The sequence below is a fragment of the Centruroides vittatus genome, unplaced genomic scaffold, assembly GCF_030686945.1.
Source record: "Centruroides vittatus isolate TY-2023 unplaced genomic scaffold, ASM3068694v2 contig_318, whole genome shotgun sequence".
In the NCBI taxonomy this organism is placed as follows: Eukaryota; Metazoa; Arthropoda; class Arachnida; order Scorpiones; family Buthidae; genus Centruroides; species Centruroides vittatus.
The window spans coordinates 504,338-640,984 of NW_027122045.1; the positions used below are offsets into that span (position 1 = coordinate 504,338).

Consider the following 136,647-nt stretch of genomic DNA (forward strand, 5'->3'; position numbering starts at 1 on the left):
TCCTAAAATCTTCCTTTCGATTCCTAAAAAAGAAGTCCCTATAAGCTTCTTAAAACTTTTTCCTCTTCATTAAAAAATCATTTGAAAAAAGTCAGTTCTTTTAGAATATTATTTACAATTTTATTTCAATAAAAAAAATTACTATCGGGCTGCAATTTGAAAAAATTTTACACCCATGCCGTCTGTCTGCCCTTCCTTAATCTCGAGAATGTTGTCAGATATATAAAAGACGTGACCAGATATCGAAAGCCAGGGGCTGGAGGCTTCGATTAACTGTATACAAGCTTCCGGTATAGGCCGGCAGTCACGTGATTTCAATTCAAATATTTCATCATAAACGGAGTTATATAGATGACCAGCATGACTCTGTTGTTATTAGGTAAAGTACGATGTACAGGGGCAAGTTACTACTAATTTTAGATCGAGACCGTATATTATATTTTGAATGAAATAAATTAAGAATATGATTAAAAATTGCAGTCCATTAAAATAAATTTTACTCGTTGTTATTTACAATACGATCTTTAGCCCAGGAGGAGATTAGTTCATTTTTACTTCACTGTTATAAAGTGTAAAGGATAAAATTAAATTTTTTTAAAAGAGAAGTTTGATTAAAATTACAATTTAAAAAATACAAAAATTTAATTAAATCATGCTTAATTGATGGCACAAAAAATTAATTTAATTGTTAAATAAACAATTAGTTAAACATGACTGTAATTAACGAATGTATATATTATTAATTTATAAAGTTGTAATTGATGTAACTAGATTACTTTTCATGTAAACATTTACTTCAATATAATATTAATACCTTAATATAATATTGACGTTATAAATTTGTATGTATATTTAAAATATTGGTTCTGGAGATGAATTTCACGCGAATTTACTTAACTGGTTTATCAATTAACTTTACTGAGTAATGTAGTTCAGTATATTTATTTTTGTTTACATGCCTTAGTCTATGTTATGTAAGTTAATATACGTATTAAAATATAAGAATAAATTATAAAATTCAATAAAATTTAAATTTTTCATCATTATTTGTAGTGTTTTCTCTCTTACTTTTTCTTTGTATGTTTACTGTAAATACAAAGGAAACATCATTACATCAAGGGCCTCTCTCAGGTCACTTACCTTTTTGCGGATCCCTGTGTATTAATTACAACATTAATAAATTGCATTATAACTTTTAAATAATAAAATTTGACAATATAATAATTATTTTTGAAGCCTTTGTAAATGAGGTCCTAGTAAATTCGAATTAGTGGAAGCTTAGGAGTAAGAGGTCCAATTAACTATATAAGAAATTCCGGTTTGGTCCGGAATTTACGTGATTTTAATTCAAAAATTTTATCCACAATGGAGTTACTTAGATGACCGGCATGACTGTTTGTTTGTCAGGAAAAGTATGATGTACAGGGTCAAACCACTACTAATTTGAGGTGGAGAGCATATATTTTAAATTAAATAAATTAAGAATATGATTAAAAATGTTCGCTCGTTCTTATATAACTTCTATTTAATCACGTGTTCTACTTTATGCTGTATGCTTATTCACTTTTTGTTGAATTTTATCTATTTGCTGCTATATTTTGCCACTTGTTATCAATTTATTTCTTTATTATTGAATTTAATTACTTATTATAAATTCATTTAACAATGTATTACGTGACTTCGGCAAAGACTTAAATTTAAAATAAATCAAATTTCTGGCTATTAGCATAATTGTGTTATATTTATTATGTTAAATTATGCGAATAATTAAAACTCTAATTTATGGGGTTTATTTGGCTAAGGTTAGTCAAATTAGGGCTGTAAATTTTTTCTATTAAAAAGTATTTTTTATCTCTCGCAGTTTTATTTTTATTAGTTTATATTTGGTTTAGAAAATTCATTTTAATATAGTCACTAAGCTTAAAAAAGATTTCTGGGAATTCATCAGACTACTTTCCACATGGGAATTACAGATTACACAACTCGTAATTACCCATAGAAAAACACTATCTGTTTCATTGTTAATACTATTTTTTCATATATGATTCTCATATACACATATTCTAAACATGAATGTATATATATATTCTTAAATATTGCTTTTAACATGAAAACAAATGATCATAAGTGTTTTCAACCACGTGGTCCTGTTACACCTTTATCATCTCTTTCATCCTACCATATTCCTTTGCTGTTATCCCATGTCACATCTCACAGCATCCTTCATCTCTCTCATCTTTTTTTAGTCTGTTTTTCATTTTTGTTTATTTTCAGAGAATTGAACAACAGACTGGCAAAAGCTTTCTATTAGGAGGGCAATGTTGAGCCACCCTTTTAACTTTGGCACTTTATATTGCCAGATTTCTCTGTTTTTATAAGAAACATTATGATATAAACGTGCAAGCATCACGCACATCAAGCATCTTTTTAATAATTTAAAAAAAAATCTGTAATATTTTTTTTAAATTAATTACACAAAATTTTCTATAATGCACTTGTCTAATCTAACAAATGAAACTCACCCCATGAAAATTTAATTTTTATTAAATATTTATTTTCAGATTGGAAGTTGATCATCTTTCATGGTTGAAGACAATTTTATCAATTTTTCAAAAATCTCCTTTCTTATTTATGAAATTCTGTATAAAAGAAAAAATAGGGGGGGGGGAAATCTATTAAAGATTATCCAAGTAGAATTTAATAATAGATGAATTTTAAATCACAAATCTTCTTGGCATTAATTATTTAATGCTGCAAATTGTATCGAATAGTTTCAATGATTAAGTAACGAGAATTTAATCTTATTTTAATGTCTTAAACTCATGAAGTATGATGTTGATTACAGTTTAACTGTTATTGGTAGGTTAAGTCCCTGTTAAATGATGGTTGTGCTAAACAAGTGAAATTCTTAAGTATATCCCTTTTATGAGATTAGTAATGCAATAGGGAAATAACTGTTCGAATTTATTCTTATATTAGTTATAGTTGAATTCCTTGTTAACGTAGGAAGTAATAATAAAAATAATCACAAAGAACTGTGGACAGTAAGAAAAGTATTTAGATATGGTTCAGATAAATTCTAAATTTTTGTTCTCACTCAATGATTTTTGAGTGAGAACAAAAATTTAGAACCTTTTTTATTTATAGAAGAAGCATCTCTACTAAAATTCTCTTATTAAAATAATCACAAACTTATTATTAAAGCAGGGTTTATACTCTCACACTTCAAGGTAAAAACTCTTAAATAAGTGACGTTGTTTTTTGTATTTCTTTTGTTTTATGCTACACATTTGTTCACTCTATCGTTCTTATGCTCCCTCTTATCTTTCGGGTTTTTCTGTCTTTTATTTATATATCCACCAGTACGTTGAATGCTACCTGCTTACGTAGTCTTCATTATGCTAATCCTTCTCCACGTGATGCTATCTTATCCTATTTAAATATTTCTTGCTATATTTTGAATTTTTTCCTGCTTGTGCTTCTTATTACTATAAGCATTTGATGTAAAATTTAATAAAAATTCATTACGAAAACAATAGTAGCAAGTGATATGACGTTAATATAATAGAATATATGGCAAGGTTATCGCATAAGACACGTTACCATGTAATACAATAGTAAAGACTAGAATTTAATAAGAACAATACACAAAATGAGACGTAATAAACAATTCAGTAGGTATGATTGTTAATTCTGTATGTATATTATTGTTGCTATACAGTGCATTAAAGTAAGAATAATGTGAAGAGCACTTCCACAGGAAGCAAACACAATCAAAAATTAATTGGTATACATATTATCCGAGGTTTAGATTTGCATCTATTCAGTGTAGAGCACACAGAGAAGTATTAATAAATAAATAAATCTGAGAAATACACGTGGCTCCATCTATAATCTGAGAAAAAATTTAAAAAAAAATAAAGAGGAGGGAAAAATGGATAATAACTATCACCAAACCATTGGCCAATACCTCTCGGTTTACTGCGCATGCCGAGAGTTTATAAGTATTACAAATCAGTTGATAGTTGGGAACGAACAGAAAGAAATGGAGAGAGTATCAGTGATGGTCCTGCTGGTTACAGGAGTGGCAAACGGATGCGGTCCTTGCATCAAATCAGAATGCGTGCCACCGAACGGATGCTTGGCTGGTATGGTTACAGACGGGTGTAACTGTTGCTACAAATGCGGACAGAGGGAAGGAGAAAAATGCGACCATCCCAACATAACTGCCAACGTTTACGAATTCGGTAGATGCGGTGAGGGGTTGATCTGTCAAGTTCGAGTGGACTTGCCGGCGGGAGATCCAGAGGAAGCTTTGTGTGTCTGTCAACACACTTCTAAGCTGTGCGGAAGCGATGGAGTGACTTACGAGAACCAGTGTCAGTTGACTGAGGAGAGATACAGGAAAAGAAACGGGCTGAAAGCTGTCAGTAGGGGTCCTTGCAGGTTTGGTGAGTTGCAACTAATCGATATTTAAAACTTATCACTTGTTCTTCTGTATTTTTATTATTCTTTCCACGTTTCTAAGATGAATTTTGAAGCGTTAAAAGCTGTGCATTTTTCAATTTACGGTTTTTCCGTGTTTTTTGGGTCCGTGTCCGAATTTATGAGTTTTGAAAAAAAACTCATACATTTTAACGACCCAAAAAAGCAAAAAGATATAGAAATTGAAGGATATTTTAGACGGAATCTACAAGGAAAAAGAAAATAGCTGTCAAAGAGAGCGCTAAAAAACTTTATTTTCAGAATTTTTTAATGATATTTCTCTGTAATAAAGTGTAAAAAATTTAAATATTATATTCGATTTTTAAAGTATTTTATTAAATATTAGTAATTAAAACAGTAAATGAATTCTCCAATACACAAAGCCTACAATAGGAGTTCATTACTATCATTTTAAAAAAACTGTTAAAATTTATGTTTACATTCTCTTTTTGAAGTAGTCTTAAGCATTTATTCCGCACGTTTTCAGCACTTAAAACACAAAACTAATGCATTAGAATATTTATAAATTTAAATTACTTGTACATTTTATTCATTATTTTTGTACACCTTTAACACAGACATGAAAAACTAGCATAGGCTACATTCAAATATTAAAATATAAATAAAAGCTCTGTTGATTGGTTAATAGTCATGAATCTAAACGATTCAAATAACCCCATCCCACCATTTTCATTTTCTAAAGTCTTTACACTGCTTAACGTTAAGCTATCCAACGTTCACTTACCTAAATTAGAGAAAAGTAATCGACTGATGTCATCATAAAAGCTCACTTAGAGTTCCTTCCTTTATTCTTTCATTGCTTTTTGTGTGTGTGTGTGTGTGTGTGTGTGTGTGTGTGTGTGTGTGTGTGTGTGCGTGTATTTAAAGATATCGGTTTTTAAGTGGACCGAATTGCAATAGTGTATATATATATATATATATCCTTCGATTTTTTGGATGCACTCTAGCTTAAAGATTCCCTTTGAAGATATATATATTTTTTAATGTATAAACATAGGAGTAGTTTCTTTATGTAATGTATTTTTAGTTCTTTTAGTTCTATAGTGACTCTAACTCTAACATTTAGATTTTTCAATCCTTTTCCCTTAATGCTTTCTCTTATATATGTATGTGTATGTGTTTGGATATAGAGATAAGATAGCTACTTAGCTGAATCAGAATCTGAGAAAAATAGCAAGGGAAAAAAGGAGAAAAAAAATAAATAAGTTTCTATCGATTCTCATTTATTAAGATATTTGACCTAGCTTTGATGTAAACAGAATAAAAGTTAAGAGTTGAACAAGATCCCAGATGTAAACAGAAACTATTCGGATGAGATTTTTTACTTTATATATTACTTTATGATGTATATTTTCCATTTATATATAAATAATATATATTTCTCTCATTTTTATATTTAGTGTCATCATTTCCTTTGGTTTCTTTTCCCTCTAAAATAATCTACACAACTGCATATACTTGTACGAAACGATATTTATGCTGCTATTTAATCTCCTAAAAATGAATTTTATTTATAAATTCGCAAACAAAACAGAAAAGCAAAATATTTTCCTTTTTTCTCCTCTTACTTTTCCTCCTGATCCTACATTTTTCTTTCCATTTTTAATATAATTTTCGTAATTAGTTTTCGTCACATCTTTCAGTTTCTTCTGAGAGAAGAAAAAGCACTCGTACACATTAACACATACACACACGCGCGTAAACTCACTCACGTAAGATCGCTCACTCACTCACATTCACAAAATAATATCCATATGTACAGTACAGTATAGTATTTATGCTTCTCTTTTAAATGAATTCCATTTCTAAATTCGTAAACAAAAACAAAACTAAAAAAAATCGCCATCTTTTCCTTCTCATTCGAATATTATTTTTAGAAGATTGAAATTTTAGAGTAGAAGCGAACGAATAAAATAAAAAAAACACACACAGGAAAAGAAAATAAGAAGCATTCTCTTCCTATCTTATCTAATAAAATTCAAATTGATTTCGTACTTTTATTATTACTGTTATTATTTCTAATGATATTTTTCGAATTTTTAGAAAATTAAATTTGCCAACTGTCGGGCAATATTGCCGAAAGTAGTGTTATAGTTCATTTATTCCACTTCAATCTAACAGATGAATGTTTTAAAGTCAACACGCAACTTCTGCATAAAGATTTATTTAATTATTATTATTAAATAATAATTAATTAATTAAATAAAATAATTAATTAATAAAACACTCATAAAATGCAAACTGAAGTATTTTAATAATATTTAAACGTAAATAATATATTTAAAAACGTATTAAAAAATTTTATATTTGATCAATTTCTTAATGAAAATAATATATTTTTTTACTTGTTTTTAGTATTATATTTGTGAATATTTTAATAAATGATGAAGCTTCGGATAGACAGACAAATGTTTGTTTATTTATTTATTTATTTATTTATTTATTAAAGCGGATTTCGTGGATTTTATTTTAAAATCGATACGTTGGATGTAGTTTTCAATGAAGATTAAACTTATCAAATGGCACATGTGTCAAATTAGTGTAGTGAAAATTTATAAAATTGATCGAAATCGTGTGGAGTTTATTTTTTAAATAGAAAAAAAGTCATTCGAAACATTATATTTTCATCAAATTTACTCCAGCTTTGTTAAATCTTTTTCAAAAAAAAATTGTTTACCAAATAGCATCATTTAGTATAATTAATAATTCAATTAATTAAAATTTTAATTAAAATTAAGAGAAGTTGGAGGAATAAATCCATACAAAATTGCTCTATCGATAAATATAAGCATCTCAGCTAATACTTTCTTCAGTTTTTGATATTATAAATTGTTTTGCAGCCTTGTTATTATCATCTTGTTACTTTATGACACTAATTCCCTACTCCTGATGTTCTATAATATTCTATAACTTCAATGCATTATAACGATTGTTCTACAAGTTTACAGATTTCTTAATACTGGTGCAATAAAGTAGCAGTAGCTGCAGCTCCTGTTTGCTTTTTAAAGCATAAAAATAATTTATTGTAGATTTTATTGTTAAGCAGCATAAGAATAAAACATATAGCACATCTGTTGCTTTCTAACAGCTCTAGTAATTGCTATTTTATAACCATTTTAATGTTTTATAGCTATTGCCCTTAGTCATACATTACTCTCCTGTATGTGTTATTTTACAGCTTATTTATGAGCAAAGATTATTTTATTATAGGAACAAAATGGCCGAATTCCTGAAGAGATTCAGCTAATTGTATATGATGAAGATGAGAGATAAATATAATTATTTCATTAATGATGTAGATGATTTTCAAAGTTTAAAGAGAAAGTGTAAAGGGTGTCTGCTTTTTTTTAATTAATAAATCACAATTCTTTATTATTTAGCAGTAAATGTGTATTTTTCTAGCAAACTATTATCATAAATAACTTAACATTATGTGTTGTACTAAAGCAAAGAATGGTAACTTTGATTTGACAATTGATAAAAATGGCTTTACTCAAACTTCACTTTTCTTCATTGCTTACATCCTTAAGTGACATCTGATTACCTTCATGGATTACAAAGATGTCTTCCTTGTTTCTTTTCCTACGTTAGTAAATTGACTCGACACAAAAACCTTCTTTCCTAAATTGAAATCTTTCTTTAAACTTTTACTTCTACCCACCGAAATAATGGCAATTACATGATGAGATATTGAGAAAATTTAATCCATTATCTGGTAATCTTGTACAGCTTTATTAATCCCATAATTTTTAAATTTTGAAAACACATTTAAATCTTTTACATCTCACCAAATGATAACATGCTTCAGTCTGTTTGAAGAGAGGAGTTAAATCCAAAAGTTTTACAAATATTTTTATTATTATGTGAGTATTAATGCCATTTTTTAATTTAACACTTTAATATTAAATTAATAAATACATCTAAAAATGCAAATTTATAATATACTTTTACATATATAACATTATAAAAATGCATTTTTATATAATAAGTATTAGGCCATATTATACAGGATTCCATAAGAATTATGTTGATTTTTGTTTATTCTTTTACAGGTAAAACACGACACTGAGTTAGGAGGAATAAATTTAAGTTATTCTGATGGTGAGACCCACAGCCAGCAAGAAGTGGCTAAAGGAGCACGTGCAACTAGACTTCCCACACAATAACCAGACCATTGTGTGGGAAGTCTGGAGATCCCCCCACCAATATAACTGAATTTTTTCTTCCTTATTCAGTGCCACGCTTTACTTGTGAAAGAATAAACAAGGGCATCCTATTTATAACTCTGATCCCGTATAATATGATACAAAAAGTACATCTTTATGGTGTTATAAATCTAAAAATGTATTATAACTTGGTACTTTTATATGTAAGCTGTTAAAAAAGATACATTTTTTAATATTATGTTTGACAATGTTACAATTGTCACCCTGCATAAAGTTATATAAGAAATTCCTCTTTATAATATCAAAAAAATTTTTTAAATATGGAAAAATATTTCTATTTACTACTATTTATCTCCCTACAACACTATTTACTACCACTTTACTATGTATGTAACTACAATACTCTCTAATACTGTTAGTTTATTTGACTTTAAATTTTTCTAATTATTAGAGGTGTATTTTCATATACCTTCACTTGTTGTTCAGCTAATTTTTTACTCAGTAATGAGGCATAAACTGTAAAATTGGCACACAAATTTTCTCATGTATATAACTTTTAATGCTACAACACTGATTAAAAGTACGCCAAGATTAATTTAAGGTTACCATTTTTTAAATATAAGTCAATTAAATCACATCCAACTGGTACTAAACATGTGCTTTTTTTTAAAAAAAAATACTTTTTATGCATGCAAACTATAAAAAAAAAATTTAAATAAATAAATAAATAAATTTTCTATTAAATTTATAAGGCAACCCTTCAAAGTTCATTACAGTAATTTGTTAAAATAAAATATGTATATTAAAAAAAATATATTTTTTTCTTTATTATAATGAAGTATGAAAGGTTATTCAAGAAATTAAAAAATGAATTATTGAAGAAAATATAAATAAAATTTGACAAATTTAATAAAATTTTAAATTTTAATATAATTTAAATAATAATAAACTAATAAGAAGAAATCTCATCATGCAAATAATGTGTCAAACAAAAAATTTAAATGATTAAATTTGTATTTTTTTCCCCCTTGAAAGAGGGGAAAATGTAAAATAAAACACAAAGAAAAATGAAGAGGAAAGTTTTTAAAATTTAAATTTTCTTTTAAAAAAAATAGTAAAATTATTTGTCATTTCTTTATCTTCTGTTGTAGAGTGGGAGGAGGGAAGAAGAGAGGTTTAACTCTCCTTCTACCTCCCTTCCTCTACAACAAAATAATTTACATATGTAAAAAGAAAGTACAGTAAAAGGAGAGAAAAGTAATAATAAATTTTATGATAAATGCAAATTTTGTTAAATTTGGTTGTCAAATTCTATAAAATCTAAAAATACCAAGTACTGTGTTATTTCTTTTTATATGTGTGCATGTATAAAAATGTTGATTACAGATGTCAAGTTTTATTTATTTCGTAAAATTCAAGAGTAAAATTGTCAAAGTAAGAATATACATAAATTTTATAAATTATAAAATATGTTTCAGTCAATTCACTATACATTATGCAAAGCGATGATAAAAATCTACTTCCGTTTCCGGTTTAGCACCCCACTAGAGTTATATGATTATAAGTATTTATAGCTTAAAGTAGTTTATAGTAATATACATTCATACAAACACAATATAGCGACTACCCTGATATAGCGAACAGTTTGTTTGGCTTACAATTCTTTCTATGTAAATGAATGCATAAAGTGAACGACTTAACCTAGTCCTTGGGAGCTCCTTGTATTGAGAGCTCCTTGTATTAGGAGTTCTCTGTATTAGGGACTTGTATTAGGAACCACCTAAATTATCTTACTAGGAAATTTAGGTAGTTCCTAATACAACGAGCTGACTTTAAGGTACTTGTAAATGTATATATGAGTCAAAAATTGTTCTATGTTGTATTATGAAGTGTATAAATATAGTTAAAACTAACTTTATTGTGATGCTATGCTACACATTGCTGATAAGATAAATATTTATATATATTATTTAATTAGTTTATAATATGTATTTTTATGTCGTGTCTACAGTAAAATAACCTTTTACGCTGAGAGGAAGTTTCGGTAAATGAATAGTAAACAAATATTATACGAGTTTCACAAACTTTAATAGCTAATAAAACAAATTTAGATGTTAAAAGTGATGTAAAATTGCTATAAATTTACTGTTAAAGACGTTTAGATACGTTTACGAACTTCATTAACTTTACAGCTTTCAAATTCTTTTTTTCTTTTCTTGAGTCTTCTATGTATGTTCACTATATCGAGAGCCCATTGTATAGGCTTGTATATCTTATACAATATACAGGCCTATACAATGAGCACTCGATATAGTGAACTCTCCAAGGACTAAGCTAAATTATTCACTATATCACGAGTCTAGTGTAATTTGTTAACATATATTATACATTCAGGCTTCGGCTATTAATTTATCCCTTACTATGAGTTTCTAATCTTTATGACCCTCCTGAGATCGTGTGCTCCTGACACGTGTTTCCTTTGTGAGCACTCAGTTAATTAATGATACTAATTGTAATATATGCAGTAATATTACGGCCTGTGAAATATATGAAAAGTCGAGAGTATTTTCTACCCTTGTCTTTTATAGTAAAAACCTGCCCAAAACGGACACCGTGCGAGTCCGGTTTACACAGGTTGAAGTAATGATACATGTAATTTTTATATTTATATCTTGTACTGTACTTTAAATATATATTTAAAAAATATTTTTAATTTTAGTAAATTATTGTACAAGTCATGTACTAAAAAGAAAGTTTTTCAGGAAGCTAATTTGAAGTATTTTTCTCTTTTTTTTATTAAGTATTTTCTGTTATTTTTTAAAGAAAATAGTAATTTGTTGCTCTGTAACTTACTCTTTACCTTTATATGTTTTATGTTTACCTTTTACTGACTAAAGTAAAGAAAATATATTGACTTTATAAGTAAAAAAATCAGAGGAAAGTACCTTAAATTACCTTTTCTTGTGCTTCCAGATAGTTTATTAACGTTCTTTACTGTAGAAACTTAAAATAAATGACAAGAAAACTCATTTCATATTCATTTTACCCTACATATTTTTTTCCCTCTTGTTCACTATCATAGATTTCAATGGGAAATCAGCATCTGTAAAATTTATGGAATTGCGAAGTTTTTTTTAATGTTCTATAAAGAAATCAATTTTTCTTTCCTGAAAAGTGAAAATATAAATTTTTCCCCTTCTTCTAACACTTTTTGACACATAAAAATGCATAATTTATTGATGTAAAATAAAACAAATCGTATATAACTTCATTTTGAATGCCTCTCCACCATTTTTACTTTAGTTTTTTTCACATTTAATAATGTTCTTGTCGAAAATTTATTCACCTTTCTCGCTATTGAAAAAGTTTCTAACAATTTAACTGTAGCAATTTTTTTTTCTATCCATCCTCCCCTGTCTACAAATGGGGATATAAACTTTCTTTTGTATGATAAATTTCTGGTATATCAGGTTATAAATAACAGAAAGTGTGGTACATGTAACTAAATATTTCTGTTTTTATGAAATTTTCATGTTGATTTCGTGGATAATTTATTATAATTTTTTACAATATATACTGTATAACCTGTCTAAATGGGTAAAAAAACGTTCGAGTCCGGTTTCCGGTGTTATTACTTAAATGAAGTATATTATTGCTATGCACTTTTTTTACTGTTTATATTAATAAATGCACTATTTAATTATTCAATTATTTAATGGCCGAGTGGATAAAAACGCTGACCGCTGGTCGTAGCTTGCCTCTCCGGTATTCTTCACGTTATTAACACCTAAATAGGGGTCTAAAGTCATCCAGGGAGGCATCCCCCTTCGACAAATTACCCCAAAACTAATTGTATATTTAATTAGACAGAAAAGATAATGAGCCCAATTGAATCATTTCGCCTGGACCCCATACACAGAGGAGCCCCAAACGTTTTTTATATAAATTAACGATTGTTTGGTGATTTATTTGTTTATTTTATGGTGCATCACACCTCTAGAGAAGAGTGATGTCCCATACTCCTCTCAATGATTAATTCACAGTTAATTATAAACATATTTATATTAAAAATTATAATTGAATATTGACAGGTATGAAAATATCAGCAATTAAATTTGGCATTTTAAATTAAATTTAAAAATATAATTTAATACATGATATTTATCCAAACATAATATAAAATAAGTATAAAATATAAGTTAAATTCTATTTTAATTGCATATCCTTTAATAAAAATGAGGTAAATATAATTAATAAATGATATAAGTATTATTGATAATTATAGTATCATTTGCACTTATACAGTGTGGTGAAAAGGTAAGTGTACAGTTGTTATTATGGAAGTAAAACGTTTATTTTTACATATAAATCAGAAGTAAGGAATACGACATAATTTCCCATATTCACAGGCTACCTACTTTAACTCTCTGTATATTAAGAATTGTACTGTAAATATCCAAATGTATTATGGATCTGTTATACTGAAGACATATTGAAACAATACATCATAGATCACGTGTAATGTTACGTACAAATAGCAACAATGCCATACTAATTTCCGATTAATTATCTTTCATACGAAGATAAACTAGAGGTCAGTTTTAAAGCACTCCATACAACATTCAGTATCCTAAATACAATAAAGGTTAAAGGGGCTGTACAAATTAATGGAATGTGTAATTTAATTTGTCATTCACTAAGCCAATGTACATTAGAAATGTTGATGATATAATGGCCACGATAATCGATGAATCAATTTACTAACTCCCCAAAGAGGCTAAGAATCGATAAAGTGTTTCCATTATCTCAGAATATGTTTCTGTCAATAATGTCTGGCTTTATTACTTCGGGATATTTTGATTGAAGTTACTTGGCCAATACACGTTCCTAATGATAGATACAATAAACAGAATGGGAATGAAATGGTATTCAAACACAAGGATGATGAGGAGCAATACATATAAGTTATGAAATAAATATATAAGTATATCTGTATACAGCATTGATGTGGTAATAGGATTTATATTTAACGAACCACAGATGTACAGAAGAATTACATAAAGGTGTCGAGTTTGAATGGAGAAATTCGATAAATATAATTTATTTTATGAAAGGTTTCGTAAGAAAAACAATGGGCATGAAAGTAACGAGTTTGGTAAATTGTCTAATTGTTATTTTCAGCTTAAGTGTCGAGATCAAATTCGAAAGCCACTTTTTGTCTTGTGTTCGTACAAATGAAATTCGTAGAATGTGCCTTTATTAATAAATAGCAATCCTACAGTTTGTTTTATGTGTTATACGACAACCTGACACGTGGGCGATCTGCTACCTGGGAGGACTTTCTAGGGGAAACTAGCCCCTATTTAGGTGTTACTAAGATGAAGAAAATCTGAAAAATTGCACACGGCAAGCTCGTTGTCCAGGTGCAAACCCTCGACTAGTGTTTTATCCGCTCGGCCATTGGTAGGTCAGCAGATTATGGAAAAGCGGAAACAAGCAATAAAAAAGGGGCATCGTACATTACAATAGGAGCTTCAAACGCTATGATTCAACGTCGGACCAGCGTTCTCACAAGGTGGCGCCGGTTGCACTCGGGTCTAAAAACAAGGAATGGAGTTTTGGTCAACATACGATGAAGTTGCATCGGTAAATAGACAAATATCGTTCATTACTTCGTTTTATACTTGCAGAATTGGCTAGAATTCACGGATTTCCTGTAGTTTGGGGTCCCCTGGAGATTAGGAAAAGGGCAACGGGAGGGTACGGGCCCCATAGCCCCAATGTATGGCGCTCTCAGCCAGTCTTACACATTTAATTTTTTAGTAAAATAACATTAATTATATTGGTCCTTGAGAAAACTTCCCATGGACGTGTCGAAGACTACAGTAATGCTGATTAGAGTAATGAATATACATTGCTAATAATACCCATGTATATTCATTATTCTAATTAACATTGTGCATTAAGTATGCTGAGTAAATTCTGTTTCATTCCTAACATAAATATTGTGATAATTGCAAGCATTACTACAAATATTGTTGCTAAATACGTGAGAAGTAGCAAAATATTTTGGCCAAGAATTGCATTAATGCCCAACTGCTCGTTCTAACTTTTCTCTTCTGTAATGCCTGTAAAGAAATTCGAGCCTGGCGCCTCAAAGGCGCTTAAAGTGGTCCTAATTTTGGTTAATATCCACGTATAGTCATTGCTATAATTGACATAGTGAGCAAATTCTTTCACTCCTAATCCAAACTCTGGTAATATTGAATTTTTACCGTGTTATTATTTAATAACGAATGGAAAAGGGGAGAGAAATTAACTATATTTATGCATTAAATAACTTTTATAATTCTCTTCTCCTCCAAATTTAAAAAGAAAGATGATCGGGGGGTTTCCCCCTTCATCTTTCTCCTTAAATTTACGTGTAGTTTAAGCTTTATAATGTATTTTTTTATGCAATATACTTTAAGAATTTTTAAGTAAATTTCACATTTTGAAATTCCTGTCTCAGTTGTCAGCTGTGATATCTCGTTGAATGGCCAAGGAAAGAAAAAATTGACAAGTGTAATTACACATCTGTATTACTTTTATCACACGAATGTCCTTCTTCTTCGTTACAAAGTGCAAAAAATATATAAAATTAAATAGAAAAAACAAATGGTTGCCAGTTAAAATACCAGATTAACTAATAACTCAATTATTTAAAATTAATCTAAAAATATTTAATTAATTGATTATAATTGCTTACAAAACACCATTAAAGTTAATGGAAGGCCTATTTAAAATGGCTTTATACATATTAATATACCAAATTTAAATGGATTTTAATTACTAAATTTAATATATAATGTTACATTGAAAAAATTATTGTATAAATATATATATTTTTTATATTAAATTTATATCAAAATAATAAGATAAAATTGTGAAAGTTTGGATAACACCGTTACCTCTCCTTGACCTTTGTGAAATGTCTGTGTAGTGTGTTGTATATATGAAATCATAATACAAAAATAAGACATTAAACAGATGTTTGGTGAAGCTAAAAGTTGAAAGTTGAATTTCTTTTTAATATTTTGACATTAAAAAATTAATTTATAATTATATTTATAAATATATGTATTTTTTTTCCAGTAGAAAACTGCAGCTGGAGTTAAGGCAGAAAATCTTAAATTCTGATTCTCTCATTTCTTTTCTTATCATTTAATTTATTATAAAATGCTGTTAAAATAATAATTTTAATAGTATTTATTAATGTGTAATTTCAGAATATTCATATATTCACAATACTTAATTATCAAATAAATAAAACAGGGGAGAACATCAGTATTAAACATTCCTGTCTAATTACAGATGCAAATTTTTCTTTCCTGCTATCATTTATAACAGAAGGAAAGTACTGCGATGGGTCAAAAAATGACCCCTCGAGATTTCTATAATTTTGCACATTTGACTTTGAAAAATGTAGGAATGATTGGGGCTTTTTTCTGTATGTATGGGTGTATGGGGCACAATTTTATTCACCCAATTGAAGCTTAATAACTCCTGTTCCTTTTGTCGAAAATTTTTGAAATTTTGTAAGTGCGTTTGTATGTTGCTATTAAAGTTGCTATTAAATTTTCTTGGTTAAAGATCGAGAGAGTGGGGAGATAGAGGGAGGTCACGTATCGTATCTCGAGTGGAACCGGTCTTAATGACGATTTTACTGTTTAAATCTGTATAAAATAATGTCGTCATAAAAAATATCTGAGTTATAGTAATAATTGTAACAGGGGCAATTACAAGGTAACAACGTAATTATATTTATAGCACTTAAACTATTATAGTATCACTTATACTATTATTATAGAATCACTATTGTTACCTTGTTACCTATCAAAAAGCTTAATTGTTATAGGACACTTGATGCTTCTGATCCTAATAAAAGTTTTATAGAGAAATTTTATTATTAATTATATTGCTACTCAGACACCTTATATCTCTGAGAGATTATTAATTTAATTATGCAAACGTTTTCCACCTGTTCCACAGGTCATCTTCAAGCAATTTCTTACTTCTGGAATGTTATCTCGTGCAGGTTCGAATATATATGCGCACGATATTTCAAATTTTAAAAAACCGTTGGAACATTCCATGTAAGAATATAAAATATAAACAATAATAAAAACATTAATAAAATTGATTAAATAAACATATTAATCCGCTAAATAATAATTTAAGGGACGTAAACTAACATAATATATATCTATATTTTTATAGGGGATGAGGATACGCTGTATGCTTGATTAAATGGGGTGTTTGTCAATCATGAATTTCCACGCAGTTGGCAAATTCGTTGCGTCTTTATAGTTCAAACATCTACCTGTTGTCCCTGATTTGTATATTTCAAATTTTTCCATGGTTAATGCTAACGATGGTGAGCGTACTTGTTGGATAACTTTGGCTTCATTCCAATTAATTACTGATCCCTCTGTTTGTGCCATTCTTGATAAGGTGGTAGTGCAGTGCCCTTTACTGATGTCATACATATGTTCTTTTAGTCTTTTGTTTAAGCCTCTGTTAGTGACTCCTATGTATTCTTTATTCAGGTCCAATTGATCATTTTCGTATGGTATTTTATAGACCCCAGAGCATTCATCCGCTTTTGTGCTATCTTTGTCGTTCCTGAGGGCACTGTAGATGGTGGGTGCGCGCTTATAAATCAGCTTTGCATTCTTACATTTGGCTATTTCCTTCATTATCGTGGACAATCCTTCTCTGTACGTGAATTTAGTTATTTCCCCGTTTGAATTCCCTTTCGGTTTCTTTTTATTAGGTGTTATGTAAGATTTTATTAGGTTTTCGACTATTGACTTTTTAAATCCTAGGGTTGTTGCAATGGTTCTAATTCTATTCAACTCTTGTATTCTGTCATACACGTTGGAGCAATAGGCAAATGCTCTTCTAATAATGGCCCTAAACGCCGATAGTTTGTAAGTGGGCGGATCGTTTGATGTGGAGGGAATGTATAGTGGGTCATGCGTGGGTTTGATATATACTTTCGTAGATAAGGAACCTTCTTTAAATGTAACACTGATATCCAAAAAATGTACCTCTGTTGTGCTGAGCTGTTCCAGTTTTAGCATCAGGCCATGGTTATTCGAATTCATCGCATTCAAAAAATGTTGTATTTTTTCGTCTTTCTTTCCATACAATTAGTATGTCGTCGACGTATCGTTTGTATAAAACGATATCATCTTTAAATGTTCTAATAGTAGTTTGCTCCAACTTACGTATCACCAATTCACAAAGTAGCCCAGACATTGGGCTGCCCATGGGCACACCTTTCTTTTGCTTATAAATCTTGCCATCGAAAACGAAAACTGAATGGTAACATATTAGGTCAGCAAGTAGTCTCATGTCTTCGGGGTACGCTGTTACCCTTGGGTCTAACGTGCTGAGGGTGTCCACCAAAGCTTGAAAACATGCATCCAGTTTAATTGATGGATACAGATTTTCGAAATCCATAACTGAAGCAATTTCTTCTTCTACTAAAGATATGTTTTGGAGCTCGTTAACCACGTTCAACGGGTTCTTTGTGACATATTGGTTATTCTCAATGTGCTCGGACAAATATCTATGCAGGTTCTTTTCTAGTTTGTAAGTTGGTCCTTTGTGCTTTTCAACCACTGGTCTAATCTGCTTTTTATCTTTATGCGTTTTAGCGAATCCGAAGAGTCTCGGTACACTTGGGCCTGTTACACTTGTTCCTTTGAGAAATGGAAGTATTTTGGTGATTGGTGATTTCTGTAATTTTTAATTTTAATTTCAAACTACAACATAAATTAAGAATGAAGTATAAGAAAAAATTTAGTTGGTTATGTGCCAAGCAATAAAGAAGATTACAAAGGAAAAGCCAGTTCCGTATATATTATGGCACCAGATATCGATTCCATCGGATATTAAAAGCGTACTAGAAAAAGGCCCCAACTATGCCCTGGACAATACCAAGAACTGGAAAAACACCATGGCAGAAATTGAAAGAGGAATCAGAGGCATGGAAGAAGTGAACAAAGACTATTTTCGTTGGAAAACAACCCTTAAGAGCATGAACCAAAGACCAAGGCGAACAGAGGTGAAACAAATTAAGCGCACGAAACGGTGGTTGGCCGACAACAACTTAATATTGACACGAGCAGACAAAAGCAAACATTTAGTAATAATGGATAAGCGACATTATGTCAACACACTGGAAGAATATATAAGAAATACAGAATGCGAAAGGGTGGATCAAAATATAATTGATAACCTAGACAGGAAGGTCAAAAAATTACAGAAATCACCAATCACCAAAATACTTCCATTTCTCAAAGGAACAAGTGTAACAGGCCCAAGTGTACCGAGACTCTTCGGATTCGCTAAAACGCACAAAGATATAAAGCAGATTAGACCAGTGGTTGAAAAGCACAAGGGACCAACTTACAAACTAGAAAAGAACCTGCATAGATATTTGTCCGAGCACATTGAGAATAACCAATATGTCACAAAGAACCCGTTGAACGTGGTTAACGAGCTCCAAAACATATCTTTAGTAGAAGAAGAAATTGCTTCAGTTATGGATTTCGAAAATCTGTATCCATCAATTAAACTAGATGCATGTTTTCAAGCTTTGGTGGACACCCTCAGCACGTTAGACCCAAGGGTAACAGCGTACCCCGAAGACATGAGACTACTTGCTGACCTAATATGTTACCATTCAGTTTTCGTTTTCGATGGCAAGATTTATAAGCAAAAGAAAGGTGTGCCCATGGGCAGCCCAATGTCTGGGCTACTTTGTGAATTGGTGATACGTAAGTTGGAGCAAACTACTATTAGAACATTTAAAGATGATATCGTTTTATACAAACGATACGTCGACGACATACTAATTGTATGGAAAAAAGACGAAAAGATACAACATTTTTTGAATGCGATGAATTCGAATAACCATGGCCTGATGCTAAAACTGGAACAGCTCAGCACAACAGAAGTACATTTTTTGGATATCAGTGTTACATTTAAAGAAGGTTCCTTATCTACGAAAGTATATATCAAACCCACGCATGACCCACTATACATTCCCTCCACATCAAACGATCCGCCCACTTACAAACTATCGGCGTTTAGGGCCATTATTAGAAGAGCATTTGCCTATTGCTCCAACGTGTATGACAGAATACAAGAGTTGAATAGAATTAGAACCATTGCAACAACCCTAGGATTTAAAAAGTCAATAGTCGAAAACCTAATAAAATCTTACATAACACCTAATAAAAAGAAACCGAAAGGGAATTCAAACGGGGAAATAACTAAATTCACGTACAGAGAAGGATTGTCCACGATAATGAAGGAAATAGCCAAATGTAAGAATGCAAAGCTGATTTATAAGCGCGCACCCACCATCTACAGTGCCCTCAGGAACGACAAAGATAGCACAAAAGCGGATGAATGCTCTGGGGTCTATAAAATCCCATACGAAAATGATCAATTGGACCTGAATAAAGAATACATAGGAGTCACTAACAGAGGCTTAAACAAAAGACTAAAAGAACATATGTATGACATCAGTAAAGGGCACTGCACTACCACCTTATCAAGAATGGCACAAACAGAGGGATCAGTAATTAATTGGAATGAAGCCAAAGTTATCCAACAAGTACGCTCACCATCGTTAGCATTAACCATGGAAAAATTTGAAATATACAAATCAGGGACAACAGGTAGATGTTTGAACTATAAAGACGCAACGAATTTGCCAACTGCGTGGAAATTCATGATTGACAAACACTCCATTTAATCAAGCATACAGCGTATCCTCATCCCCTATAAAAATATAGATATATATTATGTTAGTTTACGTCCCTTAAATTATTATTTAGCGGATTAATATGTTTATTTAATCAATTTTATTAATGTTTTTATTATTGTTTATATTTTATATTTTACATGGAATGTTCCAACGGTTTTTTTAAAATTTGAAATATCGTGCGCATATATATTCGAACCTGCACGAGATAACATTCCAGAACTAAGAAATTGCTTGAAGATGACCTGTGGAACAGGTGGAAAACGTTTGCATAATTAAATTAATAATTTCTCAGAGTATAAGGTGTCTGAGTAGTAATGTTTTAAAACTCTGAGCATTTATCCAACTATATTAATTATAATTATATACATATATATAAATTTAATTTAAAAAAAAATGTAATTAATTAAAATAATTAAATTGAATTATGTAATAATTAGAATTTAATTATTTAATTTAAAGAAAATCCAGTATTACAATTAGGGGCTAACACTGGAAAGGTCCACCTCTACTCCTTCATTACACGTAATGATTTACTATTTGTGACCCTCCTCGCCCTTTTAAACTGTAAACGACCCCTTAAATAATCTTGTAACTATACTTGCAATATTACAATTTTCTTTTTGTTATAATTTTAAAGTAGTTATAAGGTTTCTACAGCATTTTACTTAGCTTTATCGCTGTGTAAACAAAGTACTTTTTCTTCCATTCATAGCACAAAGATGCTCTTAAATATCCATTAAGTCTCTTTTATTTCTGAATTTTAAAGATTTTTACCTTAAGATAAAGAAGGTTTGTGTATAGATTTTTGTAACTTTATTCATTTATAAATTACCTTTTTACATCCCTGTATTGAAGGAACTCGATACAAGGCATGTATTTATAAAAGAGTTTCTAAAAATGTATACACTATTTTATTGGTTTTTCCTTCGTAAAAGAAGCAGTAAATGATTAAAAATTAAAGTATAGAAAAGAAGTAACAGTTCTTGGTTTTTATTGTAAATATTTTTTAAATTCGTTTATCATTTACTCTACTAATTCAATAATAAATATATTAATGAATATATTTTATTTATTTAAAAGTAAATTTTATGTATGCATCTTTGTGTTGTGAATAGAAGAAAATGTACAATGATAAAGCTAAGTAAAATGCTGTAAAAACTTTATAAAAACTTTAAAATTATAACAAAAAATTTGTAATATTACAAGTGTAGTTAGAAGATTATTTAAGGGGTCTAACTTAATCACGTGTACAGTTTAAATCATTGTGTATAATGGGGTATTGGCTATGTGGACTTTTTTTTAGTGTTGTCAGTTTATAGGAAAATATATCAAGATTATTCTTATTGGGCTGTATAAATTCCCAGCAGAGACTATGGAATTCCATTGTGGCCCCCTTCACTCCAATTTGGGACTCGTTGGAGATTAGGAAAAGGGCAACACGTGTCCCAAGTGCCTCAATGCACTGTACGTGTGCCCGTGTACCTTCCTACAGTCGTCAGTCTGTTCGTCCGTTATTCGTTAATCTCTAGAACAGTGTTACAGACTATATATGAAAAGTAGCTCCTAATAACTTCATACTAACTTCCGGAATTAACGTGATTTCTTAAATTCAAATATGATTAGAAATTACAGCTTGGTATTCTCACGATATCACAATAATTAATCGCTGGTTTATCTGTAAAATCGTCCAAATTTCGATGAATGTCTTACAAGGAATTTTTTGTGCATGTATTAAGGAATCGTAGGGAAATTTACTTTAAATGACTATAGAAAATTGAAGCAGGATTCTGTATAGTGCTATAGTTTCATTAAATTTATATGGTGGGGCCAATCGTTTCCATATTTTCACTAAAATATTCTCAGAAAGTTGGAATTTATAAGTCTACAATTTTTTCAAATTTCAGCTCAATGAAGGGACGTTACTACCACTTTACAACGACTTGCTTAACAAAATTTTATTCAAGAATCAATTAGATTTAAAAGTCGGGTTTACTCTGTCGAATGAAGTTAACTTCCAAAAGACTAGAATATGGTTTTAGTTGATATTAACTTCCGAATTTCGAAGGAATAATTTAATAATAAAAGAAAAATATTTGCACATTTTAGTTTATTTGTATATTTAATAATCAACAATTGCAATTTCATTTTGATGTTTCTATAATTTGAAGTGTTAGCGTTCATTTTATATCATTTTTTGTTTCTATTCTGATTACGAAAAGTTTTTTTGTCTAATTATAGGTGTTTTTATTAATTATTTTACTGGCTTCGGTTGTGGTCGTTTTTATTACTTGACCACAGACATTTTCCGCTATTCAATGTAGTTTCTACTTTCCTATCGCAGAACTCTGCTCGTTTTCATCTTTGTTTTTACCTTCTGATCACAAATTCTGCTCGTTTTCATCTTTGTTTTTACCTTCTGATCACAAATTCTGCTCGTTTTCATCTTTGTTTTTACCTTCTGATCACAAATTCTGCTCGTTTTCATCTTTGTTTTTACCTTCTGATCACAAATTCTGCTCGTTTTCATCTTTGTTTTTACCTTCTGATCACAAATTCTGCTCGTTTTCATCTTTGTTTTTACCTTCTGATCACAAATTCTGCTCGTTTTCATCTTTGTTTTTACCTTCTGATCACAAATTCTGCTCGTTTTCATCTTTGTTTTTACCTTCTGATCACAAATTCTGCTCGTTTTCATCTTTGTTTTTACCTTCTGATCACAAATTCTGCTCGTTTTCATCTTTGTTTTTACCTTCTGATCACAAATTCTGCTCGTTTTCATCTTTGTTTTTACCTTCTGATCACAAATTCTGCTCGTTTTCATCTTTGTTTTTACCTTCTGATCACAAATTCTGCTCGTTTTCATCTTTGTTTTTACCTTCTGATCACAAATTCTGCTCGTTTTCATCTTTGTTTTTACCTTCTGATCACAAATTCTGCTCGTTTTCATCTTTGTTTTTACCTTCTGATCACAAATTCTGCTCGTTTTCATCTTTGTTTTTACCTTCTGATCACAAATTCTGCTCGTTTTCATCTTTGTTTTTACCTTCTGATCACAAATTCTGCTCGTTTTCATCTTTGTTTTTACCTTCTGATCACAAATTCTGCTCGTTTTCATCTTTGTTTTTACCTTCTGATCACAAATTCTGCTCGTTTTCATCTTTGTTTTTACCTTCTGATCACAAATTCTGCTCGTTTTCATCTTTGTTTTTACCTTCTGATCACAAATTCTGCTCGTTTTCATCTTTGTTTTTACCTTCTGATCACAAATTCTGCTCGTTTTCATCTTTGTTTTTACCTTCTGATCACAAATTCTGCTCGTTTTCATCTTTGTTTTTACCTTCTGATCACAAATTCTGCTCGTTTTCATCTTTGTTTTTACCTTCTGATCACAAATTCTGCTCGTTTTCATCTTTGTTTTTACCTTCTGATCACAAATTCTGCTCGTTTTCATCTTTGTTTTTACCTTCTGATCACAAATTCTGCTCGTTTTCATCTTTGTTTTTACCTTCTGATCACAAATTCTGCTCGTTTTCATCTTTGTTTTTACCTTCTGATCACAAATTCTGCTCGTTTTCATCTTTGTTTTTACCTTCTGATCACAAATTCTGCTCGTTTTCATCTTTGTTTTTACCTTCTGATCACAAATTCTGCTCGTTTTCATCTTTGTTTTTACCTTCTGATCACAAATTCTGCTCGTTTTCATCTTTGTTTTTACCTTCTGATCACAAATTCTGCTCGTTTTCATCTTTGTTTTTACCTTCTGATCACAAATTCTGCTCGTTTTCATCTTTGTTTTTACCTTCTGATCACAAATTCTGCTCGTTTTCATCTTTGTTTTTACCTTCTGATCACAAATTCTGCTCGTTTTCATCTTTGTTTTTACCTTCTGATCACAAATTCTGCTCGTTTTCATCTTTGTTTTTACCTTCTGATCACAAATTCTGCTCGTTTTCATCTTTGTTTTTACCTTCTGATCACAAATTCTGCTCGTTTTCATCTTTGTTTTTACCTTCTGATCACAAATTCTGCTCGTTTTCATCTTTGTTTTTACCTTCTGATCACAAATTCTGCTCGTTTTCATCTTTGTTTTTACCTTCTGATCACAAATTCTGCTCGTTTTCATCTTTGTTTTTACCTTCTGATCACAAATTCTGCTCGTTTTCATCTTTGTTTTTACCTTCTGATCACAAATTCTGCTCGTTTTCATCTTTGTTTTTACCTTCTGATCACAAATTCTGCTCGTTTTCATCTTTGTTTTTACCTTCTGATCACAAATTCTGCTCGTTTTCATCTTTGTTTTTACCTTCTGATCACAAATTCTGCTCGTTTTCATCTTTGTTTTTACCTTCTGATCACAAATTCTGCTCGTTTTCATCTTTGTTTTTACCTTCTGATCACAAATTCTGCTCGTTTTCATCTTTGTTTTTACCTTCTGATCACAAATTCTGCTCGTTTTCATCTTTGTTTTTACCTTCTGATCACAAATTCTGCTCGTTTTCATCTTTGTTTTTACCTTCTGATCACAAATTCTGCTCGTTTTCATCTTTGTTTTTACCTTCTGATCACAAATTCTGCTCGTTTTCATCTTTGTTTTTACCTTCTGATCACAAATTCTGCTCGTTTTCATCTTTGTTTTTACCTTCTGATCACAAATTCTGCTCGTTTTCATCTTTGTTTTTACCTTCTGATCACAAATTCTGCTCGTTTTCATCTTTGTTTTTACCTTCTGATCACAAATTCTGCTCGTTTTCATCTTTGTTTTTACCTTCTGATCACAAATTCTGCTCGTTTTCATCTTTGTTTTTACCTTCTGATCACAAATTCTGCTCGTTTTCATCTTTGTTTTTACTTTCTGATCACAGAATTGGTCTTCTGGTCACCTTCAATTCTCAATCCTGGTCACGGAAAATTGTTTTCAATCACAATCACGTATACTCTTACTGATGTCAATCATTTTTTCTCTCATTCCCTCAGATCATAGTAATTTTTCTCCATTTGCTTACTGTAAAACTAAACTTTATTTTATTTTTTACCTTATCTTTCATGAATATATCTCCATCTTCTATTCTTAATCTAATTAATGTTGATACCAAACAATTATTCGAATTTCTTTACAATATTAAGTTAATAACTCAAATGACGTAAGTTTAATTAAGCGTAGGAAAATAATCAGGGAAAGAAAGATTTTATGATGTTTCATGTTACCAATTTATATATATATATACTTTTTTATTTTATTAATAGTAATTACTACATTAAAAAAAAAGGCAATGTGTACCTAACTTGTATTGTATCAGATTGAGAGTAACTTAGAAATACAGGTAATTCGATGAATTTCGAAGATATCACATTACTTGATATTAAAGGAAGAAAAAGTATTTTATAATGAACTGTAATTTACGTAGTTATAAGTTGTAATTTTATCTTTTTTTCCTTGTTAACGTAACTTATCATTTTTTTTCCTTCCTTTTCTTTTTATAATATGTGTATATACGGTAAAACCTGTTTAAAACAGAACATTAATACCTGCTTAAGCGGAAAATATTCTTCAAAATGGAGTTATTGTTTTCCTTAAAAAAGAAAAACCTGTTTAAAACGGAAACCGGTAAAAGTACTATAAAATCTGTATAAATCGGTAACCCGAATATTTCAAATTTTAATTAATTGCAACGAATTTGAATGGTAGTTAGGCCTTAATATTCTCTAGTGGGACCTAATAAAAGTTAATTGGTAATTAATTATTATTTCTGACGTTTTCACTGTAGAGAGCTGCTCCGTGTGGTGTTAACCTACCTATTAGGGATCAGATTTCTAACTCCCATAATTGATTACGCGTATCCCTCGTTTATAGTATCTAACCCAATTGTCAATTATACTCACGTATCAAACATTAATTTATACATTTTAAGTGTTAAACCATAAAAACTCGATAGGGTATTTACTTGCAGTTTGTAATATTTGCATTTTGATGCTTTCATTAAGGAGTATTTAATTGGATGAAACATTGTAAACTGCGTACTTAGTAACTAAATCTTCGTGTTATAACTGTTATAATTTATTAAATAATGACAAATTGCTCGATATAAAAGCATATGTTTTTTAACTCTGTTATTTTATTTTAGGGGGAAAGTAGGGGGGAAAGGCTTAATTTTGAAAGTAGGAAGGAGTTGTATTTAAAAAATCTTCTATTAAATTTGACCCACACGAGATATGAAAAACGACTTCGTATATCTCTCCAACACCTTAACCGTTAACCACCAAAATTTAACAGAATTAACCCTCCTAACACATAAATCCCCCTGCAAAATTTCGAAAATTTTTGACGAAACGTACAGGAGTTATTACGCTTTAAAAAAAACCCGCAAAATTTTCTCATTTCTCGAACTTTCAAGGTCAGGAGTCCAAAAGTATAAAAGTCTTGGGGGGTGATATTTTTTGACCGTTTGCCATACTTTACTCTATGTTACATACGAATGGCACGTGATTGCATGAAATAATGCTAAATTGTTGCGAAAATTAACATGACTTCGTACAATTTTCAATGCATAAAATTAAGATGTATGTCACACAATTATTTACTTGTGTTTCACGTAATTAATACACTGTAAATATTTAAACAAGTGTGAATTTCACATGCCTAGCAACAAGATGTTGACAACTTCACATCAACTCTCTAAAATAAACTTTGTAAGTTATCACTGTTTCTTTCTCCAGGCTATTTGACGTGTTTTCAAAGTTACATAAGGACTTTTAATAAGTTTTATATACAAAAATTCTTTTCTGGAAATAAAAAAATCTAATTTATTAATTACATATTTACAATGTTTAACTATTTAATTTAAGTGTTTTAATTTAAAATAATTGTAATTAAATGTGTACATAAGTATAGAAGCGTAACAGTTACTGTATTTTAAATTAAAAGAAACTGAAAGCTTAGTACAGTATTTATTAATTTATTTATGTTTTAAGTAACATTAAGAGTTAGAATGCCCTGTAAATTCTTATTGTAGTAGCTATTATAATTATTTTAATCATAATTAATACTAATTTGTGAGTTAATTACGGTATGTTTCTTAAGGTGATTAAAGTGTAGCATTTAGGTAATTTCACAGCACAATTTAAAAGGATTTTGTGCAGTGAAATTACAGAAAATTTGCGATTTTATTTAAAAATTTTGTCGAAATTTTTTCATATTTTTCCGCTTTTTATGACGATTTTTCTACTTTTAATATTCAATAGAATAGAAAGTTTTTTTTTATTTGTTAGGAAATTCTTTGAATAAACTATTTTTTTGAAGAAAGTTGCAGCTTTTTTTAAATACATCGCTTCATTATTAAATTTTTTAAAATGTAATTTGTATTCTTTTTAATCTTAATTAGATGTAATTATAATTTAAATTGTATTTTTATAAACAGTAATTTTATTTTGTGCAAACATTTCCAATGTACAGTTAAGTAATTACGTGTTGTTAAAGTAATTTAATAGAGATTTTACTTTAGGAATTTCAATTTCTTGCGTGAAATTATAACATGATGATAAATATTTTCTATATAATAACTTATGTACCGTTAAGATATGTTCTTATATATATGCAAATGTTAATTATTTTGATAAACATCGTCCGTCTGTCCGTCTGTTTCTTCGTTAATTCCGATACACAGTTAGATAGACGAATATCAGAACTAGATATGGGAAGTTTAAGGGCAAGACACCTAATTAAGAATGTCCAGTTTGGACCGGAAGTCACGTGATTTTTTTAATTAAAAAAATGATTTAGGGCCTTTACACTTGTTATTATTTGGTAAAGAGGATGGGCCTTATACCGTAGGGCCAATTTCTTTCATATTTTAATCTGATATTCATTTTCTAACACAAAGAAAACATAAACACAAACACTTATTACTTTTATATAACAATCATTACAATGTAATGCTATTGCATGGCATTAATTATAATGAAAGAAAACCCCATTGAAAAGGGTAATATAATTAAGGCTCTCTCTACAATTATTGAATGTACAAGATGAGTTGAATTGGATTAAAGTTAAGAAAAGAAGTATTAATTTTCATTACTTTCGGCAAAAATAAAGAAGGGAGAAAAAAAAGCAGACCTTGGCTTTCTATCAATAAACAACTTTGGGATAATTGTAATTTACATTGAAGCAATTTAATATAATAGCTAATTTACCTATTTACAAAAGTTTTATACGTTAAAGAACGTTTTATTGAGGTAAAACTAGTAGAATTTAATTGCATTCAATTTAACAAAGTGTTTACGTAAGAAACAAAAATAAAAAAAAAGTAAAGTAAAATAAAATAAATAATGGAGAACCGTCATGAATAATTTACGTAGCTCATTAAGGTAAGAAATTATAGAAAATTAACTTGTATACTTTAAATAAAAAGTATACAATTGAATTTTGATGCTGGAGACCATGCATATTTATCATACACGAAAACAGCATTAAGAACTTTTATTATAATTTATAAATCTAATTATTTTGATTAAGTTATAATTATGTTTGCCAATTTTTTATAGCTTAAAAGTACGTATTTTTTGAGCACTTAAAGGAAAATATTTTCAATGTTTTAAATGTAAAATTAACTGAAATTTTCGATATCATCTTCTAAATTTAATAATTTTAAAAGTTTTGGCAGCTGCAAGAAGTTAAATTTAAGTATTATATATATATAATAAATTCTCTAAATACAAAAATCACAGTTTTGAAAATACAAAATCACACCTTTTGAATCACAATTAATACAAAATCACACCTTTTGAATCACAATTAATACAAAATCACACCTTTTGTATCACAATTAATACAAAATCACACCTTTTGGATCACAATTAATACAAAATCACACCTTTTGAATCACAGTTAATACAAAATCACACCTTTTGAATCACAGTTAATACAAAATCACACCTTTTGAATCACAATTAATACAAAATCACACCTTTTGTATCACAATTAATACAAAATCACACCTTTTGGATCACAATTAATACAAAATCACACCTTTTGAATCACAGTTAATACAAAATCACACCTTTTGAATCACAGTTAATACAAAATCACACCTTTTGAATCACAATTAATACAAAATCACACCTTTTGTATCACAATTAATACAAAATCACACCTTTTGGATCACAATTAATACAAAATCACACCTTTGAATCACAATTAATACAAAATCACACCTTTTGAATCACAATTAATACAAAATCACATCTTCTGAATCACATTTTAATCATACAATAAATCATATTTATGAAGGAATACAAAACTCACACTTAAATCACGTTAAATTACACTCTTAATCATTAATCACACAAAAGTCACACTTTTAAAGAACACGAAAATCTATATTTTCGAAATAATTCAGAATCACACTTTAAGAATGTGAGACTAAACACTATTTTTGAAAGTACAAAAGACAAATGTGTGAGTGTATATAAAAATACAAGAATCTTATACACGCTCACACACGAATTCTCTCTCGCTCACTCGTTCTCTCAAACTCATTTACACTTTTACTGTCTTTCTCATTTTCTCTGTCTGTATTAAAACACAATACTTAATACTTTCTCTCCCATAAAGAGTTTTGTTCTTTTAACCAAATAAAAATCTGTGTATTGTTTACGGTACATAAATTCATATTGTTGAAAAAAATTTTTATTAAAAGTACATACGAAAATTTGTATTTTACTTATACATAAAATCTTACGAGAATACCTCAGTTTTGCAAGATAACTCTGCTTTCAACACACTTTTATGTACTGTAGTTGCTAAATTTCAAAAATAGAATAATTCAACTTGAAGAATGTAGTCATTCAATAGGATATCGTAAAAATTCCAATTGATCTTGAAATATATTCGAAAATACACGTAAAATCCTTATCAAAAAGCGTATAAATATTTGAAAATGTATTATAAATAGTCTATTATTGAAGAAAATATCACTCAAAAGTTTATAAATTTCGTATTGACGAAGAGCATTGGAATTTCCTTCTATGATAGAAACACGTAAGAAAAATATTCCAAGGACTTTACTTTTTGCTGTAAAATTTATATTATCTTTTAAAAATGTATAATTCAACGAATAAAACTGTAAAGTAGATCATAATATAAGAAATTCAATCTATGAAAAGTACCTTTAACGAATAATTTGAAGGAACACACTCATTGAATTTTATAGAAGTGTTATATATAAAAAAGAGAGTATGGCCATCGGTCAAAAGATGCCCCCCCCCCACAGTTCTGGACTCAGAAATCCTTGAAATGTACAGAAATGCAAACAAATTAAGCTGTTTTTGTATGTATGGGTGTTACTCTGTGTGTATAGTAAAAGACGATTTTGCTCACCCACTTTGAAGCTCAACAACTCTTGTGCCCTTTGGGGAAATTTTGTAGGGAAGTTTGTGTGTTAGAGGCATTAATGCTTATTAAATTTCGGTGGTTAAAGATGAGATGGAGAGGTAATATGTCGGACTTAATGAAGAATTTACTCATTATTACTATTTGCAATTTATTTATAAAACTCATCTCTACCCTGAAAAATTAAGCTTTTTGTCACTTTATAATAATTACTAACACAAGAAAGATTTAAATAAAATCTCATAACAGATGGCCCCACACACAAATATAAATGTTTTGACAGGAAAGTTACGTAACTGTGTTTGATTTTTTCTTATGTTACTCTAGCTTTACTCGGGAAAATTTACAAAAGGAGGTGCAGAAGCATTCTACGTACTCTTAAATCTGCTTATTGCTTTGATATTCCGTTAAACATAGTGAGGATAAAACGTCTTTTATATAAATTAATGATATACCTAAATTAACAGAGTATTTAACTATTTTAATTACTAGAAATCTTATTACCTGAGTGATCATTTTAATTGCATTTTATGTGGGCAGAAATCCGATTTAGCAATTTCTGTTTCGAATTTCAGTCTAGTTACTTTCCAAATTATATTGAATTTCATTTAGTAAATATTATGTTTGTGTCTAAATTGAAATTCTAAAGTTTATATTTTAAAAAATTTTTCTTATTGTCTGTATTCTTCGTGTAATTGAAGAATTATACGTGTAACTTTTGTAATCTGATATTCAAAATTATTAACTATGTTCGGTATGAAATTAATGGAGGTATTTTTTAAGTAAACGTATAATTTACTAGTATAACAAATAACAAAGACAAACTCCCGTTTAAAATTAAAAATATTTGGGAGGTTATACACTCGTCTCACTCCGTGTTGACATTCGGGCGAGCTTGCCAATGTTTACAGAGTTAGACTTGCCTGTTGAAAGATCGTGAGTGTTTCCAAAATCACACGCTGTTAGGGATCCAAATCATGCGGGTCTACAAAAAAAAATCAGACAAGTGATGGTATTACTCTTTAGAATACTTAGCTCCGAGTTATGAGAATAGATATATGGACATGTTTACAGTATTGCATATATTGTACATATGTACACACTCATTCAGTAAATGGTCTAGTTGAATGGGTTTGTATCACACGACACTTTTTTTTTCAAGGTTATTAATTCATTAATTTCTTTTATAGAATAGAAGTCATAACTTTTCTGTTGTCGTTGATAATGGAATTTTGGAGCTCGCTTGGGGATTAGAGAAAAGAATACGTGCCCTAGTAGTACTAGGGCACGTGTTACTTTCTCTAATTCCCAAGGCTGTTCCAAGGGTGCCAGTACATTGGGGTACTAGCCTAGTACCCCAATGTACTGGCAATATACGCCCATTTTTATAATAATCAAATTAATTAGCGTTTTGAAATTTTTCTCTTATTTAATGCTATTTTACATAGCATTTATTCTTTATAAACCGAATTACATTTGCGTAGAATTTAAAAATAAGAAAGACTTCATTAACATCTTAATATTTATAATTATCTATACGCAGAAATATTTTGTGGAATGTAAAAAATAATTAATTTTTAACAAAATTCTATAACATTAAATAAAAAAGTACACACACACAAATATATAATGCAATTTTTTATTTTTTATTTTCCAATTTAATATACTATATAATGCAATTTTTTATTTTTTATTTTCCAATTTAATATTTTTACTTGAGTAACTTCTGACAGAATTTAAATATGTCTTTGACGATTTTATTTACAATAGTTGAAGAATTTCTTCATATATATGATACTAAGGAAACATTCAAAACTTGCATTTCTACTTTATCAAAAGCAGAAAATGAATGTATTTCATATCACGTGTTGAAACTATTTCTTGATTCTAAAAAGATGAAAACAATTCTTGTAAAATGTAATTTTTTTCTTTTAGTAATTATATATTAATTTAAGTTGATTATAATATAAATAAAGAGGAATGACGTTTTCGGTATAGCGAATTACATTTAGTGTTATAAATAATTCTAGTGATTACTGTGCTAAAAATCTGAAAATGATAGTATACATGCAGCTTTATTATGGAAATTTTTAGCTGAAAAGCATAATTTATACATATTTAAAACGAAACTGAATCGTTAAATATGTATTTTTCAGGATACCAGCCTTACTTTATTTTAGAAAATTTATAGAAAGAGACCTATTGAGAATTGGGAATAATAAAATATCATTATCTTGCAAATTTGAAGCTTAATAAATCCTGTCCTTTTTGTCGAACATTTCTGAAATTTTGTGAGGAGGTCAATGTATTAGGGGCATTGACGCTGTTAAATTTTGGTAGTTAAAGGTCAAGAGGGTGGGGTGATAGAAGGACTTAACAAAGATTTCACTCATAATTACCATTAACAATTTTTCTATAAAACTTATCTCTACCCTCAAAATTAAGCTTTTTACCAATTTTATAATAATTAACAATATAAAAAGTTTTTAAATAAAATCTCGTAACAGATGCGTCACACACAATTTTGATTTTTTAGCCGGGAAAGTTACGCAACTCGTTACTTGATTTTTAACGTTAAAATTATTTAATAATGTATAATTTTAGCAAATTAAAACTGAATTGTTGTAAAATACATTAGGAATTCAGCTTTACTTTAAATTCAGTATAATAAATTACACGGGGTCACGCTTTTTGGGGGAGTGAGATATTAACATTCTTGAATAATTCTATTCATGACTACGTTGAAAGTTTGAAAGTGATAGTCTACAATAACATTACCTTGCAAATTTTTAGCTGAAATAGTATAATTAAGCCGTGTTTTTCTTACTAATTCAACTGTTTATCCTTACAAAGCACCATTTTATAAAATAATTGCTGTTGTCACTTGAAAAGTACTCTAGTTAGAAAGCAATTAGTTTGATATTATAATAAAATTTCATATATATCATATGTTTACTGTACACATCACAAGAGTTATGCATTATAAATCTATATAGATCCAATTGAAAATGTAATTATTTCCTATAACTAGTTACATTAACTAAATTTACGAATGTTTTGGCTGTAACACTTTTGTTATTTTAGCTGCATTAGTTGTGATTTAACAAGATAAATTGACTATAAATAATCTTGTTTATCTCTATAACTAATCTAATTATATTCTATACACAATAGTCGTTCTGGTGTTAGGTATAGTGTGTCTCGTTATATTGGCTGCGATTGCATCAAGTATGATTATTCTTGTTGTATCTGATGATATTAGTTACAATATCAGTCTAGAAAGTAGACTGATACAAATCAAATATAATTAGAAATAAATAAAGAAGGATAGCGAATGATATTGTATTTATTTTGCTGCATTTTATGAAAAATATACATTAATTGATGTACTGTCGTTAATTTGAAAGTACTCGCTTATATCTAGCAGTAATTATTTATCTGTTATTCTGCTAAAGGTATCAGTTACCACTGATACAAGTTGACAGCAGCCATAAATCTGTATATACGTTGTATAAATATATATATATATAACCGATAAAAAGTAGTTTAATAGTTCACTGTAATATTTTCTTGCATAATACTATTATGTAAGACTCGAAAATCTTCGTGTCTGTCTCTCACGCAGTATTGATTGAACATCGCTACACGTTTTACATTATAACTGTGGGGCATACACGAAATATGTGTAAAAATGTTCTATATCGTAGAAATTTTAATATGTATTATTGTATTATATATTATATCATTTTACTTCAATACATTATCCTACATTTTCAGTTTATTGTATCACATTTGTGTGTATCACGTTTATTGTATTGTTAATTACACGGTTTTTATATGGGATTTCTATTGTTAATCGGGATGGAAATCTTTAGTATCCGGACTTTACAGTTTAAAATAAATAATTAATATTAATATTTAATAAATTTTAACCTCTGTAATTTAAATTATTAACATTTTTCTATTCGTCTGCATTAATATTTTACAATACCAATAATCCAATAATCATAACGATGATGATTTCTTAAAATTCATTTTTGTTTAAACAGTAAAAAACCTGTCTAAACGGAAAAATCCTTCGGAACGGAGCGATTTTCTATGTTAAAAAAAACCTGTAACCTGCTAAAGCGGAAAGAATATTGAAACAGCGTGACTCCGTCTTACACAGGTTTTACTCTAATTGATTAACATAAATTTTTCTAATTCGGAAATACAATTTTTAATTTAATATTGTAACAAAGGATTACCGATGATGACGTTGATAAATCACTTTTATTTAACTAAATAATGTAGAACAGTAAAACCTGCATAAGCCGGAATCGCACGGTAACGAATATTTCTTCCAGTTTGGCAGATTTCCGTCTTGGACAGGTTTTACTGTATATTTATTATTAATTTTAAAATTAGTAATTATAAATAATTATCAGTATATTTAATCATGTTTGCTCATCGATAGTTTTCACTTACGATTTATCCTTCTGCATCCTCATCCGCATCCATCAAAAAGATGTGGATGAGGACGTGATATTTTTCATTTGTTTTATTTTTTATTAAGGAAATAAATAAACAAAATTTTAGTAAATTTTAAAAATTCAAACCTCGATCAATCACGTTTGAAAGCGGATATTCGAATTTAAAAACGAAGATAAGGTGGATTCCATCATCTCTCATAGAATTCTAATCTTAATCCATTAAAAATACATTAGAAATACATCTTACTGTTACATAATATTTTCTTAAATTAAATTACATCTTAAATAAAATATTTCAACATGAATGAAATCTTTAATTTCATTCCAATCAATTTTACTTTATTTATTTTGCAAATGACATTTGTTTAAAAAAATAAAATTACTTTTGCGGATTTACGACTCCATATTTATCAAGTAGAAAAATAAGAATTTCAATTAAAATTAAGTAGTGCATTAGTAAAATTAAAATTAAATTAGATATATCTTACTTCATTTTTCAGACTTTTTTTTAAAAAAAAAAAAAATTAAATATAAAGTTAAATAAAACGGAAAAGTATAATTTATATTTTACGTTCCTTAACGTTTTATGCGCGAATACTTTTGTGCCAATATAATTTTGATTCGTTAATTCTTAAAATTATGTAAATAATTTTAATTTTAATTAATTTTCTTTAAGAATTACTACTGTTACAGAGGATTACTTGGTAATATTACTGAAATATCATTATTGTCGCTGTAATAGTATCATTAAGATTCTATTGAAAAAAATCATCTTATCTAATAGAATTTGTAACAGAAATCCATTTTAAATGTATATAAACCAATATATATATTAAATTCTTAGATACAGTTTATTATTATTTTTTTAATTTAGCTCCAAAAATCACAACACTACCTATTGACATTCCTATCGTAATTGGAAGTCAAGCAGCACTTTACTGTGAAGCTATCGGGTGGCCACTTCCAAATATCGAATGGAAAAAGGAATCAGGAAATGTATTTAATGATTTACCTGGTAAGAATTTGAAATATTTCAATTTAAACTCGAGGTTTTGCTACATTGTATAAGATAAATAATATATCTTTCATCTTGATGTTACCATAAGAACAATTAAGTAGTTCTTAGGATATTTTTGTACTTGTAAGTAATAGTATAATGTATTGTTTACATAGTATATTTATACTGGTATATATAAAAAAGGTTATTGTTAGCAAACTTTTATATATATATGTTTGTGTACTGTTTAGGCGTGTTTGGGTATGTGTTTTCTGTGTTTAGGTGTGTTTGGATGTGTGTTTGTGTTACTACGTAAAAATTTTTAATTAATTATTAATAAATAATATCCAAAATCATTTCTGTTTCATCACAGTACATCAATCAATACTACAAATGAAGATGAAGTTATCAATTTTCTATCTTGCTCGCTGGATATCTCTGCTTATAAATATAATTAATTTTGTCTGGATTAATTTTTGTTATTTATATATATATATTCATTTATATAAGGTAAATATGTGTTTTTGTCGAAGGGAACATTGGCATAATATAATTAAATCGCATTATAATTAATTAAAAACAAATAAGTTTTTTTTTAAATATTACTTTATGTAACTTAACTGTTTTATCTAATCTACAAATACGTTTTAATACGCGAAGAACACAAGACCGTGTAGAAGAAAGTGTGAATTTACATGGAACACGGTTGTAAAATATAGATGTACATTAAAACCTGTCTAAGATACATATAAAATTTTAAGTATTATTAATTAAATTTAAAATATTTCATGCTGTAATTTTAGCTAATTTAATACGCCCTAAGTTTACGTTTATGATAATACTTCGTTAGTACTTCCTTAAATGAGTTACATCGGGTTAGTAACAGCATTAATATTTGCTTGTATACCATACGAAACTAAGACTTAATCACTATTATCATCTATTATTTAGAGATAATTGTTTGCTTCAACGTGAGATTCTTGCTGGGATTGATGTTCTGTACAATTTATCTCAATTCGGATTGATATCTAATGACTTTCACTTTACAGATCGATCTTAACAGAGAAAACACAATCCAGATAATGATGCACAATAGAGATAATACATTTCAAAGTGAAAAAAGCAAGATATGAATTGTTAAAAATAAAAAGTATAAATTAAGTTAGTTAGACTACACCATCACTTCACATCCATAATTTAAAGGAAGCGACATCCGAAGCGACGATACGCGTTATCTTTGTGAAAATAATTAAATTTTTTATACAATTATTTTATTTATTAGTTTTTTTTAGAATTATTATAGTGTTGGTATAATTATAGATTGATTGTTGTTAATTATATAGGTGATAACATTCATATAGCAATGCATACGAGGAATGGAAAGTATGAAGTATCCAGCTGGTTACAGTTTATACAGACGAAATCGACAGATGTTGGTACATATTGGTGTAGAGCAACTAATGATGAAGGAGAAGCTGAAGCATCTGCTCAACTTTACATTCTGCCCGAGTTTTGTAAGTGTTAATTTAGTTAAAATTCAATCAAAAGTTCAATTAAAGCCTTTTATAAAGATAAAAAAATTCTATTCTTTAGACCAATGCACACTAGCGACAAAATTAAAAGAACAATTAGCCTTAAACGACCGTTTTTTAAATCACAGTTCTTTTTAATTTACATATTTTTTTACGATTGTGGAGTATATTAAATTGACTAAACTCATATTTTATCATCTTCCTAAATAAATCTGTCACTCCGTTTACGCTTCAAAAACAAAACTATTAAGTTCTAGAGGGTTAATTTGATGCATCGCTCTCTTCCAAAAGAAAAAACAAATACCACATAATAAACCTTAATATTTTTCAGGAAAAAGTATAAATAAAATAAAATATTATACACTTATCTGGGCAAAGAGTTGACAATAATTCTAACTCTGATATTAAATATGGCATCGAGAAATTCATGTGTTTATCAGTACGCGTATGTATTCACGCAAACAAATTCAAATTTTCACTAAATATTCGTCAAAGTTGCTTGCATGTGGAGGAAGAAGATAAAGTAATATATATATATATTTTCTTGTTTAAAATTTTATTTACTATTTATTACTGAGATGAAGTAGATAGAATTGAAATTGTATAGTTCGTATCATGCTGCTGCAGAGGGTATTTTTCTTTTTGTGTGTCTAGTATTTCTATTTCTTCGCCTTTTATAATCCTGTCCATTTTATATTATTCTGCTTTTATGAAAGAAGCAGATAAGGTTTAACTAGGTCCTAAAAATCATCGAGTGGCCAAATCAATGATATCTCGGTACTGGTATGTTGAAATAAAAATTACTTCTATACAATATATATATATAGGATTTAGTGCCACAATGAAATAAATTCTACATTTCATTTAAAATTTTATAAAATAATGTTTGATTTAATAAAAACTCCACAATCAAGATATTTTTCCTTTATTTTAATTTACAAGATTTAGAAATTTTGGTTAATGTTACCTATGGTTCCAAAATGGTGGCTCGTCTCTGATTCCAGCAAATAGAAGAAGGGAAACAGTGTTGATGCACGTTCTAACCTATCTAATAATTTTGTTGGTAATAATTATGGTAATTTATTAGAATAGGTTAGGTTAAGTTAGAAAGTGCATCCCCACTGTTTCCTTTCTTCTATTTGCTGTAATTAGAGACGAGCCGCCATTTTGGAACCATAGGTAACATTAACCAAAATTTTGCTTAGCGACTGAATATTTATAATAATTCCAATATAAATTAAATGGAAAAAATAAATTCTAAGTTTAATTTTTTTTTAAATTTATGTACAGTACATCTAAAAGGTGGCCCATATTTCAGTTAACTGTGTTTTTGCACGTGTTTGTAAAAGAACAAAAGAAGAATTAGTTTTGCATGATTTAGGTCTATATATAAAGTAGCAATTTAATCTTCGTAATGGACCTAACAGTGTCCGCAGTGGATGAAACCACCTAACACTAGTAGCTGGCCGCGGGTTCAAGCCTGATACACAGACTAGACACGTAAACATTTGGTCGCTGGTTCGCACCTCACCAACAGACTGGCCAATTAGAGGTTTGGTCGCGGGTTTGAGCATCACAACAGGTTGGCCACGTGGAGTTTTTCAAGCCTTCATCCCGTGCCTAACACCTAAATACGCGTCAAACAAAACCAAGCCAATCTTTACAACGGTTAACTGACGTTTGAGCCACCCTCTATAATGTGATATTTTAACATTTAAATTACTTATTATTTACGTATTTTTCTCTTCCGTTTAGATGGATGAAGATGACGAAACAGTACACAAAGGATAATGAAATATCAAAACTAAATTCCTCTTAAGCTACAACACTTTTAATTTTCTTAATATCCGTTCTTCAATAATAGGCCTATATTAAAAAAAAACAGCATTTATAATTGTTTTATTGTATGAATGTAATTACATAACAGTTTAAAATTACAAAATTACAGCATTAATTCATTACACAACTTTATAGTTTAAGGCATCATTGTCAAATTTATACGTGATAATTAAAAATCAAAATAATAATAATAATAATAATAGCAACTAAAATATGAAATGTTTGTATAATGTAAAAATGTTTAAAAATTACGTGGTTTTAACTCAAATTATTTTCAGTGTTTTAGTGATGTGTAATTGTGATATTAATATTATACCTTTGCGTGTGATTATACTTAAAATCCTCCTTTAGCATGGCGTCATTCAAATATTATGTCCGTCCTGAAAGATTTGATGAATTTATATTCAGCAAATTTACTTTATATTAATCAGAATAGTTCTATATTTTTTATTATTATATCTTCCTACGTGATTTTTTATTCGTATAGTTTTTAGTAGTCAGTAGTTTAGCGGTAAAAAATGTTTTTCAATATGAATTTATTGACAAAGTAAAACATTTCTGACGAAACGATTCTAATTTAGATTTCCTTTATTTCATTTTTGGGAATCTAAATTGTATATTTCCATCCAAAAAACTTTGAAAAACTGGTTTCTTTTCCTAATTATTATGGTAACTACTTACCATAAGAATTACTCCTTATTATTGTATTCATTAAACTTTCTTATATAACCTTCCTTCTTGCATTGATTGCGATTATTTTTTTTTAATTTTTGGAATAATTTAATTTTTTTTCTGCTTTTTAAACTTATTTATTAATAAAATTTATAGAAATTTCAACACTTAAAATCTATAAATTTGTGTCTTTAATTTCTGAAATTTTTTACTTGTGACTTTCTCATTTTTTTGTTTACTTTCCAAATTATTTTTCCACCCTTTTTTTCGTTAATTTTTTTATTGTTTATCATAAAAAATAAATTTCTCTTGCATAATTTTTCTTTTCTTTTCGAAAAAAAAACTGCAAGGAATGAATTTTATTTCACGAAAAAATCAAGATTAAAATAATTTGTTTTCTCAAAGGAAGCGAAATTTTTACTTTATTTTCTTTTCTTTTTATTATTATTTCCGCATTTTTAATTTATAAAATTTCCTCTTGGTATTTTTCCTAATATTTTACGTAGTTACCAAGAATTGTTTCTATTATTATCTTGAATTTTATTACATTAATTCCAAGCTATTTATAGTCTCTTCTATATTATTTCTTCCAAAAGACTTATATGACTTGTTGTAATTGCTTAAATTTAAACTATTAAGAAGGTTTTTCTTGAATTTTCTACAATAAACTTTGCCTTCTGAATGTACTCCTCCCTTTTTCTGAATTGATTAGTTTTCATTTCTATACGAATTTAATTTATAAGGCCTTATGAATGAGGTCCATCGAGTGTATATATACATACATATACATATAGATATAGATATATATATTAATCGTGTTACTATTACACTATTAAAGTAGTATAGTACTAGTGTAATAATCTATATTGCCTTGAAATTTTGATTGCTCAAACAGGACAATGAAGGAATTTTTTTTGGAAATTTTTTTTTGTATTCAGTAAAGAATCGCGTGATGATGATGATGATGATGATGATAAAGTATAACGTTATCCGATAAAATAAAATTAATTATATTTAAAAAATCAATTAAATTAAAGTGCCTAGAAGTCAAATTTAAAATTTTAGAATAGAAAAATAATGGAAAAAATAAATGTAAATTAGTTTAATGCTGTAAAATTCTATATTTTAAGAAATTTGTATGTATATCAGAATGGTAAGAAGATTTTTGATGGAAGAATTGCAGTTTTTTGAATACAAAAGTCTCGATTGCTGATTGTAACAAGAATTTAATATAATATCTAAACGCTAAAAGTGCCAATCAATTAGATGTTGTGCCAATTTTTGTGTTTAAAAAAAAAAAAAAAAACAATTGCCCTTCTCCAGTGCCGATCACAATGCCTGGCACACTGATTTCAAAATGGTGCTATATATGTACATAGACCTTATACGTTTATCAAATGTCGTATTATGGGAAAAAATAAGTGACGTTATAGGAAACCAGTTGGTAATTTTACTTGTTTCTGGTCCCCTTATCTACCTTAAGTTTGAATTTTATGGTAAATTAGTAATGAGTGCAGTAAAATTTGAATATTGAATGAGATAAGATTATCCTTGAATATAGGTGGTACTCTGCGAAATATAAAAATAACATTTAAACAACTGAGCGATGATTGGTTGAACTTAAATTCTCGCTAGCCAATTATCGTTCTGCTGTCTATACGTACAGAATTTTATTTTAATCTTGATTTCTTTTTCTATTAATAGGGTATAGAATGTTCGTCTAGTGTTTTAATTTTAAAATATTATTATATATATTATCTCCGATGCGAATTGCATTAGAGAGGTTGAGATATTTTAAAATTTTAACATTAGATTGTGATCTGTAAGCTACTAGGAAGACTGTCGATGAAGTTGATGCCAGGAATGAACAGCATTTATAGTATTTTCAGATAGCAGAAACATAAATAAATTTTTTTCGAAACGTGTTCGATACATTCGAACATAAAACAGCAAGTAGATAAAATGAAAATGGACGAAGGATAGCTTACAGTAAACAAATAAAAATCCTTGATAAGTTCCAGAATGTAAGCACAGACCATAAAATCCGGTATATGTATGGACTGAGTTTATATCGAGCGATCTAGATTGCAATCTGTGCTTTTAGTACGTTTTCAGCTTAAATCGAAAGATTTATAATATCACTTCACGCGAACAGACAGACAGATCTTCTCCGATTTATTCCACTTAAGTACATTATGGGATCAGTGGGACTAGAAGAGACGAAAATTCATCACATACATAACTGTGTTATCGTGATACACGAATGGATAAGCGCAAAACTAGAAGCAAGTAATAGCACAATTTAGTTAATGAAATTTACAAATGGTAGCCATAAATTTGTAAATGGATCTTTTCCAAAGTATTAAAGTGCATCCAACTAGTCTCCTATACAAGATTATAGACCAAAATCCCATAATTTTCCCAGCTGTCTTACCAAAACTAAACTAAAATAATCCTACTTATAGCCGTCCTGTGTTTAGATAAAAGGTATTTACTGATATTGTAATTAACTGCTGCTAGTGGAAATGTTATCCTGATCAAATTTTATCTTTTACTTTAGTACTTATATAAATATATACATTTAAAAGAAACGTGTGTTGTCTAGTGTAAAATATCCTTTAGTAAACATGTATAATTGGCCTTAATAAAGTGATTTCTAACGCAAATGCTGTCGTTTTTACTTCAATCACTGAATGAAATTCTATACATTATAAAGCCGAGGGATATCTCTAGACGACGGATATCCAATTTGTGAAATGTTTAAAGCGTATAGTGAATATTGTAACATTCATTTCACGATTTAATTTTCTTTGTATGCTTTTCACTAAAGCTCTTCAATAGAAACTAAACAGTTCAAACAGTAACGCTTTGATTAAACTGTACAAAAATCGTTACAATATGCATTCAGTACGAAGCCAAAACAATTATTTTCCATTACACTGGATCTAACACTAGATAAACATTTGAATTAGCTTCAATTTAAAGTACTATCTTTCGATAAGTCTATAGATAAAGTTGTGAAGAAAAGTTTAGTTTATGCTAATTTGATTTTTGTAAATTCTCGCTTCCAGTTTAGAAACGATTTGCTTAACTTTCTCGGCGATAAAGTTAAAATTGCATGTGGCGCCATCTGTTTGCGATCTTATTTTGAAAACTTTTTATATTATTAATCATTATAAAATGGCAAAAAGCTTCATTTTAAGTTTTGTAGAAAAATTGTGAATGTTAATAACGAGTGAAATCTTCATTAAATCCGACATATAATCCCCTCTATCTCCTCACCCTCTTGACCTTTAACCGCCAAAATTTAACAGAATCAATGACACTAACATACGAACAGTCTTGCCAAATTTCAGAAATGTTCGACAACAGACAAAAGAGTTATTAAGCTTCAAAGTGGTGAACAAAATCGTGTTTACCCCATTCCCGTATTAATACCCATGCATACAAAAGAAAATTCCAAATTTTTCGCATTTCTGGACATTTCTGTGTCCAAAAATGTAAAAATCTGAAAGTAAAAAAATTACATTTAAATCTTCAAAAATTCAAAAAAATTAATTAAGTGTAATTAACTTAAATAAAGATAAATTTTAATAAACGTAACGTCATTAAAATTTAGAAATAAATGGAATTTAACTTACATAATTAATATAAAACATAACTTAAATCATTTAAAGATAAAAGAAATAATATAATTTTAAAAGAGATAAAGATTGTTTTATATAGAAATTTGTTATATATATACATATATAGATGTTTAGTAAAATATTAATAAAAATAATTATTTCAATACTTTATAACTTCGCAGAATATTAAAAAATTATTAGATTTCTAAAAAGCAATAAGATATTAAATTGCACATTTTGACTATCTTTTAAAGAAATAATTGAGAAATTTTTAAAATAAAAAATTTATTAGAATAGAATAAATAATTTAAAATCAAACAAAAGAAATTTTTAATGGTATTTATTTATTTCTCAAAATGAAAATCATCAAAAGTAATGTTTGTTGTTTTTATTTTATAATATTGTTTTATTATTAATAATAAAGTTTATGAAGTATTTTTAATTCAATTTAAGAAATGAAATTTTTTAAATCGAGTTAAAAATACTTTATATGCTTTCATTTAAATTGTTTTTTTTTTCGATTTATCTTTTTACACTTTGATATAAATAATTGATATTAAAATCAGGAACATAGTCTCTTAGCAAAGTCGACCTTTATCGCGAGGCTTTATATTTCTTCTATTTTTATCAACGTCAGAAATATAAATATAATTAATGTAAATGTAATGTCATTTAATCTAAATTAATTTTTTAGCACTAATTAATTTCAAAGTTAATATCACTATACATAAATATAATTTAAATTTAAAAAAATAGAAACTAAAATTAAATTTACAAAAATTATATAAAAACAAAATCATTAGATGTAATTGGGCTGCAATTTGAAAAAAAAAATTGTAAACCAATAAATTCCCAGCATAGGTTGTCTGTCCTTCCTTAATCTTGAGAAAGGAGTTAGATGTCCAGCATGACTCTATTGCTAACAGGAAAAGTATGATGTACAGGGGCAAACTATTACTAATTTGAGGTGGAGAGCATATATTTTAAATTAAATAAGTTAAATATACGATTAATATATATATATATATATATGTATATATATTTTTTTTTAAAAATCGGTAATAAATAAATTAATTTTAATTATTTATATATAAATAATTAACATAAAAATAAGAACAATATTTAAAATGTAAACAAAAATAACTTTATTTTTATTAACTCCATTTTTTAAAAATTTTTACATTAGAAAATGAGTTAACTCGTGAATAATCGAGGCAATAAAATTCAAGTGTTTGTTCACCTTCCAGTAATATTTCTTTTTTAATTTAAACATTGTTTCCAAAATTAAACTTCAACTCGAACACAAACATTGTTCAAATATTTGCTTTAAAATCATACAATGCTTTTAATAAGTAAAAAAATATTAATATTTAAAGCTACAGTAGGATATTAAGGAAGTATTAAACGTTGGAAAGATGAAGCTGAATTAAAAACAAAGCAATATTTCTTTATCTCATACACTTTATATGATTTACAATTATAAAAAAAAACGAGCAAATACTCATTGTGACGGCAATTTTTAACCATATTTTTAAACATTTATTTATACAGTATAATTTATAATATATGCTCTTCACCTCAAATTAATTTGCTTGCCCCTATACATCATACTTTTCCTGCTAACAACAGAGTCGTGCCGGTCACCTATCAAACTCCTTTTTAGGTGATATTTTTTAAACTGAAATCACGTGACTTCCGATCTAGAACGGAAGTTCCTATATAGTAAATCAGGCCTCCTGACCCCATCTTTCCATATCTTGTTTCAGCTTTCATTCGTTCTCGAGATTAAGGATTGAGAGACTGACGAACGACAGTGGGAATTTATAAGTATACAATTTTTCAAATTGCAAAATGTTCAATACTCATAAAATTTTTATTATGGCGACTTAAAGGAAGAGATTCTAATGAGAATAAGGTTGTCGAACTCTCTCATACATAATAAATAGACTAATAATGAGTATAATTCTTTATTTTCTTAATCCTGCTGCATGTATATAGTTTAATGTTTTATAAGTAAATCTTCTTACATAAGCTGTAATTTTGTAAGGAAAAAAAAACCAAGAAAATCGGCAGAGTAAATTGTTTCATCTAATGATTACAGGTATACTCTTAAATCCACTTTAAAATCAATAAAGTCACTCATGTCTTCTTGGAGAATTTTTTAAATAAAAATAAATCTGAATATTTTACTTCATTTATTATTTTAAAAATTTCTAATTTTATCTTAATAATTGTTAGGTTTGACATAAATTGGTCCATTAAAAATTTATTCATTTAATTTAAAAAATAATATTTATTTATTGAGTTGAAAAATCGTAAAACTAGATGGCGACACTGAATAATTGAACCTCTGATAACAGCCACCTCCCAACAAAAGCAATCTCTACACGGCGGTCATTTTTAAAAAGTTGTTTTTTATTTCTAAATGCGTAAAAAAAATAACCTCGAAACAACGGCTAATTTTTATGTTTCCTTTAAAGGTTTGACTGTATTATTTGTACATATTTTTAAAATAAATGTTTAATTTGTTTAAAATTTCTTATATATATATTTTATTTAAGTACAGCATTATAATTTTATGAGCTAAAAATATTTATAAATAATACATAAATAGTTTATTTATATTTGACTTTCTTGAAATGTACAGTACTTAAGTTTATATACTTGAGTTACTTGTTGAAAACAGTAAATATACTTTATATTAAATTATTTATATAATTAAAGGGACAATTATTATATAAATAAATAAATAAAAATTAAAATAAATTATTTTGAAAAATTGATCTGGTCTCAGGAATTAAATATTTAAATATACAAAAATACAATTATGTATTTAATTATACTCGCAAATAATAAAGATTGGGATAGATGTTAACAAATTTAAACTTTATTTAAAATTAATACTAAAAATAACGTCGACAATTAATTAATTTTAATTAATTTATACATATATAAGTGTGTCCTGCGCCTGTAAAGCTATCTTCTCTGTAAATAGAATTGCTATGAGGAGAAGCCAACACTTACTACAAATTTGAATAAAATACTTTTTAAGGTTTAATTTTTGTTTATCTTTAAATTTAATAAATAAAAATATAAATATCTTAATTAAGATCTAACCTCTATACTTTTATTTATATAAAAAATATTTATATGCTAAATATTATAAGAATTTAAATATATTATACAACAAACTAAAAATAATGCCATAAAATTTGTGTTATATCTCAAATTTAATCCTCGAAAAACAATATTTATTTATTTAAATTTTTAAATTTATTTAATTTTATTTAAGTGAATAAATTGCATCAATACTAACAAGGATAATTATAATGTAATGTATTTAAATTGATTAGTAATTATCTTTCATGCCAAACTATTGATCTATATTCTCTAATATTATAATATATAATATGTGAACTGTAATGTAATAATAAAAACACTTATCTTATGCAAATCAATATATTTATACAGCATGTTTATCAGTAAATATACTAAAGTTAATAACATAATAATTATACGTATACGAAAATATTGAGAATTATAAGGGCTTTAAAGGAGAGAAAATTAATTTTTATTTGTATTATTATGTATTAAATTATCTTAAAGTTATTAAACACAAATTCACTTCTATATCTTTCATTGTTGTAAATAATTACATCATATGTTTGTTCTAAGATATATATTTATATTGAAGAAAAACACTTGATAATATCCAAAAGTGTAAGACTTGTTATTATAAATTAGTGAGTTAATGTCAATAATACGCTTTTATGACGTCAAAAAGGTCTCTGTCCTTATAGGTGACCTGATATTGAGTGCTGTTTAAGGTTTCTGGTATATTAAAAACAAAATAATGGTAATAAAATCTATCAATGTAATAATTTTTATTTCCTTAGTACGCAAGAAATACAACAGAATGAATTATTTGTAGTTTATGAGGCCCACTTAAATGTTAGGCCTGGGCCAAAGCACTATGCAGAACCCTCACATAGAGAGCTATACTTGCTTCGGTCCTTTTTATAGGGCCAAAGTTAAACAGTATCATAGCATAGGACTTTCTTTAGGATTGAAGTCATTTGAAAGAACATCTCTTCAGCTAATCTTATAAAACAAATTCATTCATTTAAATATTTTTAAATGTTTAATTATTCTAAAAATACATTTTATCTCTTGAAAGATCTCGTGGCACATATCTATTCGTTTTTATATTTTAATGATTCATTTTAATGATGTTTACTATTATGAAACATTGAAAACAGAGAATTTAAGATGGCTTTTTAAGAATAATTGCTCTAATGCAACTTATTGAAAGAAAATAATTCATTAAAATTTTTAAATAATAATACATTTTAAATTAACGAGAAATTAATTTAAAAAATTACTTCATAAACGAGAACATTTTACTTTAATAATTAGAATAAAACAAATTTAAAATAATTTACTATGGAATGTATTTTTTTCTATTGATGGATAGATTCACGGATTCTTATTGCTAGCGTCATCTGTTGAGTAATTTTAAAATTAAGATATTAAGAATTTCTTAAAAGAAAATCTACTTTAATTACTAAAAAAGTAATACATTTTATTAAAATTCTTGCTATTATTAACCTTAAAATTGTAAATAATTTTTTACATAGAAACGTAAAAATTCAAGAAAAATAAAATTTAAATACAATAGAAACTCCACTAACCGGTGTGAAAAGGGAGATAAAGGTTGCCGGATAATGGAAAATATAATTCTCAATTTACTATATTTTAATCTATTTGACTGCTTTCATTTTTATCCAATTAAAGATCTTTATCCTACTCTAAAGTCTGTTTACAGCAGAAAATACTTTTCCAATTACAAGTCACCCTTTCAAAGGGAAATAAATTGAAACTAAAGAGTTGAAGAAACTAACCCACAATTATTAATTCTCTTTCTCTGTGTTACTGAATTAAAATTCTTTTCTATTTGTCCACTTTTTTTTTTTTTTTTGACGACTTTTAATGGCAGGATTTCAGTTGATTGGATCTCTGGTTGATCGAACACCGGTTAATTGAGTTCCTACTGTCCTTGAATATAGTACTTAACTTATAGTATTCAAGTACAGTACATCACTTGGATGTACTATACTATATATTCTATACTACATATACTGTATTTATACTGTATATTGTATACTTATTACTTGAATATCATAAGTCAAGTTTTACGATAAAATAAATATTTACTGTAAATTTTAAACTGATTTTCATAATTAACCAGACAATTTTATTCGTCAATTTCCACGTGGATTCGTACCGGAAAATGTCGGAATCACATGCAACCTCCAAATGTCACCATGGCAACTGTATCTTCAATGAATTAAAGATAGGCGAGACGATAAAGCGTGGGCTTTCTCTATTATCAAATCTGAATCAGTGATCTTGAATTATGAGCCACTGTGACAATAGTTTCTAATGGAAAATTTATTTAATGAAAATATATATTAAATGTTAAAAGATCAACAATCAAACATTAAATATAGCTTTATATTTTCTAAATTAAAATATTTATTATTTTATTTTATTTTATTTATTGTTCTAATCGCCAATGGATGCCCAAGAGGTGCGAGAAAACTTCGTCTCTACCATAAGTTTTTTTATTCCATAATATTTTATTTATAAAATATTATATATATTATATTTATGATCATATAATAATAATTTTTATGAGGATAATTTCTGTAATTAAGTTTTATTATTATTTTATTTCTTGTGTATTGTCTTCTTCTCTGCTTTCAAGTGATGAGACACACCTGTTCTTATTTTAATTATTATTTTTTATTTTTGCATAAAATGTATTTATAAAAAGTAATTTTAATTAATTTTTTTCGATGTAATAGGCTTTGTCGAATTTTAAATTGCCGAAAATTGCAAGACAAACTCAATAAATTGATAATTATAGGGTAAAATCCGGTTACGTTTTTTACTTTTCTGTAAATTTCCCCCTGAACAGATGTGGATTTTAATTATCTTTATATTTATTAATTGGTAAAAAAACGTTATTTCTTATACATTATTTATTTCATTAATTAAAAATTTAATTAAAAAATGTTTTAAAAAAAACCACACACACACAAAAGACTTGTCGCAAATAAAATCGCTCGCGATATCGCGAGTCGCTAACGATTTTTTTAAAGTTTGTAATAATTGTATAAAATTGTCTAAAATTCATTTTATTTGTTTCCTTTTGTACTTGAATAGTATGATTAAAGTTAAATGAAGTTTCAACATAGAAAATATTTAAACTAGTGTGACTATTGTTCGTTAAACAGCAAATTCTTTGTTACCAAAAATCACGTGATACATATTATCAACTTTTGTATCGATTGTCATTGCTCATTGCTTGTTGATTAATTTAAAAAATCGTTTAACAATATTAAATTTATTATTCATTCTGCATTAAATAGACACTGAATGGTCCTCAAATTTTTAAATAAATATTGCCATAATTAATTGTAAATCATCTAAAAAGCGTTATAGAAATCAGTGTGTAATATTTAAATTTTTAAAAGATATATATATATATATATATATTATCTCGAAAAGTTATGGCCAAGTTATAAAAAGGAAGTGAAGTATCCGAATGGTTGCAAGCTGATATTAAAAGAAAAATGGCGTTGATTTTCGTGACAGCACGCGATACTCAAGAGAAGATATGTGTCATAATTATTAGAAAGATATTCATCGATAGTGGATCACGAAACTTCCGTAGTCACGTACTTATTGACGTTACAGAAATGTATTCAGTACCAACTGGGAATTAATCCCTAATTGCATTTCCTCATCCAGTTACGTCATCAATCGTCTGTGATGTCAAGGTAACGTTAAGAACCCTTTTTTCCTGAAAAAAAATATAATGCTATTTACTAAAAATATTCCAGAAGCCTTATTAATTTACCACATTATGAATAGTGTTTTCCTCTTGTAAATTAGTCTAATTTTAAATATTTTCGAGTCTTTCAGAAGGAAATTTGTGAATTACCATTCCCATATTTTGATGGAAATTTCTTACATCTCTTTAGCTCAAATTATCAAAGTAGCTTATATTTTTCTAATTTATTAAATAATTTCTTAAAAGTAATGCTGTTTTTCTATTTTAGCAATTTATTTGAAGTTTTCTAAAATTAAATGAATTGCAATTTTATATATATAATTCGAAAATTATGACGAGAAAATCTCGAAAATCGCTATCGATATCGTTTTAAAAAATTTGTAAATTTAATTAGATTGAAATATTCTAAATAGAAAATTTGTTTGCGAATCTAAATTATTATTATGATATTTTAAAATTAAATACTTGCTACAAAAATATTTGATATATTCAAGATTACAAAAATAGCAAATTCGAATAAATTTGCGATTTTTTCTCGCGAGAAAAAAAAAATATCGCAAATGTCGCTTGATTTTGTCGCGTTAATTGATATCTTCGTGTAATTGTGTAAAAACAAATTTTAATTTTGGTTATTAAAAATTGCGCACTTACGCAAACGATTTTTAAACTTTACTTTTTGTTTTTAAATTAAATTATAAAAAACTAACTTTTAACACTATTTTATTAGATACTTTTGAAAAATCGCAAATCGCCAATTCGGAATTTTACAGTAAAGCGATAAAAATGTAATTCTTTCACGTTGTAATGTATATGTATTTATTTTGTTATAATTATTATTCAATGTTTAAAAAATCATTTAAACTGAAGGTTAAGAGATATTATAATGTTATAGTAAATTAATAAATTTTCTAAAATGCTCTTGTTTTGATGAGAGTCATGAAGTGTAGCGATATCGCTTCGCTATGACGCAAACAACAAATGAGAGAAAGAGAGAGAAAAAATAAGATAAATTTAATCGCATTCTTCAGTTAATTTTTTATACTGTATAAATATACAAATGCGTCACATTCACGAGTATCACTTTGCAATGTAATAATGGCGTGACTCATTTACATATGGATATAACGTCATAAAGTTTGAGTCGTCGATGACGTCGGTAAGTCGCGCATCTGTCATGCATAATAAGTCAAATAGTTTCGTATGCCATACCCAGGAAAAGCATAATTCCGATGATGCAAGAAACTTTATTAACATTTAATTTGCATTTTCTTTTTATGAGGTTTTGTGTTAAAAATAACTTCTAATTTTAATTTATATATATTATTTTTAATCGCGCATGTAAATTAAGTCGTATGTTAATGTTTTGTACTTGAAATCGATTTTTTTTAAATAATAGTAAAATTGTTTCAAAGAGAAAAATGATTTTGAATAAAAGAACCATAAAAACGTATATTTTTTCTGAATATAAGATTTTATAATTTGGCATAAAAGTAAATATACAGAGATTTTTTTTCGTTCCTTCTTTCGTCATATCCAAATAAAAACATTCAACACTTTATATCATTTGTAAAGTTAACTTTTAACGTCACAAAATTACCCTCCTGGGTTATCATTGGATCCAAATTGGCAGTTAAAATAGGACAAATAACAATTGCACATTTAAGTTTATCGTCAGATGACCGTAAATTTTTTTTTACAACAAAAGCTTAACAATCATAATCAAAAAGCGAACTGAATTCGATTTCTCCTCGTAATTTTATATTTTGATTTAATTCATTAAATATAATCTTTATTCTTGTAAGTAACATATTTCAAGGCTACAAATTCCTAAAGAGTAACATATTTCTTTTTTAAATTAAAATCTGAATTGAGTTTGAAACCTGAAGTTAAAAGGGCTACGAATTTAAATTTTATAAATCACCTCCACTAAAAAATTTTTAAGAAGAGCGCCTCTAGTAGCAAATTTTGCAGTATTTCCAATGACTGATTTTTTTTTCAAAATAAGCCGCTAGGTAGAGGACTCTTCAGAACAGCGCTTCTAGTGGCATATCATTGCAGCGCCCCTAGTGACAAAAATTGCAAAACAGCGCCACCGCGTGAGAGAAGAGAAATTCTGTTTTCTTCTTCTTCTTCTTCTTCTTCTTCTTCTTCTTCTTCTTCTTTTAAATTTGAATCACGATTTGAATTTCAGGTTTAACTTTTTCGGCCGATCACATGATTTGATAAAAACAATCGAATTCAGTTCGTACATTTTTCCCTAGGGACATAATACATAAAGAGCCAAAAAAACAATAAAACATATTAGCAACATTGTGCGAATAGCATTCATACACAAATATAAAACTCAACAACATTTAATGCACAATACTACATGTTAAAAAAATAAAGTTAATGGCGACAGGTCATAACAATGGAAGTATCTCGACTACCTTAACCCGTGGAAGGACCTTCTACTTCCTTTTAAGGTAACATGGGGATGAGAAATGGAACTACATACCCTGGTGGCCGAGGGCACCATTACAACCCGATGGCAAACATACAATACATAAACATGATATAGAATTTTTAATTAATTAATTAATATTTATAGTATATATATAGAATATATATATATATATTACATTTTATTTATATTTAATATTTATATTTATATATATATATATATAATATATATATATATATATATATATATATATATATATATAGAGAAAGTTAAAATAGAAAAATATCCTTTTCGACCAGCGTTACATATACATATTTCTTCTTGTTTTTTTTTTTTTTTTTCTTTTTTACTCGAAGGTATGTTTCACCTTAACGCTGATATAGAGGAATTATCTGTACAAGATTTTGTGTGATATCTTGTGAGTTTTTGGGTTAATAACACCTATGCGATGAGTATTTTAAGGATAGAACAACTTTAAACTTCATATTTCACAAGAACTATCGTGCAAAGCTGCCAGATAATCGGGAATTTCATATTGTCTTCAAGGGTATTTCTTTTAATAAACAGGGGGAATTAAATGTAAACAGTAAACATGTTTCTAGTCTTAAAAGATGTTTATAAGTAACAGTAAATCTCAAAACATTAAAGAAAAATCGAATAACGCTTCAAGAATCTGTGGCACAACCGTCATCCAGAACAGTCCTGTGACAAAAGACAAAATTGGCATTTGGGGGACACTGGATAGATTTTATTAAACCGTTTGGGCGCGAACGAAACAAAAAAAAAAAAAAAGAGTTTCCTGATTAATCTCCTTAAATATCTTAAACAACAGGAGCCAAAAATGTAGTGTAAACATGTTACAACACGTCGAATTTGCTCATTCACATCACCACTAAACTACCTTTCGAAAATAAAGTTTGAGCGGAATTTATGAAACTACACTTTCCTAGTTACCTGATGTGTTATGAAAATATTTTTAAGAAAAACTATAAATTTTCTCTATAAACTATACAGTATTATAAAACATCTAGTCTAAGAGCAGCCATACTAAAATCACTAGGCTTATTTACCTTAAAATTGCTTTAATAAAAGGCAGAGGAGATTAGTTTGATATTTAAAATTTAAATATTAAAAACAAAATTGTTTTAAGAATTTTTACGTTCGATTGATTAGATTGTTTTATATTTTTTCTAATTATATTATTTTCTATTTTACAAAATAAATTAATAATTATGAATTCAGACCATTAACATCTTAGTGAAATTATGAAATGTATTTTTTTTTTTTTTTATTAATTATTTCATTTACCAGAATTAAAAGTAAAATTCGAGTTATGTATGTGTAAGAAAAATATGAAATGTATGAAATATACTAAAAGAGATTAGGATTTTTTTCTGTGCATTATAATAAAAAGATATTTTAAAAATTATCAGGCACTACTCCAAGATATTTCAAAAAGTTATATAGGAATTTTCCTTTAAAAAAATACGATTGTCAGATATTTTAATTAGCTTTTTTTTCTTTTGATTTTGGTAGTTTTTTTAACCCCCATTCAAAATATTTCTATCACAAAGATCGGTGGGATTGAATAATTTTACATGTGTACACCAATCTTAAATATTAATTATATTTTATACATATATATATATCTGTATATAGGAAGGCATATGTAGTAGGAATATTTAGAAAGAATGGATGGTAGCATCTCTAAAATTCAAAATATAATTAGTCAATGTTGAGCTATTAACGGATGAAATTGTTTTAACTAATTTTTTTTATCTGTACCTTGCATGGTGTCAACTAAAGTTGAGGTATTTTACTTTTGAGTGATGTTGGAGTTAGTATAAATAAAGTTGACACTGAATCTTCAAGGCAGTGAATGGGAGAATGTGAGAGCGACTTGATTCCCGCGAATATTCACACAATTTTTTTTTTCTAAATCATTCTTACATCTTCAATCTACTCAGCACCAGTAACAGTTTGAAATGTGGAAAACTCTGCATTGAAAGACTTAAAAAATGATATGACATTGCACTCATCGTAAATGATTGCAACGTCCCAGGATTTGAGTAAATTTGATGGAAGAACACACTCGGTGGCTTATTGTAGGCATTCTTAAATGGGAATCAGGATGATCTTGGGTACACAGTGAGGAATGTGATTCGTTCACTGTAAAGATGTTGTTGTGACGGTCATCGGGAGTGTTTGAGGGGTTGCCAGTGTACTGGGTGCTAGACTAGTACTGGGTCCCTCTAATCCCATACCACTGGGTCCTGGACCCATACTACCTGATAATGCCTGCTGCGTTGACGATCCAGCCGCCGCCGATGCCATGCGACCTTCCTTCTTCATCTTTTGTTTGAGGTGAACTTTGGCATGTCGCTTCTTTTCGTCGCTTCTTGCAAACTTCCTCCCGCCAAAGATCGCACGAAAACGGTTTCTCCCCCGTGTGAGTCCTTATATGAGTTGTTAAATGGTCACTTCTGCTAAACGATCTCATACAAATCCTGCACTGAAACGGTTTTTGTCCAGTGTGGATTCTTATATGACGTGTTAGTTCGTCGCTCCTCGAAAACCTTCTATCACAAGGAGATATAGGGCACGCATAAGGACGTTCATGTACCGGTGTTTTACTAGGCCTATTTGGATATTTTCTTGGTTTCACAGGCATTAATTTCAGAGGAACTGGACTGTTCTGATATGCCTGATTTAAAATTTCGTGTCCTTTGCTAGTTGATTGATTGTATTCCGCTAATGAAGCAGCACCTTGAAGTAAAAATACTCCTCCTTCTGCCGCCGGCTCCTGTTTAGGAACACTAGACGCTATAGGAGAGCCACTTGTCGGTGCAGGAGGACTAGGTCCCAGTTGCATGGTGCTTAGAGTTCCATATTCCTGAAGACCGGTACTCGGAGAAAAACTTGGCCATTGGTACTTGGTGAGAGATGGTTGAGTTGGTCTAGAGAAGCCTAATTCCTCCGTGGAAGGACACATAAGAGTCTGAGTCGTAAGTCCTCCAGCCGCTGCAACTAAAGCTGCTGCTGTATCAGGAGACGGAATCTGTGTTGTTGAGCTGCTGTAAATAGGTGGCTGTTTGAGTGTGTAGCTCGTATCAAAAGGTGATGGTCCACTGTACTGTAGGAGAAGTTCCGCTTGCCCGCTATGCTGCGGACTACCAGTAAGATGCGTATAAGTTTCTTGAGATGGATCTCTGCCACCCACAGCGGCCTCAAAAGATCCAGGACTAGGTGACGCTTCCGGATATTGTGACGTGGATGGTACCGGAGAAGGCCTGTGCTGGGGTGGAGTGCCGATAACGGGCGCCGTGGTTGTTGATGGTGAGCTAGTAGCTTGTCCTAAAAAATTCAAGATTGGCGCAAAGGATAACGGTTTGTCAGTTGTCGGCCAACCTGTTGTACTAGTTGGTGCACCTGGTGTTGCTGTCGAAACAGGAGTTGAAGTAGTGGTGAAGGAACCTCTATAGCTGATTCTCTGGCTTGACGGTGTCTGTTGAGGGTTTGTGGTAGGGAACATGCTCCCTTCCAACTTGTCGTGGAGAGAAACAACCGCCTCCGCTATTAAAATAAATAAATAAAAGTCAGAATTGTCTAATACATATATGTAAAATATTTAATATAATTTTACATTTTAATTAACTAAATAATGTGAGTAGAATTTAAATTACAGCACCCTAGACAATTTGAATTCTAATGTATTTATTTAAATACTTATTTAAAATATTTATGTTAATCATTTAATAAAGCAAAACGTTAATTTTTACACATAAAGCAGTTTCTTTATATATATATATATACAAGATTTCACATATTTATCTGTAAAATAGTTACAGATTACGTCGACAGATGGCGGGACTAAGTATTTACTTTCCACTGTTTTTTATGGAGGTTACCACTCCAGGTCTGAGTATTTATAGTTACATGATCAAGTTTTCTATGTAGTTATTTAAACTTGAACACAGATTTTTAAAATCCTTTAAAATATCTGCTTAAGATAAGTTTTAAAAATAAGTATTTATTATTGGAAACAATTCTTAAACATCAGCAAAGAAAACAAATGAATAAACGATGTTTAGAACCATGAATCTATAGTTACATGATAGTAGTCTCTACATCTATTGATCTATATCTTCGACTCTTATTATCTTTGATGATGATAAACATACGCAAGGGATGACTGAAAACTCAAAAGTAAGATAAACTCCTTTTAGACTAGATTTGTAAGCAGAAATTGGATTGGAGCTTTTCACAAGGCACGAGATCATCAAACATGGATAAAAATTTCGGAAGTAGTAATCACAATTTCGCTTAATTCGAGCTGATCTGACCAGCAATAAAGGATCCATGATAAACTATGAAGGCACCAGACCTGATTCGGTTCTCAATCTTTCATGGTTATAGAAAGATGCGCCTTCAGTAAGCATTAAGATTATACATTGACCAAAATTGAAGATACAAATTCAATTAGAGTTGTTGGGTATTATAAAATCAGGACAAGGACAAAAGTTGAACTACCTGCCATCATATATAATAGTAAAACAAAGCGATTATTCAAAAAAAATACATCTTCTTTCAATGATCTACCTCCAAGTAACCGAAATGATTTCTTAACGAAACTAAGTCACAAATGATGCTACAGAATATGCATTATTTTATATCATATGATTAATGCCTAAATTAAAAACATATATAACAGAAATAATGGGTTATAGTACAAATTTAAGCGTGGGACGTCATCTATCCCCAGGCAGCAACTCTTTAGAATCCAAGGCTTTTGATTTGTCAATCTTCTATTAATCTCTTGATGTCCTTCAACAGGATAGAGATCTATCAATGGACCCCTCCTTACGAAACTTTACCCAAATTTGGCATGGGTACATTCTTAAAATGGAATGATTTAACCTATTTTTATTATAATAAAACATTCCTTTGCTGTGTATTATACTCTAGATTATCGAATTAAATCCAATTAATATATATATTTTTAAGTTAATTATAAATCCTAAAAGTGTCATACTTTAATTCATTATTTTCTAATTAAATTTATTAAGTGAAATATAGAATAATAAAATATTTAAATAAATTATCATTTATAGTTAATTAAGAAATTCAATATATAAACTTTTATGCCTTAAAACAATAACTTTTAAAAATTATTTAGTATAAAATCCATTAAAAAGTATTTAATTAAGTTTAAAATGTAAGTGTTAAATATGTAATTAAATCGTTATAATACTTAATTAATTTATTTCTTTAAGTGGCTTTCAAATACATATACACGTTAAATAAATTTTTAATATAAATATATTTTTGTGGAAAAATAAAATGAAACAGAAAAAATACAATAAATAAAGTTTTTCGAGAAATTTAAATCTTTTTTTCTTGTATATATTTCTATATACATCAAAATAATAAAATACTTTAAATGAAATTTGATATTTCTTGAAATGTTATATATAGGTTGACATTCGAATTTCCCGACATAAATATTAAAAAAATAACTGCATTTTATTTCAAAAACATTATTTAAAACATTTAATAAAAAATTCAATATTTAATTATAATCAATACGTAATCATAATTAAACTTTATCATAATTGATTATATTTAACTTCTTTTTTAATGCGAAGACTTAATTGTAGTTAAATTCTGTCAGTTACAACAATGAATGAAATGGAGAAATATTTTCGAATTAATTGCAATTAAACTGATGGAAATCGATTACTTTTATCAAATTGAAAAAGATTATAAACGACTTTCTAACTTAATTGTAATTAAATTTCCCGATTTTAATTTTCTATTATTTTTGAAATCTTAATTCCAATACCGCTTGCTATAATGGCTTAATTATGCAAATTTCAACAATTGTAATTAAATATATTTACGCAGTTTCGAATAAACCAGAAATATAACAAGTTGAGGTAAAATCGATAATGCTACAGTTATGTATTTAGTAGAACAATATTTAGGAAAATATATATATATATATATATGTTTTCAATATGGCATCCTATTTTTATAAATTTTAATTGTAATTAAAGTGTTATTTTAATTTTATTTCATAATATATAATGTATTAAACCATATATTAGTTTATATATCAATGAATGAAAATGTTTATTGAGGTATTCGTTTCACATGAACCAAGTAATTAATACTTAGGAAAAAAAACAAGACTAGTAAAATATTCGGTGTTGATGTTGCTGTTGTACTAGTAGCTAAGTTTGTGGGTGCGATGCTACCTACGTCCATACGCCTACGACATAAATGTAGTTGCGATTGATTGTATTATACCTCTCGAAAGGTCAGAGCTGTAAGACCTATTATTGTCAAAAGTAAGCTGATACCAAGACATACGAAGCTATCACACAGTATATAATTTAAAAATTTACGGTTTTACTTAAAGAAAACGTATTATTATGACATCATAATTTGGCATTCGAACACTAGTTTTCTGTATTATCACGTGGCTAAGCGTAGTACATAATATGATGTATTGTGTAATTTCTTATAGGTAAATATAGAGGTTTTAACGTTGGGTTAAAAATACATACCACGAAAAAGTGCGCCGTAATTTAATATTTTATGTGTGGTTGGTAAGTAAATTGCGGTTTATATGAATGTATTAAATGAGTAGTGTTGTGTAAAATTATTGTAGTGAGTTTTAATGTTCATTAACATGTGAAATTATTTTGCAGTATTTAGCGTGGTGTTGGAAAATCTTTTATACGTCCCTAAAGAATCAGAACAATATTAAATTTGAGAATAATGTTTACATCTTAATGCAAATTAAGATGTAAATATTGGATTATCTTAATGTTAATTAATATCCAAATATTGGATGTCAGACTTGATTCTTAATTAATATTTAAAGTCCAAATATTAATTAATTATACGATTCATACATCTGTTTTTGCTACGTGGATTATTTTCTAATTGAGAACATCCTGTATAAATAATTTTTAGAATAATTTTAATTGTAAGTAACGAAACGGAATATTATTTTCATTTTCATTTAGAAAATTATCTCTCCCCCTAATTTCTCTGTGAAAATTTAAATATTTAATAAAGGTTCAACCACGCAATCCGCCTACAGATGAAAAAGATATTTTAATGTAAAACTCGTAATTGATTTTTTGTCATTTTGTTTTTTTATTTTTAAAAATGTAGACAATTAATATCAACTGGAGACAAAAATTTCCATTGAAAAATTCAAAATTAGAATTAAAAAATTTTGTTGTAAGCTACAAACACACGTTGCATGGGTATTACTTTAAATCTGAGATGGAAAATCTGGTAAATTATCTCTTAAAATAATGTAAAATCTGGATGGGTGCAGCACCATTTTTCTCCGTAACTCTCTTCATCTGAAACTGTACCACATCATAATAGAGCCTTCAAGAATCAAGTCTTTAATGGCCAGGCCCACGAGTATAAGAAGCTTCTTTAGTCACTTATCTAAATAAAAGGTTAAATTTTCAGATTCCTTTTATTTCCGGACTCTTAGATAACCTTACAGATGAGAATTACAGAGTTTCTGCTGCTATCCTGGCCCTGATCCTTGAATATATAATTTTACGAAATTCTTAATATTCTGTTAATTAAACGTATGGAATTCGTAAAAATGAATAATAAAGAATTTGCTTGATTTCATCAAATTTATTGATATATCTTAAGGATTTTTACACAAGCGAGAGGCCCAGGTTTGTTTGAGGCCCAAGCTACATCTTTACGTCTCTCAGGCCCCTTCACGTCTTGTATTTTTTATGCTATACCTTTTTGTTTGTAACTCATAAACAAAAAGGTAATAAACATAATTATGGAGTAGTGAAAATCATTATAAAAAGTAAAATATAAAACAGCAAAGAATAAATGTAAATCTGCCTCTTACAATCAAATGCATAAATAGATAAACGTGAGCAGAAAATCATTTCTTCATGCGAATGCTCCTCTTACAGATATAAACATAAACATAATTTAAAATAATGCAAAGTAATAAAACGAGATCAACAGTCAACAGAAATAAAGAAGATGAGCAACCATCAATTAATAGATTGCTACAGATCTTTTCTTGGATACATATTCTCTGGTTTGTAGCCAAATGAATCTAACTACGTGCTAACTAGCTAATAAAATTACTAAAAGTTGGCTAATTTTAGAGACTTTTTTTTCTTACTTTGCTTAATAATTCCTCCTTAAAAAACAAAAAGAGGGAGGAGAAAAATAAATAGAAAATTCTTCAAGATGTTTGGAAAGTATCTCATTTTCTCTCCAAGAACTGAAAAAATGAAGCCAAAATAAAATTGATCATGGAGAGATTCTGTTGCTTACGTTAGTACTTGATACCTTTGTATGTCAATTAGTACTGGCATATTTTAAATGCCAGTACTAATTCTTATACAAAGATACTGTACTTACAATTCTTTAAATAGTTTTGCGTATTTACTATGTCCACTCGTGCAAATTAGGTATAATGCACGTGCATTTTTTTAAAATTAATTTTACTTTTACGTATTAGAAAATACTTAATCTAAAAACACAAACTAAAATATGAGTATTAAAGATTTATATAATAGTATTTGCTGTAACAGACATGACACACACTTTTTTTCTTATAAAACTGAATAAATTTATCTTATTCATTGTAAAAAAATTCTTATACGATGAATGTAGGCCCTACCCTTATTATAAACACTTTGCTACATTCATTGTAAACAAGAAAACACGTAAAAACCTCATAAACTACTTTAATTTTGCCTATAATGCCTATAGGCGCCTTTGTTAATTATATGACTACAGGTAATGAAATAATTTCCATTCCAGATATCATCTATCTTGTTACATAAAAAAAAATTCTGATTGTATTATTGAGGCAATTCTACACGCTATAGGCAATGAAGGCCTATAGGCTATTTTCTGGTGAAAGTAAAAGCATTATGCGGTCGTCGCTTCTGTCGTTTACTGTTTATTGTATTCTAATTTGGATTTGTGTGTGCAGTATTAGTCGACGAACGTACTGATTTCTTTGAAATTCAACATGCAACTAACGCTTCCTGTAATTGGTGGGTTGAATACTATATATTGTACAGTATTGCTGTACTTGTATACTGTAAAGGATAATAGAGGATCCAGAAATCTTTACAACGAAACGGAATATTGTTTTCATTTTCATTTAGAAAATTATCTCTCCCCCTAATTTTTCTGTGAAAATTTAAATATTTAATAAAGGTTCAACCACGCAATCCGCCTACAGATGAAAAAGATATTTTAATGTAAAACTCGTAATTGATTTTTTGTCATTTTTGTTTTTTTTTTATTTTTAAAAATGTAGACAAATAATATCAACAGGGGGTACAACTGTATCCCACTCATCCTATAAATCCGTTACAGTATACAAGTCTCTTCTATAACGAATCAATATCTATTAATTTACAATAAATTTATACAGTAACAACAAATACACTAGCCCAAAAGGATGAATTGATACTGTAAATGCTTCAGACAATGTATTGTACACTAATATGTAACTAGTATTAAATAGATAAATGTATATAATTACTACTGTAACGTCCAAATAACACGTTGTATTCTAGCCTATAGCGGCTATATAAAAAATGAATTTTTGTAACCGTAACATTCTATGTAATGCATTGTATACATTCCATAACAGAATGAAACAATGAATTGATATTATAACATACGTAACCATTCTACTATAATTAATTATGCCTGTTTACAGCTTACAGTGGCTATATCATAACTTTTTGCTACAAAGGACCATTGTAATGATATTTAAGGATATTGTTATATATTAAACAGCTTATGATTAATTTTATCTATTTATGAATTAAATACCATAACGGCTGTCTAGCAACGGATTAAATACCATAACGGCTCTCTAGTAACGGATTAAACACCATAACGGCTCTCTAGTAACGGATTAAACACCATAACGGCTCTCTAGTAACGGAGTAAATACCATAACGGCTCTCTAGTAACGGATTAAATACCATAACGGCTCTCTAGTAACGGATTAAATACCATAACGGCTCTCTAGTAACGGATTAAATACCATAACGGCTCTCTAGTAACGGATTAAATACCATAACGGCTATCTAGCAACTGATTAAATACCATAACGTCCCAGAAAAATGACTTAAATGATTACGTAACAGATTTAAAATGGCTTAAAATATGTAAAACGTACTTGGAAACATCTCCATAAGTTAAATATCTCGGTCTAACTTTAGAAAAACTAATAAAATTCTCACAAATAGGACAATTTTCTTTACTTTAACAAGCATTAATTCGAATATTTAAATTCAAAGTAAACAATGTTTAAATTTTAGGTTTACTGACTGAACATTTTATAAATTTTCAGTTATAAATTTGTTTTAAAATTTTCAAAATTTCGACATTTTGGTGAAGTAATAAGTAACTAACGTGCCAAAAGAATGTTACGAAGTGCTACGTACAGTTACGCTGTACAGATTTTTGCATTTATCTTGTACAAATTGTATATACCTGCCCTATTCGATGTGTTTTGTATATAATTTGTACACATTTAGCAGGTTAGAAACCGGAAAACGCCGTCAATCATGTACGTAACGTCGAGTATATACTGTACATTTATAATATTGATTAATACTACAGCAGACAGCAGTATAAAGTTAACTGAATGAGATTTGACTACTCTTAATAATAAGCTTCGTACAATGAAAGTAACATATAAAAGTGATTAAAGAATTAATTAATTAAATAAAAGATAATGATTTTTCTTAAGTTTTGGTAATGAAGTAATAGTTAATGAGAGAAAATGTTATATAGTATCATCAATTTATTACTGTATTAATATATGTGGTGATATATATAATACAGTACTTTCGTGTTACTTTAATAGACGTAATGCTATTGATTAATACTTCACATACCTATGTCAATGACACGTTAACATAACTGTAGCTTACATTAGAATGTTTCAAACACTTGCTAGCACATTTCTTTATGCTAATTTTATTAATGTAGCAGCATTATTCGTTATTTTAGCTTAAAAGTAAATGTTGTCATAATGAAAATTAACCGCTAATCTTGTAATGCATTGCTGCGTGATATTACAATAATAGTATTTAGTTTACATATTAATACTTCGAAACTTGAGCTCGTTACTGCAATAGTATCTGCTATTAATTTAATACTTCTGTTTTACAATAGTGCCTTTCTTAAACTACTCAAAAAGTATACCTTACTGCTGCATCAGTATTTTATTCCAATTAATTAACTATTGATTTTATAATGCTTTTCATACCAAGCTTTATATCTTTTTAAGAGTAGATTTTCACTAAGCTACTGTGATAATTAAAATCGCAGTTAGACTCTTTAAGTGTATTATTTTTTATACTATACGTTATTTTTGCATAACATAATAAATAATATACGCCTTAATAGCGTACGTATTATTATTTTATTTCGCACAATAGCAAATTACAGAGGTAAATACTTCTACGTGTGATAAGGAATTTTCTCACGTTACACAATGTCAGTTTATTACTCTACTAGCATTTATTGTTGTACAGCAACGAGATTTTTATGAATATGTCTTAAGAAAGATTGTTATTATAGTAACGTGAATGATTTTATCACTTAAATAAGAAGTATTACAAGCTTTAATTTCTATGTTAAATAAGTGCGTTACGCGCTTAAGTTACGCAAATTAATTTGCGTTACGTGAGCTTATTATTATTAATAATTCGTAAATTGTACATTTTTTTACGATATTTTATACGCCTTAGTATCTTGTATGGCATAGAATTTTGTATAAGTTACTGAAAGTCAATTGGGTCAATGTAAGTTAATCTAATTTAATGTGCATTTACCATATAATTTAAGGGTAATAACACATAATTGTAACTTTAAATAAATAAGCCTAAATTACGAGTCAAAAATTCCACAATATCTTAATTTTAAAAGATTGGATTAATGAAATGACGTAAAAGCAACACTTGGGTAATCTGTCAAGGAGGAGTCCACACTTCAGAGTATTTTCTATGGGGAAACTAGCTGCTATTCAGGCAAACCTTTGATAATTCCACGTATCTAGCCTAGGTAATGAGGTTTGAACCCCCAGACCAAAGTTCCATATGACCAGCCCAGGTAGTGAGGTGCGAACTCGCGACCAACTCCAGTGTTCAGTAGTTTTATCCACCCGGCTAGCAGAATTTAAATAGCCTAATTTCATAGAACCCAGTAGTTTATAAGCCCGAATTTAAAAGGTATTCCACAATTTAAAGGCTATAATTTCAACAGTGGAGTAGCGAAGGGGGGTGCAAGGAGGTGTATCATGTACCGGGCACCACTCGCAGAAGGGCGCCCAAATGGTCTCCAAGACAAACTATATGTGTTTCTGGAGGGGGAAAGGGGCGCCGATAAAGTGTCGTGCCCCGGGCGCCAGTTAAGTTTGCTACGCCACTGAATTTCAAAGGATATAACAGAAATTAAGGGTAACACACAGTTTAAGGATCGCAATATCACAAAATATCTTATAATTTAAGGGCTTACGCACAAAAAAAGTAATTAATTAAAATTCATAATTTCAAAAAATTAAAGGGTCACAATTTAAGAAAAACATTCTAATAAAAATATAAGGGCTTAATTATGAGGAACTTGAAATCACATTTAATTTAAAGGAATTTATATTATACATATTAATTAAAGTAATTAAAATCAATATAAATATATACTAACGTTAAAAATCGTGGCATGTTTGAATGTCTGAACGTTGGTTAATGAAATAAATCTAACATGCCATAAGTATAAAAATCATATAAGAAATTGTACAGAGTGTATGATATTACATATTTTTATTACTCAATAAATTTTTTATTACCTTAAGGCTGATATTTATTCGTTTATGAATAGATTTATTGTGACTTGAAAGCATCCAGATCACACACACAAACCGATTGTAGAATAAGGATTAAAGAAGTAGTGCAGTAACCCTTAGAAATTTTACTAGTCAGGTTCTAAAAGAGTTTCTTCTTTTTCCCTATCTTAATTTTATGGCCCTTCTAGTCATAAATCAAATTAAACCAGATTTTTAGATTAGTGGGTCTAAATCTTGTTTCGGTGATTTGATTCATCGGATGTAATCTATAGTAACATAGAATATACCTTTCAATGAACGGTAATTATGAAGGTAGGAGTTGGATTTATTGGCCCTTTTTTTAAATATATTATAAGCTATTTAAGGGTCGTAAAATACGAATTATAATAAGAGGCTGGTATAGGAAAAAACGGGTAGGAAAATATTGTTTGTGGGGTGTTGGAGTATCGAATGTATAAACGTTGAATGAGGTGAGTTTAAGTAGCGTATTTCTTCGTGTGTATGGTTCTAAAGAGCGACAGATCGTGGTATGTATGCTTCTACATAGCGACAGATCATAATATATATGGTTCTAAGTAGCGACAGATATCGGTATATGCTTTTAAATAGAGATAGATATTAATTAATATTAAGAATTCATGTAGTGTTAGATCTTGGTATAGGTATTCTAGCGTATGTAGGCGACGATATTAATGTCTATATGCTATATAAAGGCATACACGACAATACAGTTCATAGGCCTTGGTCTAAAATTCTGATATTAAGAAGTTTTAAAACAAATTTATATCAAAAATCGCTTAACGAGTAAATTTCTCATAGAACTATAAAGTCGTCTACCTGCGCGGTTCGATTCCATAACTCGATTTTCAACTCAAAATTTCACATTAATTACAATGTCCTTTTTAAGGACAATTTAAGATACATAATAATATTTTACAAGTTTAAATATTATAAAAATTTTGATTATATTTATGAAAGTGCCACTGAAACACGAAAATTACTGCTCACCCGCAACGACTATGATCTTAAGAATGAACTCGTATTAAGAGTTAAAAGTTAATTAGAATAATAAAATATTCATTTGGAATTATTTTAGGACCAGTAAAACTAGATTCCAAGTCTAGTTTAAATTAGAATAGTTTCACGCCAATCATAATACGAAAGTGTCAAAAATGCAGCCATAAATTAGAGCAAAAGTAGAGCACATCTCTCGAGAAAATACGTAAGAAATTTATTAAAAGAAAGAATAAAAAACTTTAAATAAAATGATTTCTAAACTATAACGAAAAAGAATTAATTGATTTAAATGAAAATTAATAATGGAATATTCTGTTTGTAAAGTCTTTTTTCGGTTAAAGTGATAGCTATTAAAAGTAGTAATGACCATTAAAAATAGTAATACCATTAAAAGTAGTGATACTTATTGGAAGTAGTGATGCCCATTAAAAGTAGTGATGCTCGTTAAGAGTAGTGATGCCCATGAAAAGTAGTGATACTTATTGAAAGTAACAATACCTATTGAAAATGGTGAGAGCAAGAGAGGTGAAAAGCGTTAAAAAGTATGAAAAGTGGTAAAAATTTAAAGGTTCACAGTAAGAAAGGGGAGCTTTTATTAGAGGGAATATATAAAATTACAGGCTATATATATATATATAAAATATATGTAAACTCAACCTACAGTTCGCTCTGTGGTAAAACAACTGTCGGTTGCAGTGTGAAGTAGTAGTAGGCATAGGCGTATTCTCAGCTGGAGAAGCTCTCCACCAGGCACTAGGCAAACAACGAGGCATACCATAGACATAATGCCGGCAACAGTAAGGCGGTTGATGCTTGCTGTCAGCCGACATTGAACGCGACTCTGGAAGAAGCGCTAGAGGTCTGTCGTTAGTAGTTGCTGTCAGCATGTCTGCACACTGAGTCGAACGTCCCAGCCAAGTTTTCTCCTAACCCTTTGCAGACGTCCAATAGGAACAGCAGCGTTGTATCTGTACAGCAGGGTAACTCGTATTGGCCCCTCACTGCTCCACCTAGAAAGCGACCTGTTCTAATTAGGGTGAAGGCTTAAACGGGATGGTTTGTCTACAGTTGCCCTCTATACAACTCACTGGACAAACCGGGCTTTGATCCCTTCTACACTTTACAAAACCGAGTGTTTAAAACGTTTCAGGGACGAAATATTGTGGCATTTCGGGATGGTTAAGGTCAAGGTACTTTATAAGTAACCGCACGCTCATTCATTAAAACCTGTACCTTAAAGCTGTAGGTCTACGTTACTTCTAACATCGATGGGAGGGATCATACGGCTCTGGTAATGTAATTAACACTCTTTTTTTTGTGTTAATTACAATGATTTTTATACATTTTTTCACGCAGTTTTATTATTTTATAACATTTTTCTGAATATTTCCACTGTTTTTCAAAGCAGATGGCCTTCTTCGCTCATATGTCATCGAGTTCTGCCATTTGCATGAAGAATCCTCTATTCATGTCTTAGACGAGATCTATCAATTGATAACTGTTACAGTCATTTCCTCGCTAGTCTGTGACTTCACGTAGTTATTTTAAACGTAATAAATTACATTTTTATACAGGGAAAAAAACCGTAAATTTACACGTAAAAACGGCTTAAAACATACAGAGAAGTTGCGTGTATCAATGCTACGCTATGAATACAAATACCGTGAAAATTACTGATTTATGGCGATTAAAAGTTTAAAAAGTTTGTAAAATAATATGTATATTTTTAAAAATTTTGGCGTGTAAATTATTAAGGAAAAAAAAACGTATAAAAATTAAATAATTTAAAAAAATTTCTGTTAACACTCCATTTATATTTTAAATACTGAAAAATTATAATTAACTTTATAGATTTTAAAGTAAAAATTATTGTTTAAAATATTACAAATTTACTGAATAAAATTCTTATAATATAAGCTATAATTATGACAGAATTTAAGGTTTATACCTTAAATTATGGCTTATTTTATAAATTAAATTCTGCGAATAGTTTAGTGACATTTTTAAAGATTCAAAAATAGTTCAATTAAAAATTACTCGTTTACCTTATAAACCGTATAATTAATTACATAAAACGTTTTAAAATAGCCAAAAATTCAAATAAGCTCTTATAACGTATAAGGATCTTTACATCTCCACAGCTAAGTTATGAGATTTATACGATAAAACACGTATAAAACAGTAAAGAAATTTATAAAATATTTAAAAAACATAGTAAAATTTAGTAAAATTAACATAATTTCAAGTTTACTTGATTTTATAAGGGGACAAATTGATTAAAAGTATCGTTGATAATACATCAGACACGTAACTAGAAGTGTCAAGTACAGATGTACTTAACAGATTCAACATTTCTTATATAATATACACAAGTGTACAGATAATATACATTCAATTAGAACTTACTGCGATTTCATAACATTGTTTCGTAACAATAAACGCAACTAATGAAAGTCTATGGTAAGTAAATAATCTCGAATGTTACGATGAACATACCTTATCATTCTTACATGTATAGAGTATTATATATACTGGGAATCGAAATTATTTTCTACGTCTTACTTTGTTGAGGCCTTCAGCAAATAATTATACAATCACAGTAGTCTCATGAGTCCAATTATTTAAGTTGTGAGTAGTAATTGGACTTAAATAATCAGTTCCCTGATGCATCTACCTATATATACAGTATATATACATATATGTTACCTTTATCTAGTAGAATATTCCTAAGATAGTAATCATTTTATAAGTATCTGCACCTTTTTTAATTACATTATTTTCTGTATCTTGATAGCAAAAATGGGGATAGAAGTTCCTTTTCTTTTGATCCAATTTGTGTTTTGTCTTTTATCTTTTCTGTATTGTTAAGCTATTGTCATACGATATTTTGTCCCTGATGTGCTTGTCTAATGCGGATGGTTTTACTGTTAAATTTCTAGAAATTCTGTACAGAAAACTTGTATATTTCATGCTAATTTCGTTTAATTTAATTGGAATTAACTACGTAATAATTATAAATAATTCTTATTTTGTATACGAAATACTTTTTTGTATGCTGCATAATTAGGCGTGTAGAATTTTTCGAATTTTTCTAAAGGTTTCAGCGAGAACATTCGATGAATTTTGTATTGAAAAATATATCTTTTTGTGTATTTATCTATAAAAATTTCGATTTTATGTAAAGATTTTTATGAGGATTAACACGCGAGCTGCACTCTTTTTCTAAAGAACTTCTTAAATCTTTTACGAAATAAATTAAACTTTTAATAAGAAAATTAGTAAATGTATTAGATAAAATAAATGCGTTTTACTATCTAGATATATAAAATATGCGTGTCTGTTTGTCTATCTGTCTGTCTTACACTTCTAAACTCTGACCAAATTTTTTAGTTACTCTCTATATTTTATTATAATTAATACGTATAAAAAGTTAATTTATAAGGCAATTTTATCAAGAGTAACATCAAATACAAATTAGTAATTGGAAACTATGAAAATTCACTTAAGAAATCAAAAACTCATTGTGATTTTTTTCCTCATAAATTACATTAAGTACTGATTCAAAATTTTGTTAATACAATTAAACAAGGCATTAGTTTATAAATAAGAAGCCCAAATTCTTAATAATTATAATATTTTATACTATAATATACAGTATAAAAATTATAGTATAATATTACACAATTTACAATGTACAGTACAAGATTCAGTATAATATTATACAAAATAAAAGGACTATACAATATAAAAGATAAGTTAAACTATTCGTGAATATTTCTAGAGTAAATTATTCCAAAAATTTCACAGTTTATACAACGTTTCTTCACAATAGAGAACGTTTGTACGTTTGTTTGTCTGAACGAAACATTCGTACACTTCTGTTTAAAGATTAAAAAACTGGAAATGTTGTCATCAATTTAAATAAATAACATTTTTCCAGCGTAAATACATCCGGTTGACACGATAGCATCTCTTAGATAAGAGTAAAAGTTGAATAGACACACACACACACACACACACTCTCTACAAAAAAAGGAAAAAATACCTCTAAGTTTCTAATAAACCAGAAAAGTATGCAGTTATAGAGACAATTTTTAAAAATTTTCATACAGAATTAAAACGTATAACATTATACAACTGTTATAACTGTAAAAAGTGATGATACTGTAAAAATCTTTAACGTTGTCTCTATCAAATTGCGTGAGATTTATGAATGCAAGTAGCTATTAATACGACAATTTATAAATGATATAATACCTAATTATAATGAATTATACTGTAAAATTATGTTTAAGAAGTATTAAATTATTGTAGCCTTTGGGTTTTGATAACTTTCGAGAACGTATAATTAACCAAAGAAGCCTATAATCTTTTCACTAACTTGTAATTTATATTAAGCTTTAATCTTTAACAACTTATAAATACCCTCTTAGGAGATCAAATTTCGGTATTTAGATCTTTAATCTCTTCTAATGTTTTCTCTATCTTTAAATATCCAATAAAAATATAAATTATATAACGAGGATTAATATTTGAATTTCGACTAAGAATAATTCCACGTGCTTAAGGTATTAACCTTAACACGTGGAATTATTCTTAGTTGAATTAAAATTCATTTTTTATTTGATATTTTAATATAATTTTTAATTTTTTTTAACGAGGTGAATTGTTAAAATATCATCAAATGTATAAAGTGGATATAAAATTTAATAATTGATTTAGACACTAAAAATTATAAAAGTTTCTTGAAGTATTTAGTTTTAATCATTTATTTATAAAAAAAATTTTATCGCTTAAATTTATAAGTTTTATTTAAAATGTTTTTGAATTAATTACAATTAGTTATAATTTTTTAAATTAAAAAAGTTAAAATAATCGTGAAAATTGAAGTTAAAGTTGTTATTAATCACATTTAATAAATAAATGAATAAATAAATTCTTCAGATTCAATAATAAGTACGAAAATTTGTAACTTTCTTTACTCAATGAAATTTACTCATTTGAATTACAAGTATAAAAATTTATCAGTTTCAATAATATACATAAAAACTTATTAATTAAAGAACATAAAAACATTTCTTAATTTCAACAATTGCGGAAACAAATTTCAAATTTATCAATTTCAATAATCAATTAGAAAATTTGTCAGTTTCAATAACCAATAAGAAGATTTATCAATTTCAATAACCAATTGGAAAATTCGTCAGTTTCAATAACCAATAAGAAGATTTATCAATTTCAATAACCAATTAGGAAATTCGTCAGTTTCAATAACCGATAAGAAGATTTATCAATTTCAATAACCAATTGGAAAATTCGTCAGTCTCAATAACCAATAAGAAGATTTATCAATTTCAATAACCAATTGGAAAATTCGTCAGTCTCAATAACCAATAAGAAGATTTATCAATTTCAATAACCAATTAGGAAATTCGTCAGTTTCAATAACCGATAAGAAGATTTATCAATTTCAATAACCAATTGGAAAATTCGTCAGTCTCAATAACCAATAAGAAGATTTATCAATTTCAATAACCAATTGGAAAATTCGTCAGTCTCAATAACCAATAAGAAGATTTATCAATTTCAATAACCAATTAGGAAATTCGTCAGTTTCAATAACCGATAAGAAGATTTATCAATTTCAATAACCAATTGGAAAATTCGTCAGTTTCAATAACCAATAAGAAGATTTATCAATTTCAATAACCAATTGGAAAATTCGTCAGTCTCAATAACCAATAAGAAGATTTATCAATTTCAATAACCAATTAGGAAATTCGTCAGTTTCAATAACCGATAAGAAGATTTATCAATTTCAATAACCAATTGGAAAATTCGTCAGTTTCAATAACCAATAAGAAGATTTATTAATTTCAATAACCAATTAGGAAATTCGTCAGTTTCAATAACCAATAAGAAGATTTATCAATTTCCAATTGGGAAATTCAGTAACCAATAAGAAGAATTATTAATTTCAATAACCAATTGGGAAATTCCTCAATAAATTTGTCAGTTTCAATAGCCAATAAGAAGATTTATCAATTTCAATAACGAATAAGAATATTTCGTCAGTTTCAACAATCAAAAAATTTATCAATTTCAATTTATATATAAAAAAAAAAAAATTCTGTCAACTTCGATAGATTATTGCCATTTTTGTAAATTTGTTTTGGTAAATTTGTCAAATTAATTTTCTCTAACGAAGCTATTAAAATTATTTTTAAACTAAATGTTTACTTAAATTGTATTTTTAGAAAACTAATAATCTGAACTCATGTAAAATAATAAATTGTTTCCTTTTCTATACAGAGAAACAATATTATTATTATTATTACAATTTTGACAGAAGCAGAAAATGTAAAATTAATTAATTAAATTGATAAATATTAATTTTCTATACGAATCCTATTTTTAAAATGTTTACACGGATATAAATTTTATACATTGAATTCATAAATCAATTGAAGGTAGTCGATAATTTTTTAAATAAATTAAATATTATTTTAATGACTGTTTAAAATTAACGATTTTGTAAAAATGGAGGGAAAAATGTGTATTTAACTTAAAGATTTTTAGAGTAATTTAAATATTTTATTTTTTATTTTGTTTTAAATTTTAATGTTACAATTACTGTATTAAAAAGTTAGTGTTTATAATATTAAAATATATATATATATATAATTATTTTAAATTATTTATGAATAAATGCAACAAATTTATCAAAATTTCTATTGATATTAACGTTGATTCATAACGATCCATAATAAATAAATTTATATCCTAAGATATTCTAAGTAAAAAACAAAAGGTAATAAAAAACCTCAAAATATAATTGCATCGATATTACATTACAAGATATAAACAATAAATTTTATTGTCTATAAATATGGAAGATGATTCCTTTTAATTATATTTTAAGAATTAAGGAAACTGTAGCTTAAGTTTTAATACTACAAAGTATATAACTCTGCCGTAAATTTTAAATTAATTACTGTGAAGTAACGAAGCATTTACAGTAAAATTTGAAGATATTTAAGGTACAGTACCTACGAAGTACATACTTTGTAGTACTTAAGTTTAAGGTATTGCCTTAAATTAATATTTAAGGCCATATCTTATACTCATACTTTACATTATAGTAATGTAAATTAAGGTGAGGTAAGTGTAATTTTAAATTGGTTACGAAGAAGTACGTAACTGTACGTAGCTTATAGAAGCTAAGTTCAAGGCAAGTATGATTTTAAATCAATATTTTGTCGTAAGTAACTTCAAGGTAAGTATATTTTAAAATTAATGTCGTAAGTAACTGGTAGGTACTTTCTTACTATATAACACCTTCCATATTTATATTATTTTAAATATAAGTAGAGTTTTAATCATTACGCAGTACTGTACATACTTTACAGGAAGACAGTGTACAGAGGGAGATTGGGGTTTAACTCCTTCTATATGAGAAGGATTAAAAAGCTTAAATAAAATTAAAATTAAGCAGTACAATGTACATAATGTATATATATTCTTTTAAATTCTGCGTACTGTACGGGCCTGCTTTATGGTAAGTAATTTAAAATGCCGTACTTACCTTACATTTTACAATTAAAATGCAACGAAGTGAATACTTCGTTGCAACTAATTTAATTTTTAAAGAATAGATTGAAAATTGTATGTGACAAAATAGATTTGGTTAATTGATTTAGGTTGAATTTATTGCAGAAAATAACAACATAGAAAGATAAATTTGTTTCTAGTTCCTAAAAAAATCACGGTACAAGTAACCCTCCCCATAGGCAATGAACTGAAGTTTAATACATGAAGAAAAAAATCCGTAGATCAAAGATATCAGAGGAGATAAACTCGCTAAACTAAAAGGATTAACTTCATCATTTATTTTGTTGATCGGGTACAAAATTTATTCTAAAAATTACATTATACGAAAGTATTTTAACACATTATTTTTGTATTTTTAAACTTATTTTTCTATGAAATAAATATTTAAATCGGGTTAAAGATAGCGCAATCGTGTCGTGTTACATGATAACGTAACATTAAGTTCGAAGGGAAAATCCCATCTTTGAATAAATTAAAAGTTTAATAAATTATAAAAATGGGATAAATGGGTTAAGATTTTCTATTTGTTTTTATTATTTTATTATTTATTTATATGATACGATTGGAGTTTTATCGCAATAAACGTTGCCGTTGAATTTATGAGCAGAAACGTTTGACGTTTAAGTCGTTATTGTATGAGAAAAATCGAAAGAATAAATTTTAAAAATTGAAAAAAAATAACAAAATGTAGTTAAGGAAAATGTTCTAAATCGAAACAAAAGTATCGGCATGGAAGTAAATCTACGAAAATAAAGGTAAATTGCATCAAGTCGACGTTAACTTAGAAACAAAAGTAAATAGTAATGAAAGCTATTTTCTGCGAAAATATTAAAAATAAAATTTTAAAAATGGTAAAATAAACATTAATTAACATGAAAATAGTCTAATTTTGCATTATTGATTAAATAAACGCGTAAAATTGATAGTAAACACGACTGAATAACGTTAAGATGTCGGCGTATAGAAAGAATAATGAAGAGGATTAGGGAGTAAATAAAACAAGACAAACTAAAGAATGATTTGCAGAAAAATAGTTGAAAATAATCCAATTTTCTTAAAGGGAATAAGTAATACAAGGTATAAAATAAATCTTTCGTCTTAACTCACTTTGTACAATGTAAAAATATCGCTTAGGCCTAAACCTATAAAAGGAAAAAGGCTAAAAAACTGATGCCTACATGATGAATTCGAGCAAATTATGGAAACTATAACGTTATTTACGCTTTAAAATTGTAGAAAATGTGATATTTTCTGAGTTTTGTTTAAGAATTGTAAGTAAAATTTATAATTATTCATACAGATTGCATATAAACTAAATTAGACGACGATGATGATGATGTAAAAGTATGAATGTAAAAAAAGGTAGACAAGACAAATCATACGATACTGACAAAATAAAAAAAGAAGTACAAAAAAATTGTTACAGAGTCAATTTTAACTCAACACAACATCGTCATTTTTGCTAGTCTGAACCTAAGACACCTACGGCAGGTTGGCTAAAGCACCACACCCTAAACAGGGTAACGCCGTTACAGACGATTGCACGATTATCCCAGGTGTGACATCACTCCTCCGTCGTAAGGTGAAGAAACATTATTTCCGATATGGGAACAACAAGGTCGAAAGGTCAAAGAGTAAAGTTTCATCTTACACAAAAGCAAGATTGGTAGCTGGCTCGTGAAATTTGTGGCACCCGATACGATTCGGACATATCTGGTCGCGTGGTAGACGTGGTGCAGATAAGATCGTTGAGCCGACGGGTGGGTCAAAGGGGATATATAAAAAAAAAATAAAGAAAAAAAAGGGGAGACGGGGGTACCCCTTGGGATACAACAGTCGCTGCACCTTGTTCAATTAAGGAGTCATGTTATAGGGTCTCGTCCGCTGTATCGAGAGGGGGGTAAGAACAGATTGCCTTTATCGCAGCTACATATAGCAGGTAGTAAGACCTTATATGGTTTAGAACTACTGTAATTATTAACGTAAATGAGAGAAAATTATGTTTATTTCCCCCTCACATAAATCTCTTTGCTGCGTTAAACGTTTTCTAAACTTCACTCCCCTTCACTTTCGTGTTGATCCTACGATATAATTTGTGTTCCTTTCTTTTCCCCACTCTCTCTATAATAGGATATAGACATATTTTAAAAGCTTATTTTTCTCATAAAAGAAATCGGAGATAGCTGGCATCCTCTTTGTTAAAAGTGAAAATCGTTCTGGAATCGATCAACCAACGTTCAAAGAAAACAACTAAATCTCAAAATATATAAAAAATATATAACTCTAACATGCTTTTATAGATAAAATATAAATCTAAGTTTTATTTTATATAAAAATATGAGGACTTTTTAAAAATTTAAAACATTTAATCCTTATATAAAAACTACATAAAGGTTGGAGCAGTTAGGCCTAATGATAGTAAAGTTAATTTATTTTCTATAAAAGTGTTAATTATTTTTTAAAAAAAACTATATATATATATTATAATTTTACTCACTTATTTATAATCTATTTTAAATGATACATAGATATATTAAATTTCGTTTTGTGGTAGATTTCCATGAGATAATTAATTTCATATTTCCAGCGAACACGAAACGATTAGAAAAGAATGAAACTGAAAAATGATACATTTATACAATGGTAATGTGAAGATCGGGTTGCAGAAATCATGTATAATATACATAAATAATAAACGGTTAATCAGTCAGAAGCTTGAGTAAACCCACTCTTGAACGTGTCTGAATGTCTTGTACAATAGCGATGTGCTCAAAATTCACATGGGGAGGAAGGAGAAATTAGTTGATACGTGAGAGCGTTAGTAACACGAAGAGCAGCTCAAACTCTTCGACAAATCTCTACAATTTTCGCAAAATATCGTTTAAAAAATTCAATTAAACATTCAAAAATACAATTAATTAACCTTTTCACGTGTAAATTTTACCGTATGAAAACACTAGGTAGTGTTGAAGAGCGGTGGCGTAGTATAGGAATGGAGGAATAAATGCTGAGGGGTGAGAAAAAATTAAGCAAACAAGTAAATAAAAAGTGATGAGAGATATAAAATGGGCCTATCTACAGCGAATGATAAATATAATTAATTATGAAGATTGAACTGATAAGGCCCTATTAAGTCCCATCAGACTATTAGTAGGGTCAAGAGTTTAATATTTAGTACTAATTTATACTGGTGATCCGTGTGATGGAAATTGGTATAATTCGGTGTTTAAATTGGCTATTGTCTTGTGTGTCGAGGAATAAATTAAATTTTAAAAAATATATAATATTATAATAATAATAAAATTGTATAAATTTTTAACAGTAAATTCCTCTGTTTTATTTTTTTCTGTCTGGGAATAAATATAAAAAACTTAAATTGAATATCAAGTAAATGGAATTTTAGTATGAAGCGTTAAATCGAGTGTTTGAATTTTAAAAAAATAAATAAATAAAAGATTTAATCCATATATTGTGTTTGCTTAACACACATTCCCCCTCATAAAAATTGCTGTAAGAAGGGTAAATAAAAACGTAAATAAATAATAAAAAAAATAAAATATTCTCTTTAGATTTCACTCTTCCACTCCATTTATTTTATTTTCTTTGCTTTATTGGTATTCATAATTCCGAGAAAAATAATCGGAATACATCATGACAACTGTATACAAAACGTGTCTAGCCCCTCAATTAATGTAACGCATCCTACCTCCGACGACTTAGCTTCTTCCTACGTAGGCGTTTACTCTTGTCACCGGTTAGTGTGACGTCAGACGGTGGTCTCCCTCTCATTCTGTCACAGAGGGCGCGGCGATATCGGGAAAACAACCGCAATCGATCACTCGGACCGATCAGAATTAATCCCGATTGGAATTTGTAACAACCGCATTAGAACCTAAAGAAGGATTAAGTAAATCCCGATACCACGTGACTACAAGTACGTATCAAAAATAGTGTGTTCGGGTAACAGCTGTAGTTCTGTACTAGTGACTAGTGTTTTAATTGTGACGTAACGTCGGCTAATTACGGTTAAGCGGTTATTCGGTTCTTTTTAGGGATTTAAGTGCGATGAGGGTCGATTTAATGTTACTTAGTATCGTAGCTAGTGTATTCAGTAACGGCTTGTTACCATAGTTTTTTAGTAGCTAAATCCCTTGGTAACAACTGAGAAACCTCCTCCTCCTCCTACGTAACTCGAAGGGTGATAAGAATAATTATGAAAGAAAATACACTTGTATTACTAACCCAGAGCGAGAGTAACCAGGTTATTTACTTAATTGACGAGTAATAAAAACACTAGACGAACTACTTAAGTGATTTAACGATTGTAAAGTCGATTAAAATCGGCTGGAAGTGAAAGTAATTTTTCTATAGATCGATAGAGCTCGACTGTGAACGGTAGTCAATAAATAATCTAACAGGAAGTGACTAGGAAGTTAGTGAATATAGTAAGAAAAAAATTGAGTAACTCACCTTCAGAAACGGATTGGGAAGGAGGTGGAGGGTTTATGGGATCAGGGATGTAGATCTCGGCCGATAGTAACGAGATAATGTCAGCTGAGGTGTCTAATCCTCCACCACCTCCCTCCCCAACAGGCGAGTGACTATCTCCGTTCGTAGGATCCGTGGTGATGTTGTGAAGGTACTTAAAGTAATAATATAGAAGATCGCTACAATTAGCGTTACAATTACAACTCCTGTGGCACTCGTAATCTTCGCTGTAGGATGGCTGGCACAACGTTTGAACACAGTCCGTAATCATGCTAGATGATTTTGAGTCGAACAAGCCAGTCCCGATCGACACACACACACACACATACAAAAAAACACAAGAGAAAAAGAAAATCGACACACCAATACAGACGAAAATTAAGAAGGGGGTGGGTGGGGCACGAACGACGAGTATTCACAAAAAAGCACGTGTGCCTTACGCGTCCCTAAATGTGACACAACCTTGACAGTTTGTAAAGACGAGACATAACGAAACACGTCCACAACCTTTCAGTCTCATATCTCGACATCATCTGAACGTCTCATTATCTTTCCTCTACGTTCAAATACGTCCCATTGAATGAACGTCCCTACATCAACACCCAGTCCCATGAATGAACAGCGTCATCCTCTCACTTCCAAATATGGACCGAGGAGATTGACTGTTAACCAATAGCGTCTAGTGTAGTAAATGACGAAATAAAAACTACATGACGTAACGTACAGACTACATACTTGGCGTTCATTCAAAGCCCCCGCGTGGTACCCCCCTCGCGCTCATTCGCTATCATTCGAGTGTGCGCAATTTACTCCATTCCGCATCCGTGCATGGTGATTGACGCTACAATATCTTCCTACGTACTACGTTCTTCCTAATCTATAGTATTCGCTCGGCGACGTATTAAGCGGCGTGACGTAAATCATACGTCGCAAGCAATCGACACACTTCGTCTCCGAATGTTGCCCATATATGGTTAACGAAATCTGCCGAACATTACCGAACTATTCACGTCACTCCTTTTGACGTCATCATCAGGAAACGAACACCATATCGGAGCTAGTGACGTCACTAACGACTGATTCCGGAGATTTCCTAAAGCAGCTGTTTTTATAACGACTTGTTGCTTGAGTTGAAGGTCGTATCTAAAGTATTTCAGTCCTTGTTGTATAAACACTGACTTTTGAATATCGAAAGGAAAACAGGTTGATTCTCTCTACCTATAAATTCTTTTTTTTTAAATAAGTAACGTATCAAAGACAAGGTCAACTTCCTCCTAAGGCTAATAAATAAATATATAAATCAAAAACTTCCACATTTTTTACATTTTCTCGTCTTTTTTAACTTTAATTGCGTCATCGTCCTGACAATTTCTTTTATTCTTCATTTTTTTTTAATTTTCCTTTATCTCATTCGGATTTTTCTCTTTATTTAAATAATGTAAGAATTACAGTTTCATTGTTTTTTTCTCTCTCTCTCTCTTATTTTTGTTTTACTGTTTTAATGTCTAGATTTTGAGTTACTTGAATTACCGGTAGATTTATTTTACGTGTCAGTATAAACGTGACTTGTACAGTACATATATAAATATATAAAATTTAATGTTTTATACCTTGGTTTTTAAAGTTTTTTTTATCATAAACTTATATGTATATATTCATAACGATTTTTACATTGTTTTTGTTGTAATTTCTTAATTAGATGATCCTATATTTTTAATGTTAATTAATGTTTTGATGGTCCTTTACCTTGTTCTGTAAATTCCTATTCTGACGATCCTTCCTACTGTTTTTTTTTTTTTTTAAATATAAATAACCCTTCCTTTATTTATTTAATGTACCAATATTCCAATTCTTTTCTCTACTGTTCTCCATAAATTCCTTTTTGATAATCCTTTCCTTTATATATATATATATATATATTTCTGTTCTGACGACCTTTCTTTTATATATTTTAAGTACTGTACTTTTTTGATGATCCTTTTTGTACGGTGGGTTTTTTTTAAAGTAGATAAGTGTGATAAATTATACTTTCACGCTATCATTTTACTGTAAATAATAATGTTCTTTGATACCAAGTAATATTATGTATGTCCCCCGATAGCCTGAAGGTACTGTACTACATACGATTCACCGTATCTGTTCCACGATTGTTTACAATGCCAGAAATACTGTTTTTTTTTTTTTTTTTCTAACGTTTTGACTATTATAAAAACATATTATATTATTCTTAACACCTAAATGTATTAGATTTATATTAATTTAATTCTGTTTACATCATTATAACGTCAATTACACGCGATTCAGCCTCTAGCTAATTAGCGATTACGCAATTGTTTTGTGTTTTTTTAGGACCTGTTTCGAAAATAAATTTGCAAAACACTTACTTAAATGTATTTTCTACGTTTTATTAAAATTTATTTACTATTTTGAATGCGATTTATGGTAATTTACGCGTACTTATTTTCATTTACGCTCAGCTTTTATTTGATATTATTATTATTATTATTACAGTATTATTATTATATTTTTCTTAGATCCGGGCTACCGAATTTTGCAATTTTATGCTATTTTTAGAGTTTTAAAAATTTTTATTTCAATTTTTAGATAACTATTTTGGTGTTATATTCTATTTTTAGACATCTGTTCTGCGAGTTTTATGCTGCTGTTACGCATCTATTTCGCAACTTTTGAGCTAATTTTAATTCCTTGTTTAACACCCTTGTACAATTTATTTTTTTTGTAATGTTTATTATAAAATTTTTTACAACTAAATTTTGAAATGTTTCCAAAAAATATATAATAATAATTTTTATTGTATATTTATCACTTAGATTTAAGCTCGTAATGACTATCACATCACACGTACTTTTATAACCGAAAATTGATTTTTAAAATAAAAAAAGGGGGGGGGTTCAATTATGACAATTCTCGGAAATTATATAAAGAAAATTCTGTCATTTTTATTTCTTTTCCTTAGTTAATTATCGAATATCAAAGTCCTGAAACCAAAACGGAAACGGACAGACATCAACACAATAACGCTTTTCAGATTTTCCAACGTTGCAGTTTGATAAAGGAAAAAACAGTTTAATAATTATTATTAGCTGTAGAAACTTATAATAAATAATTATGATAATTAATACATAATATATTTAAGAAAAATAAAATTCTGTTTTATAAAATATTAAATTTAAAAGATATAAATGATTTTTAAAAAATTTAATTTAAAGTTGTGTTATATGCCTTACTATGATGAGGATGATGATGAAAAACAATTATATGCTTGTTTATAGTATCACAATATAATTTTACCAATATATAGAGTTTAAACTTTAGAATTTATGGTAAAGGATGATGATCTTTGTCTTTTTTTTCCAATTTTTTGTTTGTTTTTCATTAATTTCCACAAAATGGTGACAATAAAACACCTATAGTTTGATCTTTTTATATATTTTACAGGATGATGATGATAAAAGTTATATTTTTCATACATTTCTACAGGCATGACATTAATTTACCACTTTTTTCTATATTAACGTGATGATAATCATAATTATAGGCCTATATAAATTAAATCTATACTACATTTCCATACGATGATAATGATGATGATAATGATGATGATGATGAAACATGTGTATGAAAACAAATGAAAGGACTAAACAAGTAATAAATTAACTTCTTTGTTTCATAGCATGACAACAACGAAGAGAGTTTTCAGCATCATCGTCATCCTACGCTTCTATAGGATGATGATGCTGCAGACTACGAAGAATATATATAATTTTATTATTTTTAAAAATATATTTTCTAAAAAATGTTTGCCTTTGACGATGATGATGATAAATTACAGTTGCGCTTTCATTTATTTCCAGGGACAGTAATTTGTAATTAGTTCTTAATAATTTATTGTGTTACTATCTCGTTTATCATCATTGGATATAGAACAAATTTAATAAAATACAAATAAAATTTAATGGATGTTTTCAATAGAAAATGTACTAATGTTTTATCCATGTAAAAAATTATCTTTAATAAAATTGCGTTACTAAACCAGTTTCGAATTACTAAACTAGTTATTATTAAATTATTCTTCTTACATTTAAATAAAGAAAATAATTTAATTAAAAGTTACAAAGACGAACGTAATAATAATAATAATAAAATTTTCGGTTGGATATTCTCGATAAAATTTTAATAAATCGGTTTGAAAATATTCATCCCTCAACCGGTAGATCGCGAACCCCACCTACAATTCTCAGATAATTGAAATGTAATTGTTAATTAGTGAGGTTGGGAAGCTAAAAATCAATCAGCAATTTAAAAAAAAAAAACAATTAATTTTAATAAAAATTAATATTTATCTATTAACAGAATTTAATTAGAGTATAATAAATATCATTTTTGTTTAAATAACATGATAATTAATTTAATTAACATGGTATTATTTTCTTAAATAAGATTATTCAAAATGCTTAATTACTCACTTTTAATTGACATCGGAATCTATCAATTAAAAAAAAGTAAAATGCTCAATAAAAAGTTTAAATTTAATAATGTAAATGTGTTTAATAAAATGGACATAATATAAATAAATAAATCAACAATTATATATTCTTTTGTGAAAATTACAGACAAACATACAGATTAACTGGAATAAAAAATATAATTCTAAAGCTTAGTTTCTAAAGATTATACAGAACTATAAACTCATAAAATATATAAAAATTATTTTTTTTAACTTTAATTTATCAAACTTGATTTATATATATATATATATATATACATATATATACACATAACATGAATAGACAAAGATTTTCTTTATTTCTCTACTTGATTTTTATAGATTTTAATTTTTTCACAAGTGACTCACAGTTATAATTAACTCCTATAACACTACTATACACTACAGTTTGGCTCCTGATGTTTTAAAATTGAACACGTTACTTTGCCAATGATTTATAAAGGAAAAGGTTTGCATTTATAATTTATTTTGATGTTTTTGTTGATCATATTAATTAATTTTTAAATTAGAAGTTTACTTGTTTTTAACCTTCGTATAAATTATTAATGATGGTGGAAGCGTATTCAAGTTATCAAAGTTCTTTATTTTCATGATTGAACTTGTTAATTTTTTAATAAATTTTAAAAATCTTGAACAGATTTTGTATTTAAAGCATGCATCGTAAGTCTTGACAGGCACAGAATTCCAGAATCCTGAACACATGTTATAACCTTGAACGATTGTAAAGAATCCTATAACCTTGAACTGATACATGAAACTCTATAACAGGTAAAGGTTTGTATAATACAGGTACAGGTATACAGATAAACCTATAATGTTGAACAGTTACAGAAAACAACATAACTTTCGAATTTCTATTGTCTTGAACAGATTCAGTGTGTTCATTTCTTGAATAGATGAAGGATCTCATCATCTTGAACAGCTCTTTATATATCTCATAATTTTGAACACTATACAGAGAACTAAATGTTCATCACATACCATTATATTTACGAAAGAATAAATACTAATTTCTAAATTCACCTTATGAACAATCTTTATAATGTTCAACTCTACAGCAGCTCAAGAAAACTATGTAATACAGGTTCAGGTATAAAGAAGCCCTATAATCTTGAACATACACCATAGGATTTATGCAGATAAATACTAATTGTTCATAAATACCTCATAAATTTGAATGGATAAAGACAATCTCCATAATGTTCAACAAATATAAAAGAATATCATCAGCAATTATGATATATACAAACGTGAATATTCATCAACATAACTAGTTTCCTTCTCTTTGGCATTGGTTAGTTATTTGATACATTCAAAATGTCCTGTCAGCTATGAGCATACCACATTACAATTCCTCTCAAACTGCTTATTTACATACACATAGCTCTGAATTAAATTATAATTAACGATTTATACAAATATTTTTAATATACAAGACGGCCCACCGAGATGGTTAAAAAAAATTCACTCCATTAACTGACTCATGGGCCACTTTCTTTCATACTATGCCAGTGTTTTTCAACTTGTAGGTCACGAACGTATTTTTTAAATTATCAATTCTATATTTTAAAGCAGTAAATTATAGAAGAATATACGAAATTCATTGTTAACAGTTTTAAAAAATTCATTTATTAATTGAAAATTGGCTTTCTTAAAGTACATGCGTACTCGAATCTTTTATTGAACTCCATTAAGTTGGTACCACTACTATTGCTCATTTGAATTTTTTAGCCAATCCAAATTTAATACTCTGAAAAGTAATACTTTAAATGATAAGAAGATGAAAAATAAAAATTCTTTAGTTACTTAAAACTTAATGCTTAATATCAAGCACTGAAAAAGAAAACAAGATGTCTGTTATTAAGCCAATTTTAAATTTAATCGAAAACTTATCTTGCTAAAAACGAAAACAACTGGAAAAAATTAATTTATGCTCACTCACTGCATTACTTTTTGTGACTATAATACTGTGTTTTTGTTCAGTTCAACATTACTTTTTGTGATCATAATATTGGATTTTTTCAGTTCAGCATTACTTTTTGTGATCATAATATTGGATTTTTTCAGTTCAGCATTACTTTTTGTGATCATAATATTGGATTTTTTCAGTTCAGAATTAATTTTTGTGATCATAATATTGGATTTTTCAGTTCAGCATTACTTTTTGTGATCATAATATTGGATTTTTTCAGTTCAGCATTACTTTTTGTGATCATAATATTGGATTTTTTCAGTTCAGAATTAATTTTTGTGATCATAATATTGGATTTTTCAGTTCAGCATTACTTTTTGTGATCATAATATTGGATTTTTTCAGTTCAGCATTACTTTTTGTGATCATAATATTGGATTTTTTCAGTTCAGCATTACTTTTTGTGATCATAATATTGGATTTTTCAGTTCAGCATTACTTTTTGTGATCATAATATTGGATTTTTTCAGTTCAGCATTACTTTTTGTGATCATAATATTGGATTTTTTCAGTTCAGCATTACTTTTTGTGATCATAATATTGGATTTTTTCAGTTCAGCATTACTTTTTGTGATCATAATATTGGATTTTTTCAGTTCAGCATTACTTTTTGTGATCATAATATTGGATTTTTTCAGTTCAGCATTACTTTTTGTGATCATAATATTGGATTTTTTCAGTTCAGCATTACTTTTTGTGATCATAATATTGAATTTTTTCAGTTCAGCATTACTTTTTGTGATCATAATATTGGATTTTTTCAGTTCAGCATTACTTTTTGTGATCATAATATTGGATTTTTCTGATACATTAATTTTTGTGATCATAGTATTGGATTTTTTCGATACAACATTAATTTTGTAATGATAATATTGAATTTTTTCAGTACGGCATTATTTTCTGTGATTATTGTATTGGATTTCTCTCAACACAACATACTTTTATGATTCAAATAACTGAGTTTTGTACAACACAACAACATTACAAAGCAGTATTGTTATATTTTTGTTCAGTACAACATTGTTCTGTATTCTAACAGTTATATATTTTTGTCTTTGTTGAATATAGAGCCCTATTTCTTAAAGTTACTTTATTTATTCTCAATAACATTATATTGTTATTTCAACTTTGATTTTCAGCTTTGGTATTTTTTACACAGCATAACTTATTTTTAAAGAAAAACCACAGTAAATTCTTACAATAACCTTCATTACATGTTTACTTTTAACATTCTATCAACGTTTGATAAACGTCAGAGCACGTGCTGCAGAGGGGGAGGAAAACTATTATTAAATCAAACACGAACTAAAACACAAGATTTTCTTTGTTCAAGAGCTCTAATAATAACGACATCAACTGAAAATAACGGATGACATCATTATTATTAGTACCCTTCATCGGTAAGGTTGTGAGATTTTTTCTATTCTGTTGTTTTTGTATGTAAAACAATCGCTACAATTAATGTAAATTTATTATGGAAGGGCATTATCTCTACATGCAATTATTCTTATCCATGACGTCACCGGGCACAACCCGGACGGCCATATTAACATTCGAGAAAAGGGGTCATTCCAGCTGCTGTCTGGTTACTTCTCTTAGGAATTTTATTTCGAAATACATTCCTCACTTTCTTGACCGAATTCTGTCATTCATTTGAAACTTCCTGAGTCATTTTACTTTATTTTCATTCGATATAACTGTTTATTTTACTCCTCCTTCCGTTATTTTGGGCGTACGAAAGTACTTAAATCCTCCGCGGCGCTCGAACCTGCAACCTCATGTAAAAATAAAAAAACACACTTTGTGTTTTTATTTTTACATGTGAAATTTCCGAAATATTCTGCCAAATAATTAACTTATAAACTTTGTGTTTTTAATTGTTATTACTGTAATAGCATTCTTACGGCTGTCAAACAATCAAACGAAACGTTTAATGGAAGGACGGCGGCATTGACAGATTAAAGGACAACTTTATGATAGTAATTAATTTAGTGTCTGGTCTCTTTGTAAAAATTGTTACTGTAATAGCATTCAAAAATCGTATGATGCCGTTCTATAAAAATTCCAACATTAATGTTTTCACTTAATGACCACTTTTATAATATGTCAAGAATGGGGGGTTGTTTTTTTTTTGTTTATTACTTATTCAGACCGACCATTTTAACCTTAGAATTTCATTAATTAAACTGGTTTAAGTGATAATTTAGAGCATTCTAAAATTAGATACAACTTCGTTAATAAATTTCACTCATTTTTCGGTGAAAATGTGACGTGAAACACCTGAAAACCGCCGTTATTTTGACTAATTCGTCCTGTAAATTTTATGAAGTAGACCAATCGGATAGCTTAAAAAGTTAGCTAAATTTAGATATTTCCTATCACTGCTCCCATTCGAAACCATTAAAACCAGGCGTGCTACATTCGACTCACATTAATGATCATTAATTATATGAAAAAAAATTACTTTTAAGTAACCCAATTTTCATCTTTAACACTCGACCTGTGTTGAAACAATGTCACTGGACACATTCTTTAACATTTCTTGTTACCTTTAAATTACTTTTAAACGTCTTAAATGTGCAGGCAGCACGCAACAAAGGAACAGTAAGGGGGGGAAGAGTAAATTGCAAATTGAAACAAGCAACACTAATATAACCAATTTAGAGAATGGAATGTAAATAAACAAGAGGAAGGAATAGTTAAGGTTACAAGATATGAACGACGTTGAACCAATTCCTTTATCTCTTTTTTTTCCTAACAGTGTTCACTCCTGCAAGTGTGGGGGGTAGAAAAGTGAAAGTTAAAAGAGGGGGAAGAGAGAGAGAAAGTTATAAACACAAGCCATTTTTCAAACAAGCTTAGATTATATCAAGTAATATGAGGAAGGATTGAACGACTCTACATATTAGTCCAAGTCTGTTGACCTTTAAAAGATTTACAGCAATTTCTTTTATTTTTATCTTTTATATTTTTATATGTTTAGTTTATATGAAAATTGTTTAAGAAGATAACAACCACTACATCATTTTGTTGGTGAGTTTTTAAGATTGTAACGTGCTAATCTGCGTTAAAATAAATAAAAATGTGAAGAGTTTCTTGTTGTTTGTCGTGAAAAGGAAGGAATGAAAGAACGAATAAGAAAAATTAATTGTATTTTGTGAAAAAGTAATGATAGAAGCAGGCGAAATGGCGGAAGAAGGAAAATATGGTGGCAAAAGATAATGCAAATAGTAGGAAATTAGTATAGAAAATGTTAAAAACAAAATTGAAATTGAAGGATAAAAAAGTAGCAAAAATATCTGAAAGATTAAAAATAACAGTAAAAATTCAGCAAATAAAAATAATAAAATGTTAAAAAAAATCAGATGGATGCAGCTAAAATGGTGGTGAAAATGGAAAACTGAGAGAAAACAATGGGAAAATATGGTAAAAGCAGAAATGAAATGGTTAAAAATCGAGAAGAAAAATTTGGATACAATAGCTAAAAATATAGAAAAGTGAGAGAAAAGTATCTGTTTGTAAAAAAGCAGTAGCAAAAATACAATGGAAAGAGATAAAACACTGACAAAAAACGTAGAGAAGTGAAAGTAGTGGAAAAATATATAAAAACAAAGTGACAAAAATGGAGAATAAAACAATTACAACGGCGGAAAAATGTAACAGATGAAACGGTAATAACAGAAAAATAGCGATAGAAGTAATAAACAGTGATATAAATACGGTGCGAGTGCATAAGATAGTGGAAGAAATATAGAGCTAAAAAATATAGTTGAAGAAAGAAAAAAAAAGTAATAAAATGTGTGAAAGCAGGAAAAAATAATGAAGAAAAATAGAGAGAATAGGGGATAAAATAGCGATGAAGCAGTAAAAATGGCGGAATTGTCCAACAGCAAGTTACCTTACAAGCTAACTTATGAATGAATTTGCAAGAATAATTATGAATGGATGATACTGGCATGAATGAAACTTGTATAAAAATTGATTTTTACATCAAACTCTTTCATTTTTTTCCTACTATTGAGGAAGCAATTAGGGCATTTGCGCTGATTTTTTTTTTTACTTACACAAGAGTTCGTTTTGCCCATATGACATCATCTCTCAAAAAATTAAGCGAACCGACGCCCAATTTTGTATATTCATACATTTGTAGTACTTAACTATTTCCACAGAAACGAGGAAGAAAAAAAATAAAAAAATAAAAATCAAGATCACGAAAATACAACTTGCAGAGGATGGAGATGTTTAGTTAACGGGTCCACCTACGTATCTATCGCTTTATGAATTGGGAGTGTCGTTACTACGGGGGTACTTTTTTTTTCCTCTTCCTCTTTACTTGCATGTGTGGGCTGCCAAATCCAAGGTAGCCTTGATTCGTGTACTCAGGTAGGTGGAAAAATAGAGGCCAGGTAATAGAACAGGTGTCTGAGCTTGTAACTAGATTTGTACTTATGTCGTTCAACTTCTTCCCCCCTTAAACAGCCTTTAAACTTGCAAAATTAAGTGTTTATAACTGTGAATTTCGTAAATATTTACTATGTTTTTATGACTTGCGAAAAAGGGGGCTAAATTTCGACCGAAATTTACCGTGCTAAACACGAAAGTACCTGGGCATTCGTTATGATTTGCCTAAGAAAATGTAACAGATTACTACATCAGGAGCGAAACTTATGAATGGGATGGTGTGAGAATACGTCACAGATTTCTGAAGGACATTCTTTTGCTTATCAACATGAATAAGTTGTCCTCTTTGGGGTAGTAGAGGCCTTGACGTGGGTGCAGGTAAACGCAGGTGATTTGCATACTCCCACTGACGGTTAAGTTATTAAAAGTTTTTTTTAAAAAAAAAGTTAATTAAATTTAAACTATAATTTAAAATTTTTATTGTTTCGTAATATTTAATGCAAGATCCTTAAATAGTAAATAAAATTTGCAATTATCTTTTTTTTTCTGTTAAAGAAATTTGCTTTTAATTAATTTACTCACTGAAGAAATACCGCGAGACTTGTGTAATTTTTTTTAATTAATTAATTTTTTACTTAAAAATCAACTATTTTTAAATAAAAAAAAATACCATTTATAATCAAAAACTAGTAATAAATCGATGTTTCTCTTGATTAAATGATAAATATTCGCTTCAATTGCTGATCTCTTGCAATGAAAAATGCCTAAATTCTGATCTCTGAAGTGGGCTGAAACTAAATTTCTACTAAAAAGAAATTAATTTTGATGTTTTTTTTTCTTTTAATGAAATTTCTTTTTAGAAAAATTACAGTTTAAATAGCTGCATTCCTTCATGTCTTATTTTTGTTATTCCTTCGCATATGTTGTTTCTTGTCACATTACAAGTTTGGTTTTGTTTTTTAGAAGATCGAGAAGGTAATAATTATTCAAATATTATTTTATTAAACTAAAATGTAGTATTTTTGATAAATCAAATATATTTAAAACATCTAATACAAATATTTTGGATAGTCACTAAGAAAAAGAATGTTTTTAAAAAGACTAAAAAGGAGCAAGAATTAAAAAAACTGCTTTAGAAGGATCGAGAAAGGAGCAAGGGTTAAAAAAAACTGTTTTACAAGGACTGAGAAAGGAGCAAGAGTTTAAAGAACTGTTTTAGAAGGATCTAGAAGGAGCAGTAGTTTAAAAAACTACGTTAGAAGGACTAAGAAAAAAGCAAGAGTTTAAAAAATAAAACTGTTTTAGAAGGACTGAGAAAGGAGCAAGAATTAACAAAAGCAAACCTCTTTAGTAAGAATAGGCGATAAATTGAGAAAAAATTTTAGAAGGGCTAGTAAAACAGCTAGAATAATAGAAAAAAAAAAAATTCTTTCTTAGTCTATTCGAAAGAAGTTTCTTTCACTCTCGTTCTATTCCTAGCCCTTCTGAACAGAAGCTTTTTTAAAAATTCTCGCCCTTTCTTAGTCCTAAAAACTTTCCTATCTTAAGTCTTTCTACAGAACGATAACTAAGAAAACTTGTTTAGAAGGAATAATAATTTACAAAAATCCTGTAATTTTACGCCAATTAACGATTTAATTGATTATAAAAGTGCAGTTTAACAAAGAGACTTTAGTGCTAAAGAAGCTTAATTTACTAAATTTAAATGCCTAATTTTTTTTTTAAATATAGAAAATAATCTTTAAATCTTAGTTTCATCTACACGATTTCTAGTTTGTTTAGTGCATTTGAGGATAAACAAACTTAGAAATTCATCCTTATCTTTAGTTACTTTGTAGTAAATTGGATAAACAAGAAGTCAAAATAGATGAAGTTTGTTTATAAATTTTCTTGTATTTTTATTTATTTATTTAAATTTTAAATATTTTTAGAGAAAAATCAATTGATAATAAAGTTAAATAATCTTTATTTTGTATTATTTTTCTACCCACAATTATTATTATTTTTTTTTTTTTTTATGAATGGGAGTAACCGAGTTTTCATTCATGCAAGGTTATTTATCTGCTCTTGTTGATGAATGGAAACTGTTTACAGTGAGAGAAATGTAAAATAAATGTATTCATAATTTTGTTTTCCTTCTCCCTTCTTATGCTACCGATAAATAAATAATAATTTCTACTAAACTGGTTTACATTATTTAAACGTAGGCGAATACACAACATCGTAAATAAGGGGGTGAAGAAGAAGGGTAACTTGAAATCGCAGCTGGAGTTTTAAAGATAGTTTTCGGGGTTGCAAATGAAACTTTACTGCTTGCCGGATGTATTTTGGGCCCTCGGTAGGATACAAATTAACTATTAAGTGTTTTAAAAACCTGGGGAGGGCGGTTTAGCACGCGCCTTCACGCTTTGAACGTTCTATTTGAGTAACTGTTATGCAGATGGTTGAGTTGCATATAGGTCAAACCTTATAAGGCTCAGTGGAAAATTTTAGAGCCTTTCCTCAAAATATTTCCCCCAAATATTCAGAAAAACATTTATTCTAACATTTCCTTTCAGTATATTTTACATTATCGTTGCGTGAATAGCCATATAAAGTCATTGAATTATGAGAAATTGAATGGGTAAAGTGATTAATATGCTTAAAAAGGTAATTATTAGCAAGATTATTAAGGAGTTTTCTTCAATATTTCTGAGGTTTTTTTTTTAAATATAAAAACAGTTTGTAAGTTATTAAAATTCATATCAAATGATCCATAGGTTTGTGGATGTGTCATAATTGTTTGTAACGCATAGAAGTGCTTGGCTGCCTGCTTGTTTGGATATCTTACGTCCACACAAGCAGATCGAGAATCGAATTTTAGGACTTTTACGCCCTTGCGGGCTTAATTCTATGGCTTTAAACTGAGGAATCCCCCCAAAAAACTAAAAATTTGGGAGTCATTCACTGTATAGAAGCATTGAACGGCGAATTTTGGGTTCAAACAGATGGTAGAAAGTACCTTGGGCGTGGGCACTATAGTACTCTATTTTGGGAGGTCCCGTTTCGCTAGTTTCCGTATCTCGACCTCCTCCTTCGACCTTGATGACGTCAGAAGAATACGTCCGTCCAACCCAAAATTATGATGCCAAAAACGTATAAACGAGGTAAGGAAAGAAACATTTTTTTTTCTTCTTCTTTTACTAATTTCTTCTTTATAAAAGAAATATTTTTTAAGTTACAAAACATTTAACGTAGCATTATCTTGTGTATCAGTTAAAGAAACGTTTTTTTCTTTACTGTAATTGGTAGGGTAATTTTATATTCTGCCATTTTAAGTGTTGTAATTATGATATTACTAGTTTCGTAAGGGTAATTTTTAGAAAACACCTGTTTAAGTATAACCAGTTTCGCTTCATCATAATGACACATCTCGAATGTTAACATATAACCTAAACATAGTTAACAAATTAGATAAGTGGCCTTAAAAACGGCTTCACATACGGATAAATTTCGGTTGTTTGTAACCTATGACCTTTATTAAAAACCCCGATTTAGTGAGTATTCGTTAAAAGGAGGTATTAAATTACAAAAATGCATTAAAACTTCTCGAAAATCCTTGACTTTCAGGCTTTAATGTAGACTTTCCTCTGACCGTATTTTATAAATTATAAATTAAATTTATGCTTCTAAGAAGATATATTTACGCAAATTGATTGCAATTTCGAAGAAAATCTTCCATTATTTACGAAACAAAATCAATAACAAATTCAATTATCCTATTATTGTTACAAGAAACAATTACTTCTCTAATAGTTTTACGTAAAAAGCTAATTCCATTATTAATTTTTTTTTTTTTTTCAAGATTTCTTACACGTTTCAAGATAAATATCTGAAACCTTTCAACAACAAAGTCCTTTCAGAGAATAATACTTTGAAAAATAGAAAAATACTTAGCTAATATATAAGGTATATTAACACTGATATTTAAATCTTTTCACTTTATTTTTTTCGCTGTTAAAGTTTATATTAATACACTTTTCCTCTTTATCTATGGTAGGTTGCATGATCTTATCACTTTCTGAAGCCTTGAACACAATTATTCCTCTTAAATTAGAACCTTTACAGCTGTTAGAAGCAATTTTCAAACGTTTTCTTTGTTATAAACACAAAATTATCGAAAAAACTATTGTCAAACATAAATTCTTAAGATAATTTCTTCTCGTCTCTACAGATTTCTGTTACTATTTTTTTCATATTTTCACTTTTATCATCATTTCTCGTTCTTTATAATTCAAAAAAATACATTTATTCGAGTCTTTATTATCATAAATTTACCTTGTTTTCGATTATTACCTTCTGCACTTTTACCATTTCTAGTAATGTAACGTTTATTATATATTCAATACCAACATTTGTGTCTTTACTCTTCTTTCAGAACTTAAGTATTGACATTTAGTTTAAGCCTTAATTTATCTCTAAAAGGCTCAAGGCTTGCAAATTTCGAGTCTTTTCCTTGAAGTCTCTATCAAGGATTCCAGCATTATCAATGAGAATATAAAACAAAGAAAAAGTTCTAGTAATAAGTAGAGCCTTCTCTTTGCCTTCTTTATGTGAAGGCTCGGTTATTACCGAGTATTAAAATTTAATTACTAATTAAGTTGAGCCTCCTCTCTTAGAAAAAATCGAGTATTATCAACAAGAGTACCGCGACAAAGAAAGGGGTCTATCAATAATGAGAGCCTCTAAAGCCTTCCTATTGCCTTTAAAGTTTTCTCGTGACTTTTAGATGTATTCACTTTATTTTCCACAAGAAATTTTCCCGGTTTCTTTTATTTTCTATCCAAAAAAAAAAACACTAAACACACACACACAAAAACACTCATCACACAAGAGCCATAAACAAAGAATTGCAAATATCAACAACCGTTAACGACCCGGCACTGACATTAAATAATCATTGCCGACAACTTAATGTAATTAATACTTATTACATCTCATTCACCCACTTTCTGAATTGTCCACGAGTGAGAAACGTATCTACATTCGTTTCCTATGAGAAACACGCGAAACAAAACTAGTGACACACATTTTATAAAGGAACGTAATAAATAAAGGGGTGTGAAGAGCATAAAAGCGAACGTTTTACAAAAAAATAAAAATAATAAAAAAATAGCCTTCTTTTCTGCAATTAATTACATTAATAATAATCATTCTGAAGCACTTACCTAGGGGAGGGTGTTCCCCGCCCCCGCGACTACAGTAAACAGTACCACGTGGTCAACAGTCGAAAACACAAACCTACACACAAACACACACACTCTTCCGCAGGGGTGGGAGTTTATAAATTGATTTAAGGTTACTCGTGTTAAGTTTAAAGTATCAGAAACGACGGGTTGTCAAGCTACCGTTCAAGAAGAGTGAGTGTGCTCGACAGAAATCAACGTGGGCGAAACGGTGTTGATGCGCGAACGTCGGACGTCTGTGCTACTAACAGTAGCAAAACTTCACCCGTTACATACGCACACATCATCATTTACAACTAGAAAGTTAATGGCGTAGGTAAGGATGAGAATTGTAATGATCCCGTAAGGTAGGTAGGTATCGATCAATTACGTTTTATCTTATATATATATATATATTAAAAAAAGTTTTCTAGATAAATTTTGTATTATTTTAACGAAATAAGGGGATTCGCTTGATGTGGTAGAAGTATCAGTTACTGTTTACGCAGCTAATTTTAGCTACAGTTATTTGGCTGCAGATACTGTTGGTTGGTACTCAGGCACATCTTTTCGATACTTTTCATCTTTCTGTAGCATATATCACCTTTTTTTTCCTGTGTAATTTGAACGAGGTGGTCCTCTTTCATCTTGCTGATCTGTCACTAAACTTGGTTTAATATACCTTTGTTCGATTTACCATCCATCTGTACATATTTTTTTAAGTTTAGAATTTCAAAAGTTACGTATGTAGCAACTTTTCTACTCTTGAAGCTTATGTTCCTTGTGAATAGAAAAATTATAAACTGACTGTTTCAGGTTTTGTTTATTATTGAATTATATTTTAAGTAGCTTAACTTAGGGGTTAAGTCTCGAATATCAGTGGTTAAACCTCGACTATCAGGGGTTAGACCTTTGTTAAACCATTGTAAAGCCTTGTTTTGTATAAATTTTCATATACAGTCACTCAAATACGTGTAATAGGTTAGGATAGTGTAAAATAATAGGGTCTAAATGAAAATATTCTCTAAAATTTGCACAGAATAAAATACAGGATAACACAGCAGAGATCATACTTTTGTAATCCCGCAGGCCTACTTTCCAAACGTATTTTTTCCCGTGAGTTTCAACACATATAATCATACTAATGTCATTTTCTTACATACAAAACCTCTAATTTATGTGGCCAAGCTTCTTCTACTTTACTAGGACTAAATCTGTACAGTACAGCTTTGGCCACTTAACATTAGTAAAACCAATAATTTACAGAACCAAGCCTAGTATTAACGATTAAAATCTCTAAAATCTGTACACGGAACGTGGCCATTTTTTATTCATGCCTTTGTTTTGTATACAGTTAAGACGAGACGTCCGTAAAATATTTAAATTTCTAGGCGACTATTGTCAATTTTTAGCGTGAAGTAATCATCTGGATGTGGCAAAAAAACTATCTATTCACTTAGCAAATTTCCCATTAATCGCATTGTTAATCAGTAAAGGTAATAGTAGACCATAAAATATTCAGTTAACACACAATTTGCTACACGCATGCATACAACACCTCTCTTAGAACCTAATACAAACAGCGCAATGAATGCAACACCCTTCCTGCTAATTCATTGTAGAGGTGTTGAAGATAGAAAACGCCTTCGAAACATACCGTATATAGTAAATTATCCCCCTATTTTTATGCAAAATCCAGTACTAAAAACAGTTGACAGTTGTAGAAAACGTTAGATTTCAAAATGGCCGTTTACCGTAACTGACAGCAATGTCAAATGAAATGAAAACAACGTCAATTTCGATTCCAGAAACAACTTTTCTAGAATTTAACTGTAAATATAATTTGTTTCTCACGTTCTACTCTGATCTTAAAAATACAGAAAGTTTAATAATGTAAATAAATAAAGTATGACCTTCATTTGACCTTCAACCTTTCATACTTTAAACGAGGTATTACAGAGATCCTGAAGGATTTTTAACATTTTTTTTTCTTCTAAAATTAAGGATTATTTTAAGCAAATTCGAATCAAATTGCCTTTAGGCTACGGCAATGATGTCTTGATAGATACATAACAGTAGTGGATTGTGCACCTTTGAGGCCCTAGACGCAATTTCGTTATAAGGCCCTTTATGTAAAAGTGTTTTTTTTGTATTAAAAAAACAATAAAATGATCAAATAGTAGAGTTTTTCCTTTATAATATACACATTTTAAACGTTTTAGAATCTTTTTGTTACGTAATATGTGAGGCCTTCGAGATGACGAGGCCCTAGTGCGCCTATTAAGTAATTCGCCACTGATACATAAGATAAAGTTTAAGACCTGTTTTTATATAAAAAAATAACCATAAAATGACATTTAAAAAATCAAAGGGATGCAAATACTTTTCTTCTTTGTGTCACAGTAAAGATGGGCTAAAAATTCACATAAAATTAAATTAATGAGCATCTTTAACCAGAAGAAAGTAGGTTATAGAATGAGATCATTTCAAAGTATTTCTTATTTTTTTTTTATCGTGTCGAACATAAATCATCATTACTTTTATCTGGACCTGACACATTGCGGAATGTATCTTATCTTGGAGTGTAGATCTAATTGAAGATACGAGGCCCTATGCCTTAAAATAATGAGTTATGAGTAAGCGCTAAGTAGGAATTCCCCATGTTTACAAACCTTGAACATCCAACAACATAAATATAAACGAATATGTCTATACTGATTTTTATACGTGATTTTTAACGTGTGGCTTCAATAAATAAGCCAAATTCTTTAATGCCCTTGTGTTACAATTAGAATTTAACATAATCTATGAGCCCAGTTTAAATTAGTGAGAATTATACATTCCTATATATAAGTGTATCGAGCTCATACAACCGTCAAACAGTTCTAAGTGTTTTAGACACTTGCAGATAGAAACATAGTGTAAACGTTATAAACAAACCGACTCGATTTAACTCTTAGTAAAGTAAACTAAGGCAATATACAAGCTTACAAAACTGTAAACATAGAACTGATTAAAAAATAAACACGAAAATAACCCCCTAAAGTGAAAAAAATGACTTAAAAACTCACCCACAATAACTTCTGACAAGATACACATTGCAGATCTTCAACATTACAACTCTTCGACGACACATGACGTAGAAGAGCGTTCTGTAATGCTTCCGGCTGCCTCAGATGACGCCTACACACTGACCTCGACTAATACTGTTGGTTGGATGCTTATCCACCGAACACATAGACAGAGGTGACAACAGACGAGCTTATTTTACCCTCCGAACGACCCGATTTACAAGAACAGATACCCCCTTTGACCCCTAGTGAAGTATCAGAAAGACTGAAAAATCTCAGCTTCACCCCCGCATTTAGGAAGAACTCTTATCTCGTACTGAGTCAGACATACAAACACACACTACACTACATAAGGAGGTTTTCTAACCGTTGTAAAGAGTCCAAGGACAAGCATGTAGCGAGAGTTACCCTGGTGCTAAAAATCAAATGGAAAAAAAACACACTAAAGAGTGAAGCGAGAAATAAATAAAAGTGATGAGCATTTATGCTTATTACTTTTATTTATTCTCGCTTCACTATTTCTCGCCTCACCATTTCTCGCCTCACCATTTCTCGCCTCGCCATTTCTCGCCTCACCATTTCTCGCCTCGCCATTTCTCGCCTCACCATTTCTCGCTTTAGTAAAACAGAAACTACAGACCTACTTACTTGCAGTTTCTATCGTTGTATTATTATTATTATTATTTTATTTGTATTAAATGTAATGGAGTAAAATAGAAATTCGTTATACGATACTCCGTGTAAAGTGTATTTTTTTATTTGTTTTTTTTAAAATAAGGCCCTGTAACAGGAGTAACTTAACTTTTATCTAGTGTTATAAATTACTCTTACACTGCTATCGAATAATGGAGATTGTCGTTTTATTAATTGGTTTCGGAGTGATTTCTGTGTTTAAAAAAAAAAGAAATTATTATCTTTATGATGTATCGCTTTAGTAAAACAGGAATTTTTTTTGTAGAAAATTAAGTTTTTTTTTTGGAAATTCGTTGTAAAAAACTTTTTTGCTTTGGGGTAATTTAACGAACGTTCGTTAAGTTACCCCACTGAAAAAATAGAAATAAAAATAAGTAGGCCTACAGCGAAAACCTGTCCAAAACGGAAAAAATATTCGGTACTGTGCTGTAAAATGTAATAAAATACACCGGAATTGCACGGTACGGTTTAGAAGGTTTCCATTGTAAACAGGTTCCGTTTTAGACAGGTTTTACTGTAAAAGATGATGAAAATTAGGTCTATCTGCTACTTCAGATGTATTATTTTTTTAACTCATAAAATATTTTATAATAAAATATAATTATTTTGTTCTATTTTTATTTGTTTTATTACACTGACATTAATAATTTGTGATTTAAAATTTTTTTTTTTATGTTTTAATGATTTTCTCCATAAAATTGAGGGATTTTTTTGTATTTTTTACATAATATTTAATCCAAAAGTTTAATTTCTTTCAGAAAAATTACAGTTTTTAATGATAATTTTCTTATAAAATTTTGTATTTTTTCGAATTTTATTTTAAATTTTGCATGAATAAAAACAATTCTTTTTAATTTGATAAAGTAAAAACATAATTAAGTAAAATATTTTTGAAATTATTTTAATTTATGCTTATGTATTTTAATGATGTAATATTTTGCGCTTTTGTATTGTAATTTTAATGATTTTTATTGCAAAGTTTGCATTTTTCAGGTTTATAATTGTAAATTTTCAGTATTAGAGAGAGTAATTTTCATAATTTCAATTTATTCTCATAATTTTTTTTTCATATTAATTAACTTTTTTAACGTATTTTATGCAATTTTAATTACATTTACGTAAAAATTTAAGCATTAACATAGTATAACTGCATTTTATTCACATTTCTCTCTGAATTATTTTCATTTATAAGTCCATCATAACCTTCAGATTTAATCTTAATTAATGATCGATTTAACTTCATTATAATTAATCTAACAAGTTAATTTAAAAATCAATCAAAACTTAACATCGTATTAAATTAAAAAAAATATAAATTTAATCGAGTTACTAGACAAGTAATACTATTTTAATCACAATTAAAATCCCTTAAATTCAGATTCGGCCCCTTCCTAGTAATAAAGGTTCCATGTAATAAAGGTTTAAATCATCATCATCATCAATAAGTAGTAGCTTCTTCTGAACTGAATTTTTACAAATTAGTATACTTTCTATACAGTAAAACCTGTCAAAAACGAAACCTGAATAAGACGGAAACCTGCCTAAACGGTAAAGTTATTCAGAACTGAGGGGGTGTTTAAAAAACAAACCTGTTCCAAACGGAAACCTGCCAAACCGGTAAAATAAATATTCGGTACCGTGCCATTCCGGTTTACACAGGTTTTAATGCATTAAAAGTTTTATATCAATCGTTAACTCAATTACATACACTCAATTAATTCAGTTACATATTTATTAACTACAAACCGAATTCTGTATCAAAATATAATAATTAAACAGCGTAAATGTGTCCATCTGAATGTCGCTAGGTGTAATTGCGTCACTTAAGTTACGTTTCTGGAATTAGTACTGTATTTAAATCAGTTTAGCGTAACTCCTCATAAGAATAATGTAAATGTTACGTTTTAATTCAAGTATGTGGAGAATTATGGAACTGTAGTGTTTCCATATTTCTGTGTACTTGAATTAAAGCGTAACAGGTTATCTCTATTCAAAAGGCCTACTTGTTTATTGCGTAACAGAGTTAAGATCTAAATGTTTAGACTTCTACATTAATTGGTATCAAGATCAATTTTTCGATAAGGAATGTCAGCTTAGAGTTACAATCTCTATATCTATTTTAAATTCGTAACGCTGAAACGTAATAAAATCCTGTAAAAGTCACATAAACACGCGTGTTACTTATATAAAAACCTTTGGGTGCATATTTTTATATACATTTTAAGGTACGACAAACGTACAGGCGTATTTTTTAATATCATCTGATAGAATTAGCATAGAAAAAAAGTAATGTTACGTATAAAAATAACCGTTAGCGTATGCATTTAAATAACATTTTTTAAGAGACGACAGACATGCGAACGCGTTGCAGACATCGTAGGGTATTATCCGACGTAATTAAGTTGTGAAAAAAATTCTAATCCCATTAAAAATCTGTAGGTAATGTCAAACAGATGGCATCTGACGAAGTTAGAGATGACCAACGTCACTCGATCAGACCCCATTGCAGGTGCCACACCCGCAAAACAAAGTCGTATCGAAATTCAAAGGCCGTTACGTAGTGTTGGGAGGGGGGAAAACCACCTACACAAAAATTCTTACCGGTCAATCCACTGCCAGGTGTCTTGTCGGACAAACAGGTGAGATTTCCAAGGTGACAGTCACCCACAATGACCCCATCGTTCAAGGCAAATTACGAATTAATGATCGGGACGGTCTACTTGTAAAAGTTTCGTACTAAAGAAAAACTAAAATACAAACCTTTTTAAAGCGGACGAGAGTAGCCTCAAGGTCATCTTGTGAAGAATCTAGTGTTTAAAACACGGGAAATGATAGCAGATGAAAGTTAGATAATTAACTATTCGAATGTATAGATTGTTGGAGGTAAGTAGGGGGTTGGGTTTCGTCTAAGTTTGTGTCCACTATTCGTTAATTACGACGTATTGAACTGAATATGATACATGAATTCGTCTATCAGCGCACGTGTATTATTATTTTATATTTTTATCTCCACGTTTTGTTTGTTTTCGTTTTTTACTTTTCTTCTTTTTTTTCTATTCTTCTACAGACCTTGAATTTATTCCTACGTAACCAACACTTAAAATAGAAGTTTTCTAGTTATTAAAAGAGAAAATACAGTGAAATTTGTCTTTTATTGAAATCTCGCTTTCTTTTTTTATTCTTCTAATAATAAATTTTACTAATTATATACCATTTATTAACCTACATAACGAACCTATAGAATTTACATTATATAACCCATATATGTATAAACCAATTAGTTGGTTTATTTTAGGGGATTTTCTTTTGTTTTGTCACACATCCGGTGAATTTAGTGTGCCTCTTGTACGCAGTTTTTAGGGTTTCTTTCGCAAATAAATAAATAAATAAATAAATAAATTTGAATTTGCTATTTATTGCCTACTTGTTACAAATTTTGCAATTTTTGTGGTAAATTTTATTTGTATTTTTATACAATTTCTGCCATTTTTCTCTATTACAACTTTCACAATTTATACAGATTTCATTTGTAATTTTTACAAATATTCATTTGACTATTCAAATTACGGGCTTACACGCCCACAATTGTCCGTCTGCTTGTATGTCCTTTGTTAATTAATCTCGAGAACGGTGTTAGATGGGCGAAAATCAAGTCCAGATATGAAAAACTTAGGGATTAACAACCATACGAAATTACTGTCTGGACCGGAAGCCACGTGATATTTTAAAATTGAAATATGATTAAAAATTTCCCCCCTGCATTGTGACGATGTCACAATAATATACATTCGATTTTTCAAATATATTTTACAATATATAATACAGTAAAACCTGTTCAAAACGAAACCTTAATAAAGCGGAAACCTGCCAAACCAAAGAAAATATTCGGTACCGTGCGAGTCCGGATTACACAGGTTCTATTGTATACAATACAAAATTACAACGAAAATTTATTACGACTTTTACAATTTTTGAGAATGCTTTTATAAAAACCGAGTTTTCTAGTAATTTTCGACTTTCTTGACATCCTAATTTCGATAAAAATATACTTTTTTAATACTCTAACATACTTGGCCCTATATGGCAAGAGAAAATACCTTTGTACCCAATTTTTTCCCCTTCATTCCTGGCCATCTGGTCAGTAGAGGGCTTTGTTTTATGATGTAATTTAGGTCCATTATTTAGCCTAAAGCTGTAAATAACCCGAAAATCTCCAGATTATGAAAGCTTGATTATTATTAATAAGCCAAATAAAAAGTTTAATTAGATAAAAGACCTGTTAGATGTAACAAAAAAAAATATTTAAAAAATTTCTCCTCCTTCTTATCTATAATTTATCTACTTTGTTCGATACACGCTCAATGCCTATAGGCAACTGGCATTTTCATTATTAAAAGTATTTAATTTCATGTAAAAATTAAAAAAAAAATCTTTTTATTGACCCATTTAGCTATAATTCCCCCCACTATATTTTATATTAAACTTCAAATTATCCTTTTATGTAATTAGCATAATGAGAAATCCTTTATCGAAGCTTACTCATTATCATAATTATTTTTACTTTATTTTTTTATTTTATTAAAAGGAAAATTAGTTGAATTTCTACCTTTAGATATAGCGTAATCAAGTTTAATTTAAATTTATATTCGGTTTCATTTAAATTATATACGTTTCGTGTCTGTTTCATTTATGTAAGCTTCTATAATGGATTATTTTCATGTATGTGATCTGTTTCATGTAAAATACAAATCTATTTCTTATAGTAAACATTTTTCTTTAATCTACGCATAGATTTTAATTATTTTTCTAGCTAATGTTACCTATGGTTCCAAAATGGCGGCTCGTCTCTGATTCCAGCAAATAGAAGAAAGGAAACAGTGGGGATGCACGTTCTAACCTAACCTATTCTAATAAATTACCATAATTATTACCAACAAAGTTATTAGAATAGGTTAGGTTAGAACGTGCATCCCCACTGTTTCCTTTCTTCTATTTGCTGGAATCAGAGACGAGCCGCCATTTTGGAACCGTAGGTAACATTAACCATTTTTCTTATGTTCTAGTACATAAATTGAAGTATTTCTAAGCATATTTTAACCAGTTAGTTCGTTTTTATGATACTTAATTAATTAATAAATTAATTTATGCCATTAAAATTTTGAATATTCAAACTTAAAAATTTCGAGGTATTTTACAAATTTCGCATATTCTTAATGAAAAAAAACTCACCCTTACTTCTGACATTTTCACGAAGAAAGGAATCAGCATGAAAGCGAAAGTCCAGAAGATTTTCAGGATGCAAACTGAAAATAAATATATAAAAAAATATTAATTAATTAATTATTTTTTCCTTTTTATTTTATCTGCTGAAATATTTGAGTGATTCGGTGATTATCTTATATTTGTTAAATATATAATTAATTTCTAGATAAAATATTTTATCTAGAAGATAATTTTAAGAAAAATATTTATAAACTTTTAAATATTATTTTTATATTTTGTTTTTTTTATATATAAGTTGCATTTTAATTAAGCAATTATCGTAAGATAATCGTTTCTTATATTTAGGTCAAGTCGACTGACAGTCGCATTAATTTACAGATAAATGAAGATAAATGTTTTTCAAGTATACATTGTACAATTTCAATACAAATATACGTCAATAAAGTGAGTCTGTCTGTTGATCCTGTTGTTTCGTTTTGTATTGACTTAAGCATTACTCGAAGATTTTAAATGATCATTAACGTGAATAAATTTAATCCTTTAGTTAATATTTTCATCTATTTTAAAGAATTTATAGCTTTCAATCTAATTTATTCATGTATTCGTGGACCCATAATAAGCCAATAGGAAAAGAAATCCCTTCCATCTTAATTTACGTATTTCTAAGCTTAAGATTTATCTTTAAATAGCCATTTAAATATATTTTCTATGGATTTTTAAGAAAATTAAACAGATTAATGCTGTTGATTTTTCATAAAATTCCATAGAAAATCAGTTGCACTAATTTGCATATTTATAAAATTATTGCTTAATTGAAGATGACATTTTTTATTTTTTTAATATTTAGATCGTTTAAAATAAATAAAATTTACATTTTATAAACATTATGTTAATAAAAAGCAACAACAAAAAAAAAAAACTCAAAGTGTCTGCTGATGTTCCATAAAAATTTTATAGAAAATTCTCAATACAGATTTGCACTTTTATTTCTACTTTATTTTAATTTTTAAATGGCTAAAATTAAAGAAAATAAATGCATTTTCTTACATTAAATTTTTTTTAAAAATTCAGTACGTCTGTGTTATTAATTGTTAAATTTATTTTCTCAGTAACATAATTCTCTAATGTAAACACTAACATTGGAAGTGGCGAAAGCAGCAGAAAAAATCATAAAAAATTGTGAAAAATTAAGTATGAAAAGCACTAAAATCAATGGTGATGTTTCCCATGTCAAACTTGTCTCTCAAGTTTGATCAGTTCATATAAACAAAATCCCGAAAAAAATTTTTTTTTAGTCAAAAAATTCAATCTGTCGAAGAAAAATCTAATCATGTATAAAGGATTTTTGAATGGATCTAAACGTATTTATTTATTATTTAAAATATTTAAATTGCATAAACAAGATTTACTTTTATCATAAACGGTTGCTGATAACATTTCAGGTGTTAGAAGTAATAACAATAAAGAAAAAATAGACATAAGAAGTCAAATCATCTTATGCCCTTGTTTCAAGTCATCTGTCATCTGCCAATTACAAGTGGATAGCTCTCTTCTGTTAGAGCTCTAGGGCTCGAGTCTAGTTTGATTAATCGCTCAACCCCCCCCCTTTTATATGTTGCTTGTACCTGCTGTGCCAACCCCATCTACTGGAAGGATCTCCAAACAGCTCCACCTAATTAATTACTGTACGACTACAGACAATGGTAGTTTGGGTGTGTCTGCAATCCCCCTTCTTCTTCTTCTTCTTCTTCTTTTTTTAAAACTGTTTTTCCGATTATTCATAAGAGTTAACACGATGTTTCTTCGTTATTTATAGTTTTTTATGTCTCCTATACAATTCTAATAACTCCTTTATAGCGTATGGGACGAAGTCGTGAGGTGTTAAACGTGTTTGTTTATTAATCAGTTATGCACTTTGGATATATGATGAGAGAATTTTTATTGATCGTTTATAATGGAATATTTTAACTTTTGTTGATGGTGTCGATGATTTTCATCATAAATAATTAGTAATTGAGTAAATAAAAACATTCGAACACGTTTTATGACGTCTACTGTAAGTAAACAACATTAAAAAAGGCATTGTTTTAGAGTGATTATAAAGAAAAATAAAGAATATAAAGCTTTAAACATAGAATATAAATGTAAAATTAATGCAATTTAACACATTTATAACCTTGTAACACGATAGAATATTTTTACTTGAGTTTTAAAACGTAAAAAATGTAAATAAATATTAAAATAATTACAAGAAAAACTTTTAAAAATTTTAATGATATATTTAAAAAAATTATTATATAAATCTAGTAAGCTGTTTTAATGATTTTGAAATCATTAAACTGTTTTTTAAGCTAAAATTATTAATAAACGTCCCAAAAATAACTATTGAAAATAGTGCAATAAAAAAAATAAATTGCTAAAAATATATTTTAAAAAAAATTCATCAAAAAAATAAATATTATAACAATTAAAAAAATTAAATTTTAACACGAAATCGAACACTAATTTTTTTTTTTTTTTTTTTTACTAATTTTAATTGCATTTTATCATTTGAATTTTTAAATATTTAATCAGTTTCAAATGAAACGGATCATTTAATTTTATTCAATTTTAACGGTACTTTTGAAGTTTGAATTTTTAATCAATATCAACAGAAATTGAATACTTTAATTTTCTTTAATTTAACTTGAATTTTTAAATATTTAATCAATTCTAACTTTTAAAAAAAGCGTTTTTTATTGCCATTAATTTTAATTGCGTTTTTAAAAAAAATATTTATGCAATTTAAAACGCTATAAAATTTTTATATATTTTATTTTAAAAATTTAACAATAATTGTTAAATTTTTTAAATAAAAACAGGTGCTATTTATTTAACAGCAGTTATAAACAGATGCAATTTATTTATTTATTTTTGTTCGGAATAATTATAAAACCGATAAAATGATTTAGTTTTATTATTTAAAACAATGATAAATATTAAAATTTTGTAATCGAATATTAATGTTATTTATGTTCAGTCCTTCTGGACGAGTTGGGTGTGTTTGAATCTAAGTCTTTGCTCCATTTGATGTCTAGCAGAGAGGTCAAAGGTTAAAAACATCACGGAAAACAATCTCTTCGCAGGATTCACGCCCACAGATGTACTTCTTTAATGTAATAATTCTATTAACATAAGATAATAGAATGTTATTTATAATAGAATCCTACTGAATATTGAAGTGTAGATCCTGAGTCAAAGCGTGGGTAAGTTTTTAAAGTAGAGCCCTAAGGGATGATTCACTTAAAGTGAATAATTCATTAATGACTTAAAACAGAAAATATTAACGATTTTTATTGCCTTTTCCGATAGACAAACCGTATTTGGTACTCAGATTTAATTTGGATCTCGTAAATTGTATGGTAAATCTGACGCGCCGCGAAGTTCGACGGGCGCTTAGCTTAAATACTTAAGGAATAAATTATTAAAAAATTTAGGTAATATTTAAAATTAAATCTTAAGTTTTAATTTTTAAAGTGTTTTCCTGTTTAATAAAATAAAATATGAATTATTTTTTATATAAACGGTCGCGCGTAAATCGCTTAAGGCGATGCGCCTCTCGCGCGCGAAATAGGGTCACCACATATTAAATTAAAGTAAACCAAGGTTAAAATTTATTTAACCTTTATAATTGGTGTAGATATTTTTCATATTTTTATTCATATTCTGTAGACGAGGCGTCGACTGTCGTAAAACTATTGCGTTGATTTTCTTTCATTTTTATTTATTATTATTATTATTATTGAATCATTTCCGTCCTTGATTTTCATAATTATGCCTTAAAACGACTCACATCTTAGCAATTTTTCTAATTATTCATAGCCAATTAGGTGTAACAAATGTAAAGAGACGAAGCAAAAATGTACCAAATTTTAGCTTAATTTTTGAAAATTTATCAACGTTAAAGGGTGGAAAAATTATTAAGAACGTCATTTTCTGTTTTAAAACCTTAGTTTTGAAGTAAATAAGGCAGTTATATAAGAATGAAACTCTCCATTGAATGACGAGAGGTTGAATGCCTTCCATATTGCATAACGCTATTAATTCATATTTACAGCTACATAACCCACTAAGCATGATGTAATGGTATATAACAGTCTTTTATGTAAGAGAATTTAATACTTATAAGGAACTGAAGTATAGATAACCATCCATTATCCACCATTTAACTTCCATATTCATGGCACAGCGGTAGTTCACTTAAAGTAAACGAATTGATACCAGTTGACCTTCTGATACAATAAAAAAAAAATAAGAAAAAAAAAAGTAAAAAAAATATCGTTTAACTCTAAGAGGATAAGATTTATCTGTGATATTTTTACATAAGATCTTCTACAATAATTTAAATATTCTTTAAAAAGGACTATTTGTAATTTTTGTATGGAAGAAACTCTATGAACAAGAACCTTCTCACTAAAGAATGGTCTTATGTAACTATATTTTTTGTTATTTTAATTCTGTATACACATATATATATATATATATATATATATATATATAATATAAGTCCAAATATGTTTGTATGTATGTATGCTAGATAAAGGATAACGCATTTGGCATGAATATTCTTTAAAACTCAAGAAAAAATTACCATGGAGTCCACCCCCAAACATTTTTAAAACCAGTGAGAATTTTTTGTGTTTTGCAGTTTCATTATGGTAAAAACTCAGGTCAATAAATCTGGATTTTTGTTACTAAGACCATTGTTTTTATCATCTTCTTCCAATCCAACCTCAAAATCCTGAGCAACCCCTAGCACAGGCAGCTAGTTATATATATATATATATATATATACATTTATTTATTTATTTATAAACTACTATATAAAAATGTATATAACGATTAAAAGGATATAAAAAGTAGATAGAAGAATGCACACAGATACAAAACTATATGGAAATCAAGATTGAGAAAGAACTGTAAACTATGTGATTCAGCTGGATCCCTCTGTTTGAGCATGCTGGTCTATACCTGAACCCACTGACCTTCTATCAAGCCTGCTAGTCTCTTTTGACCCTTTGGTCCTATTTCTTCGAGGTACTAGTCCCCTTTGAGCCATGGTCCTACCTCTTCAAGCCTATCTTATCTTTGAGCCTATTGATTACCATCTGTAAGTTGCCTGTATGTCCAGGAAGGACTTCAAAATTTAGTCGTTTAAAAATACATAAATCATGATATAAAAGTAATCTAAATTAAAGGTTTTTTAATAAACATTTGTCATGGGTGCTAATTCCTTCTCATCTCATTCAGGCCATGAGTTAGAATTATATAGTACAGTACAATTAAAACTTGATAATTATATAATAAAAGTAACCTTTAAAATTCACTTCATGGGGTCCGGAAGACCCAGAGAGCGTCTGCAGGCTTACAGAAGGATAGAGAGGGCTAACAAGTTTAGAGGGGAGCAGCAGGCTGAAAAAGAGAGGGCTAGCAGATTTTCGTAGATAGGACGAGCAGGCTTGATGAAGAAAGCAGGCTCAGATAAATAAAGACTAGCGAATCAGGCATAGAAAATTAGCAGGCTCGAGAGGAGGCTCGAATAGAGAGGACTAGCAGGATCACGAGGCTTTACACTTCCTCCTTTAACTCGATTATTCCTACTTAATACATATTTTTGTAGGGTACAAATAAATAACAATGCATCAATGTTTAAAGTTAATTTATACAGAAAAAAATACTCGAATTTACAAAAAATATAATCTTTTTTTGCTACTTTAATTTGAAGAAAAGTCACTGAAATTATAAGGGAATTCCCTAAACTTAAATAGAATTTTTCTGATAATGCATGCATACTAAATTACTAAGCATTAAAACAAGGAAGTAGAATTATCATTCTTTTACCGCTATTAGTACAATTATACTTCATATTCTATTTTTATAGATTATCAAAGAGCATTGTACACCTCCTTAATTTTATAATAGCCTTAAAAAACCGGAATTTAAACGTTTACACTACCATATTGGACGTTTTCCCCTATCTACTTAACCATTTTTCTTAAGGATTTATGGCTAAAGATACTTATTTTTTGACCAGTTAGACTGGTTTATTTAAAGAAAGGTAGCAAATAAATTTTATACAAGCCAAGAAAATTATATATATATAATTTTTTTTAGAGGAAATTCCAACTTTAATGTCTACTTGTAAGGGCATAAACGTAGGAAGCAATACTCGAAATTAGTTATGAAATTTTATGTTTAACAATTAATCCTACGTGTTTATTATATCGTATATAGGTTTATAAGTGAAAATATGATGGTGTTTTTTAATATTATTAAAAATACTATATTAAGGAAATTAATGTATTAAAGTCTCGCTCGTATCGAACTATGTGTGGCCAAATGTAAGCAATTGTATGTTTAGTTTACATGATATACAACATAATATAAAGTAAATCTCTAATACAGATCCGTATAACATCATATCAACTTGTGTATAGCATAATAAACATGTAAAACTAACAATTAAGTATGAAAATTCCTTCGAAAATCAACACTAAGTAAGAAAGTTTTGTTTAATCACTAATTTTACATGTTTATTATATTATATTCCGCTTTATAAGTGGCCTTTTACGGTATCAACGCCTATTTTAGCCGTATAAATACAGCTATAGACCACGTAAAATCGACTAGATTTGGCCACGCAATATCCAAGTGAGTAACATTCTAACATCGTTTTACATCGTTTAATACATTCAATTACTTTATATAATCTATTATAGATTATACTTTAACTTATAAATTTATTTACAGTATAATATAAATGTTAAAATTAATGCATTAAATATAAAATAATCTTGGAAAATGATCTTTGTATATTGCTGCTATCAAACAAAGTAATGCGTTGTGGTTTCCAAATCTAGGCAATCTTAAGATTACTTCACATGGTATATAACCTCATTTAAAATGGCTAGAAGCAGATGATGATGCTGTAAAGGTCATCAAAGTTTTAAGTTTCATCACTTTCCAACGTTCGTCTCTAAAAAGACATTATTCTAAAGAAACAAGGAGCATAGAAGACGGTTATGGCAAGTGTAGGTTTTACCACATTTATAAACGATAAGAAACGAAGATATTTCAAAATTTGATCCCCCAAAACAGCGCTAGATCCTTTAAAAATCTTCAAAAAAATGACTAGAAAATCATTAACAGTTTCATCTCCGCATTAAAAAAAATATATATTTAAAAAAAATCTTATCAACACCCCTTTGTTTATGGGGGTGGAAGAGGATAGAAGGGGGAGAGTTTTTGAATTTTCTCTTATCTGTGCAGTCACGTGACCGGCCGCACGCGATTTTTATGTCGGTTAAGATGACACCCACCCAGTTTTATCGTCCTTCACCCCTTTATTTCTTTTATTTTTTTCCACATTATTATTGATGAAGTAACGTATGATGATTAGCTGATGATGATGATCACTGTTGATCTGATACCTATATATATATATATATATAATTAAATATATTCTTGATTTCTTCACACCAAATAACCTAATTTAAATGGTTTATAAGGCAAAATTATCAAAAATTTGCATCCTTATCACGAATTTTTCCTGCTTTTTTTTCGTGGATTTCAGGTGTTCTTATCAGCTACTTTGACTCTATAATTATTTTTAATTCTATGCACGTAATTTTCTTGTTTTATTTGAATTTAAAATTTATTTTTTAATATATAAATTAATTCTGTTATTTCTTAAGTATATAATTCTGCTTCTTAAAAGGTAACTTGGTACGTAGATGATGAACCATCCTTTAAATCAGTTGATTACACCAGAGATAATAATTTTATTTTTCCTTAAAATATTTATTAATTTATTCGTATAATATTCGAAAAAAATTAAAATATACACCTTTATCTAAAAATTTATTAAAATTTTGATTTATATTATGCTTTATTTTACATTTAAAAAGGCTTACTTGCTACGACGATGATGATGACAATTATAAATTAGTTATCATCATTACGTCAGAGATTCGGATTCTATAAGATAACTAATTAAATTTAAGGCATCTAAACTGTATTATATTCTTAATAAATTTATTATTCAATTAGAATTAACGCGTAAAGTGAATTATAAATTATCGACTATTTAGTTATTAAATCTCTCTGAAAATTTCACGAATATTTTTTCTAAAATATTAACACATGGGCCCTATATTTTATGCTGGCAAAATAGCTTATTATCTGCAGGTAATTTGCAGCACATAAATTAACAAACAACACTTCGTTTTTGAGTTTCATGCGCTTGAATTGAATTAAATGAACGAAAAACATCATTTATTTTATTTAAAAGAATTATAATTTTTAAATAAGAATGACGCTTAAATGCTAATTTCTTTACCAATTAAACGAAATAAAATAGTTTAAAAAACGTTGTCGACGGACTTTCTCGTATTCTTTATACGTTTTCATTTTTAATAATTGCTACCATTACCTTTAAATATCCAGATCGTTTGGGGAGATATTAAGGAAATGGGGCCATATCTCCCAAACCAATGATCCGATTTTCCCGAAAATTTATACGAAAATATCTCCCTAACACACAAACCTACTCGCAAAATTTCAGAAATTTTCGGTGAAAGGTACAGGAGTTATTAAGCTTTAAATTGGGCGAACGGAATCGTGCCCCCACGCTAACATCTATACACACACAAAAACAAAACCCTAACATTTTTGCATTTATCGACGTTTAAAGATCCAATAATTGGTAAAAATCTTGAAGGGGTGGTCATGTTTTGACCGATGGCCATACTTTCTCTCTGTTATATAACAGCCAGAAACGTAAAACGTGGTATCATTACAAACATTTATTGTTTTTAATTCAATTTTATAAACACAAATGAATTATTATAAAGTAAAATCATCATTAAAACGTTACATTTAATTTAATTTCCCTGGTAAACACGAAAAATTTCGAAGAACCACACCAAAAAATATGAATCAGTTCAATCAGTTTAAATTAATTAACTTCTAACACGAGTCATTTTCAATTTTGAGAATTGAGCTTTTAACGAATTATTTAAATTATAATTAAAATTTCTTCTAAAATAAACGAAACATTTCACACAAATGTACGAAATAATATATCTGAGTATTCAAGATATGCGAATTAAAATCATTTATAATGTTCGAAAAAACTCGTTCCGGGCGTCATTAAAGATGCTAAGTTAAAGAAATTGGGAGGAGCATTAGTTATAATGGGATGTTTATAACTTTTGGGCGGAGTATTTTTAGAAATATACGAATAAAAATCATTCCTCGTAGTCTCGAGAACGTTATTAAAATTTTTACTCTGATCCTTCATGCATATATAAACTTTTAAATTTACAGCTTTTCTCACTAAACACCTGTTTACTTAAAGCTGTTTAAAGTTGATTTTAATTACGTTCATTTCTGTTCAATAGTTAGTTTTAATTATATTCGTTTCGTATAACAATTAACTAGAATTTCGTACGTTTCAGACTAACAATTAATCAAGATTTTGTACATTTAAACGACCAGACTAAATTTTGTAAATTTCAGTTTAGAAGTTGAAATTTATGATTAAATTTCGAACTGAAATGTACATAATTCTGTTTAACCAGTTTTTTTGTACATTACAGTCCAACAATTAAATACAATTTTGTATATTTCGCTGTAAAAATTAATTACGATGAAATTCATTTCAGTCCAACATTCCTCAACTACGTTTGCTTTACATTTCAGTCCAACATTTAACCAGGATTATTTACATTTTTCATGCAGTTTATCCTTTTCAAATATACACATTTTTTCAATTATTATAACTCGAGTTATAAGCATTTATAAATTAAATTATTTAAGAACACATGAAGACTTTCACACGATCTTCCAGTTGATAAATGAAAAACAGGACTTTGTTAAGCGAATAATATTCAAATCCAACAACCCGTTTGTTAAATCAGGACATTCTAATATTAGACCTTAAGACCTTGACAAGCATCCCTAATAAAAATTTCACCATCCTTAAATTTTAGAAGAGTTAACATGATGTACTGTACAAACTGATAGACGGACAAACCTACTTCAACTTAAAAAAAAAAAAAAAAAAAAAAAAATGGCTCCAGATTACCTTGACCGATTCGTTTCATCATATCAAACCAATGGGTAATTTAACTGTAACGACCACGACACTACTTTAGTAGCAATGCCCCCATTAAGATACGCTTCTTCTTCTCCTTTTTTCAAATTCTTCTTCCTCCTGAAGAACGTACACGTAAGGCTATTAAACATTTAATTATACTTTAGGGCATTTTAAGGAGACGAGTCGCTTATAAATCGCTAGCGATGTCGCGATCGCGAACGTTAACTCTTTAGAGACATCGAACTTAACGCCTACTCGAATCGTGCGACGTGATGCCGGCCACGCGTCGCCTGTCTTGCAAGTAGCTCTTGAAGAAGAAGGAAAAAAAAAAGAAATAAAAATAAAAATAAAATGCTATTCTATTCGAATTTTCACTCTTTATATTTAAATTTAAATTTTTTTAATAATTAACCTCAATTTTTTTTGCAATTAAAACAAAGCGAGGAAGGAAGAGGAAACTGATTTTTCTTGAGATAATTTCTATCACCTGCTTCACTTTTTAAAATAATTTAATAATCTAGAAAATTATAGTTTAATCTGCTTTATTTTTATTGAAATTAAGTTATTAAAGAATTAATTATAATTTAAAAAATTCAAAAGCTTTTATTAAGCTTTCGAAAACTTTAATTAGAATTATCTGCATTTTATGTCTAATATTTCATTTCAATTATGTTAATTTCATTTTTAAAAAGTTCATTTTAATCAATTTCAGTTCTATAGTTAAATGCTAATTATGTTGATTTCAATTCAACAGTTAATCGTAATTAAGTTCATTACGTAACAGTTAAACAAATTTTTGTATATTTCAACTCAACAGTTGGGTGGAATTTTCCATTATTTTCTCATTTAACAGATAATTACAATTATGTACATTTCATTCCGATAATTAATTACAATTGTATAATTTTTGCCTGAAAAGTTAATCACAATTAGTTTCATTTCAGTCCAACTTTTAATTACGTTTTAGCTATTTTCCAACGCAAATTATTAAAAGAAAAATAAATAATTAGAATTAATTCTTAATTATATTTAAATTTATATAAAAACTTTAATCATTTTCTAAATCTTCAACTTCATTTAAAAGTCTGTAAATTTCTAAACATATTTTTTAATACATTTTTTAACTTCTTAAAAATCCTTCAGACAATTTTCTTTTTAAATTTTAAAAATGCAAATATAAAAATACAAAATATTTTAAATCTCTAATGATGCAAATTAGTAATTTACTGCTAAAGAATTTACATGTTTAGCATTAAAAAAACAGCAAAAAGTAATTAAAACGTCACTAAACTTAGAATTAAAAAATGACACATTTTTACAGAAATTAAACTACAAATTAAAAATAAATTAATAAATAAAAATTAAATTTCTAAACCTTTATTGTAGAGAAAGTATAGTTGGCTTTACAGTCAGAAGGGTCTTTACAATCGAATAAACAGTATAAGAAAAGTGAATAAGCACTTTACTGTATAGTAAATGACTCTTTCTTTGTTGGCATTATGTAGAAGGGGGAATTAAATGCCATTACATAGCAATAAACCAAACAAATGGTACACTTAAGTTAATCAGCAAGTAAATGCTGTACGAAACTTACCGATACAGCATTTTTGTCATCAGTAATTTACCATACGGTTAACAGGTGTTCTAAAATATACGAGAGAGGACGAATGTATTCGTCATCGCCTGTTGCAGAACGAGTTTTACCTTTTTTTTTTCCTCCTTATCCCTCTCTTCACCTTACACACTTACAAGACTAGGAAAATAAAAAAGGGCACAATAATAAAAAAAGAACACCAACTGCAGGAGGGAAAATAGGGGATAGGAAAATTGATTTTTTCCAAATTTAGAAAGGTATTATATATTTTTAACTTAAAGAAATTTGTAATTTAAGCACATCTGATTTAAAATTGAAATGATAGAATTTTAGATATCTTATATCTTCGGTGGTTTAGACTATGATAAGGCCTTCTTCATAATTCAGTACACGACATTTAAGGTGCACACCCAGGAAACCTTGACACTGATATAAGTTACCGACTCATTGCTGATCTTATAACCTATTCATAGTAGGATTCCTTGTTTTGTACTCTTTAACAGATAAATTATCGTTGTTCCTTCCTTATTACTATTTCCCATTTAAGGAATTCATTATATAAATAGTGCAACCTGTAAAGAACGTGGAGTAGATAAAATATCGTTCTTAAATTTATAGGGTCTATATTTTTCTGTTCTCTTAGAATCTATATTCAGTTGTCTTTTTAGATATATATATATATATATATTCTTTATTTTTTCAAAAAAATACAGAAAAAAAAACGCATATTCTATTTCAGGAAAATACAGGAAATTTATTGTTTAAATTAAGTATATAAATTATTTTTTTTAAATTTAATTTCGTGAAACTGAGTTTATTCTAAAAACATCTGTTACGTAACAATAAAACATTTTAAACCAATAAAAATTAAGTTTAAATTTAAATTTTAAAGAAATATGTATATTTCAAACGAACGTCTAAAGAAATCGATTCTTAAATTTTTAAATTACGTATATTTGCTTCATTGTTACGTAACAGATACGTCGTTTTAAAAATTCAATTTTAATTTTTTCTTTGTCTTTTTTATGAGAAATAAATTATTTATTTGAAATATAACTTTTTTTTTTAAACTGAAATTAAATTTCTTCAAATTTTACGTGAATATCTTAAGAAATTTATTAACAAAATTTTAATTTTAAAATAGCACATATAAAAATATATAAAATTTAATGTGATTTTTAAAAGAAATTTATATTATTTACTACAGTATGTAAAAGTTAATTCTAAATTAACTTAAATTGATAACTAAATTTAAATTGTTTAAAATTACAATTAAATTATGTATACAGTATCATTAAATTTTCCATTTAAATTTTTATAAAACTATATATAATTTCGAAAAAATGATTTTTCAGTTAGAAAATTCGTTAAATTTAGAGCAGAAAAATTAAACAAATTTTAAATTTTAATAAATATTTTTTACACTTTATACTGTGGCACGTTATGCAACCGTAAATATGAACCAGTAAATCATACACGTTTTAACTTTGCATGCGAGAATTCTTCAATTTATACGAATTTCTCTTAAAGTTTGGCCCACTATGATATATAAATTAAGGTCTAGTTCATGAAATTTTCATTTAAAAGAGCATATATAATTAAAACATACACCCCTCATGCCCTGCACAAAATCCTACCATCTGTACTTACCCACGTTCCATGGTATCAAAGCGTGGTTCGTCCAAGAGGACCAAACGTGGCAATTTCATGATAGTCTTTTTACCTCTTTACAAAGGAGGTGTGCCTATACCGTCCTCAACACATGTGAGGCACGCGTCAGACGTCTAGTTCACCTCATCCTCAGCGCGTGGGTAAGTATAAGAGTAGGACGGAGGCGGATCACCTTATTTCAAGGTTAGCAAATGTCGTTGGTTCGAAACTTTTGGAAAGGTGAGGTGGTTGCACTCGAATTGGTCTTCATGTATCTATGTTTATGGACCCGTAAGACTTCGTTTTTCTGTTGATGAAAACTTGAAAGAAGTTAAACCGGGTGATAACAAACCCCCCTCCTTCAGAATTTCAGAAATATAACATCAAGACTTAAGTAGGAGTTGAGGTGAAAGAACCAAAAAATGCTCAAAGTTTTACGAACATCTGCCAATTTTTTAGATTGCTATCGGGAATTTTTCACTTCCATACGTTTTATAAGTGATATAAAATTGAAGGTGACCATCTTTCGTAATATTTGGTGCTTAACTTGTTGTAAAATCCATGCCCATAGCTCGAGTAAGAGCCACGGTGATGACAGAAGGTTTATTCATACATCTGTACTTATATATATATATTATAAAAACGTTTTTTTATCATTAATTTTTTCCTATGACTTGCATACGTGATCATTCAAAGATTTATGCAACTTTTCTACTCTTTGAAGGCTAACTTAATGAGAAAAACGCAGGGTGCAACGTTTTAAACGTTTGCTACAGAATAAAATATATGATTTGAAATTTATAATAAGGTGACATAATTGTACAATTAAGAAAATTTATATACTTTCAACGTACAATGTAACAAATCTTTTACAATTAAATTCGCTGTAGAATGTTCTAAACTGTTAATAAAATTTAAGAATGCTGGTGGTTTTATTCATGAAAATCTTTAAAAGTTTAAGAATATTGTACTTTTATTGATAAAATTAAATAAATTAATAATAATTACTTAATTTTTATGCTATGTAAAGTTAGAAATTGCTGTTGGTCTCGAGACTTGTATGCAAAAAGTAAAGTTTATGGTAATAAACTTCAGTAGAATCCCCCGTATTTGAAAGGGTCTACGAATGCAAAGACTACTAAATTACTACTATAATAAATCTATATAATTCTGAGGACTGTTCTAAAGGCTAAACCCCAATCTAAACATCCAATTATATAGTCTACTAATACTAAAGAATCACTAAAAATCAACCCTACACTATAGTAGTGTACTACTATAGTGTAGGGTTGAATTTTAGAGTATAGTAGTATACTACTATACTGTACTACTTTACAAAATTTACTTCATACTGTTCTAAAGAACTTTTTCTATACTAGTGTAAACATTTTACTTTATTCTACTCCAAAGAACCTGCAAAGAACTACTCTACACTACAATAAAGGGCACTGTACTATCTACACTACTAAAAAAATCTCTAAGTTTAATGATAATTCGAAGTAGAAACGCAGAATTTACTTAGAACAGTCTTTGAAATTGATCTGTAAGTATATTTTCATCATGCATTGAATAATGAAAAACAACAATAAAATACGTGGATCACAGTAAAGATTTCAGCACATGATCCTGTAAACTTAAGTCGTGATATAATTATTATTTCATTTCATTTTCTAAAGGGGAAAAAAGTAGAGTAAAATTTAAATTGCGTTTTCAAGGAATGACCTTGAGGAAGGAACGAAACAATTTAAGAAAAATAGCAATTCAAGGCACGTGTCAGAGCAAATGATTAACAGAATACGGTATACAAAACAGTTGAAAGAACTTAATTGGCACTTATCTGATAATCATAAAGTTAGAAAAATTATTATTATTTTTTTAAATTAAAGAAAAAAATAAAAAATAGAAAACTTAATTTGTTTTAAGCTAAATCTACCTTTCTTCACGTATTTATATCATAAAGTGAACAAATTTATATCAATCCAGATGAATTGTCAAGATATAAACCAATGCACTTACCAACACGTGACTGTACTTATTAAGAATTCAACACGAGTTTTGTTTATTTTTAACTAAATTTCCTTTTATATAAACCGCGTTAAAAAAAAGTCACTCGACTGATTTTTCTATAAACGAGACTAAAACTGTGTGTGGTTGATGGTGATCATTCGTGTCACGTCCATCATCCCGGATGTGGAACACGTCCCGGAGGAGCATTCCACAGTAACTCAGCTGTGAAACATTTGTTCGAATGTTTATAACAAATTTCATACACTCCAAAGATTCTATACAATTTCATTACTAAGAAATTGAGAGATACTCTACAACGTTAAGAAGTAAAAATAATTAAAACAAAATGTAATTATTTCAACAGTTATAAATAACAATTAAGCTAAAGTCCTACACTACACTTTTCTAAAGATTCTACTCTACACTATATTGAAAATCCTAACGTTATTTTAAGAATCCTTTTCTAAAGATTCTACACAATATTATTCCATAGTCTTCTAAGCATTCTGTTTTATACTATTCTAAACAACCTATTCTGTACTACTCTAAACAGCCTATTCTACTCTACAGTACTCTAAATACTGTTCAATGTTTATGCTATTTTAAAATATATAAAATAATTTTTAATTTATTAGATAGTTTTGTAAACTTTTATTAGTTTTTACTATTCAAAACATACTATTCTACACTACTCTACAGAATCTAATCCAGACTCCTGTAAAGAACCTACCCTACACTACTCTAAACATCCAATTCTGAACTATTCTAAAGAACCAATTCATTATTTTTCCACTTCAATATATTTCTCTCCTATTTTCCAACATCATTATCATTAATATCACACATGTGAATCAGTTTATTTTTCGTGTCAAAACAGAGAATGATATAATGCTTTATCTCATTGTTTTCTATTACTTTCTCACTTATCACCTTCATCTTCCTGACTAACGATATAATTGTCGATTAATCATAAACAAAGAAGCTAGTAGAAGTCTCAGAAATTCGAACATTTCTCAATCATCTTGCTGTTAATCGAGATGCATTTATCATCTTTTATCTTGTTATTATTAAGCTTAAGGGTGCTATTATCCTTTATCTTGATTACTCGGATTCTCCGGAGCTGCAAAAATCGTTATCTTATACAATTATTTGTTAATGTATCTACAGGAAAGATGAGTAATTTCGTGTTTCTTTAAGTAATAATATTCTCTGGCTTAGAATATGATCTTTGGAGTGGTTTAGGGTCTTTAAAATAAAGTAGAATAGTATCTGAAGTACGTAGAGAATGAGTTTTAGAGTAGTGAATATTAGGCTCTTTAGAATAGTATAGAGTAGCATGTATATAGTATAGAATGGGGTGTTTAGAGTATGCATTAGGCTCTTTAAAGTAGAATACGAGGTTTAGAGAAGTTTAGTGTAGTGTACAGTTGGATCTTTACAGTATAGTGGAGCAGAGTAGGGTTTTACAGCATTCAGGCCTTTAGACTATACTGTAAGCTGTTTAGAGTTTTGTCGAGAAGGCTTAAGTTAGTATAGCGTAGGTTCGTTTGAGTACTGTACAGTGGGATCTTTATAGTAGAGTAGATAAGAGTAGAATAGTTAGAGTAGTGCAGTGTAGGTGTTTTAGACTAGTGTAGAATAGGATGTTTAAAATAGTATAAAGCAAAATGCTTAAAACAGTTTAGAGAAAGATTTTTAATATAATGTTCAATAGGATCTTCAATAAAGTGTGAAGTAGAGAAATTTTTACAACACTGTAATATAGGGGTTTAAATTAATATAGAATGGTGTAGAACAATGTACTCTCTGTGCTTTAAAACAGAGTAATGAAGTAGAATAGGATCTTTGAAGTAGTGTACACTAAAGTGTTTAGCTTACTCGTCAATTAACAAATCTTATAAGCACACTGTTCCATTATCAGAGATAACAGAATAAAGGGCTTTAAAAAGTAAAAATTAAAGGGGAAAATTAAATATTAGGGTAAAAAATAAAGTAAAAACGTGCAAATGTAGGAAATATAGTGTTGAAACAAAGTAAAGTGAGAAAATAAAGAATAAATTCGTAAAATTAAAATTGTGAAATCAGAAAATAAAGAATAAATATGCAAATAAGAACAAGAAAGTAGTAATAGTAAGAGAAAATTACAGTTAAAAATTAAGTAAAGCGGTAAAATAAGCAGTAAGTCACCCAAAAAATTAAGAAAATTATAATTAAAGTAAAGAATAAATAAATAAATAACAAGAAAAAGTAAATCTGAAAGAGAAACAGCAAATAGAAAGAGGAAAAAATTATTCTTACTTCAAAAGATTAAAACTTTACGATTCTGTACAATTAACTTTCTATAAAGCAGTTGTAAAATAATTTTTTTAGAATTTATCATTTATAAAACAATATTTTATTTACTTAAAGAATAATAATATATTTTTTATACATTTATTACGAAAGAAAGTGTCCTCGAGTGAAAAATAGAAGTGAATAAACAGTAAACAGAAAAACTTGTATTAAAGTAGAAAAAAATCAGCAAAAGCAAATATCAAACTGGAAAAATGATGTAGAAAAAGATATAAACAATAAAGATTAAACAAAAAAAAAACCAGTTAAGGGGGAGCACAAACGATAAAGCGTCCAGACAGATGGACGAGATATAAAGAAAGCATTAAAAAGTAGCCTAAAAAATTGAATTTTCTCATATATTAAGATAAGATATGACACTAAGCGGGTCATATGTCCTGAAGACATCTTTAAATTGAAGAAGAAAGCTACAAACATCAAAATTATGAATCTCACATTTAGATTTTTTAAATATTATTATTAATAATAAACTTCATATGAATACTGTACTGTATTTTTTCCTTTAAGAAATCTCGCATCTGTTACTCTCCCGTTAACAAATAACACATCTATACTTTTTCATTAATCTATCTCACAAACATACTTTTGACAAATCTCATGCTTAGTTCCCACAGCAAGCTCTTTCATTAACAAGCTTTACAGCATACTCTTCCATTAACAAGCTTCACAGCATACTCTTCATTAACAAGCTTCACAGCAAGCTCTTCCATTAACAAGCTTCACAGCACACTCTTTCATTAACAAGGCTCACAGCATACTCTTATTAACAAGCTTCACAGCACACTCTTCCATTAACAAGGCTCACAGCATACTCTTATTAACAAGCTTCACAGCAAGCTCTTCCATTAACAAGCTTCACAGCACACTCTTCCATTAACAAGGCTCACAGCATACTCTTATTAACAAGCTTCACAGCATACTCTTCCATTAACAAGCTTCACAGCATACTCTTATTAACAAGCTTCACAGCAAGCTCTTCCATTAACAAGCTTCACAGCATACTCTTATTAACGAGCTTCACAGCATACTCTTCCATTAACAAGGCTCACAGCATACTCTTATTAACGAGCTTCACAGCATACTCTTATTAACGAGCTTCACAGCATACTCTTATTAACAAGCTTCACAGCAAGCTCTTCCATTAACAAGCTTCACAGCACACTCTTCCATTAACAAGGCTCACAGCATACTCTTATTAACAAGCTTCACAGCAAGCTCTTCCATTAACAAGCTTCACAGCACATTCTTCCATTGACAAGGCTCACAGCATACTCTTATTAACGAGCTTCACAGCATACTCTTATTAACAAGCTTCACAGCAAGCTCTTCCATTAACAAGCTTCACAGCACACTCTTCCATTAACAAGGCTCACAGCATACTCTTATTAACAAGCTTCACAGCATACTCTTCCATTAACAAGTCTCATAGCATAATCTTCCATTAACAAATCTGGCAGCACACTCTTCCGTTTACTTTCTTCGCAAAAAATGAAGGTTACACTACACATACTTTTACATAATAATAAATCATAATTTCTTCATCACGTGATCTGACTTATCTTACTTTCTTGAATATTTTTTCCACAATTTAAACAAAGTAATTATATGATTATACCCTTTAAAGGCGTTGCGATAGTTAGAAACGTCAACCTTTTGAATGTGGTGTAGAATGATAATCACATATTTTGACAGGTACATTTCGCCTCGCATTTCCTGATTTTAATATTTATTTTTCCAACCGAAAAAATTAAATTTCCACTAGGAAATGGCGCCATTTAAAACAGCAAGGAAATTTTAAGGGAAAGATTAACATTAAGTTAATAAATTCCACTTTAATTGTTCTGAACGTCATGAGGATTTACAGCAACGTACATGAAGTTTTTTGTCGATTTTACTGTTAAACCGTAAAAAAAATACCCAGAAATTTTTATTAATTTAGTAATTTTACGGCTTAAAATTAAATTTTTTAAAGTAATTTTTCTATGTACGAAATTTTCTTCTTCCATTTTTAGCGGTAACAAACCTTGTTAAGAACTATAGCCAATTTAGAGGTACAGAAATCAGGGAATCCTTGACGTCACTAGGACAGGGGACAACCATATTAGGAGTGCCTCCATGCTGAGGTACCACCCGTCCCAAAGACCCGAGGCAAAGGAGGAGATACTATACCGAACTGTTTGCCAGCGGGTCAGTCAACCCATTGCACCTGGTGTTTTTCTTCGATTCTATACGGATTCGCGCGTGACCCCTGACCCCTGCACGTGACCTCTCCACTCGAAGTCAGTGTGGCACCTCGGACAACACTACTAATACTAAGATATATCATATTATGTGTTTTAAAATGATGAAATCGGGTAAGTTTTAAAGGGCGTCGACCCTTCAACTGCTATATATCATATTGTTTGCATTAATTATTCATTAAGGGGATGTCTTTCTGGGATTTTTCGTAATGATTCTATTTATAGGCACATTTTACATCTTTACAGTGAACTATGGAGTGCTTTTCTTGTTATATATCTCCCAAATTTCTGTGTAAACAAAACATTTCTTTGAGAAATGCTTCCAGGAACATCAGAGAAGTGCCTGTTGTCAGGATACCTGAAGAAGTTCATCTCATTATTTTAATGTGTAATATCCCGATTTTTAATGTAATTTTTAAGTAATTTGAATTAGAAAGTTATTAAATTTGTAAAATTAAATACATCCGTTATAAATTTTAATAAATTTATAAGCTTTCAGCCATTTATAACGCATCGTCGCTTTAAATTAAGGTTTTTGCTTGCTTATAATTTTATTTCTTGCCTATAGAATGCTGGAAAATTAAATATTTTCTTTAGAAATATTTATAAAAAACATAAAAATTAGAAAAAAAATCAGTATAAATTATGTTAAAACACGTAAATTGTATGTAAATACACATTTTTTTCTGTTCTATATGTAAATTTATGTATTATAGTGTAAACTGTATGTAAATACTTGTGTTTGTATAAAGTGCATACAAAATAATTGTGCTGTAATTGTGTAAACTGTACTCATATGCATGGAGTTTATAGACATAAAAACACACAAATATACTGTATGTAACTATGTATATACACGTTATCTGTATAAACTATATACAATTACACAGTTTATACATAGAATATGCCATTATATGTCGTATACTTTTTATCTGTGTACAATTTGTAGGTATGTCATATAAAGGTGATAAAACATATAATTTACTGTAGTGCTTCTATACAAATTCATTGATAAATTCTATAACTTTTCACCTATTAATTATCACTAGAATAGTTTAAGGTAAAGCATTATAAGATCATTAACAATTCTGACAACGATACGATATTTATACTTATCATTATCAGATAATAACAAGTTTACAATGCCTTTTTTTATATTTTAACACTCCTTTATTCTTCTCTAAAGTTCCATTTAATAAAAGTCCAGGCGTGGGCTATACAACTGATGTCAAAACATCATCAATTATTTCTCTTCGCATACCCTAGATATCAAGATAATCAATGTAATTTCTCAATTTACCGAGATTGATAATCAATCTTGAATCATATATCTGTAACAATAACTCAAATTTCCTTTACTATTTCTGATTATACTACTTCATAAATTTTATCAGCCCTATTATCAAAGTATACTTCGATTTTCTTTACGTTGTTAGCGCAATGTCATGTAATTATGTCCTTTTAAAATTAACATTTTAAAATTTATATTTATAATTTATATCACTTTACGAAGAACAATCGATATAACGTAGATTTACTGAGAATTATTATATAATATTTTGTATTTACGTTTTTATACAATTAAAACATAGTCATGATTAGATTTAGTGTTTTGGGAGAAATTAACACAGTTTTAACGCTACATTTGTGTTTATGGATAGTTTACAGTTTGAACTTAATGTTATTTATCATAATAAGCAACACGGCATGTAATTTTAAGTTGAATTTACTACTTTTTTAATCACCTTTACGTGGTTAGTGCGATTGAATGTAATCATGGAGTTTTAAAATTAATATTTTTAAACATACATTTTTAATTTATATTATTTTATGAAGAAGAATCAGCATACAGACGATTTACTAAGAAATATCGTATAATATTTGATATTTATGCTTTTATACAACTAAAATGCACTTATGATAAAATTTAGTGTTTTGGGAGAAATTAACGCAATTTTAACGCTCCAGTTGTGTTTATGAATAGCCTACAGTTTGAATTTTACATTAAAATATCATATTAAGCAGCAACACATGTAATTTCGACCATAAAACTATCCTTTATGTTTAATCTTAATATCATTCACGTATTAAAGGTTAAGAATGTGAAGGTTAGTGATTTATGAAAAGTGATACTGTAGACATTTACAATATGCGCTATGTGTTAAGCGTGTTTCAGATGTTTTCAGACATCGAATACTCCACCATATTACTCATTTAAAAATTACCCAGTAAAAAAAACTGATTTATGAATAATTTATGAGATATTTGTTCACACGTAACGTTCACTAAACTCTTACTTTGTATTATTACTAAACATAATTATGTGAATATATAGATTTATTTATAACTTAACAGCATTATTTATAACTTTTGATACATTTTTACAGCAAAAGAGACTTTTAAAAATGGCTGTTTTCTTGACAGTAATGAAGAAGATATAACAAAAAATTGATACGTGAGTGATGATAATACATGTTGTAACAATGTGCTGAACTTATCGTATTATTTATTAATTTCTGCTATCAATAAGATAATGTATATATACACTTTGAAACAATATTTTTATAGATTACTGCGATGTTTTCATACAGATTTACGTGTTAAAATTCATATTTATACAATTAAAACACTGTTTACATGTAAATGTACGTAGAGATTGTGGTTGAAGTATAAATCATGTTCTCTACCCCGACTCATGAGTTTGGTGGGTAGCATGTTGCTTTCCTAACATTTTCTTTTCCATAAACAGCTGTTTAATCATACAGTACGATCTCTTCCTTGACGTCATTCTAGGTTTTCCTCTTTATGGTTTGCCTCAACATAAATTATATTCTTTCTTCCTTTCCTAATCCATGAGATGATGGGCAACATGCTGTTACTTTCCTAACATTTTCCTTTATTTAGCCAACTGTTCGCCACACAGTAAAAATCTTTTCTTTGACGTCATCCAAGTGTTCTGTTCTAGGTCTTCCTCATCCTGATTTCCCTAAACTTGTGCTTCAAGAAGTGTTGTAGACCAGTCTGAATGTCTCAATAGACGTTACTCATACCAAACACTGTAATTTCCATAAATTATATTATATCCTGATTATGATTTGATTAGTATTCAGATGATGTCTGAGTGTCCATGCAGTATTTTATACTTTTCGATGGTCAATTTAACACATAATTACCATAATTAAACAAAGATCCGACATGTTTAACAATGAATCGTTCCCAAATTCATAACGAATTTATGAAAATTCTTCGCAAATTCGTTGCCCCATCATTTTAAATCTTCATCAGGATCACTCCATGAATATAATAGATCCTGATCAGGATCCGAAGAATGGAAATATATCCGAAGAAATGTAAGATAAAGCCGTGATTACTGACCTTTTAATCACATTTATATCAAATGTCTTACATCAAAGACTAAATTTGAGGCCCTTCCATATGTGAGGCCTGCTAAATGAGTCATACTTGGGCCCTGGTGCTAATCATGAATATGCCACTTTACTTTTTTTTATTGAAGTAATAAAATTAGTAATAATAATAAAGCTAATTCAAAGTGTGAATTAACAATACAAGTAGGTATCATTATAAAAAAGTATCAATGACCTGCATATAAAGTAAGGTAGTACCTTACAGAACAAGTTTAATAATTCTATTAATTTTTTATTATTATTTTCACTGTAATTGTAAGTTAAAATAGAAATTTACAATGGAAATTTTATATTAAATACCATAAAACTTTCATAAATTAAATTTTAAAACATAAACATTGCGTTAAAAATTGACAAGTATAGCAGCTTTCACAAGTAAAACATACACATAAAGGTAAATTCTCCAGACTTTTGAACATGATAATTCGAAGCATTCCGTTGCAAGTATTGATCATTACATTTCAATGCATACATTTCAATCAATATTCTTGATTAAAGTGTTGAATTCGCCAACCTTTTGTTAACTTTGACGTCAGCTTCACTTATATTACCACAATGAGTAACTTGAAGCGGATTAAACTGTTTCTATAGTTGATATGTATGTTGAAAAATTGAGTAAAAATGATTTAAAATTAAGTTTTTAAACTTATTTTAATTATTTAATTGCTTTTATTTATCATTTATCGGGTAATAAATAAAATAAGTGATCTCTAAGAGTCGTATGAAGAGTCGTACAGTACAAGGTGTTCAGAAAATGTAAAAAAAACTGTTATAAAGTATAAAAAGGGATGTTTTAGTGTATGGCATTGTAAAAGTACACAGAGAATTGAGTTATTTTTTACTAATTTTAAGTGTAAATACCTTTTAAAAAATGCAAAATCTATTGTCTAGTAGTGATGTCACACAATATAACGAATACAAATATCACTTTCAACACGTCATTTACACCAAAATCAGTAGCCAAATTAATTTATTTTTCATAAATTTAATTCATAAAAATTCTACAAATTTGATTTAAAATTGGCAAAAACAAAAAAATTAATAATAATAATCCATACGCGATCGATTTAAGTCGCGAAGAAAACCTCGAGCGACGAAGCGATATCGCCAGCGATTTTTCATTCTTTACATTTATGAAAAACTTTTAAAAATATATATATATATATATATATATTTTTCCTAAATCAAACCAAAATTTTTCATACAACAATGCTTTAAACAGGGCAAGAGAGAACTCTCCTTTAACGTACCTCAGTTAGGCACAAATACCTAGAAAGGACATGATAGACGATGACGTCGTCGTTGTTTCACTCTTGGACGTCTTCGACTTCTAGCCATAAATTAAAGCTTTTTTCCCCTTTTCCTCCACATTTTCTACTCGACATTGGACACTAAAACGATGTCGTCGGTTGTAATTCAGAGGTTTCAGACGTCCTATGACGCGTGCCATGGTAAACAATTTGATTTTTATCTACTTACCAATAGGATACCATCGAAATTATCCTCCCATACATCCTTATTTTTATGTTAAAATAATCTTAGAGGAAAGTTTTTCACAGATTAAACTGTATTAAACCAGTAGGATATTTTAACTTTTTTTTTAAATTGTTTTTTAGACCATCGTTTATTTAAAAATAATACATTCTGCCCCTCCTGTACAGTGCCAAATGTGTTACTTGAATGCAAATTAGTGAAGAGAACAACGACAAAATAATGCCTTTCTAACCCCTAAAAACTGATATATTAAACATTCAAGGGTTGGATTTAGATAAGATTAAAGAAAATAAACCAAACTAGGGCCCTATAAATTCAGCTAGATAACTTCATACATAAAAATTAAGGGCATAAATCGTGACTTTTCGAACACCTTAACGCTGTGTGTTAGTCAAAAAGTAAATATCAAATTTACATTCTACATTTTAAGACAAAAAGAAACAGGTTTTTGACCCGGCCAAATTTCTTTTTATGGATTTGTTTTTTTTTTTTTTTTTGGCCATCTTTAGAAAGACCAAAAACTAATCTTAGGCTCTGTGGGATGAGGTTTACATGAGGGTGTTAAGGTGGGTTGCTCGACCAGGAACGAAAGACTTCCGCACTAGTTTAACGAACTGTATACCATAATGTTATTGATATTTGATTTTATTGCCGAATAAGGATTTTTTTTCTACTAAAAAAATGTCATTTGGACCTTCAAAAAGATGTATTTTCTTACTTAAAAGTGAAGCCACGATTATATATCTCGTGTGAAAGGCCTTCGAGGAGCAGGTGTTACCATTGCTCTGAAAAAGGATCTAGTTGACAAATTATACTTTCGTTTAATGTAATACCAGCACGTAAAGAAAAATATATGCATGTACGACGAATAAACTGAATAAACTATGATTTCTTTATGGTAAAATAATACTAGATAGATAAAGACTTAGTGAAGTACGCGTTATTAACGATGTGTGATGATGTTCACATGGACCTACACGAAAATGCGACGTCACCAGATGGCGAATGTAATGTAGAATTTTGGAAACTTAATATTCTTGACTTTTTTTATGAAAAATTTGAGAAATTTTTTATTGTATGACATGAATTTAAGCTTTACTTGAGCGTCTTTACAAATAAACCGAGCTCTGACTCATTTTTAAGAAATTATTAATTTTAACATATAATCGAGCCTCCGTATTTGCGGATTTTGGGAGTTAGCGGATCCAGAATATTTGGGGAAAAATCTAGAAAGTTGTGTGTTTGAAGAAAGAAAATACCACGTTGATGGTGACGTGTATTATGAAGTTAGGTCTGTGTAAACATGTGCAGATGCTACCTACAATCATTCCCTAAACAATACAATACAATATAACAACTATTTACATAGAATTTACATTGTATTAAGACTTGTAAATAATCTAGAGATGATTTAAAGTATATAGGAGAATGTATGTAGGTTGTATGCAAATACCACGCAATTTTCTATAAGGGACTTAGACCAGTTCCAGCGGATGCCAAGAAACAATTGCATTTTTTTACATCATTTTAATATTATGAGACTAACTTAAGTATAATTTCAATGAAGATAATGAATAATTTGTGAATATTACTGAGAATTTATCAAAGTAATTAAACTACCTGCAAGGTAACCATGGGGTGACTTCAATGCGAAGAATCTTAAGAAGTACAGTGTACCTTCAATAAAGAAACGAAAAATTATTTTAAAAAATTTAAGTTTTAATCAAACATTTCATATCTAGGTGTACAAAATGCCAGTATATTATCATATAAACACAATTTGTTTGCCATAAAGACAGTTGATATGCCCTATTATCGTATGTAAAAATATTCATAAAAACAGGTTTTCTGAAAATATGGATATATCTTATTAACATAAACCGGGTCCGTTTCCAAAGATGGCCTTCTTAAATCATAGATATGCTTTTATTTGATGAATATATATAGAATATATCTCTTATATTTCATTGGAAATGATGTATTCTGAGATGAAACGGTATCCATGTTTATGGAAGATATGGTCCTAAAATGTGTTATTAACAGTAATAATAATCCAGTTTTAAGATATACTTTAAGTTATAATTGTTATATGCAACAACAATTTTCCATATACACTCATATAAATCTAGATTCATAAATTGTTTTCTAGGAAGCTTAGGTATATCCGAAAATTTAAAGTCTTGTATACAATGATACATACCACGCTTAGTACAAAGATCATAAATTTACAATTCACGAGAGTCAAATTTAGATGCTAATAAAAGATACGATTCAAAAAAAGAAATTTCCAGTAGCATCTGCTTATTTTTTATGCAAATGAGCATTTTAAAACAACGATTAGCGTGCCCATAAATAAGAGGGATGCTTAAAGAACAAAACCAGTAACGTCTAATCAAATTAAAATAAATGACGTTATGCTTCAATTGCTACTTGACCAAGTAGGTATGGTTATAATTTATCAGTAAACCCCCGCTCGAGTCACGTGAATCGAGTGAATGTCCCCCATTGCTGGTGGGAAGAACTGGAAGAACCCACTATGACCATAAACTTGACAACTTTAAGGACACGTACAAGATAAGAGAATTACATTTATGATCGATAATTTTCTTAAATTTATTAATATTATTGTTAACATTTTTATGTTTCTCGTCGTGGAAACCGTGAAGTATCCTCCTTAAACAATAAAGGTTATTTCATAGCACATTTATACACCTTTCTGGAGCACGTTTTATGATTGAGTTATGAATGTAGACGGAGAAGAAAGAAAGAAAGAAAAAAGTAAACAGTTCAGTACTTCTGGAGCCTATTTTTTAATCTAGAAACTCGAAACTAGTTATAGTAACACGTTTAATAAAATTAAGAAGCATATAATGGATCATAATGGATTGCTGGTTACTCAATTAATGACTAATGTCGCTTCATGCCTTTCTGTGTAAATAAATGTATGAATCATGCCTTTTAATGAATTTAAATAGATTAAAAAATTAATGTAGCATGCTCTAACATTTGTTTTTTTATGGTGTAATAAGTTAATTTAACATCTAAATTAATGCTTTTCTATGGTAGAAGGGTAGATTACAGCATAATTTAATTAGAAATTTAAGAATTTAAAGGGTTTAAATAATATATTTTTTTCATTTTCTTGTATGAAATATATGCTCTTTACCACAGTAAAAACGTTATTTCTTATGGCATAAGTGCATTAACACAGTAGTAATTGCTACTACGTAACATTAACATTATTTTATGCTACTAATGCACCATTTATGGCATAGAAAACTATGTTTATGCTGTTATAACGAACGTATAATAGTTTACGAGTAGAAAATTTAGTGAAATTGGACTCATATAGAAGTAAGCAAAAGCACTTCATCCATTTCATGAAATGTATTTTATTATTATCCATTTCATGAAATGTATTTTATTACGTAAAATGGGTAAATTCTTATCGCGTATTATTTAAATTTATTTTAAGATTATTCTTTAATTTACCTGTAAAATAACAAAAAAAATATTATTTTACGTGTAAATTAATTATAAAACATTATTTTATATGCAAATTACGTTATGTTACATGTAAATTATTGAAAAAACATATATATATATTAAATTACGAGTTTTAAAGTGACATTTATTCCATTTTGAAGCCCTTCTCTATTAAAATAACGTCTAAATAAATTTCTCCCTAAGAATAGATTGCAAATTAATTTTAAAAAATACGTAAAAATGATTTTATACGCATCGTTTACCGTTATAACACGTAAAATGCCTAACATTAAGGAGCTTTTTATGGTCTAACAGAAGAAAATCGTTAATGAATAAAATTAACTCTGAAGTACTATTTTTGGATTATCGTGCCATTAACTATTTTTAGTTAATCGCCAGATAGATTTTGAAGAAAATATCGGATTTCTGGATTAGAAAACGGAACTCAAGTCCTTGATAAATTAGAAACCATTTTGGATGCTGTCCAAATAGCAATCGTCCAAAATATCTCTTTTCTAGTAATGATTATCCATCTTTCCTCCTTCTTTAAGTGATGTAGGAGAAGTAGAAACGATGATAGCTTCGTTTGTATATTCTTAAAATACTGATGTACTTTTTTAATATATTACTTTTGCACTCAGTTAATCTTTAGTAAAATGGGATCTTGCACTTATCCAACATTTTTTTTTTTTCTATCGTTAGAAATGCATGCAAAAAATCGATGCAGAAATGCAATTTTTTATAATTTTTCTTGTTTATAAAGCAGAAAAATCGTTTCTATTTAATAAAAAACGTTTTAAAAAGTAAAAAATTTTGAGGATAAAATGTAATTTAAACATCATTTGCCTACCTATTTAATGGTGAATAATAAACTTGATTTAGCATCATCTACGAGTGTTATAAGGTTTTTGACTATCCTAACCGTAAAAGTATATACTTATTCACTTTATATGAAACTTATAAGCCTACTTCTTTTATATAAACGTCTTTTAGAGTAATTAAATCGATAGCAATCCGATACAAAAGGATGCTTCTCATGCTAGCGATTATGCAAATTTTTACAGATAAATCGTGCTGTATATATATTCGAGTAAATTATATTAAAAAATTTTGTAACATTACTACAAAAATAAATCACTTCGGCACTTACTTTTGAAGTTTTACACATATTAAAACGGTTAGAAAGGGCCATAAAAAAAAAAAAAATATATATATATATAGACAAAATGACAGCACTTCACTTACCTATGTAACAATACCTGTGTTGATTGCAGCTAGTCCTCTTGCTAAAGAATGAACTAAGTCCCACTAACACCAATTTCAGGCATCAACGTATGAGCCCAGGTAGGCGAATTTAGTGGGAAGACGAGGCGGAGGCGGTAGGGGAGAGTACCAAGATGGAGAGGCACTGATGCGGGATTTAACGGTATTGTAGGCGATGTTTAACTTGTTTAAGGTGGTTTATTTGCACTGTTCTTTGCCATATCACTTGCAAATTTTTGTGGCGAAAAAGATATAAACTTTCTAGAGATTTTAACAGAGATTCCTACACAAAATTCTTCTCCGATTAAAATTATGATCACGTATTTACTTAAAAATACGCGTTAAATATAAGAAATATGCCTTAAATAATAATAGAGAAAGATACTGCTTTGTATTTCTTAAAAAGCAGTAAATGGTATTTTTAAATGTGCAGTAAATTGTATTTTCAAAAAAGCAGTAAATTGTATTTTTTTTTTTTAATGAAAATGATATTTTAAAAAAAGAATTTACATATATGAACCGCGGGCGTAGCTTCATTGTGTCACTGTTTAGAATAAAATGTGTTATTGACAATGCATTTTTAATTCTATAAATTGAAAAAGCCCAGACGAAAGGTCATCAGGCTTGACCTGTCTGGCTTGCTGACCCCCGCATTATCTTCATCTTCCTCTGAACTAGACGTAGTGAGGAGCCCCAAAATTCGGTTCCTTGTATAAAATTCATGACTTACTTCTTATAAGGTGTCTTTTCTCGTTTACAGACACGAAAATCTAACGAAATTTTAAGTTTTATTTTAATTATTTTCTGAATATCGAAGAAATAAAATAAAAATGATAACGTTCAATTTTTCGGAGGAATTTATTGGAATTGTGATCCTCATTTAATCTGCAAATTATATTCCAGAATCTTTCTGAACCTACCAATGCCCAAATGGATGAAACCACTAAATACTGGTGAATCCATGTTTTTATAAAATTCCTCCTTGGCAGATGGCTCAAATGCTGCATTGCCTTATCCCATCGATCAAATTCTAAACTTTGAGCTGCTTCCTCGTGATTTCTGAGCCATTTCTGAAATTTCAGTGCTGTAATTAATAATTTTAATAGGTTAAAAACTGAAATAAACGCCTTCAAAACTTTATAAAATCCCTAAAAATATAATAATATTGATTATAAATTCCTACGAGACGTGATAATTTTTGAAGAACCATTGAAATTAACCGTGAAGATTTACGTGTGCCATAAAGAAAGCGGCAATTTTTTTTTACAAAAGCCAAGAAGCAAAATTAATTTTTCACATCTAAACAGTTAAAATATAAGGGGAAAAAGATACATTAAATTAGAATTGAATGAGTTTCAAAAGTAGCCAAGTGGAACTGTTTGTCTTACGCTTGCCAACAGCAAACAACTCATTAAATGTCTCGCGTAATCCTTTTATGACTCTAAACAAACGATTTGAAAGTCAATTAACCTTAAAATGTTAAAGAGACTGCAAATTCCCATAATAGTTTTCTACTTTATTGTTGAATTATTTATTACCAATTTAATTAATTCTGTTTATGAAAGTAGGTTCCTAAATGGTATCTCTTCAGAGGAATGACTCGATTTGCATACTATAAAATTATATTTTTCGCATATTTTATTTAATTGTATTGATTTAAAACGAGAAACATTTTAATTCTATACGAGTTTTTAATTTATAAATTGCATTTTAAATTATTTATTAAAGTTTTAATATTTAAAATTCCCAACTTTAAATGGTCTTAATTTGGACTTCAATGCAATGCGCTTATATATCAAAAATTGTATAATAATTATGGATAAAACGAAGAATAATTATATAAATTATAATTAAAAATTTTACAACGATTATAAATGTAAAAATACATCAGCGAGTTGCTTAACTTTCCCTGTCAAAAAGTTTAAAATTGTGTGTCGTGCTATCTGTTATGAGATTTTATTTAAAAACTTTTTATATTATTACTTATTATAGGATGAAAAAATATAATTTTCAGGGTAGAGTTGGATTTTATATATATATAAAAAATCATAAATGCTAATAACGAATAAAACTTTCATTAAGTCCGACCTCACTTGAGGTATGACACGTGACTCCCTCTTGCTCCCCACCCCCTTGACCTTTCTTCACCAAAATTTAGTATCATCAATGCCTCTAATATGCAAACCTCCCTGCAAGATTTCACAAATTTTGGATAAAAGGAACAGCAGTTATTAATCTTTAAATTGGACGAACAAAATCGTGTCCCTCACACTTACATTCATCCATACAAAAATCCTTCGAATTTTTCTGCATTTTTCGACGTTTCAAGGTCCTCTGAGTTCAAAAATATAAAATTTTCGAAGTGATTTTTTTGACTGATTGCCATACTTCCCCGTTATACAGAACATTTAATAAGAAAAAAAAATACATTTATACTTTGTATCAAACCATGAAAGGCTGCTTAAATTGAATTTATGCAGTGAAATTATAAAGCAATTCATAAAAATCCTTCAAAAGATAAGTTTAGTTCGCTCAATTAGCATAATTAATAATGAATAATTGAATTTACATC

General features: G+C 28.7%; 2 protein-coding genes and 1 long non-coding RNA gene across 3 annotated transcripts; 2 read left to right on the forward strand and 1 right to left on the reverse strand.

Moving 5' to 3' along the window:
• The first annotated feature begins 3,729 nt into the window (after positions 1 to 3,729).
• LOC136973503 (insulin-like growth factor-binding protein-related protein 1) lies at positions 3,730 to 40,377 on the forward strand. Its single transcript, XM_067268231.1, has 4 exons — positions 3,730 to 4,451; positions 36,230 to 36,370; positions 37,696 to 37,866; positions 39,640 to 40,377. Exons 1-4 carry the CDS (start codon positions 3,935 to 3,937, stop codon positions 39,645 to 39,647), a joined length of 837 nt encoding a protein of 278 aa, XP_067124332.1. The 5' UTR covers positions 3,730 to 3,934; the 3' UTR covers positions 39,648 to 40,377.
• Positions 40,378 to 54,644: 14,267 nt separating this feature from the next.
• On the reverse strand, positions 54,645 to 80,288 carry LOC136973487 (E3 SUMO-protein ligase EGR2-like). The gene is given in 3 exon segments (XM_067268220.1): positions 54,645 to 55,738; positions 55,740 to 56,896; positions 79,317 to 80,288. Coding segments are annotated over 3 exon segments (1,695 nt in total). The 5' UTR covers positions 79,606 to 80,288; the 3' UTR covers positions 54,645 to 55,489.
• A 15,113-nt stretch (positions 80,289 to 95,401) lies between these two features.
• On the forward strand, positions 95,402 to 104,887 carry LOC136973488 (uncharacterized). The gene is made up of 2 exons (XR_010880501.1): positions 95,402 to 95,811; positions 104,772 to 104,887. It is a non-coding gene; the product is annotated as an uncharacterized lncRNA (long non-coding RNA).
• The last annotated feature ends 31,760 nt before the right edge of the window (positions 104,888 to 136,647 follow it).

Excerpts from the sequence above, each read along its gene's own strand:
- LOC136973503 (XM_067268231.1), top strand. The coding sequence starts at position 3,935 with ATGGATAATAACTATCACCAAACCATTGGCCAATACCTCTCGGTTTAC. Across the intron at positions 4,452-36,229 it reads TAGGGGTCCTTGCAGGTTTG|CTCCAAAAATCACAACACTA; the intron begins GTGAGTTGCAAC and ends TTTTTAATTTAG. Across the intron at positions 36,371-37,695 it reads TGTATTTAATGATTTACCTG|GTGATAACATTCATATAGCA; the intron begins GTAAGAATTTGA and ends TTAATTATATAG.